Consider the following 144,179-nt stretch of genomic DNA (forward strand, 5'->3'; position numbering starts at 1 on the left):
AACCCCATTCTTGATTCTGCGTTCATTTAATGTTAGCATTAAATTTGTATTGCCCGGCGGCCCCGCGTAATGGAAAAACCTGAATTTGTTACATAAAAAGAAATGAAAATTAAAAAAAGCAAGGTTCCACCTGAGTGAATATATATGAATTATATATAAATTTAGACAAACATACGGGATATAATGAACTTTTGACATGACGCCATGATGACATGATTTTATTAGTCGTTTTATATATCACCTATACCGTGTGTCATAATACCAATATTTGTAATTTTATATTAGAACTAATATTTTGCATCATAAATGCGCAGTTCATATGCACAGACGATTACTAATCTTCAAGATATTAAGCTTTAGAAGACTTCAAAATAACATGTTACTAAGCAGGTAATACGCTGGCGAAGTTACGTAATAATCGGATTAACTACCATAGCAATAGGTGAAAACAATTTTTGAACATACCGCGCTGCACTGATACGTTCACGCGGTACCTCTTCATTGAACCATATCATGCCCAATTACTTGCACCTGTAAGATTAGTATCTTTGAAAAGACCAGTATTGTATTCAATCTATGATTGCAGACATCCACAGGTGATGAGTTCAACCTGCTTGTAGTGAAGCGCGATATACTCAAAATTGTTTTCACCTATTGCTATGGTAGTTAATCCGATTTATTACGTAACTTCGCCAGCGTATAGGCGCTGGCCTTGTCCTATTGTACTTGTTCATTTGTGTATGGAGAACTGTTAATACGCTGGCGAAGTTACGTAATTAATCGGATTAACTACCATAGCAATAGGTACAAACAATTTTGAATATACCGCGCTGCACTACAAGCAGGTTGCACTCATCACCTGTCGTCAATCATATAATAGATTGAATACAATACCGCTCTTTTCAAAGAGACTAATCTTACAGGTGCAAGTGATTAGCATTTCTTTGACATCTATGGTTCAATGCAGAGGTACTGCATGAACGTAGTAGTGCAGCGCGATATAAAAAAAATTGTTTGTACCTATTGCTATGGTAGTTAATCCGATTATTACGTAACTTCTACGGCGTATACGCTGGCGAAGTTACGTAATAATCGGATTAACTACCATAGCAATAGGTGAAAACAATTTTGAATATACCGCGCTGCACTGATATGTTCACGCGGTACCTCTTCATTGAACCATATCATGCTGATTACTTGCACCTGTAAGATTAGTATCTTTCAAAAGACCAGTATTGTAAGCAATCTATGATTGCAGACATACACAGGTGATGAGTATAACCGGCTTGTAGTGCAGCGCGGTATGTTCAAAATTGTTTTCACCTATTGCTATGGTAATTAATCCGATTAATTACGTAACTTCGCCAGCGTATTCAGCATCGAAGTGGTTACGTAATTCTCTTGGTTACCGGATCACGCTACTTTAGTATGCCTTCGAGTGCCATTCGGATGATGTGGTGATCATTTCGATCGTGGTTCATTACTCTAGCGCGTGTCATTGAAGACATAGTAACATTACGTAACTTCGATACTGAATAGAGAGCTTCTTTATGGGGCACTTCTCCGTCGGTTTCAGGGCGCAGTTCATTGAACTCAGCGGGATTCTATTTCAAGTGCTTTTATATTATTACAAAACGGATCGTGGTTATTGCCTTGACAAACCTAATAATCATACCAGGGATTAATAAATCCAGGGTGCGGACATTTCATTGGTCGCAAACCACCGGGATTCGATACAAGTTTGCGTTGTAAAGGAATGCGTGAAAAAGAGTGTCATCCCATTGGCGCGATATTTGATTTCTGAATATACTCAAGTTGTCGTTCAAAATGCCTAAAAATCATCAAGATATTGCAATACTGTCTAAAGTGATGTAAAATTGTGTCAAATTTGTATGATTTATCGCACATAATTTCTGCGTAGCGTGGAGAATCATTTACATAGGATTTTGGAGAAAAAATGTGATAATTTTAGGGAAATATAGAATGGTGGAAGAAACCGTAAAACGTTTTCCTGGAATGTGTAGACCATTCTCTTTCTGTTCCTATTGATTTCTATACTGAAATAATTCTTAAAATGAAGTTGTTAAATGATTTTAGTTGGCATTTCTAGAGTATAAACATGTAGGCAGATAGTAGATACTGTTGAGAGGGCACTCTATTCACGAGATTTCTTTTCCAACGCCAAAATATCACGAATTTTGGTGGTTTGCAAGTGAAGAGTGTCCGCACTATCAATTGACTACATAATTGTTCAATAGGTTTTTGTAAATGAGCTAGTGTTAGTGGGTAAGGTGTACGTCTCTTTGCATTGTTAAGACAGCCACGCGGTGTCTTATAACTCTGCTATATAGGTTTTTCGATCAACGTACTATGCGTGTTTCGTCAAGCGAGGATAATTTGTAAAGCAGCAAGTAATGGTGAGGATGTTGCCTTTTTGACAACTTCTGACTTTTGGTAAGCCCAAAATGAATCAATAAAATCGTGTATACGATATTTGTGGGGATATTTGGGCGCTATTACAACAATTTAGAAAATAAATGGGCACTTCTGGGTTGGATATTATAGATTCTATAGAATTTAAGTATGATATATTTTCGATGGTAAATATATTTTCACTTTCAAAGTTTGTAGTTTTCATAATTGCAATTTGTTAATATTATATAAAAAGCACATATAAATATATAATTGTAAGAGTATGGGATCATTTGGAAAATTAATAATTGCGAAACGCCGGCGGTAGACTTCAGCAATAAATGTGTATTTCAGGAATTGCCGCGATTCCTGCAGTAGTTTTTATGAATAGAATACAATAGCGGATACAATAGCGAATTCAATAGAACGCTATTACGGGTAAATAAACCTCGTCGCGCTGCTAAATTTCACTTCTTATTTTTTCATTAACTAACCGTTATTTCATCAACTAACTGTTATTTTTTAAACTTTGGAAAACCTCGACCGAGGTTTTTAATACGATAATCCTTGTATATGTACCGATACCCTTGCTGTTTATAGTGAAACACAGTTACCGCACAAATTATATACCAACTAACATTATCGTACATTTGCAATGACCCCGAGGTCACACGGGGAATGTGTAAATATTGTGGCGCGAGCTAGTATAAACAGCCCATTCAACAATATGACCATGGCGGTGAACATGTAGCTTCTGTATTGATAACTCTTGGGGTGAGAATCGTTCCGAATGTCCTGCGCGCATCCTACGCATCATGAAGAAGCCCCTACTTCCGGTAATACCGCACACAATTTACTGGTGTTTATAGTGGGAATATCTCGCCACAATATCCTTCGGTTGAGAAGGATATCGATGTACCGTACATACATATACTGCTAGTGTTTATAGTGGGCATGTATCCGGATAATCTCTAACCGGGTAGAAATTATTGTACCGCAATGTACCGCACATCTGCTCCCACTATAAACACGCTCTATGTAAAATGAATCAAGTATAGTTATTTGAGTTTTTGGTGACTATTCAGAGCATAGGCTACTAGTCGGGATTATGCACTTTCAGTTTCTCACGGGTTTGAACGGGAATTGGATTGCGTACTTTTTCGATGTCTAGTGAGCAAATTTCTTCAATGTTTTGAGAAAATGATGTCAAATTTTCTATTCTATATTGTTTGGTAATAATGTCTTTTGCCAATAGTATGTTTAAAGTTGTAATTTTGTGTTTTTGATCGCAAAGATCGGATATTTTCGTTCCCGATTCGAATTCTGAACCCTTCGCAAGGGTGCCGATTTCGGCAGAACTTTGACGATAATTTTGCCTTTTGGACACTAAAATGCATTCGATCCTTAATTTTGTTTCAACCGAGTCTTAAATTAGCAAGCACAATAAGGTTGGTACCACTTTTATATACATTGATAAAAAATTTAAGATTTTCTAATTTTAAGTTTCTAACCGGCGCAAATCGTTAAGTGTGTATTTCCCATTGACATCCAAAATGGCGTAAGCCAGTCCTTAATATACATAGGTACGGCAAGGAAGTCTAGAGCATACCGACTCTAGGCCCAGCAGTTCGCGAGAGCTAAAATCTCACAGAGAAAGTCAAATGGATCATATAAGCTGCTGATTGAATTCTAGTCACAGATGAGGCGCTATTTAAAATCAGATTTAAATTTAATCTATATTTAAATCCGAGTTATGTTCTACATGAATCAACCTGGCAGGCAATGACACGACATGACAACAATAGGATACATTGTTAATTTAAATCGGCTCAAATTATTCCTTATAAAGTGTTACGGATGATCTATGAACCAGACAATTTCGGAAGGACGTTTGGATTTTTAAAAAAATATTTCGTTAATAGCTATGTAGGCCCTATGCCATTTTACACGGCAAAAAATATTTTACCCAACATTGAGTAAAAAGGTCACAACTCAACAGTTGAGTAATAAATTACTCAACATTGAGCTCATATAGGTCACAACTCAACAAATAAGTAAAACATTACTCAACATTGAGCTCATATCGAGTAATTTTTTACTCATTTGTTGAGTTGTGACCTTTTTACTCAATGTTGAGTAAAATAATTTTTGCAGTGTATGAAAACGGACTGCTTGGCAAATAGCTATTTTATAGCTGCAATTATGTTAATTGTCCGAAATATGAAGTAATCAAAATGATGAAAGTATGCCTGGATGGTATGATAATGAGAGTACCACTTGTTCTAAATTACATCAGCTGATAAACGAAATGGACTGCAACCTTCTAGGAAATATTGATGGCTATTTTATGGGCGCATTTATATCAATATTCCAGATATTGAAGAGTTTACTCCCCTGCTCTATTAAACAGAATGTTCTAGAACAAAGCAATCATTTGGCTCATGCCTTTTCCCCGAGTCTTTCGTTTTGCTCTCTTTGGAATAATGTCGTTAATTTGTAGGCGAATAGTGGGTGCAGTTACCGTTGAGTACACATTCTCTGAACACCAGATAAAAACACAGGTTTGCACTACAGACCTTTGGTTCACACAAGGCTTACAGAATACCCTGTTACTCCGCGACGTAAGCACAAATGCAGACACAATAACCAATTCGAAAATCTCAAAACTATGTATAAGTTTATCCAAGCTAGATCCAAACGTCCAAATACGTCATCCGGCGATTCCACTGGCCGAAAGGTTATGCGCCTACTGCCCATCTAGCGCCACCTGTAACGAAAGTAAACGTACTTATGAGACCATTTTTGCACCATAATGTACATAAGGACCAGTGATTACACTGACAAAATTTCATCGATATAGCTCCTTCACTTCTGGGTGATGTCAAAAACTTTTGGATACCCCCTCGTCACTTGAAGAGAATATGTTATTTTTTATAGTTGGCTAAATGTGACCCGTTACAGCGAAAGGTACCTTATGTCGGCTGCTACAAGTGTCTCTTTTTCCCCAATGTTGGCAGAAAATATCAAACAATAATGACAATCTGAAGTGGCGGTCATTTCAAATCATCTACAAGTCAACGAGGTTCAGGAATGTCCTCTCATTGTTAGTGGGTGGCTACATACCTATACAAATACAATACAATGCTTTTGTAACCCACCACTCACGCCACTTGAACAGGGATTAGCCATATCATATAAAGATTAGAGCTGTATAACAAACAGTTCTATAGACAGGTACAAGCTTATTATCCTCTACAACAATAGGATTAATGATTGGTTTATAATGCATTTGTTACTAGCAAAATAAGGCATATGTAGCTCCCGACATACACTTCTAGTGCCCGTTTCTATTCATCGCTATGTATTCTTCTCCCGTGCATTATTTTCGCGAACTACCCTTCACAGCCCAAATTATATAAACCTGCACGCTAAACAATGCATTATCTAAAACCTGCACGCTAAACAATAGATTCTAGATAATACGCTCAAAATACTAGAAATACTACTTTCACATAACCATATAGTAGAGTTAGGTGACGCTTTCGACACAGAGGTCACATAACTATATAATTGTCTGTTCGATATATATACCATCAAAAAAGTACGAATATACATTCTGTGGTGTTAAAATGGTATAGTTACAAACGGTGTTCTAGAATAGGGTACAATTACCGAATAGGGTGCAACTCGCTAGACTTGAGTCCAGTCCTCGTTTACGGAGTTTAGGGTTAGGGTTTAGGGTTGGGGTAGGGCAGTCTTGTAATAAGACTAGTAATAAGACTAGTAGAGTTGCACCCTATTCGGCAATCGCTCGTGCAAAGATCATTGTCATAAATTATGATTAATGACCTCAAATAAATCAAACATCAAATGAGAATAATCGAGCTTCTATTAATTAAAAAGGGCCAAAAACAGGTGGATCATAATTATACAAGATGACACCATTGCAAAATATTCAGCATTTTACAAATGAAATAGGCCTACATGTAGGCCTATATCTAAAATAACATAGCCGGGTCCGGGAAAACACACTAGCGCATAATATCATGATCATGCTTTATAATACCATAGGCCTTCAAACACATGTGTTTGAACATGGCCTATGATAATACTGAACAAATTGTTAAATCCCAATTTCGTGTGTTTTAATATAAGTATTATAGAGCTATAAAGTCCAGTTGATATTCACCGTAGTACTAGTCGGACATCTAAATCGATCGTTTCCAGGTTGACTGGTTCAGTGCTCTGAATGATCACAACATAAAGTCAATTGGTTACAAACCATGCGTGAATAAGTTACTAAAGTATGACGTATGGCGCAGTCGATACCATTGATAGCTAACTTTTCAGGGATTGATTTTCTTTACCAGTTAAATGCTACGTAGCTGGTCAATGTCCTGACGGTGTTTTTAAAATGTAAGATATTTTCCCTAATATTAAAACTAATATAATGAATGCAGCAATTAATATTGCCTATTGTTTTAATAGGCCTACACTCAAAGTGTATAACGGATAATGTATCTCGTGCAAATGCATTCGTCAAGATAATTGCACTTGCCATGGAGTCATTGCATTTAGCTCTTGAGCCTATCGGCTCTCGAGCTAAATGCAATAACTCCACGGCGCGTGCGATTATCTTGACGAATGCATTGCACTCAGTTCATTATCCTTATCTTAAGGTACCTTTTGCTGTAACGGGTCACAAATAAGAAACTTTTTGTGCTTGGCTTATCTTCGCGGGATGAAGGCATTATTGATTTACGGTCTGAAGAGATGACTTCTTTCAAAACCAATGGTGCGCACAGATCTGTTGGACGTCCGAAGGTCCCGCAAACGTATCATAATTAAATAGGCCTACTGTACAGGGTGAGTAAAAAAAAGTGCAATAGAGCAAAGAATCGATATTTATGTAAGAACCACTCTGAACTTTCCAATTATTGAAAGTATCTATAAATGCCACACTCAATAGTCACCTGTTGTAAAAAACTTAAAGCCAATCACATCTACCGTTCAATTTTTATGAGTCCTTTTGATAAGGATAATGAACTGAGTGCAATGCATTCGTCAAGATAATCGCACGCGCCGTGGAGTTATTGCATTTAGCTTGAGAGCCGATAGGCTCGAAAGCTAAATGCAATAACTCCATGGCAAGTGCAATTATCTTGACGAATGCATTTGCACGAGTACATTATCCGTCATACACTTTGAGTGTAGGCCTATTAAAACAATAGGCAATATTAATTGCTGCATTCATTATATTAGTTTTAATATTAGGGAAAATATCTTACATTTTAAAAACACCGTCAGGACATTGACCAGCTACGTAGCATTTAACTGGTAAAGAAAATCAATCCCTGTAATCAATGGTATCGATTGCGCCATACGTCATACTTAGGTAACTTATCCACGCATGGTTTAATTGACTTGACTTTATGTTGTGATCATTTAATATCGTGGTTTCGAACACAGAGAGCACTGAACCAGTTGGAAACGATCGATTTAGATGTCAGACTAGTACTACGGTGAATATCAACTGGACTTTTATAGCTCTATAATTTGAACTACTTATATTAAAACACACGACATTGGGATTTAACAATTTGTTCAGTATTATCATAGGCCTTCAAACACATGTGTTTGAAGGCCTATGGTATTATAAAGCATGATCATGATATTATGCGCTAGTGTGTGTTTCCTGGCCCGGCTATGTTATTTTAGATATAGGCCTACATGTATTTCATTTGTAAAATGCTGAATATTTTGCAATGGTGTCATCTTGTATAATTATGATCCACCTGTTTTTGGCCCTTTTAATTAATAGAAGCTCGATTATTCTCATTTGATGTTTGATTTATTTGAGGTCATTAATCATAATTTATGACAATGATATTTGCAAGGGTGCAACTCTACTAGTCTTATTACAAGACTGCCCTATCCCAACCCTAAACCCTAATCCTAAACTCCGTAAACGAGGACTGGACTCAAGACTAGCGAGTTGCACCTTATTCGGTAATTGTACACTATTATAGAACACCGTTTGTAACTATACCATTTTAACACCACAGAATGTATATTTGTACTTTTTTGTTGTTATATATATCGAACAGACAATTATATAGTTATGTGATCTCTGTGTCTAAAGCGCCACCTAACTCTACTTTATGGTTATGTGAAAGTAGTATTTCTAGTATTTGAGCGTGCACGTATTATCTAGAATCTATTGTTTAGCGTGCAGGTTTTAGATAATGCATTGTTTAGCGTGCAGGTTTATATAATTTGGGCTGTGAAGGGTAGTTCGCGAAAATAATGCACGGGAGAAGAATACATAACGATGAATAGAAACGGGCACTAGAAGTGTATGCTACGATACCCAATTTCATTATTTGTCCACGAGGTACCATGTATTTTGAATGAGAGCACACAGTGCACGATCAATTAGGCACCAGCTCTGAAACTAATATAAGGTTGATTTTTGCGTTATTTTAATTTCTTTTTTCTGTTCAAACAAACTTTTTAACATCTCACTCGACTCCAACTCCAGTTTTTTAATCCCAGTATGTCCAACTTACTGGGTATTTTATAATTCACTCCACTTCAATTTGCGCGCATTTCATTTCGACATTTGAAAAAATCCGCCTGTGTATGTTCTTGATAGAGAATAAACATCTTGAAAGTAAAGGTAAAATGAAAATAACAACAAATAATGTTTCTTTTCCTTTTCCAAGGACAATAACAATTTGGGTGCTCCATTTTATTTCAATGCCAATGAGGTTAAGAAAATAGCAGTTGTTCCAAATCTACCTTACACAGAGTGGGCTGACTTTCAAATTGTAGATGTTTCTTGGACAAACGTTAAAATTGGGTATCGCTATAAAATGTGTCATAAAAACAAAACGATAAATGCTAATTCCTTGGTTTTTTCCCCGGGGGGTTCTTCCTGGTTGAAGGTATACGGGGATGTGCCACGGTTTTGGGGTACCTTTTCAGCGATTTTGGTATATCAATGGGTGGGTTTTCAGTGGATACCAATGCGCCCAATTGGGCGCATTTGGGCAAAAATGCCATTAAAGCGCCCAATTATGGCAAATTTGGGTGCTTTTTCTTGAAAATTAGTATACTGATGGGTAGCAAAAACAGCAAAAAGTAGGTATAGAGAAAGTCAGCATCCGAAAGTCTGCGTGGCACACCCCCGTACACATTTTTTCGAAGAACCCCCCCCCGGGGTTTTTTCACACTAATGAATATATCATTTATAAAATGTTTGAAAAACCTATAACGTTCAAACCGGTTCTTAAATAAAAATGGATTCTTTTCTCTATTGCACTCACCCTGTATAATGTTGTTGATCATCAATGCGTTGTATTTCCATTACTCGTTAGACCAGAAAAGACTTTTTGGATTCGCCCCGGTAAATTGTGCAGCATCCGTCAAGTATCCATGTCAAAGATAAAAGTACCCGATTCGGGCCTGTAAACACCCACCCGACGCATTGTTGTGAAAGGACTTGGTCGTGTCATGTCATGCAGTAGCATCATTGTGGACAGAAAGGAACTTCGCTAATTTTTCTTCTTGATGGTCTTTGAAATAAGGGATCTTTGACGACAACAATTTGGATCAGCAGTTAAACACAGGTAGGTGAATACGGTTACTTCTAAAAAAGTTCTAAAATGTTATAACTTTGATGAAGACCTTGATATATATGGCCAAGTAAAATAAAAACATGTTTCACGTTCGGGTTTTTGAAAAAAAAAGGATGAAGAGGGGCTTTTTATTTTAATTTTTATCGCAAAATCGGTGTAAATACCCATAATTAGAGCTGTTTTAGCATATACAATAATGCCTGGAAAAAGGAGGAGGCCTCTTTTTATTTGTTGTTCTGAGAGATAGGCCCCTCTAACTATCACAAAACCTTATAAAAGTGTTTCTTGTATATTAGCAAGGCTATAGAAAGCATCTCTACTTCCTAGACATATTTTTTGAAAAGTTATAACTGAATTTCAAAAAATAAAAATAAAAATGAAGAAACCTCAAAAAAGGAAGCGGGAGGGGACGTGAAACATGTTTTATTTTTTATTTGGCCTATTAGAAAAACCTTTTGAAAAAGGTTCCAATATGTTCACATTAGTCCGAATAATCAGACCCAGAACAAAATATTAATTTCTGGCATGATCCTGTTCTGTGTTCACATATAATATAATAATGATAACAGTGAGCGTGTTGAAGAATACAAATACCTTTACTTGGTGTCACATTTGAACCTATCTTGTCTTGGTCAAATCACATTAATAAAATATCTTATTGTATTTTCCAAACGTTGTGGTATTATTAGACATATTAAAATATTATGTCCCAAGAGATACTTTCAGCATTATTGCTTGCTAATGTCAAACTTATTATTGCAGCTCTGTTTGGTCCAATTATTGTTGTGCTGAGCTTTCACTGCTGAGCTTTAGCTACTGATATTAGAACACCTGTTAAAGGCTTAATGTACGATTTCCTTCAAATTTTAAATTTGTCATTATATACTCAAAATGCTGAAATAATACTAGTAATAATGATCGGGAATGGTTTCTGTCCATTTTGAGCTGAAATAACGAGGTAACGTGAAAGAAACACTGCTTGTTATTTTGGCCGTTTAACACGCAGTTCTATGGGCGGACATAAAGTCATAATTTCTTGAATCATGACTTTATGTCGAACTTTGCTCTGTTTACCTACAAACACAACAAATTTGGCTGATTCCATTTAGGTGCAAGTTGTGACATGTGTAAACATTACAAATATGCCAAAAAATCAGGTTTGAAAAAAATTAACCAAATTCATATTATAAGATCGTACATTATGACTTTAATGATATGATGATCTTACAATGGAACAAACTGAATGATAGGTGGTCTAACCAAATAATCGTACTTATTCGAGAACTCTAGCTTCGAATAATTAGATACCATCCCCGTGAGGGGGGGGGTACTCAGTACAAATGACCAAACGGGGACGTGCCGCAAACATGGGTAGCATTTACAGCCTTCCTTTTTCGGAAAACAGCCCAATTTTTCCTTAATCTAGCCAAAATATTCCCAAAATTTTGGGAAAATTTTTAAAAACTAAGACAATTTTGGTTAAATTCAGCCGAAAATTTCGACTTTTGGTATATCAATGGGTCCAAATTTCTTGAAAACTTGGTATATTTATGGGTCCACTTCCAAAATCTCAGCGGCACGTCCCTACCAAAACCAAACTTGAGTACCCCCCGGGATACCATCCCTCATTGAGAGCTCATTCTGGGCATATCCATGAATGTGTAGTCATTCAATTCCATTTCCAAGATTTTTCAAGTTGATTACCGTTATGAGTGGGAACTTTGTAACAGCTCCAGAGGCGAGAGAATGCATTAGGGCTTTAGCGGTTTACCGATCTTTCTAGCCCTGCGGGATGTGCACTTTTTTAAATAGCACAATCCAAAGATCCGCCTGTTGAGAGGCTCATCATGTTTCAAAACAATTCCCATAAAAACCTACATTTTAGGTCAAACCTGGACAAAAAAACACTAAAAATTGTATTTTTTAACAAATGTATAGAAAATGTATAGAAATAATGTGTCATTGTATCGATAAGGAGTTTAGGAGCTAGTATCAAAGTGATTTGTTGTGTGGTACCGGTATACATTGTACGTAGAAAAAACGTATTTGGGAATCATTAAAACTAGCATTTTTGGGCGGTATGTACTTTACAGCTTGTATGTGCACTGTGTCAGTGTGTACATACGGTAGGCTATTTACTTTTCAAATCTTGTGACAAATTGTGCTTGCTGATGCTTGTATAAGGTATTATAGACAAATTATTAGAATGCATGTGCACCGGTAGAAATGGCCCAGGTTGAATAAAATAAATAAACATATGAATGAATATTTTATTCCCTGGATTATTTTTGTTGGGACAAAATAATGATATGGTTTGACGCTTTGAAATACAGTTATGTTAATCATAATAAAGTTACAAAGTTAAAAAAAATAATATCGAAATATTGTAAAATCAAACTTTTCCCTTCATAAGTTGTATCAAAACAACATATTGAGGAAATTGATATGACAGATTTTAAGTTTAAACTTTGATATGGAAAGATACCCCAGCCCTGTTGTCTCACCAGAGAAGATGAGCAGAAGTCTTTCTCTCTGATGATAAAAAAACTCTAGGTAATGTTTTAAATAACTATAAGTTTTATAACAATGTTTTATATAAAATGTTAACATAAAACGTCTTCTGTTATGATGTGAAGGGTTAAAATAATGTAACGGATGAAAACAGCACACAGCATTCTACGTTAACATCAGTTATACATGCGGCAAACAATACAATATCATTGTTATTCCAAAACAATGCATCTGATGATTTGGATTAATTTTGCAATTAGCATTCAAAATCATCATCTTTATCTTACAAACCGTGCGCGCGCACTTTTTCACTATAAATTTTACAATCTGATACTAACAGATTTCAACATGACTCAGCACCAAGTTTTAGATTATAACACAAATAGTGGTAATAAGAACCAAACTTTAACTGATTTACTCTAAACCATGAATCAAACAGTGCTATTTCACTTGATCAACTTTCTTAATGAAAAACAATATAATTAAAGGAAATGTTATACCCTGGCCAGATACTTTATATGGTAAACTTTTTCACTTCTTGACTCCTCTGAGGTGAGATGGTGACTGCCCAGGGTTGAACGAACACAAAGCAGAATTACATTGACATGCAAATTAGACTAAGGAACAAAGTTTTCCAAGCAAGGGTGCCAAATGAGGGGGCTATTTAAGGCCTAATAAATGTGACAAAACCACATGTCACAATAAAAACAGGGAAAATCTGTTCCAACTGACCAGCAGAGAACCAAAGGATAAGCAATAGATACGATTAAAATCAAGGAAAATATGACACAACCTCCAATGGGGGAATAACAAACGTATAAACGTATAAAGTTAAAAACTGTTTTAACTTTCTTTATACGTTTTGTGTTATTCCTCCATTGGAAATCGATGTTGTGTCATATTTTCCCTGTTTTTAATTGTGAAGAGTCACTCATTCTTTCATTTCTCTTGACAATTTTTCATTTGCCCGCCCTATTCCTTTTAAAGGAATTTTTATTTTTAATTATTACTATGATTACTCATCTACGGGGCTGTGTGCGACAGCTGGGGCATGATTTAGGGAAGTTTAAAATGAAAAAAAAATCCTCACTTTTTCCTCACTTTGTCGCCCTCTTGCGGCATGTCGTGGAGCCCATGGATTGAGAAATTTATTATTATTTCATGCCCTGATATTGTTTTGCTGCATTTTGGAATTAATTTTTTCAAAGTGATGAAAAAAGTGATGAAATAGGATGATGACCAAAAAAAAAGGAGCCAAAATTTCCCCCCTTAATCGTGCCATATCTAGTGTGCGACTCTCAAACAAAGTGCGTCAATCACCAAAATTGGTTACCATACCTGGTGTAAAGGATTCGGGTTCACTTGTAGAGTAAATCCACAAAAAAAACGTTGACAACGTAAAGAAAGCAGCAAGTTTAAAAAGCCCCCACCTCGGCTAACTTTTTGAAACTTGGTCCCATTTGTAAAAGATACTGATTTAATCTTTGTCATAATTATCAACTTAAAACATTTCCAGAAGTGTTATGTATCTTTAATGTGCCGATGCGATATTTTAAAAGTTGTTTACATTCTGGAACGATCAGAAAGGTTATTATGTTGTTCTTGGCCAATATCCTATCTATGTTTTGTTTTATAATAATTATTAAGTTCATGACCAATGATTGAATTAAACGAATAACAAGTAGGCATGTTAATGTTGTTTAAACGTTAAAAACACCGATTTGCTGTTGATATTCAAAATGGGACCAAGTTTCAAAAAGTGAGCCGAGGTGGGGGCTTTTTAAACTTGCTGCTTTCTTTTACGTTGTCAACGTTTTTTGGTGGATTTTCTTTCTTTTATGAATGTAGCCAAGCAGCTCTAAGCTTGGAAAGTCATCGGGTTACGAAGTACTCCATAAAACGAATAAAGCGAAAAATAGATGTTTGAAATTATGTTATCCTTGATTTATGACAGTAAATAATTTAATAAAAGTTTATCAGCCGTTTATTTTGAAAACTTGCTGGTCACTGCTACCGCGTCACTGTAATGTTAATAGGGATACATATACATTTTAATATACTTTAATTATTCAAGGCAACTAAGAAAATGTAAATATGAACAACACATACCCAATTTTGACGATGCCAGCGAGACACAGAGTCAGTCCGATTTACTTCAAATTGAAACTATGTAGCAAGGCTTATACTACGGAAGCGTCTAAGTGCCACGACTTAGCAAGATAATTATGTTTTAATGGTTGTGGTTTTTGTGATTTGCGGGGCAATCTAGTTGGATATCCAAATTTCGCGGTCGATAGTTCTTTGTAGCCCTGCGGGGCAATCTAGTTGGATTTCCAGATTAAGCGGCGGTTGCTGGCGATCTTTCGCGGTTTGTAGTTTTAATTTCCCTCATTCTTCATGCTCTACCCTCTATCGGGGTTAATTTATAGTTTAAGCTCGTTGGATAACTATACTTCGCGGTGTGTGGTTCTTTGTAGCCATGTGGGCCAATCTAGTTGGATATCCAAATTTCGCGGTTGATAGTTCTTTGTAGCCCTGCGGGGCAATCTAGTTGGATTTGCCTATTAAGCGGCGGTTGTTGGCGGTCTTTCGCGGTTTGTAGTTTTAATTTCTCTCATTCTTCATGCCCTACCCTCTATCGGGGGTTAATTTATAGTTTAAGCTCGTTGGATAACTATTCTTCGCGGTGTGTGGTTCTTTGTAGATTTGCGGGGCAATCTGGTTGGATATCCAAATTTCGCGGTTGATAGTTCTTTGTAGCCCTGCGGGGCAATCTAGTTGAATTTCCCTATTAAGCGGCGGTTGTTGGCGGTCTTTCGCGGTTTGTAGTTTTAATTTCCCTCATTCTTCATGCCATACCCTCAATCGGGGGTTAATTTATAGTTTAAGCTTGTTGGATAAGTATACTTCGCGGTGTGTGGTTCTTGGTAGCCCTGCCGGGCAATCTAGTTGGATATCCAAATTTCGCAGTTGATAGTTATTTAGATTTATAGATCTTGTCGGATTTCGCTATTAAGCGGCGGATGTTGGCGGTCTTTCGCGGTTTGTGGTTTTGATTTTCCTCATTATTCTAGCGCTACCATCTATCGGGGGTTAATTTATAGTTTAAGCTTGTTGGATAACTTGTTGGGGCAATATAGCTGGATGTCTCTATTGAGCGGCGGTTGTTGGTTGTCTTTCGCAGTTTGTGGTTTTAATTTGTTGGATATCCAAATTTCGCGATTTGTGGTTCTTTGTAGCCCTGCGGGCCAATCTAGTTGGATATCCCTAGTGAGCGGCGGTTCTTTCGCGGTTTGTGGTTTTAATTTCTCTACTTGTTCAGGCCCTGGCCTTTATCGGTGGCTAATTTGTCTTTTAAACTGGTTGGATATCCATATTTCGCGGTTTGTGGTTCTTTGTAGCCCTGCGGGTTTAATATAGTTTGACATCCCTATTGAGCGGCGGTTGTTGGCGGTCTTTCGCGATTTGTGGTTTTAATTTCCCTCATTCTTCAAGCCCTGCAGTCTCTAGGGGGTAATTTATAGGTTAAGCTTGTTGAATAACCATACTTCTTTGTAGCCCCGCGGGGCAATTTAGGTGGATATCCAAAATTCGCGGTTTGTGGTTCTTTGTAACCATGTGGGGCAATCTAGTTTGACATCCCTATTGAGCGGCGGTTGTTGGCGGTCTTTCGCGGTTTGTGATTTTAATTTCCCTCATTCTTCAAGCCCTGCTCTCTGTCGAGGGTTAATTAAATAGTTTAAGCTTGTTGGCTATCAAAATTTTGCGGCTTGTGGTTCTTTGCAGCCCTGTGGAAAATCTTGTTGCACATTCCTATAGGCTGTGCCAAGTTGTTCTGTGTGTCTGTGGTGGGGACAGTCGCTCCTTTCAATAGGCCTTTGTGTATTTTTGCCGCTTTGCTAATTTGTCTTTACGTATGACTTTAATGGCCTTCCATGTTTGGTTGTCTCTTTTTGGATACGTTTTTGTCCCTGCTGGCCTTCCATATTAGTGGAACAATTTTTCACACCTATAGAGTGTATGCAACAAACCAACCGGAACGGTATAACAATTGAAATGACAGTCATGTAGGAATGCAGTTCTACGATAGCTGAAGATGACAGAGGGACAGGTCTCTAGATCGATTCAACAACCATTCATACATATTACATGTTTTATTGTCCTATTATCATGCGAATCGCCCCGTGGTAGGACAGAACTTTATTTAAATGAGAAAATATTGGTAACCTGATCTAGTTTCTTGTGTTATTCAGATTGTTGTGTTGTTCAGATTTAAATAAATAAATAAAGTAATCAAGAGATTTTTTTTTCATTATTTGTTCTGCTAGCGGCTGCACTATATGTTTTTTTTTAAATAGGCCCTTAATATAATAAATAATAAACCTGGGAATCAAACATCTTGCTTTGATAAAAAAAAATAACATCACAATAGCACTGGATGATTAAAATTGTGTTATCCTTGATTAATGACAATAAAATTATTGTTTAATACAATATTGAAAAAAAAACCAGTTAGTCATCGGATTTCGAACTCGGAACCCCGGATCCGGAGTCGAACGCCGAAACCATTGACCTACGGGACTCTGATATAAATTGCTGTGTCGAAGTACATATTTATTTTATGAATGGGTGCATCGTCGGGAAAGAACAAAAGAATTGTGAAAAACTTGATTTTTTGGCGAATGGGGCTCAGAATTTTTATGTAGGGTATCTCAGAAAATGCTAGGGTATAATTGGAAGTAAATCTGAAAAAGTAGTGTGTAGGTGATTGCCCGCTAGTGCTGTAGCCTTGTCCAAAAATTCCGGATCAGCATTATTTTCCACTAATTTTCGCTATGAAATACCGGGTGAAATGAAGCTAAAGTGTTTGTTTATTATTAAACAATGGTTGACTGTAGGATTGGTGTCCCTTTTTGAATTAATGAGTTGTCAAGATATTACATTTGGGACTCTAAATAACATTAAACATGGTTTTAGATACACTTTGTACCCAGCGAAAAATATCATAGAACAATAGAAGTCAAGTGTTTTAATGTTAGGTGTAAATATAGTCTCGCGGGAGCATCTTATTAGTCTTCTTTAACAGTCTTTTTTTTAAAAACTTGCTGGTCACGGCTACCGCGTGACTCTAATAAGCATCGGCATTGTAACTTCCGGTTTTTGAGAGCAGTTTTGGGACACTTTGACCTCTTTGTAAATGGTCTTGATATTTTTGCGGAACTGTTATTCTGAAAAAATGGGCTAATTAGTTTCCTGCTTTACACAGGATTGACTAGGGATTATCATAGTTCAACTGTCAATTATTGATTAAATAAACCTCTTTTTAGTATAAAGTACCTTCACGGATTTGAAAGTTCACTCAGTCCCAAGGTCAAATACCGTGAAATTAAGAATTCCAAAATTTTATTTTTTTACGGGAATGTCATCTTTAAAGGCCTATAACTAAAACACATGCCTGGCGACTTGTTCCGGGTTTTATTGGAGCTGGTCACACATCGGGAAAATTGCTGTAATTATTATTATTTAATTTATTCATACTGCAGTTACTGTCCGTTTTCCTATACACAATACACAGTGCTCTTACCATTGACGCGTGACCTCTACAAATAGCGTACGTTAGAAGTATGGGGATTTGCCTAGTTAACGTCGCTGTGTGAAAATAACCGGCCAATATTAAAAGTACTCTTCTAAAATTCTAGAAAATATAGTTTTGTAACATGTCCTAAATTTTTAGCTAATTTAGATGTTTGGAAATATTCGTACTTTGGTGTTTTAGTGTATGTTATAGGTAATAGTACATTGCCTAGTTAACGTCGCTGTGTGAAATTACCGGCCAATATTAAAAGTACTCTTCTAAAATTCTAGAAAATATAGTTTTGTAACATGTCCTAAAATTTTAGCTAATTTAGATGTTTGGAAATATGCGTACTTTGGTGTTTTAGGAAGGATATGTAAACGACAGATAACACCAAAAAATATGAAGAAATTATTTCCAAACCGTGTTAAGTCAACAATCATTATGTTGCTCATTTTCAAGAATGCTGGTTAACAAAAAGCAGACCATTGTCTCATTTCGTGAACAAAGGTCCACATACCATTGTTTCCTTGCGTTTCCTTTATAATCGGTTACCCAACTGAAGCCAAAATACCAGCACATATAAAACAGACACATGTACACAACCAGAGAAGATCTGATTTAATCAGTTGAGCTGTTTTCAATGAGTGTTATCTTGGTTTAATAGCTTTTAATGGGGTTTAAGTCCTTCAAAGTTCGTGGTGAATTCTACTGAAGACATGACTGCATCATGTATTGTAATAATTGTATCATACAAAATATTTAAATAATTAATTTATAAAATAAACCATGTTTGTTGGGTTTGTTTTCATTCTTATAAAACATTTTAAATTGTATTTTATATGCACAAAAACCAATGTTTCTGAATTTGCCCAGAAGTGTCCCAAAACTGCAAAAACTGTCCCACAATGCATTGCAAACTTCCCAATGCCGATTTGGCTTATTAGGATATAGGTTTATGTAATGTTATTTTTCATTTTTTAATTACAGATCTGGGATTTTAACAAACCGAAACTTGATTCACATCACAAATTGAAAAATGTCGCAATTACGATACGCCTTTGCCACATTCCTGGTGATGGTGTTATTCCCAATCGTACAGGCGCAGGACATTGATAGCGATGCTATCGATGACAACATTGATAATTGTCCAAGTATCCCTAACTATGACCAAGCTGATGACGACGGGGATGGCATCGGGAATGTGTGTGATAATTGTATCATGACGGCCAACAATGACCAACTTGATGATGATATGGATGGTATTGGTAACGCGTGTGAAGATGATGGTACGTATGTTCACTAAAAAGGCGCGGGGATGTGCGGCACATTGATCCCCATTTTCCAACTTCCTGTGACCCAAATGACCCCTTTTTAGGTTTTGCTGTCACCCGATGACCCAACCCTGGATTTTGTTTCTTAAGGCGCAAAATTGCACCCGTCAAGCTGATGTGCAATTCTGTCTCATGACAAAACATTAGTAATGTATTCCTCTGATCATAAGGATTCAGAAATAGTTTTACCTATCTGGGATGTACTGTTCTTGTGTTATTACCAAAAAGGTCAAAGCTCAACCGTTGACTTCTAAAGGGTCAACATTTAAACTTGTTTCGATTTTGATGAACATGATGTCAATATCTTCGTTTTAATAAATGATCTTAAATAATGCTAGTTAGGATGAAGGATGTTTCATTACCTAGATTTCGCATCAAAATAGGTCAATGACCATAGAAACACATTGACCTTAACATGTTTTGGTGCATACATAGGTAATGAAACATTCTACATATTGCTAACTAGCATTATTTAAGATCATTTATTAATACGAAGATTTTGACACCATTTTCATCAAAATCGGAGCGAGTTGAAAATTGTGAACGTTTAAAGGTCAACGGTTGACCTTTGACCTTTTTGGTAATAAATCAAGAACGGTACATGCTAGATAGGTAAAACTATACATTTTCAGAATTCTTATGACCAAAGGAATACATTAGCAATGTTTCTGACACAATTTGATGAAGTTTGAAATTTGACACTATGTAAAGTTTTTACATTAAACCTTTCCCCCACCATGGGACAACATTTTGTATTTTAGGAACAACAAAATTTGTGTACTAGGGACTTTAAAGATTACGAAGAAATAGAATAGTAAAATAAATCATTCAGGGGCATTGCAAAGCCTGGTGACTAGACTACATTGCCTACAAGCTGTTATGGCAGCGCGGAGGTGGTCACGTGCGTATTTATAAAAGCGTATTTATAAATATAACCGAAGTACACTGTTAGTAAATAAAAAATATATTTATTTCAAAATCATAAATTGAAATACCACTTTAAATGCCCTATTGTTTAAAACTACTAATCTTAAGAGCATTGACCAGACGGCTCATAGTGCAGTTTTGTCCACGGCAAATTCACCGTGACCTTTTCAGCCATAAACCCGCTTAGTCAAGATTAAACCGAAATATGTAGTACTAAACCATTATAGTAATCGATTGTCCAATGCACATTTCTTACCACGTGATAATATTAATCCAATGAGTGATCGAATTGTCCGCTCTCTCTCTCTAAGGTCACATTGCATACACATATGCAGGTGTTGTTCGTATGAGAGTATGCCATCGAATGCGGTCAGCGGCAGCCCTGGTAGCCTCAGTGATGCTCAGGCCTGTGATAATTTTGATGTCGTCAAGCCAGCTCGCTGCAGGTCTGCCTCTCTTGCGTTTGCCCTCAACCATTCCTTGGACAATTGTTTTCTGAAGACAGTGATGTCTGGTGATGTGGCCAAAGTATGATAACTTTCTAGAAATGATATCGGCTCGCAAGGTCATCTGAACTCCAAGCTCTTGGAGAACCCACTCATTTGTTTTCCTCGCAGTCCATGGAATCCTCAGGATTCGTCGATAGCACCACAGCTCAAAAGAATCCAGCCTCTTCCTGTCAGATAGTTTCATCGTCCAGGATTCAGATCCATATGATGCCACAGCAAATGCTGTTGATTTTAGCAAACGAACCTTGAGGGATGAAGGAAGTTTACTTTTCCACAGTTTGGTCAGGTTTGAGACTACAACTCGAGCTATTGCCAATCTTCGTTTTATCTCCTGGGTGCAGTCACTTTTGGTGTTAATGATGGAACCCAAAAATTCAAAGCTTTCCACCTCTTCAATGAAATCACCTTCTAAGGAAAAGTTTGCATCTGTGTCATTTCTACCTACGTCTACAATCATGACTTTCGTCTTCTTTGTGTTCAAGATCAGTCGCCTCTTTTCACTTGCCGATTTTATTGCTTTCAATAGATCCATCAATTCCTCTTTGCTACTGCAAACCAGGGTTGTGTCGTCTGCATATCTGAGATTTGTGATCCGCTGACCACCTATGGTAACACCTCCTCCAAAGTCTTCCAAAACATCTCTCATGATGCTCTCAGCATAGATGTTGAAGAGCTGAGGAGACAAAATGCACCCTTGTATCACACCTCTGCCAATTTGGAACCACTCTGAGTCACCTCTACTCGTCCTGACTGAAGATTCCTGATTCTGGTATAGCGTACTGATGAGCTTCACCACATGACCGGGGAATCCCATATCCCGCATGATGTTCCTTGATGGTTGACACAGTCAAAAGCCTTGCTGTAATCGATGAAACAAAGGTAGAGTGGGTTGGAATGTCCTCTGCATTTTTCAATGATATTTCGCATATTGACAATTTGATCCCTGGTGCCTCTTCCTGCTCTAAACCCGGCCTGTTCGTCTGCTATCTCGGTCTCGAGCCTCTGTCTCATTCTGTTGTTGATGATCTTGAGAAGAATCTTGCTGGCGTGACTAATTAGGCTGATGGTTCGATGGTTTGAGCACTCTTTGATATTTCCTTTCTTTGGTATCGGGATAAATACTGCTCTCTTCCAGTCCTTAGGCCATTCCACATGATGATCACACCTTGCTCACCAGATGCCTTCCACAGTTCACCTGGAATCTCATCACAGCCTGGTGATTTCCCATTTTTTATCTCCTTCATTGATTTACGAACTTCATCCAGTAGGGGTGGTGGTTCAGGGTCAATTTCACCTGAAACATTGATGGTGGGTTCCTCTTCTGCTTTCTGTTCATAAAGCTCAGTACAGTATTCTGCCCATCGGGTCTTGATGTCTTCGCTCTCTGTAAGCGTGGTGCCATTTCTATCATTTATGACATCAGATCTTGCTGAAGTTTTTTGAGTCAGTTCCTTTACCAAAGCAAACACCTTCTTGGAGTCGCTTCCTGCTCTTTCCATATCCTCACATTTCCTCTCAACAAAGTCTCGTTGATCAGCTCTGACTGCTTTTGTTACTTCTATGTGTTGTTTCCTCCATTCTGACATGTCTCTTTTTTTCTGGCTTCCTGTCTCTTATCAGCAAGCTCTATTGTCTTCTTAGATATCCAGGGCTGCTTCTTTTTCTTCTTCTTTGTGATGTTTTCCTCTGCTCTTAGCACTGCTTCCTTCATTTCTTCCCACAATTCGTTTGGAGAGAGTTCTTCCTCATCCCTTCGAAGAAGTGCCTCAAATCGGTTCCCCACGCTAACTGTGTATCGCTCTGGGATTTTGTCCACATCAAATCTCATTGGTGGTGTCACTCGCTTCTTTGCTTTAAGTTTCAGCTTCATCCGTGCGACAAGTAGCTGGTGGTCACTGCCGCAGTCTGCTCCTGGTCTGGTTCGCACACTGAACAATGAAGAGCGCCATCTTCTTTTAAGCAAAATATAATCAATCTGATTTTTCACATTTCCGCCAGGGCTCATCCAAGTCCATAGTCTGCGGGGGTGCTGCTGAAAGAGGGTGTTTCCAACAATCAGGTCGTTTGCCTGACAAAACTCTTCCAAACTGTCTCCACGATCGTTTCTTTCTCCCAATCCAAACTTTCCAATTGACCTTGATTTGATGTCAGACTTGCCAACTTTTGCGTTCCAGTCTCCCAAGATGATAAGCATATCTTTGCTTGGAATCTTATCCAGGACATCTTGGAGCTGACCATAAAAGTTTTCCATCACTTCATCAGATGCAGTGGATGTTGGTGCATAAACCTGGACAATTGATATGTTGAAAGGGTGACCATGCAGTCTGAGAGAGATGATTCTGTCGCTGATTGGGTTGAAGCTGTATTCCTGTCCAAGATGAAACCAACTCCAAACTCCCGCTTTCCTTCATCTTTGCCTGAATAAATCACTGTGTATCCGTTGTCTGTGGTAAAACGTCCTTGGTTGAGCCACCATGTTTCCGAGATGCCCAGTACACAAATGTGTTGCTCTATCATTCTTTTTGTAACGATCTCCAGCTTCCCAGCAGTCATACCTTGAACATTCCATGTTCCTATGACTTGATGTTTTCTCAGGTTCATGCTGCTCCTTTCATGCTCAGGATTGTCGGCAGTACACTCTGCGTCATTACAGCTGTGCCTAGTCGGAACAACATGCTCCTCTTCCCCAGTAGCCATTGACGCATCGTCAGGCCTGCGGGTCCCACCACTAGATGCCGGGTTTCTACATTGATTACGACCTCTCATATAAACTATCTTGGCTAAAAGTAAATGCAGTGGGTGGCCGGGTCCTTCTGCATTAATGGATTTGCTGGATGGCCGCCGTTGGCTCTCCAGAGCCGACGCCCTTAAGATGAATCTTGTATTTCGTTTCAACCGGGTGTTCAGCCACCCTCCTCACTAGTAGCCAAAGGAAACTGGTGGGGGAGCCGGTTCAGTCGCCGACAGCTCGACCCTGAGCAGGTTGTACTGAGCAGGTTGTACTGGATACAGGTTTCCAGTAGCAGGTTTCCAGACCTGACCTGACAGACGGAGCACCCATTGGGAAAAAACACCCATGGGAAACCCAGCACCAAAAGGTCCGCTACGGTCGACTAATCCAATCGATAATGACGCTATTGACATGTACGGGTGGAGCTCCACTGACGGAGTTTAGGGGATTTTCACTGGTTTGCTATCATTTACTCATCAATGCGTTCCACCGTTATTATAAGGACTATGTTAATAGTTTAAAGATTGACATATAAACCATACTTGATTGACAGAAAGTACGAAATTTGTACCTATTACGGTTTGGTGGCACCTCTTCCAAACGCGACCAAGTCAGGGCGGCCCGGTGAAGCAAAATGTGCATTGATTAACACGGGAGTTTGGATAAGATGGTAGATTTCTTTCTCATGCAAATGCATGCTCCCCCGTTGTTAAAGCTTGTACCGGATTAAAAATTCAGATATTTTGAAAAGAATAAGTAATTGAAACATAGAGCAAGTACTAAAATCAGAGCTTTTATACTTTTTGATAACTAGTTCATCTCAGTCGTAATACCACAGCACAGCGCTACCAGTAGGGTTCAATTGCCTATAATGTGAGTGCCCCTGTGTTGTGTGTATACATGTAGTTAACAATAACTGCATGATGTCATGATTCAGTCACTTTTGTTACACAAATATACGAAAGTGGCCCAAGCTGTTTTAGGACTACTTATTCACTGATTTTCATGACCGTCGCTAGAACATTTCCGGGGGGGTGTCGAGAAATAAATTTTGCATATGATCACACAACTGTAACCCAAGATTTTTCAAACACATTCCAAGTTTGACCTATCTACGATGTACGGTTATGGAGTTATCTATCTATCTATCTATCTATCTTGCGGACGCATCCGAGAAAGAGTTTACAATTCTTTTCCAGGAATCTCTATCAGCCATCAGATTTGGGAGGTCATTAATTTCTTGATTGACGTCCCTTGCCACACAGTCAATGTAGTTATATCATGGTCATCTTCCTCTACATGTTCGTGGAAGCCGCATGCAGATGTAATGGCAACACCATATGTGGTACTGATCATGCGCAAATCGTAGAATAGAAACTCTGCGACAGGCTCTGTGGTATCTCATATCGTGTAAATGATATGCTTAGCCTGAGTCGCTCGGCCTATCTCGAACAAAATCGCCATGTGTAGCTTTTGAAAAACGAGATGATTCGACGTACTATCACGGTAATTTTTGACACGAAGATATAGGGATGATGACGCTGTGCCCTGCTCTACAACGTTCTGGTTGGGCAAGCGATTTTTGGCACACATTCATTGGGCGCTTTTAAATAAAACGCTCTAAAAGGAAAACAGTACGGAAACGCTTAAATATGCGCTCGCAACATATATCTAGACCATTTAAAGTTTGCAAATTGGGATCAAAAAATTGGCATGTGTAAGGGGGGAGGGGTGGCAGGGGGAGCGATTTTTGTCCGGTCAAGGGGGGAGCCAACTTGGAAATTTAACCCACGGCTCATAATTATTGCACAGCCCCTAATGTGGAAAGATGGTGGGTTTGTTTATGCTTCACTAAGCAAAAGTTCCGCATAGAGCCCTAAAGTTAATTTCTGAAATTAGAAGATTAAATTACCATAAAAACGAAACAGTAATATTTAGCTGGGTTTTATGTAATTTTTACATAGAATTTTCATCAGCTTTTCACTCTTCATTTTCACTAAATTTAAACAAAAGTAATGGTATTGCCCCGGGGGTATTGCGCAATGCGCACGTAATTTTAGTAGGTCCAAAAGGTCCGTCACTCTCCCAATGACCTCAAATTTTTGCTCTCACTGAGTGACAAAAATCATAGATCAATTTCATATTGAATTGCCCCCCCCCCCCACCTCGGGTGTTACACAAAATGGCAATATCAATAATTCGATAGTTAAGGACCGTTCAATCGTTACACGGGGGGTAGTTGGAGTTGCAAGGGGTTGTAATTTTTTTGGGGGTGGGGTGGGGTCTTACACCCCTGCTCAATTTTGTGTTTATTTTTGCATTTTCTCAAAAATTATAGCGCATTGGGGACAAGTAAGATATGTATATTATAGGGCAAGGACTACAACTACTGCACTGGAAATTTTATTTCAGCGCAGACAACAGTTGTGGAGTTACAGTCAAAAATGAGGGAAAACCAATATTTGATCAATAAATCAATAACTACTTGCTTTGAGTTGCTGAATTTTCCAGTGGAGTAGTTGGAGTCCTTGCCCCTATAATATATATATCTTACTTGTCACCAATATGCTATAATTTTTGAGAAAATGCAAAATAGGCAAAACATTGTCACAGGGGTGTAGTACCCCCTTAACCAAATCTAATGTTGTAAAAATCACAATGCATTCCAAAACTTATAGCTAAATTCCAGAAACATAGTAAATGTCTTTATAATGTCATTTGGAAATGTAATAATTAATTTTCTTTCAGAGAGCTATCCATCAGAATTACGGCTAGTCGGTGGTAGCAGTATCTATTCTGGACGTGTTGAAATTAATATAACTGGTTCTTGGGGAACCATATGTGGCAGTGGCAACAGCTTCGATTATAATGATACCAAGGTAATCTGCCGCCAATTAGGATTGCCACATAGACACGCACGTGTGTTGTAAACAACGTGTTCCCTGAAGGCAATGGAAGCATTATCTATGGTGATTTAGGCTGCAACGGCACCGAAGAGAGAATTGACTTCTGTCCACATACCGAGTATCCCTCAAACAGCAGCTGCGATCACTCCGATGATGTCGGTATCATTTGTACAAATCATGGTAAGTAAGCTATAGTAAGACCTGGGGTACATCGAAAAATTTTGGTGGGATGTCACCCCCCCGAAATTTTGGAGGTGGTGGGCCCGGGGTGGTGGGTCTTTTGGAGCTGACGGCGTACCGGTCTTTTGGAACCGGGCTGCGAACAAGTAAAATGGGGACTTTTGGAGCTGCGAACAGTCAAAATTTAGGGTCTTTCTTTTGTTTTTGGTTGAAAATCGCCTGATCAAAATTAAGGGTCTTTCGGAGTTCTATTTTGGTCAAATATAGGAGCTGCGAAATCCAAAAAAGGGGGTCTTTTCGGGGAGCATACCCGTATGGTCATTTGTGTTAAGTGCCCCCCCCGGAGTAAGACAATGAAATGAGTCAATGTCTACTCAGCATGCACTAGACTTTGTCATTTTAATTGACCTTTGTCAGAGGATGATTTAAGCACTTCCCAGCAAGTCTTGCGGTTAGCACAGCTGTGTGAGTGAACATGACACCACTGCCCGCCCAGTGCATACACACGTGCATGGTTAAATTTGAATTTGGACAGATATATTTACAATAAAAACACCTTCAAAAAGTTGGTAGATTTCACATTTTATGTTATCTACGGAAGGTGTGAATTATCCTTCATGCATACATCACTTTAGATTTGAAATCGACCAAGTAATAATGACACACGGGCAATTCTAAAACAACATCTTTTGCACAGAGTTCAATGGGATTTGAAAAGTAAAGTGGCAGTTGAAACTCGTGTGATAACACTTTTACAGTGCATGATGGAGCTTCCTTAAATCATCCTCTGCCTTTGTATTAACCGCTGTAACTAAACACGTGAAAAAGTTGATTACTCAAATCATCGGAGTTTCATTTCGGAGCACCCGGCATGGTGTACACAGTTTCATCAGCGTTTAGCCATGGATGTGAGCCAAAGAGCAGTTGTGACTTGATCAATTGTCGCCAATATTGTTCGAGATATTGGCAAATATAGTTTTTTCTTGTAATGTGTGTACAAATCATGGTAAGTAAGCTATAGTAAGACCGGGGGCACATCAAAATTTTTTGGTGGGTATGTCCCCCCGACATTTTGGAGGTGGTGGGCCCTAATTTTTTTTTGTTTTATGTTTTTAGCCATTGATAAATTGCTCATAACTCGGTAACCAGATGTCCGATTTTAAGAGGATTTGCATCAAAATGTAGCATTCGTAAAGTGCCAGAAAATGTTGTAAAAAAACTTCTAATTGAAAATTGCCGACATGTGACTCATTCCCTTGATCATATCACATTTAAACAATAAAAATATTTTAATCAGCATTTTCAATCAAACTCACCCTTGCACGTTTCTGCCAATATCGTTCGCGTTTTAGCGAAAAAAGGGGCAAAGAGCAAACAATTAAAGAAATTGTTAAAAAGGGCGTTTTCCCTGAAATGCGATGAAAAAGGGGGTGTTTTCAAAGGTCGCCAACAAGCATGCATATATCCAGGAATACACGGAGTGTAGGTAGCGGGCTGCAACAAATTCCATGCACCGCGATTGCATGCAAACTGACCGTGTGCAAAATCAGCTTAATTTTTCATGTTTATTATACAGGGTGTCCCAAAAAAAGAGGCCCCTCATTTTTCCCTCTTTTTCTCCTATTTCAGACGAGTTGATCAAATATATTTTAGTATGTAAGAAAACCTTGACTCGTTAGCTTTAATAAACCAAAACAATTATATCAATCGGCTCACAACTTTTAAAGATATGCTCTTTTAAAGAAATGTACCCGTTTTTCACTCTGTCCACGGAGAAGGTTTGGCTACTTCAAAGATTGAAAAGCGAGAAGTACACATACCATGCATGAATATCAAACATTCCTCAAAAGAACTTTAATTATGGAATGGGCTTTACCGGTGGGTTATGGCAATGGCTTTTGTTAATAGTGTCATTGGATGCCGAACATTGCCGAATGGGACTTCTTTTGCTTTACTTGCAATTACTTATTTTTTCTTGGTTATTTATGCCTTTTTGTTTTATTTTTCTTTACAACATAAGTCATTTCTCTTTTTAGGATAAAAGGTAACCCTAAAAGGCTGTTTGGTTTGTCTTTGGTTCTTCTGAAGTGAGTTTACTTTGCTGCTCTGCCCTCTACCTGGTTGCCTCCTTGACGAATACAGGTTTCAGCCCTGGTTCTCATTGCATCAATTGCGTTGCCTACCATCCCTGTGCGCCGGATACATGCATTCAGTAATACTTTTGCGAAGATCTTGGATTTTGCCACAAAGAAAAAAAAATCAAGTGGTGTGAGGTCAGGTGATCGTGCAGGCCACTCCACAGCATGAGCCATCCCAACCACTCTGTTTGCTATCCGTGGACAGAGTAAAAAACGGGTACTTTTATTCAAAAGGGCATATCTTCAAAAGTTGTGAACCGATTGAAATAATTGTTTTGGTTTTTTAAAGCTAACGATAAAAGGTTTCTTTACATACCAAAATATATTTAATCGCAATGAGGGGCCTCTTTTTTTTGGGACACCCTGTATGTTGTTTTTCTACAAAGTGCATTTTATTAAAAAAACTTTCTTTGTATTCCTTTTCATCTCCTCTCCCCTCTCTCACTTTTCTCCCCTTCAGCACCTTTTGAGGAAGACTATATTCGAACATACGACGGCGTGATGGATGCTGATAGTATTAACGAACGGTATTTCCGTATTCAAGAGGGAGCCATTGTTAAGTTCTTATGTCCAACAGTGCACGCAGGAGGCTTGAATACCCTAAACAACGACCACATGGATATGCAATGGCAACTAGGGAACCAGGATGTCACGAGCGATAACACTGATGGCATTGACGTCAATGAGTATGTCCAGATGTATCAATCCAACGGTTTAGGATTTAATGACCGAAAAGGCAAGCGTCTCTCAACAATGGTCTACACCGCTCGAAAGGAGGACAACTTGAAGACGATAGACTGTAGTTTTGTAGACGAAGATTCCTTTGACTCTGTGCTTGTCTCCTCAGACCCTAGGTCTACGATTAAGCTCCTTGTCTTACGTAAGTACCAAACACTTAAATTGCACGAAAATTTACTAAAGGTTTCAAGGGGAAAATGACAGGGCTTAAACATTTTTGGAGTTGAAAATTCCACTATTACTTGTGAGTGATATGTCCACTCTTTTTCATGTTTTTAAAGAGGGAAAACAGTCCGGGGCACTCCCACTTTGGAGCTGACGCGTATGTAAGGCTGTTAAGACCGTCAATTTCAGCGTCGCTGTTACCCAAAGACCCCATATTTTTTTACGAACACATGCTCTGTCACCCGAAGGCCCCCTATTTGTCCATTTGATCTGTTTTACAGTTTGTCATGTAATCGGAAATCAGGTTTGAAGTTACCTTGATCAAACTATACAAAAGAAGTTTTTAAATTTCGCAGTGCAATATTCACGAGCAAAGAAGTCGCTTAAGTCAATCTACATTTGAAAGCGTGTAGTAAAGGTATTTAGTTTTGGAAAAGCCAAGGCTTATTTTACTGTGAAAAAATATAGACTATCGAAATATTTCCACCGATATAACAACAGAATACCCTGAGAACAGACAATAGTTGAGTGATATATACATTATTATACACTTCTCTTTTTATATGTGTGTCGCATGCATACGATCGATAGGCCTATATCAGTATATAGAAAGCTATATGACTTCCAATATCTAGGCTGGTTTAATTATTGACTTTTATTTATTACTCGAGATATTAGGGGTGGTGCAATAATTATGTGTATTCTCGGGGTGGTGAATAATAGGGGGGGGGGGAAAGATTTATTGGCAGGTCAAAGGGTGGTGGTGGGGGGGGGGGTGGCAAGCATTTTTGGCAGGTCGAAAGGGGGAGGAAAACTCGAGATAGAGGAGATATCGAATGTAGGGGTTGCGAGGAGGGGGAAGGAGACACTTAGGGAAGAGGAGGTTACATAGATGGGGGAGAGGGGGAAGTAAGAGGTGTGGGGTCTGCTTACCGGAGAGAATAAACTTCATAATCAAATCATCGACATCATCATGCATCGTTTATGTTTCATACAAACAAAGAAAGCTCCCCTCCCCCTCAATATACGCGCATGATATCTAGGCCTAGAACTTGGGGTGTAATTATACGGTGGCATGAAAGTATGCCACCTACGACAGACCTATCTAAAGTAAGACATAATCAGATTTCAAAAGACCAGATCAGCTCTGCTTTTTAATCAATTGATTTTTGGTTTCTGAACAAAAGAGAAACCCAAACTTATAATTTGAAATCAGGGAATGTTTTGGGCAACCCCACAAAACTGCTCTGTGCACTATGTAGAAGAATTTACATTATGCTGCCTGTTACTTTTAACGAAATATGTCAACATTAATTATAATAATCCAACGGCCATTCATCTATCATGATAAATAAGAATATTTTTTTTTAATTTCAGCTGGTCCAGAACCACAACACTTCAAAACTACCATAGGAGATGACGTTTGGATTGGAGGATTTGTTGGAGAGATACACATTCCTATTACCGCTTACTACAACTCCTGGAAGATTGTCCTCGAGTTCCCCAAGAAAGTCTTCCGATTATATGTAAGATAATGACCCGGTCTCATTTCGATTATGACCAGTGTTAATATCAAGTGCAACATATCAAGTGCAACATAATAACTAAAATGCATACAACCTAGTCATTGTGCATTCTTATGCAAGGCTTACGCATAAAAATGGATTTTATGATTTGCGTGATAGATATGTGCACAAATCTAGTCTTTTATGCAGGTATCCAGATACCCTATCCCAGGCAAAACTTTAGGCATGAGTCATGCCCATGCACATGCCAAGATCTTGCCATGAACATGAATGAATTTTGGAATTTTTGATGGGTTGTTCAAGTTCACACATGAATATTCATGTCCTTGCATGCTTTATTTGGCTTGTGTTTAGTCAGAGCCTTGACATGTTCAGGGCATGTTTATGGGTAACTCGTGGGCAGTGTCAAATTCTCTCTACTTCCATGCCCATTAATTCCTTATTCATGGGTAACTCATGGGCATGGATTATAGTCAATGTCATATTTTCCCTACTTGGGCGTCAATTTCATTTTTAATGGGTTCAAAATTAATCACCCATGAATCCTTGATAGAAGATTTATGGCATGTTCATGCCACATACAAAACAAAAGAATCCGAATGTTTTGACATGTTCATGGCATGAATATGCCATGCTCGTGGCATGAACATGCCATGCTCATGGCATGATTTGCATCGCAACCAGTAGCGGATTTTGGAAATACCGATGATATTTTTTGCCTGGTAAACATAATAAACATTGTGGAGGGAGCAGCAAGGAATTATTTACACCATAACATGTTTTTGACACCATAGAATGTCGAAATTCTTAATATGGTTTAGTCTAGCACGCCAATGAGGATGGTTTTGGGAGATAAAACAATGTCGACCAAAACAATAGCCAAAACAATAGCAATCAATAGGCGAATTGCATCATTCTGTTTTCACTCACGCTCTTCCAGCAAGCTACGGGTCCATGACGTGGTTGATGTAGATAACTTCTCTCTGCATTTTGTCTGCCTATTGGTGCAGGCGCTGGGCTCTTGGTATTTTTGGTGAATATTTAGTGAGGAATGAAGTGATTATTATTATTATTATTATTATTGTTATTGTTATTGTTATTGTTATTATTATTATTATTATTATTATTATTATTATTATTATTATTATTATTATTATTATTATTATTATTATTATTATTATTATTATTATTAATATTATTATTATTATTATTATTATTATTATTATTATTATTATTGTTGTTGTTGTTGTTGTTGTTGTTGTTGTTGTTGTTGTTGTTGTTGTTGTTGTTGTTGTTGTTGTTGTTGTTATTCATCATTTGCAGAATCAACTTTCTTACTATCTTCATTATTACTATTATTCATTTCCATTACAGGGTGGTAACTTCAACATAGCCCACGAACCATGTTTACATCGTGGATCATGCACCAGGAGTAAATACACTTGGATTATCTACAATACCTACGAAAATCGCGTACTTAGTCCTCTTAAACATCTCCACTTGAAGTTTGTCGCGGATGTGTCCAAAAAGTTACGCAACGGTCGTGGAGGAAAGGGTCGTGGTAGAGGTATTGTCGCTGATGTCAAATTCTACGGATATAACAAAGTCTTCGGCTCTGATAAAACACCTGTTTACGAACCTGCAATGTAGATTACGTAAAATATGCCAGTTTCACAATAGAAGGATGTAAAATGTCACTAACTCTTTTGATGAATGCATTTTTTCTTTCTTTGTCTATATTCACCCACTGACGGTGGCGGCGGAATCATTAACATTTAGGTAGCAAGCACAAAGCATTTTTAAAAACATCCGCAGAAGATTTTTATCCAACAATATTTTATAATAACATTTTGGCAACATTTTAAAAATGAATTTTCCTGACTTTTATATAAGCCAACATTTAGTTTTATTAAAATTGTGACAAAAACCAAACAACATTATTTTGAAAACATTATAAAACGCTTTTGAGTTTGCTTGGTCATTCCCTAATTCTATCATGGATATTCCAGGGGTCCGACTGGTATTATTATTCTCATCATGTTCATTTCCGTATTCACTTCACATATCTGACTTTACGGGCCGCTTTTTGAACTCGTGCGAGGAGATGAGAGATCGCGGTACTCTGAAACCCAGACAAACAAGTATGTCTATGCCCTGGAACCTCTAGTATTATTAGTTATTAGGTTCAGCGTCGGTATGGTACGGGAAATTATCGTGCGCGAAGTGTATGAACCTAATAACGAATTTATCATACCAGTGTTATGGAGCCCCGTTCCCGATTTCATTATAATCGGATGGAGACACCATGACCTCGTTAACCTAACCTTTTTAACTATTTATGAGTCGGCGCATTGACGACTAAGCCAGCTTGGCAAAGACTGCCCCGCCCTTGTTGAATCAGTTGATTGCGAGCTGGCTGGTCGACATCACGTCTTTATTTAGTGAGTACATTTTATTCTTAAATGTTTACACAAAATGCCTGAATAACATGTCCGATTCCGGTACCTCTTGCAGGCAATCATTTCATTTCATTAAATTTTCACGACATTACCAATAAATATATACACACAATAAACAAGTATACTTTACAAGTGACTAACTTTGGAATTTAGAGTGCTCAAACCCATTACAGGTGAGCTAGAGAAACAAATTCAAAGTATAGACCTCTGGCAAGGCAACCGTTACTTAAAGTTTCACGGAATACCCTCACTTACGATCATTGGGTAAACCGATCATCAGACGGATAATTTGTCATGATTTCAAATTTACAGGAATGTATATACTAGAATATACATTCTGTGGTGTCGAAAAATGACAAATCAAGCCAACCAGAACTGTCTCTACTCCAAAAGTAGTCGAGAGTGCTCAACCACTAAAAATAGTGGGGGCGTATTATAACAAGTATACTTTACAAGTGACTAACTTTGGAATTTAGAGTGCTCAAACCCATTACAGGTGAGCTAGAGAAACAAATTCAAAGTATAGACGCCCTGGCAAGGCAACCGTTACTTAAAGTTTGAGAATACCCTCACTTACGATCATTGGGTAAACTGATCATCAGACGGATAATTTGTCATGATTTCAAATTTACAGGAATGTATATACTAGAATATACATTCTGTGGTTCGAAAAATGACAAATCAATCCAACTCATGAATCAGTTTACCCAATGAAGTAAGTCGAGGTGCTCATTCCACTAAAACTTTGGGGCGTATTATAACGGTATACTTTACAAGTGACTATACTTTGGAATTTGTGTTCTCAAGCTCTAAATTCCAAAGTTAGTCATAAGCTATACTTGTTATAATACCATGAGCACTCTCGACACTTTTGAGTATCATACAGGTGAGCTTGGTATGTCATTTTTCAAACAATGGGTTTGAGACGGATAACCTAAATTCAAAGAAGTATCTAGAATATACTTGTAAAGTATACTTGTTATAATACGCCCCAATTTGTTTTTAGTGGTTGAGCATAAATTCCCTCGACTACTTTTGGGTAGAGACTGTTCTGGTTGGCTTGATTTGTCATTTTTTCGACACCACAGAATGTATATTCTAGTATATACATTCCTGTAAATTTGAAATCTTGACAAATTATCCGTCTGATGATCGGTTTACCCAATGATCGTAAGTGAGGGTATTCCGTGAAACTTTAAGTAACGGTTGCCTTGCCAGAGGTCTATACTTTGAATTTGTTTCTCTAGCTCACCTGTAATGGGTTTGAGCACTCTAAATTCCAAAGTTAGTCACTTGTAAAGTATACTTGTTATAATACGCCCCCACTATTTTTAGTGGTTGAGCACTCTCGACTACTTTTGGAGTAGAGACTGTTCTGGTTGGCTTGATTTGTCATTTTTTCGACACCACAGAATGTATATTCTAGTATATACATTCCTGTAAATTTGAAATCTTGCCAAATTATCCGTCTGATGATCGGTTTACCCAATGATCGTAAGTGAGGGTATTCCGTGAAACTTTAAGTAACGGTTGCCTTGCCAGAGGTCTATACTTTGAATTTGGTACACACAATAAACATATTTTGGCATTTTTAAATTATTTCACTTTTCCTGCTATCCTGACAGGATTTGTCTTCAAAAAGTCCAGAGTGGCATCAGTAAGATGGTCTTCAGGTTCCCACTTGCTTGAAAAGTTCTGCCACTTTATCAGGTAATGCAGTTTACCGTTGACGAATTTTCCTCTGATGACTTTTTCTACTGCATACAGTTTGTCAGTTTGTTTCTTATGTGCAGGTAATCCTGGCACAGGTAAACTAACTGAATCTTTGACAGTTTGTTTAGCCAGTAAGGGCTCAAATGAGTCTTTTGGAAGATCTGTGTCATCCAATACTGCTACAGGTGCTTGAGCTTGAGGGACTACAGGAAGTTCATTATTTGCAGGGCGAACATACCTGTTATATGCAAATTTCATTCTATTTGCATGTATAGGCGCCTTCAAAAGTTTATTGTTCTCAAGATTTCTAACCATGAAATTCACCGGACTTGATTGTTTTATAATCAAGTATGGGCCGCACCAATGTTTGCACAGTTTCTTGGACAAGCCTGGTTGTGTTACTGGGAAATATATGAACACACTGTCTCCTACCTGATATTGGACATCAGTGGCGTGTTGATCATACCGCTTTTTCATGGTCTGTTGATTTTGCTGTAGATGATGCTTGGAGATTTCCCTAGTCGTTTCCAGCTGAGTTACCAGTTGCTTGATGTGTTCTCTCACGGTTCTATCTGTTAAACGTTCTGGCTCCAGTAAGGCAACATCCATTGGTAAGACTGCTTCTCTTCCATAGAGTAAGAAAAAGGGGCTGAATCCTACGCTGTTGTCAGTAGAACTGGTTCTGTACGCAAACTGGATTGATGGCAGGTGGTCATCCCAATCTGTTTGAAACTTATTGACACAATGAGAAATAGTGTCTAGTATAACAGCATTAAAACGTTCTTGTACTGCATTACACTGAGGATGATATGAACTGGTGTTGAGTTTATTTGTTGTCATGATACGACAAACTTCGAGCATCAGCTTTGACAGGAAATGTGTGCCTCTGTCACTTAGAAGAAACCTAGGACAACCATGATTACATATCACCTCTTTGTAAAAACAGTGAGCTACAGTACTAGCATCCATATTTTTATTGGGACCAAAATTGGCCATCTTGTGCAGTGATCCGTGAAACACAAGACGTATCTACTGCCTGAAGTAGATATAGGAAGTGGACCTAAAATATCGACACTTACTCTCTCAAATGGTCCAGGAACTTCCATGGTCATTAACGGAGCAATTACTTTATGCTTAGGTGTTTTTCTACTAGCACATGAAACGCATGATCTAATCCAATTATCAATATCTTTGAACATACCTCTCCAAAAATATCTTTTTCGAATACTGGCATAAGTTTTGTGAAATCCAAAATGAGCAGCAAGGGCTTGATCATGATGAGCATTCAAAATTGTATCAATGTAGCTATACGGTACATACAATTGTACAGTGGTCCTTTCAGGAAAATGACGTTTTGCTGGAGTGGACCAGATATGAAATAACCCACCTTCATGTAAGAAATAATGTTCAGACTCTAGCAGTATATTACGAGCTTCCTTGTTGTCATCTGGGAGATCGCCTATCTCAAGGTATCTGATCATCTTGGCTCAAATGAGTCTTTTGGAAGATCTGTGTCATCCAATACTGCTACAGGTGCTTGAGCTTGAGGGTCTACAGGAAGTTCATTATTTGCAGGGCGAACATACCTGTTATATGCAAATTTCATTCTATTTGCCTTCAAAAGTTTATTGTTCTCAAGATTTCTAACCATGAAATTCACGGGACTTGATTGTTTTATAATCAAGTATTGCACAGTTTCTTGGACAATACCAGTACCACTAAGTCATTCTAAATATTGAAATAATTACGTTTTTAAACATTTTAATAGCTCCTAAATAGGAAAAACATTACAAAAAATAGATGACTGTTCCGCGTCTTACAGATTGCGTGCATTTTACGCGCCCGGTTTACGCGAATCGCCTTTATACGCGTACCTCGCCGTACACGGAGTTAGATTTTCATCCGTAACGCTAACTTTTCTGACGGTGGTTGGTTGTTAAAAGATATCACTATATACTTTACTGTATTCCTGTTAACTGTAACGAAGTAGAGGGTCCATCACAAGCTTAAAGAAATGTATTATGAGCTCCATTTCACCCTAAGGGTAAAAAACCAATGTAATGAAGCGGATGTTTGATACATTTTTCGAAATCGCGCAGTCAACGTGCAATCCTTTGTTCATACTCAATATTTATTCAAAATATCACCATGACTGTTTGACCACCCGTTTTCTTTGTAGCGCAATTGTTTTGGGGTGGACCCCCTAAACACTTTAATGCTTAAGGGGTGGGTCACTCACCTTTGCACAGTCTTTTTTGTGGGACCTGAGAGTACATCTGATATATTTTATGGCACATGATTAAAAATTGATACTTTTGAAATTTAACAGTTCTCGAAGTAAATTATATAAATCTAAATGATTTTCCCCCAAAACACCCAAAACAAATTAGGTCTTTTTGGGACAAAAATGTATATCTTCAATATGAACGGTCAAAATGTTCAATTGATGGTCGGCTTTCATCCCAGCTACATGCACTTTAAGTACATATCATTAGATTTATAAAGTTTACTTTGAAAGTTGTTAAATGTCAAGTCAAAAATTTCAACTTGTTAAAATAATATGGTTAAATGTCCCTAACCATGCTAACACTCAGACGAATAATGGAATATTAGAATACATATAACAAACAAAAAGTGATAGACATATGTATTTATTTTTATTTATTTATTATGCTTCATCACTGGCTCATATACAATTACAAAGACAAATATATTGATATATAAATATTGCACATACTAATCAAGACAAAGTAAATAGAATAAAATGCCAGCGAAAAGAATGGGACAAACAGGTGCAAAATCACCATCCCACCTTTCGATTTTTGAAAACAATTTATGGGGGAAAAAACCCCAAAACCCATCACAGCCCCATCACAAATTTAATAAGCCTGCAATTCGAGCATCTGCAGTAAGAGCTCCAAGAGCATGTATTCAAAGAACAAAAATTTTGAGTAAAATGAGAATTCAAAATTCAACCACCCCGGATTTGAAGGAAGAAAAGGAACCGGCTGTCTTTGTAAACAAAGGCAGCCGATTCCAAAGCTGCACAATGCGATTAAAATAAAAGGTCATGTGCGCTTCGGTTTTGCAACGTTGGATTTTAAGTTTAAATATATCGGAAGATAATCTAGTGGTGGGATTGTCCTGCCCATTCCCTTGGCTGAATTTAACATAATTATTGATATTAATATCATAGTGACCCTCCCTACATCTGTGAAAAAAACAAGAGATCACTTTTGTCTCTCCTGAGAGTAAGGGGAAGTAAGTCCAAATTGGTATTAGCCTCTCCTTATAATCCTGATCAGGAATCAGGATAATGTAAAATGAATTTGGTAGCTCGTCTTTGAACACCTTCCAACATCTGGATGTTGTGTTGGATGTACCGCTCCAAAGACAGCTTCCATACTCAAGATCACTCCTGATCAGGGAACTATAAAGAGTCCTAGTAACTTTACTGGGGCATTGAACCCTACTATATGTGTTCAAAGGCAGACAACATCTTTCATGTGTAGTCTTGTGACAAACATCTGTCGACTCAGCTCAGTTGTGGATTCTGTTAATTGTGATAACATTTAATTTTTGTATTGACCGACACAAATTAACCAAAATTCTGATTAGTTATTTGATAGTTCATTAATTACGAGCATCAAAACAGGATCAATGGTCGATCCCAAGAACGGCGAAATTTGGTTGCAGTGCCTGAGTAATTTTATACTTGTATCGTAAAAGATTTACTGTCGCTCACATCGCATGCTTTGTAAACAGAACTGTAGTTGTAACCATTGTAAGCCTCACAGTTTGAGCGATAAAATATGATTTCTATGTTCGGTGGAATATTTATGTTTACTGGGAAATAAAAGAATGGTTTACTGACACAACTACTTGTCTGATGTGTTTTGTCTTCATTTTGACTCCTAAGGAAAATTTTCCTACACTTTCCTACATAAAGACAAAGAGTCACGCCTCTACGTAAGACATATCCCAGATTTTGCGTGACGCGTCAAAAATGTAAGACGTACGTCAATTGACAGACGCTTTGAGAGCCGCATTTATATTGTCTTCTGGTTACAAGATATGTCTCAGTCGAACATATCTTGACTCGTGTCTTCAGACAAGACATGCTTTATTGTTAAGCGTTTGCAAGACGCTATTACTAAAGGTTCTTTTAAGGGGTGGGGTATGAACCTTTGGACAGTATTTATTGTGGGACATTAGAGCACATCAGACATATCGAATTGCATTCTGAATACAAAGAATGTCCTTCTGATATCAAATAATTTGGATTTTTGAAATTCGCAATGTAATACACATTTTATGGCAAATGATTAAAATTGATATTTTTGATATTTAACAGTACTCGAAGTAAACTTTATAAATCTGATAATATGTACTCAAAGTGTATGCAGGTGGGATGAAAAGTCAAAAATGTTGACCTTTCGTATTGAAGATATCGATTTTTTCCCCAAAACACCAAAAACAAATTAGGTCTTTTTGGGAAAAAAAATCATATCTTCAATATGAAAGGTCAAAATTTTCAATTGATCGTCGGCTTTTCCTCCCAGCTACATACACTTTAAGAATATATCATTAGATTTATAAAAATTTACTTCGAGGACTGTTATATATTAAACATGTGAAAAATATCAAATTTTAATAATTTGTCATAAAATTTATATTATATCGTGAATTTCAAAAATGAAAATTATTTGATATCAGAAAGACATTCTTCGTATTCAGAATGCAATTCGATATGTCTGATGTGCTCTCATGTCCTACAAAAAATTCTGTCAAAACGCTAAAAACGCTCGTTCCAGATCCCTTAAGAGACCATTTTTACAGTGTATGATGATGTTGAATATACCAGGGACCGTGTATAAAGGGACTGGAAACGGGATTATTGATAGCTATTGTCAAGCTATTGTTATCAGATTATCTTTCACTACCTTCGATTGTATGCGTTGAATTTTATTATTTACTCATGTTGCTCTACAAAATATCAAAAACACATCAAAATATCCCAATATCTTTTTAAGTTATGACAAATTGTGTAAAATGTCTATCCTTTGTCGAAAATAATTTCTGTGTAGCATCGAGAATCATTTACATAGGATTTTGGAGACAAAATGTGATAATTTTGTGGAGATACAGAATGCTAGAACAAACAAAATTATATTTTTTCTGGAATGTGTACATGTACACCGTACGCTTGGTATTCCTACTGATTTCGATACTGAAATAATTCTTAAGATGATGTTCTTTGAAGATTGATGTTGGCATTTCTAGAGTCGTGTCATTATACTAGCAAACATGTAGGCTCATTTCGCAATGTACAAGACAAGCAAAGCGCAGTGTTGTAACTGTGCTTGGATTCGTACTAGGGTCTGATCAACGTATTATTCATCTACCAAAACACGTTTCAAAACGTAAAAAGGGGCCAAGTTTAAAAAATCTTTCCTGTGTGGCTTTTCACCCTTTTTAAAACTTGGTCCCATTCAGTAAAGTGGTACCGTAATAACATGAAGAATGAGTCCTAATTTCTACATGCAACAATTAGGTTTAAGACTGTTCGAAAGCGGTGCAATATGACGTAGGCTATGTATTATCAAAAACATTTGAAGGTTTATGTTTCATTATATTGCGTGTTCATAAACAGTAGTAGAGTATTATATATACTTAGCAAATTGACTATCTGTCAACCTGTTACATATTATAGGCCCTACATCTGTACATAAGGCGCAGGATCGCACAAGACGATGAAGAATTTAACAAAGTGAGTATTTGCTACTTTCGCTTAAATCAAAATACATTATAACGTCTTTACGGAAAAACTTCAATCAAGCACGAACATTAATTAATTTACTCTACAAAATGAACACTGACAAGAAGAAAACAAACAAGTAGCCTAAAGATGACTTCGTATGGGTCTTTAGAAACTTTCATAAATGGGACCAAGTTTAAAAAGGGTGAAAAGCCACACAGGAAAGATTTTTAAACTTGGCCCCTTTTACGTTTTGAAACGTGTTTTGGTAGATATTAATTCTTTTTTTGAGGTAAAAAGATATTGCGCGGTAAGTGGTTCTTTGTAGCCATGCGAGGCGAAGTAGTTGGATATCCATATTTCGCGGTTAATGGTTCTTTGTAGCCCTGCGGGGCAAACTAGTTGGATATCCATATTTCGCGATGAGTGGTTTTTTGAAGCTTCGAGGGGCAAACTAGTTGGATATCCATATTTCGCGGTTAGCAGTTCTTTGTAGCCCTGCGGGGCAAACTAGTTGGATATCCATATTTCGCGGTTACCAGTTTTTTGTAGCCCTGCGGGGGCCTATGTTCGACATCCTCATTTCGAGGTTAGTGGTTTTTAAACGACCCGTAACCACCCCAATCAGCTGCATGGGGTAAAAGAATTATTAAAAAAAATAATAGCTGAACCCTATAGTTCAGCCAGGGACTGGAAACGACATATTGATGACTATATATAGAGTGTATTCAATAAACCCAAGCGGAACGAGAGCTGATAAGTAACCGCTATCCGAACCATAAACACATGCATTATCAGACAACGAGTGTTCCATTTCCTCATAGCTTCTCACGTTGTACACGTCAGTCGAATTTGGCGGTGTTGGTTTGTTAGCCCTCAAGTTATAACATCGTTCACTTTCTGTTGAACATTTTATGTGGGCCGCACTGTAATAACATAAAGATCATTCTGATCAGTGTGATGATATCATTTCAAGAGGTCACTTCCCGATTAACATGATTAAGCTAAACAGCCTATGTGGAAGAATTTTATGCATGAGCATTTAGCAACCACATCAATGAGCGTGTTTATAGTGAATATACCGCATTTTGAGTATACCGTATACGATAATCCTTGTATATAATACCGATACCCTTGCTGTTTATAGTGAGACACAGTTACCGCACAAATTCTATACCAACCAACATTATCGTACATTTGCAGTGACCCCGAGGTCACACAGGGAATGTGTAAATATTGTGGCGCGAGCTATAAACAGCCCATTCAACAATATGATCATGGCGGTGAACATGTAGCTTCTGTTTTGATAACTCTTGGGGGTGAGAATCGTTCCGAATGTACTGCGTGCATCCTACGCATCATGAAGAAGCTCCTACTTCCGGTAATACCGCACACAATTTATACTGGTGTGTTTATAGTGGGAATATCTCGCCACAATATCCTTCGGTTGAGAAGGATTTCGATGTACCGTACATACATATACTGCTAGTGTTTATAGTGGGCAAGTATCCGGATAATCTCTAACCGGGTAGAAATTGTACCGCAATGTACCGCACATCTGCTCCCACTATAAACACGCTCATTGATGTAGTAATGAATACCCTCCGGATTAATTTTTACGACCTTCGATTACATGAGAGTAGCAACGAGGACACGGTGTTTGATTTCACTCACATAATAGATCAATCCATATATCGGTTATTAAAATTACAATTCACCACATACACATTCCAGTTTGCGAGAGGTTTATAAATTATGAATAAATGAATAGGTGTTATCATTTCGAATTATAATTATTTAGGGAGAGTGTTTTAGGATTTTGTTAGAAAAGGGATGATTGTTGATCATGTTTATTTTATTGTTGTATGTATTTTCCTGTCATTTCCTGCAAACCTAATAAAGATATTTTGATAATTGAAAATAGTCTGTATCATAAATCGTAGAGGTTGAAAGAGTCAACAAGCGTCAGAAATTATAATTTGCCATGGAACTTCGGTCATATTTTATTTGAAATATAACTGGATGTTAGGGTCTGCATGCATGGTATGCATAGTATGATGACATACAGACACTGACCTTTCCCTAAAACTATTAAGCAGCAAGTTGTGTATCACACCCATCATGGGTTCGAACCCCTTTATTGTATTTTATTGTTAAACATCTTCTCTGTAGTACAAAGCTGTCTTTTTATCTAGTGTTTAGACAATGTTTACTCAACCATTGCTATTAATGGATGTTGCCATTTTTGACGACTTATAACTTTGAAATGCCCAAAATGAATCAATAAAACCGTGTATAAGATATTTGCGGGGATATTTGGGCGCGATTACAAAAAATTAGAAAATAAATGGGCACTTCTGGGTTGGGTATCTATAGAGGCCCTGCATGAAATTATTGATTGGCTCCAAACAAAGAATTTGAACCGGTGTCCTTCACCGTAGTTATGGCGGAGTACAGTCCATTCAATCAAATGTTGTCATCAACCTATTTGATCGTAGTGCAGGGTTATGTGTGTGAGACGAACTGTCACGGTAGATTGCAATCATGCTTTTGTTGAATGCTTTTGAGTAGTCTGCCATATTTACGGGATGATACGTCACATGCAATGCCTCTATAGATTCTATAGAATTTAAATATGATATATTTTCGATGGTAATATATTTTCACTTTCAAAGTTTGTAGTTTTCATAATTGCAATTTCTGAATATTATATAAAAAGGGAATAAGTCTATAAATGTAAGAGTATCGGATCATTTTGAATGTTAATAAATATACGAAACGCCGGCGGTAGACACCAGCGATATCAGGGATTGCCGCGATTCTTGCAGTAGCTTTTATGAATAGAATACAATAGTGGATACAATAGCGGATACAATAGCGGAACAATAGAGCTCTCTTACGGGTAAATAAACCTCGTCGCATTTTGCTAAATTTCACTTCTTCTTTTTCATGAACTAACCGTTATTTCATTAAGTAACCGTTATTTTTAAAACTTGGCAAAACCTCGACGCGAGGTTTTTAATGCTTGCTCAACTGAGGATAATTTGTAAACCAGCAACTCGCATGGTACAATGGATGGAAGGCGTTTCCAGTCCCTCCATACAAGGTCCCTGAATTCATCGTCTTGTGCGATCCTGCGCCTTATGTACAGATGTAGGGCCTATAATATGTAACAGGTTGACAGACAGTCAATTTGCTAAGTATATATAATACTCTACTACTCTTTATAAACACGCAATATAATGAAACATAAACCTTCAAATGTTTTTGATAATAAATAGCCTACGTCATATTGCACCGCTTTCGAACAGTCTTAAACCTAATTGTTGCATGTAGAAATTAGGACTCATTCTTCATGTTATTACGGTACCACTTTACTGAATGGGACCAAGTTTAAAAAAGGGTGAAAAGCCACACAGGAAAGATTTTTTAAACTTGGCCCCTTTTTACGTTTTGAAACGTGTTTTGGTAGATATACATATATATGGTCGAATCCAACGAAAAGTGTACACGGCATGTTCAGGGCCATAACTTAAAAGTATTAATCAGTTGGCATTCGTTTTTGTATTGTGTTTATTTGCCTTGATCATACGCTTCGCGCCATATATAATAAGACCCCCTTCTGTAAAAAACTTAGACACAGAGACCCCAAAACATGCTATTTTTACCCATTTTTTCAAAATATTTCTTAAAGTATTTTTAAAAACATCTAAATCAGTTATGAAAAGAAGTCATTGGATTGAATCTAAATTGATTTCCTGAAAGGTATGTATTCAAAGATTGCCTGTTCAATTTTCACATATTTGTACATAATTATGAATTTTTTGTGATAATTTTTTGAGTGGTATTTTTTTACATTACCTACGAATACAATTTTTCATAGCACTAGATGTATCTTTAAAAAATGGAAATCACTAATAAATGCGCAATTGATACAAGCTTTGATATGTCCAATACTGAAATGCATTGTATTCGGACATCTTTATTATTGTGTTTAGCTGCCAGAAATTCTAAATGGCACAAAGGTAGGTTTGGTAAAAAATATGCATTACCTCCGAATACATGTTAAAAGCTGTGCCATTTCCACAAAGTGAGAGAATAGTAAACAATAGTTAAGCAATAGGTGCAGGGTAATACACTCTTTATTTCTACCAAGTTTCAATAACCTGCGTTTAAATATTTCTGAGATGTCAACAATAAAAGCAAGTATTCGTAGGTAAATTTCGGTAACCGAATGTTACCTACGAATACACTTTGACATCATGACAGTATTGTGAAACACCGCCATTCATGCCAATGCCCATATTGGTACATAACGAAGGCCTGTATGTTTGCTATCAAATCATATGTCAATGAAAGTTGCGAATTCACATACGTGCCCACCATGCAAAACTGAATACGGCTTAATTGGTGAAAAATATGTACTGAAATAGACGACGGTCTGCTCATTTGAAAGAAAAATCAGATTCAAAGAAGATTAGAAGGAGATAAATACTTGGATTTGTCAACTGTCATGTGTGCTTCATTTTAAATTTTTACCGACCTTCTGGTTTCTTAGTAATTTGTGTCCAAATTGATTTATTCGAAGGTAACTTTTGACGTTTTCGCTAAGGTTACCTACGAATACCATGGAAAAAACGACTGTTCTCATTGTCTCATGATCTAGACAACACATTGATGGACCCTGGTATAAAGCTAATTGTAGTTACCCTCAAACGAAAGGCCACAAGACGTAACTGACTCCAAGATGGACTTCACAAGTCTGCAATAACGGTTTTAAGCGATTTGTGTGCAATTAAGCAAATTAAAGTCACTTTAGTGCCTTTGTTTCTTACTTCAATCCTCTTTCAACCGTTGTGAACCGACATTATTAATACATGATAGGGTCTAAAGTATCAATAAACGCACATAAAAGAAAATAATACATTCAAAGTGCTTTATAAAATGAAGTTTTGATTGCGATATCCACCAAAAGTCTAATTCTTACCTACAAATACTGAAATGTTACTTACGAATACAGCATAATACATGACATATGTAATGAAGTGTCCCTACCAATGGAAATTAATTGTCAAAAACTTTAAGCGGTACCCCAGGACACTATTATTACCCATATACGGATTCATTCAACAATTATTTATTATGTAAAATTGCTGATTAACTACTTGTATATCAAAATGAAGTGGTCAAAATCTTGCTAAAAGCATCAAAAAAATTTTGATCTAAGGTAATAGCATTTATTCATTTGGACGTACCATCTGAAAGGGATCTAAAACTACCATTTTATTAATTCATTACCATAATAGCAAAATTTAAACCTATAAACTCAATATAGATATTGTTAAATCGCTCATGTTACCTACGAATACCCGGGTTTCTTCACCTTTTCATTGTATAAAGCGTTAGGTGTATGCGTATAATTCCTAATATTCTTGAAAACATATATCATACTCTTTCTTATACAATGTGTAAATTGATTCATACTCATTTGATAAATAAAATACAGAAACTGACCTAAACTTCATTTCAAAAATAAACTAGCATAAATTGACTAAGATCATATTGATCGCGTTATAAAAATAAAAACAAATATTTTCTGGTTGAGTTAGCATTTTCCTGACACCCTGTGGTCTACATTACACGAAAAAAGCGTTAATGGGAATATTCCATTGGTTTTAGGTTGATTAGTATTGCGATAGTGAAAGCATCCTAGTGGTATTCGTAGGTAACATTGGGTTTTGATATCCCATTTACTATCACACGTCCTGGATTTATTTTTCAAGATTAGTAATGGCACTTTTGGTTCACATAAGGCCAATATGTCATCAATCAATGGGCAAAAGGAAAAAATTGTGGAGACATTTTTATTTCGGACTTCTATTTTTGGCCCGTGGACACTTTTGGTTGGATTCGACCATATACATACATACAGCTAGATTTTTCTCCGCCATTTTTTAAGCACCGCAGCGGTGTGATAATACAGCCAAAAACAACATTAATTCAACAAGCATAAAAAACAATGAAGGAGCAAACAAGTATAAATACAACTTTACAAATTCATTGTTTCACAATCTTGGTGCAAAGAAATAAAAATCAATGATCTATCAGCAGCAGATTTAACCTGCTGTGGATGATAGTTAAGGTTGGTCGTAATCCTGGAATTATGGAAACTTTTGGGACTCATAGCTGCTAAATTGTTGGTCTAAAGTATATAAAAGTATCTAAAATGGCAAAGACTTTATAAATTCATCTCAAATGTGGGCTAAAATGCCCCCAAAACGGATTTTTTTGCCCACTTCTTTTTCTTTCAGCTTAACAAAAAATTATCGGGCCATTTTTTTTTTATTAATTTTTAAAATCCTAGATAAAAATATCTAGGAACCGTTTTTTTATTTTAAAAAATAAATAAATAAAATTGCTATATCCCATGATAAAGTCAAAAGAGTACCAGTGAAATGCTAGTCATATGCATAAATTTACTGCAATGACATTTAATAAAAAATATACCTAAAAATAATCCTACCAGGATTTACAAAGAAAAACATTAGTGAAATCATGGGGGATAAGACGGCGTAGATTATCGTGCTACGATTACGTGGTTCTTTTTGACGAAGAATGAAGTTCAGTACATCGAGATACAACGTAATCTCAATGTGTTTTTGTTGATTGATTTTAAAGATGGTACATCGGTGGATGTTACAGATTTAATTAAGATTGTTTAATTTGATACCATTCACCATGTGTCAAAAATAATTGAAATTTGGAGGTGGTTTGATCATCTCAATGGCGTACGTAATTATACGGGTCTTCTCGTTTTCCTGTGCACGATGAAATCACTGGCTCATACAATCTTAGAACCACAGAGACAATCAGAAAGCCTTTCGATTGATTGATTAATTTGTCTTGTGTCGATAGCCGATATTTTTTGTCGTGTATAAAAAATATTAATAAATGCAGATCCCCTGTTTTTTTTTTTATTGGCCACAATAATGCACTTGCGCGGAATGTAGATGCGTCCAATGCATTATCCCTGCATGGCTCGGGCATTATAATGGACGCAAAAGTATCTCATCGCGCTTCTATTTTTGAATATAATTTCTCTCTTTACAAGTGACACGCATATTGTTAAACTTTCATACACTCCTATAGATTATGAAAGCATCCAATCAGAAAAGCGGTTAGAAAAGTACACGAAGTGCATTGAATGTGTTTAATTGTACTCCGTTTACTACGCGTAACGCTTTCGCACGCGTTCGCGTCGCGTAGGATTGATTCATTTCTCGGGCGGGTTGATAAATTTATTATATGGTTCTTTTTTCCAACATTTTTAGTGATAATTTTCTTATTAAAAAAAATCAAAAATATTTTTTTTTCATGTATTAAATAGGTTAATAAAGGCGTATTACTTGTTGCTCGAGAAATTGTACTAAATAATGCACTTGTATTAAGGGATCTAGAATGAGCGTTTATGGCGTTTCGACAGTATTTTTTGTGGGACATGAGAACACCTCAGACGTATCGAATTGCATTCTGAATACGAAGCATGTCTTTCTAATATCAAATAATTTTCATTTTTGAAATTCACGATATAATACAAATTTTATGACAAATTATTAAAATTTGATATTTTTCAAATTTTTGATATATAACAGTCCTCGAAATAAATTTTATAAATCTAATGATATATTCTTAAAGTGTATGTAGCTGGGAGGAAAAGCCGACGATCAATTGAAAATTTTGACCTTTTATATTGAAGATATGGATTTTTTTCCTAAAAATACCTATTTTTTTGGGTGTTTTGGGACAAAATCCATATCTTCAATACGAAAGGTCAAAATTTTCAATTGATCGTCGGTTTTTCATCCCACCTACGTCAATTAATTGACTATTGTTAATTATGATTACATACATGTATGAATCTATGCATGTAATGATAATTGATCAATACAAATTTACAAAATCAATACCCAATTTCATGGCCCCAATATAATCCATTAAATAAGTAAACAATAATTTGCTTCATTTTTGTAAACAACTAAGTTGGTTAGATGTTTAATTCGAGATGATTAACGCCGAATTTTGCTGATATTAATATGTCAAAAGTTACAAATATTACCAACCATTGATTAGGTTTCTTAAACCTTGAAGAGAGTTACAACTTTTAACCAATAAACGGGTTACCGCGCCATGAAATGAACCCGTTGCTTACGATTGCATTAAGTTGTTTAAGGATTTCGTATACGGGAAAATAAGAGTGCAGTAATTCTGATTAATTAGTTGATAGTTTATTCATTACATTTAGCATAAAAACAGCATCGACGGTCGATCCAAAGTTCGAACAAATTTGGTTCTGGTGCCTAACCTATATTTAAATTTGACAACAGATTTCATTTCGCCGTCATTATCGTGTCTTAATTAGGGAATGAAAGTTACACCGTAACATGATATTGATAAAGTGATGCCAATCATGTAAATTTTGTGATATAAAGTAGCTGAACAATAATCGTCCGTTAACTTGGTACTTGGCAGCTACCGAAAGAAGTTGTAGTTGTTCTCCGACAACGAGAATATTTTTTAAACAGAGAGCAAAGAAGGTAAGCTAATATTTTAGTTTATACTCATTATTTTTACATGATTCAAACAAATCTGGGCTTTCATAGTTTGTTTAATTGCATTTTTTTTAAAAGGATAATTATCATGGTGAGATTAAGATATTTAAATCATTGTATTATGATTTTTTTTATTTGACCAATACTTTGGTAACTTACATGTAATAATAGTAATAACATGACTTGCCTAAAGTAATTTATCGCTGTTTTTATTAAAATACCATACGGTTCCTGTAACGTTGTTGTATTTACTGTTTAAAAATCACTCTGTCATGAATATAATTTTATGTTTCTTTTTCTTTCGATGAAGATAAAACAATGCTGTATGTAAAGCATTATGAGTGAATAACGCCCTTGTTAAAAGGCTGACAATAGCTCTTTATTTGGCAGAGGAAATATGATTTTTTAAATATGTGTGTCTTCCTTCTTTCTTTCTTTCTTTCTTTCTTTCTTTCTTTCTTTCTTTCTTTCTTTCTTTCTTTCTTTCTTTCTTTCTTTCTTTCTTTCTTTCTTTCTTTCTTTCTTTCTTTCTTTCTTTCTTTCTTTCTTTCTTTCTTTCTTTCTTTCTTTCTTTCTTTCTTTCTTTCTTTCTTCCTTTCTTTCTTTCAGGCTAACACATAATGGCTTGTATTTGGTTTCCAATTGCGATGCTGTTGTTAGCAACATACGGGGCTTTCGGAGACCATTTCCGTGGCGGATCAATGAGCTGGAAACCAGTGGGCAATAATCAGGTAAAAAAAGTGGAATAGGTTTAATCACTCAGAACGCCATTGAACGCATATTTTTATGCATAGTCGTGCTAAAAGTCGATCGAAGCATGTTGAAATCAACACATGTCAGAGATATACCTTCCTGCTTTGAATTTAATTTTCTCGGTTGAAATACTTTTTAAATTGTGTCTTTTGCCGTAATATTCGTCCATGAGCTATTGGGGGGGGTAAATATTTAGTGTTTCAAGCTAATAAACGGTATATCTAAAAGTTCAACCTTCATCATTACTTCTGTTATCTTACGAGCCAGGAAGTTGAAATTGCCCATTGAATTCTAATTTTCACGAATGCTTTAACTTCCATTGTTAATTTCTTTTGTATCAACAACCAGACTACACTCAGAAAAATGGTAATGTTGGTTTTTTATCTTGCATTCATTCCTTTTATAAACCATGGCAGGTTGTTTGAGGGATTTATGGTCAAAACACTGTATCGCAACATTGAATATAATGCTAAAGACCTATTAGTGTACCGAATCTGAGCCATGTAGCGAATTTATTTGCTGAGAAACGACCGGCCCTTTGTTTAACATGTGGGTCACTGGGGCCCCTAGCCTTAAACACCTGGGGCCAAAATGGGCACAATGTACATCTGCAAGTTAGGGCCAATAAATGTGCTACATATGAGCCCTTGTTCCCTTGTAGTCATAGAGCTAGCCTTGTCAATATGTTGCCCCTTATTTTAACATTTGGGGCCCTTGGGCCCATATTATAAGACATATGGGGCTCAGGTATACCTGCAATTATAGAGTACCCCTGGGGCTATCAGTGCACAAACTTCGGGCCCTGAGGCATATCTATGCCCTGTTGCACATGCATAGATAAGAAGAAGAAGAAGAAGAAGAAGAAGATGATGATGATGATGTGTGTTTTAATAATAAGTCTTACCAGAGTTACATCGCATCATAATAAGTACAGTATAATTGAATATGATTCACGTGCAAGACATGATGACAATATAATCGCCCTCATGTTGACCAATCTAAACTTCATGAGCCAAACCTGGGCACATCTGTATCGGTTGCAGGGTTAACAAGGAGTGAAGGGTTGGTACAATTTGTGACCCTACTTCTCATACCCCACTTTTCATACCCCACCTGACCCGACTTATTTGTGAGATATTCGCAGTGTATTCAGTAGGTAATCAAATATTTAACAAATGCCATACACATTTCCTTTATTATCGATTAAAAAACCCAGCATTTTCAAGCATTTTTTAACGCAAATTTCAAAGCCTCGTTCAGCGATATTGAGATATAATTAGCATTGATGAGTTTTGAGCCCTGTGCAATACAAATCACCCGGACTTATTTGCTCAGACCATGAGCACACCATGAGTGTTTGCTTATTGACCAATTACCAGGAGAAAAGTCAATAACTGAGTGGTTTCCCTTATCTGCTATAAACTTGGTTGAACCTGGTGTGGTGATAGCCCTATACAGCTGTATACGTTGAAGTCAATATTAAATAAATGCCAAATGTTGCTAGCAGTAAAATAGTTAAATAGGCCTACTGCATGCAATGACAATAAAAAATAAGTTTATGATGTCGTCATGCGTAGATCTTAAGGTGGTATTTGAGGCATATTCTAGAAATTAATAAATGTCTGAGACAAAACCGTTTGTGACTTTCAGAAAATTTTTAGGTATGTAATTTAAAAATAAATTATTTGAGTTTGATTTGTTTGACTACGTCTAATTCGTTTTAGGCCTAACTTTTTTTATTAATATTATACTCTTTATAATAGATATTTTATTACTTTCGGAAGATTTTATTTTCATTTTGATTTTGAGTTAATAGTGTGGTCGCCACATCTCAGTAAGACGGACACTAAAGTACTTTTAATAACCAGAGCGACATAAAAATTCGAAGCACAATGCATGGGGAGGTACATTATTGGCATTCAAAATAAAAGAATTTTATCATTTAGGTGTAAATACTTTCGTTAACGAATAACCAGAGTAACATGAAAAGTAGAAACCCGGGGTAGAAACATGAGGGAGACTCATTATTGGCATTCAACAGAATGTTTTCATTCAAGTGCAAATAATATTCCAGGCGGCGGATGACATGATCGAGCCGGCAACTTTTGAAACCGCCCGGCTGTATGACATTTTCCAACTTACTCGGTTAGTTTTGCGGGGTTCATTATCGAACCCGTGATCGAACCCCAACGGTTTTAGCTTGTATTTATATTATTTATCAAGATAGGCCTATTTGTTTGTGATATTTCAAGCGTTTTAAAATTTCAAAATAATCCCATTCAATTACACGGTTGACGATGAAAATTTACTGAATTTAGAGAATGCAATGCGGCCACCACCTGAAATATTCTAAGTAGCTTAAACTTTAATAGTTGCCCCGTCGGCTTCTAAATAGTCAACAGAAACTAAGGGGAAGCATTCACTCTAATTTCACACTATTCACGTTTCTGAATAGAATCCATATTTTTGATCCCGTAACTATTTCATTTTGATTAGATATGTTCATTTTAATTAGGTATATGTGACCGTACAGCACGAATGAGCCGTAAATGTCCTCAATTGTATTCTGAGTTACAGTGTAAAATGGGCATGAAGGTCATATTCATAGGTATTTCAATTTGGTGCTACGTGTATCTCATTAAATGAGGTACACGTAGCACCAAATTGAGGTACCTATGAATACGACCTTCATGCCCATTTTACACTGTAACTCAGACTACAATTGAGGACATTTACGGCTCATTCGTGCTGTACGGTCACGTATTATCACTTTTAACCAACAATCTTATCAAAATGTTCTCAATAAGTGCAAATACTACCCTGTCAGCTTTTGAATAGAAAAATTAATTATGCAAAGTAGAGCAGCTAACTAATTAATTATCTGGAAGTCATTAGGAACACTTTGACCAAGTTTGAAACAAGTATTCTATTAAATAAAATGTTATTGAATATTAATGAGCGCTTTCGAGTCATATTGGTTCATTGATTATTGATAAAAAATAATACAATGCAAAGATATAATTGTGTGTATTATAAAAAACATATTATGTCTGATTAGCTTAAAACGTAAGGCGTATTGATCAGTGTTCTTTGCCCTACTCATTTAGTCTATTATTTTTAACATGCATAGAGCACTTCCAAAATGCCTCAAATACCACCTTAATGCGACAGCTTACAAACGACTGTTTTGGAGATTATGGCGGCGAACGAGGAAGAGCGAGATTTATACACAATATCTTTGAAAATATGATTTTTCACTAATCACACTGATTTAGCCATGTCAATTCGGTAGACTTCATTTACACTTTATTTAGTATTCATTGAAATATTTAAACAGATTTATTGTAACGAAAAAAAATATGCTATTTACGAACCTAATATCAAAACGAGAAAGTTTTTTTTTTTTCGCAGAGGAAAATTTCCCGGAAAAACGCATGTGAATTTTTCATTCTCCATTGAAATGTGTACAAAAGTGAAAAGTTGAAGCCCAAAATTGGCACTTTCTTTAATTTTCAGTGCTTTGAAATTCATGGGAGTAAAAATATGGCCAATTTCGAACATATTATTTTTTCACCCCCCCAAAAAAAAACCCACCCACAATGCCCCCCCCCCCCCCATCATTTGGGGAATTTTCAATTTTTTATCATTTAAGCGCTCTTGCTTGAGATGCGCGCTCTTGATTCGCGAGTGAATTTCCACGTCAAATCACCTGGCAGGCAGGGTGGAAGTTATTTGCTGTGTACTTGATACATACACATACCCGAAAAACCCACCCAAAATGCCCCCCCCCCCCCATCATTTGAGCAATTTTCAATTTTTGCTCAATGTTTCGTTATTTTGCGTTATCGATCATGTGACATAGGGCCTCTTCAATGAGCAAAAATTGAAATGCATAGTCGTGCTAAAAGTCGATCGAAGCATGGTGAAATCAACACATGTCAGAGATATACCTTCCTGCTTTGAATTTAATTTTCTCGGTTGAAATACTTTTTAAATTGTGTCTTTTGCCGTAATATTCGTCCATGAGCTATTGGAGGGGGGGGGGGGGTAAATATTTAGTGTTTCAAGCTAATAAACGGCATATCTAAAAGTTCAACCTTCATTATTACTTCTGTTATCTTACGAGCCAGGAAGTTGAAATTGCCCATTGAATTCTAATTTTCACGAATGCTTTAACTTCCATTGTTAATTTCTTTTGTATAATCAAACAACCAGACTACACTCAGAAAAATGGTAATGTTTTTTTTTTATCTTGCATTCATTCCTTTTATAAACCATGGCAGGTTGTTTGAGGGATTTATGGTCAAAACACTGTATCGCAACATTGAATATAATGCTAAAGACCTATTAGTGTACCGAATCTGAGCCATGTAGCGAATTTATTTGCTGAGAAACGACCGGCCCTTTGTTTAACATGTGGGTCACTGGGGCCCCTAGCCTTAAACACCTGGGGCCAAAATGGGCAAAATGTACATCTGCAAGTTAGGGCCAATAAATGTGCTACATATGAGCCCTTGTTCCCTTGTAGTCATAGAGCTAGCCTTGTCAATATGTTGCCCCTTATTTTAACATTTGGGGCCCTTCTTCTTCTTCTTCTTCCGGTAAAGTGCTGCTTCATCTGGATGAAGATAATCGCACTGCGGAAGCGCACATGCGTGGAACAAGTTGTGACGCATCCTTATCTTGGTGCAAATATATAAAAGTGCAAGTAAAAAGTCCTTGGGCCCATATTATAAGACATATGGGGCTCAGGTATACCTGCAATTATAGAGTACCCCTGGGGCTATCAGTGCACAAACTTCGGGCCCTGAGGCATATCTATGCCCTGTTGCACATGCATAGATAAGAAGAAGAAGAAGAAGAAGAAGATGATGATGATGATGATGTGTGTTTTAATAATAAGTCTTACCAGAGTTACATCGCATGATAATAAGTACAGCCTGTCTCAAAAAAAATTGTGCAAGTAAAAAGCGCCCTCTGTGGCAATTAGAAAATACTTTTGTGACATTATGCTTATATCAACGTCAAGGACGCAGTCTTAGCTCTCAAATGCCGTATGTTCTGTTCAATTTACTTGTTGCAATCTCGAGATATATTTATTTAACAACGAAAGGGTAAAATCACAATTGTGCCACTTTTACTAGGGAAGAGAGCTGTACATGTAAAATCAATGATATAGCTCTAATGCACTCACTCTCCCTTTGGGCATTAGACGCATTATTCGCATCAACATCAGCGCGCGTACGCGTGCATTATTTTGTCTAATTTCTCTCCCAACAAGTAATATAAACGTATAAGGTCCGTATGCACGAAAGAGTTAGACCGGGTCTAAAGTTAGACCCGATCTAAGTGGAATTTAGTACCATGAGAAAGGACATTTTCCTTTACATTTGCTTAAGTTATTTTGTATTATTTTTGAACGTTGCATTAAAACCTTTAGAATTTGCTAGCTACTCTAGGAAGGAAGGAAGGAAGGAAGAGTAAAGGACCATTCCTGGTGGAACTTAATTCCAGTTAGACCTATACATTTAGACCCTCTCTAACTCTTTTATGCATACGGACCTCAGTGTGCAATATTTGTTTGTCTTTTAACATGTCTTGAGTGACTAAGAGAACAGTATTTACCATGATAAAATCATTGACGTGCACATGTAGGCTCCCTATTTAATTTTACAGCAGAATGTGAAATATTTATTTATCCTTTCTGTGGAAAAAAGAGAATCATTATTCCTGCATCATGATAAAGTAGTAAAAACAGTAAAAAAAATTGTATTGTGTAATTGGTGCATTCTTTTGATTTTACGAAGGAACGGTTGATAAACTTGATGCTATCGCTGATTTACATGCAAAGCTCTCTTCCCTATTAAAAGTGGCACAATTGTGATTTTACCCTTTCGTCGTTAACTAAGCATATCTCGAGATTAAACATACTGCAGTTACTGTCCGTTTTCCTATACACAATACACAGTGCTCTCACCATTGACGCGTGACCCCTACAAATGATGTATGTTGGGAGAATGGACACTTGCCTAGTTAACATCACTGTGTGAAAAATAACCAGCCAATATTTTATTTATTCTCCAAAACTTCTAGCAAATATATTTCTCTAACATGACCTAAAATTACAGCTAGGTTAGATGTTCAGAAATGGTCGCACTTTTGTAAAATATGAGTGAGGGCAAGGCATAGCTAGCCAACTCCCCGTGTTATTTGAATGGAGATTTGACCGAAAATATTGGTATCGGACCGCTCACTTCTGAAGGATGCCACAAAAAACCGGTAAAAGCTACATTTAAATTATTCTAAATAGGTTCTAGAAAATAAAGTTTTGTAACATGTCCTAAATTTTTAGCTAATTTAGGTGTTTGGAGAGGGTCGTACTTTTTGTGTTTTAGGAAGGACATGTAAACGACAGATAACACCAAAAATATGAAGAAATTATTTCTAAACCGTGTTAAGTCAAAAATCATTATGTTGCTCATTTTCAAGAATGCTGGTTTACAAAAGCACGACATTGTCTGATTTCGTGAACAAAGCCACACATAACATTGTTTCCTTTCGTTTCCTTTGTAATCGGTTACCCAACTGAAGCTATGAATACCAGCTTTATTGCGATATCGCACATGAAAACAGTCACTTGTGCACAACCAGAGAAGATCCGATTTAATCAGTTGAGCTGTTTCAATGAGTGTTATCTTGGTTTAATAGCTTTTAATGGGGTTAAGTCCTGCAAAGGTCGAGATGAATTCTACTGTAGACATGACTGCATCATGAACAAGCAAATTGAACAGAATAAACGGTGTTTGAGAGCTAAGACTACGCCCATGACGTTGAACTAAGCATCATATCACAATGGTATTTTCTAATTGCCAAAGAGGGCGCTTTTCACTTGCACAACTTTTTTTGAGACAGGCTGTATAATTGAATATGATTCACGTGCAAGACATGATGACAATATAATCGCCCTCATGTTGACCAATCTAAACTTCGTGAGCCAAACCTGGGCACATCTGTATCGGTTGCAGGGTTAACAAGGAGTGAAGGGTTGGTACAATTTGTGACCCTACTTCTCATACCCCACTTTTCATACCCCACCTGACCCGACTTATTTGTGAGATATTTGCAGTGTATTCAGTAGGTAATCAAATATTTAACAAATGCCATACACATTTCCTTTATTATCGATTAAAAAACCCAGCATTTTCAAGCATTTTTTAACGCAAATTTCAAAGCCTCGTTCAGCGATATTGAGATATAATTAGCATTGATGAGTTTTGAGCCCTGTGCAATACAAATCACCCGGACTTATTTGCTCAGACCATGAGCACACCATGAGTGTTTGCTTATTGACCAATTACCAGGAGAAAAGTCAATAACTGAGTGGTTTCCCCTTATCTGCTATAAACTTGGTTGAACCTGGTGTGGTGATAGCCCTATACAGCTGTATACGTTGAAGTCAATATTAAATAAATGCCAAATGTTGCTAGCAGTAAAATAGTTAAATAGGCCTACTGCATGCAATGACAATAAAAAATAAGTTTATGATGTCGTCATGCGTAGATCTTAAGGTGGTATTTGAGGCATATTCTAGAAATTAATAAATGTCTGAGACAAAACCGTTTGTGACTTTCAGAAAATTTTTAGGTATGTAATTTAAAAATAAATTATTTGAGTTTGATTTGTTTGACTACGTCTAATTCGTTTTAGGCCTAACTTTTTTTATTAATATTATACTCTTTATAATAGATATTTTATTACTTTCGGAAGATTTTATTTTCATTTTGATTTTGAGTTAATAGTGTGGTCGCCACATCTCAGTAAGACGGACACTAAAGTACTTTTAATAACCAGAGCGACATAAAAATTCGAAGCACAATGCATGGGGAGGTACATTATTGACATTCAAAATAAAAGAATTTGATCATTTAGGTGTAAATACTTTCGTTAACGAATAACCAGAGTAACATGAAAAGTAGAAACCCGGGGTAGAAACATGGGGGATACTCATTATTGGCATTCAACAGAATGTTTTCATTCAAGTGCAAATAATATTCCAGGCGGCGGATGACATGATCGAGCCGGCAACTTTTGAAACCGCCCGGCTGTATGACATTTTCCAACTTACTCGGTTAATTTTGCGGGGTTCATTATCGAACCCGTGATCGAACCCCAACGGTTTTAGCTTGTATTTATATTATTTATCAAGATAGGCCTATTTGTTTGTGATATTTCAAGCGTTTTAAAATTTCAAAATAATCCCATTCAATTACACGGTTGACGATGAAAATTTACTGAATTTAGAGAATGCAATGCGGCCACCACCTGAAATATTCTAAGTAGCTTAAACTTTAATAGTTGCCCCGTCGGCTTCTAAATAGTCAACAGAAACTAAGGGGAAGCATTCACTCTAATTTCACACTATTCACGTTTCTGAATAGAATCCATATTTTTGATCCCGTAACTATTTCATTTTGATTAGATATGTTCATTTTAATTAGGTATATGTGACCGTACAGCACGAATGAGCCGTAAATGTTCTCAATTGTATTCTGAGTTACAGTGTAAAATGGGCATGAAGGTCATATTCATAGGTATTTCAATTTGGTGCTACGTGTATCTCATTAAATGAGGTACACGTAGCACCAAATTGAGGTACCTATGAATACGACCTTCATGCCCATTTTACACTGTAACTCAGAATACAATTGAGGACATTTACGGTCTCATTCGTGCTGTACGGTCACGTATTATCACTTTTAACCAACAATCTTATCAAAATGTTCTCAATAAGTGCAAATACTACCCTGTCAGCTTTTGAATAGAAAAATTAATTATGCAAAGTAGAGCAGCTAACTAATTAATTATCTGGAAGTCATTAGGAACACTTTGACCAAGTTTGAAACAAGTATTCTATTAAATAAAAATGTTATTGAATATTAATGAGCGCTTTCGAGTCATATTGGTTCATTGATTATTGATAAAAAATAATACAATGCAAAGATATAATTGTGTGTATTATAAAAACCATGTCTGATTAGCTTAAAACGTAAGGCGTATTGATCAGTGTTCTTTGCCCTACTCATTTAGTCTATTATTTTTAACATGCATAGAGCACTTCCAAAATGCCTCAAATACCACCTTAATGCGACAGCTTACAAACGACTGTTTTGGAGATTATGGCAGCGAACGAGGAAGAGCGAGATTTATACACAATATCTTTGAAAATATGATTGTTCAGTAATCACACTGATTTAGCCATGTCAATTCGGTAGACTTCATTTACACTTTATTTAGTATTCATTGAAATATTTAAACAGATTTATTGTAACGAAAAAAGTCGGGTCAAGTGGGGTATGAAAAGTCGGGTATGAGAAGTAGGGTCACAAATTGTACCAACCCAGGAGGGAAGTCTTTATCAAAGCACAAACAAAACATCGCTTCAGTCTGAGCAATTCTCGCTATTCGCAATAAGGGCGCCGCCAGCGGTTTGCGATGTAATCGTGATGTATCATGGGAAAAGGTCGACATCCAAGTCCGCGCAATACGAATATTACCATGCTATTACATAGGAACACGTGACAATATTTTTTAGTTTGTCAAAATAAAGGTGTTACACGCGAATCGATACTCAATAATACTTAATATTGTGATTTGAAATGTGCACAATTAATTTTTTCTCTATAGATTTGCGTGTAATACCGTTATATTGACAAACTAAAAAATATTGCCACGTGTTCCTATGTAATAGCATGGTAATATTCGTATTGCGCGGACTTGGATGTCGACCTTTTCCCATGATACATCACGATTTTCCCATGATACATCACGATTACATCGCAAACCGCTGGCGGCGCCCTTATTGCGAATAGCGAGAATTGATGCACGGATATAAAAACGTACACCTGATGAATGTTTTTTCATAGCTTACTGCACTATGATCAATATTCAATTATCGAATGAATTATCGTCACAACAACAACAACAACAACAACAACAACAACAACAACAACAACAACAACAACAACAACAATAATAACAATAATAATAATAATGATAATAATAATAATAATAATAATAATAATAATAATAATAAAATAATAATAATAATAAAACTAATAAAATTATAATGTTAATAACAAAAACAATAATGATATTGTAATACATTTCAGATTGAACTGAAGTATCAGGTGTCTTTCACAGCTAAAATTAAAGAACCTGAAGGTGAAATGTGTACAGAGGAGAAAGTAGGAAATGACAACTGGCCAATAACAACAAAAAAAGCCTCTATAAAATGTGAAACGTAAGTTTATAATGTGTGTCATTGCATAAAGACCCGTATTGTTTAAGACTTTGCTTTTTCTCTTTTTTTAAATAAAATTTTAACAGACTGACTGTTAAGACAAATAATTGCAGGGTTGGTTATGAGTAGATTTTTCAATGAATAGTGCAATACTAATTTATTATGGTCTACCTGCAAGTATGTTGGATTGATCTGACAATATATTAGAAAGCTTGCGATTTCCAAACGTACGTATAACACGCCCGTGAATATATTCACGGGCGTGTGTAGCGCAGGGCCCTATTCCCTATTCCAGAAAAATACAGCATTAATTTTTTGGGATAAAAAAATATTATCCTGTTTTGCCAAATGAAACACAGCTAAATACTAATCCTTTAGTTAGTCCTAACTGGCAATAAAAGTAAAATTTTAATATTTGGCCAATTTTGGAAATAAGGGCCAAAAACATGCGTTTTTAGGGTGTTTTTCGTATGCTGTGACAGTCAAGCTCAAAGACTTGTACTAAGACTAATTTCGGTTTATGCATTCTCGTTATTGGAAAAGACATGTTTCATTTTTATAACCCATTATTTAATTATAGTAATACAAAAAAGTGGGAATTAGAGCAAAATTGCGGCATCTACTCAAGATTTTGAATGCTTAGACTTGTTCCAAGTCTTTGATTTTTGTGACTCGATTGTCAGAAAACATGACAAAAATGCATGTTTTTGGCTCTTTTTTCCAGAAATTGGCCAAATATTAAAGTTTTACTTTTATTGCCAGTTAGGACTAACTAAAGGATTAGGATTTAGCTATGTTTTATTTTGCAGAACTTGATCATATTTTTTTAATCCCAAAAAATTAGTGCTGTATTTATCTGGAATGGGGAGTAGTAATGATGTAACAGAATTAATTACCAGAGCAATAGATGAATACAATTTTTGAATATATTGCCCTGCACTACAAGCAGGTCGTACTTATCACCTGTGTATGTATGTGTCCAATCATTGATTGGATAAAATACCGCTTTTTTCAAAGATACTAATCATTACGATACAGGTCGTTATCACTGTTCTTTGACATCTGTGATTCAATGCATAGGTACCGCTTGAACATTGTAGCGTAGAGCCCTAGGCGATATATTCAAAAAATTGTATTCATCTATTGCTATGGTAATTAATCCGATTATTACATCACTTCTACGGCGAATTCAAAATCCCGTCACATGAGAGTGATTTTGAATAGATGCACGGGCGTATGATACGTACGCCTGGAAATAGGAAGCTCTGTAAAGACAATTACATTTCTAATGGTGACTGATCCCTTAATATCAGACAGTTATTGCTTATAATACGCCACGAATGAGCCATAATGTCGGCAAATTGTATTCTGAGTTACAGTGTAATTTGTATTTGTAAGGTCGTATTCATAGGTACTATTGGTGCTACATGTATCTCATTTTGGTAATGCCAGTTAAACACTTTACCAATCAATAACCCTCTTGTTGAAGAGGATAATAAGCTTCTACCTATGTCTATAAAATTCTTAAATAACTCTAGTATTTGTTTTCTTTCGTTAAATCCTGTTCAAGTGGTGGGTAACAAAGCATTGTATTTTGTCTAGGTATGTATAACCAACAATTAATAATAAGAGGACATTCCTTGTTACCAGCAATGTGGCAAAAGAGACACATGTCGAAGGAGCAAAGTTCAACAAACCATATCCCTGCTTCTGGATATCGTTTAAAATCAAATGATATACCATTTTAAAGCTTATGATATATATATTTTTAAACAGGAAATAAAACAAAATTGACTGGGGCTCATTCGTGTTGTACGGTCACATATTAGTAAACCTACAAAAAGCAACTTGTGAAATGATTTACCATGAATGAGAATACAGAAAAGTATTTTCCTGACATTTATGTTTTATCTGAAGGTGCCTAGATGAGAAAAAAGAGAGATATGAAGTGGTTATGCAAAGGTCTAGATGTTATTGACGATACATCATATGGAGAATACACAATGATCTATAACATTCAGAAAAAAAAATTCCGGCCTTTGAAATCATGTAAGTGTTTAATATTTTCGCATAGTATAAACTGTCATTAGGGACCGTTCACAAACACTTGTTAGGGGGGCGTGATGCAAAAAGGGGCCCTGACAATTTGTGACCCTCATAAGGGGAGGGGGCTCGAAAAAATGAGCACAAACTTTCCTAGGAAAATTGAGTTCATATGCTTTTCTATGGGGTTGACCCATAATTTTCATGTAAAAAAAAAAAGGGGAGGGACCTGAAATTTTTGAGATCTGTAAGGGGGCCAAACAATTTCGCGGTGAAATTTTTTAGCATCAGGCCCCCAACAAGTGTTTGTGAACGGTCCCTTATACTGTACAGGCTGTACCAAAATGATTGTTCTCGACACATTTATACTGACTGAAATTTATTTTATTTATATTTATTTATTTATCTATTTATTTATTTATTTATTTATTTATTTATTTATTTATTTATTTATTTATTTATTTATTTATTTATTTATCTATCTATCTATCTATCTATCTATCTATCTATCTATCTATTTATTTATTTATTTATTTATTTATTTATTTATTTATTTATTTATTTATTTATTTATTTATTTATTTATTTATTTATTTATTTATTTATTTATTTATTTAAATTTATTTATTTATTTAAAGGTCAAATACATCTATGCGTCAATCGGGGTTATGCAACCTTTGCTTAGAGGAGAAAATCGAAATCATCAATAATCAAAACACTTTAAATAAGAAATCAGAACTCATATCGACTTGTCGTCATAGGAGAAAGGTAACAAGCCGTGTAAAAAAGAAATAATCAGTTGGCTGATGATCGCCCGTAGTAAACGGACGTGAATCCCAGGGTACCAACCCATATCATGGACTAAATGTGTTGAAATTTCTTTCTTTCTTTCTCTTTCTTTCTTTCTTTCTTTCTTTCTTTCTTTCTTTCTTTCTTTCTTTTTCTTTCTTTCTTTCTTTCTTTCTTTCTTTCTTTCTTTCTTTCTTTCTTTCTTTCTTTCTTTCTTTCTTTCTTTCTTTCTTTCTTTCTTTCTTTCTTTCTTTCTTTCTTTCTTTCTTTCTTTCTTTCTTTCTTTCTTTCTTTCTTTCTTTCTTTCTTTCTTTCTTTCTTTCTTTCTTTATTTCTTTATTTATTTATAGTAAGAAATTACAATGAAACCATCACTAGATACAGTGCTCAACTACACCGGCCTCAAAAAGAAACTTATTGTGTTGCGCAACTTTAAGATACGCGGTTGCGTTAATTCCTCTTGCGCGCGCATCAAAACTCGAGACATATTCTTTGTCATTTTCCACATTGCAACTGACGAGTGTAGATGGGTCAAACCATCTATACGAAACAGAATTGTATTGCTATGTGCTAATTTCACTAGTACAATAATAATATATTTCGCTCCTATATTTTATAAACTGGCCTCAAAAAGAAACTTATAATTTTTCACAAGGTCATATCTTAAAATACTCTCCATAAAAATTAACAAAAGTTGCACACAGGATTACTTCAATACTCTACTCTAAACACATGTCAGTAACCAAGCAGTTGTCCAACTGACACAACAGCAAAATGCACTGACATGGAACACCGTCCTGGAACAAAATTCACATCCCAACAGATTTCTTTTGTTGGGTTCCAATTATTCGTTTGTACATGAACAAAAACTACACAAGGATAACTTCAACACTCTACTCTAAACACATGTCAGTCAAGCAGTAGTCCACTGACACAGTAGTGCACTGACACGGAACAGCTTCGGGACCACATTCACACTGAATAATTGGAACCCAACAAAAGAAATCTGTTGGGATGTGAATTTTGGTCCAGAAAGGTGTTCCATGTCAGTGCATTTTGCTGTTGTGTCAGTTGGACAACTGCTTGGTTATTGACATTTGTTTAGAGTAGAGTATTGAAGTAATCCTGTGTGCAATTTTTGTTCATTTTTATGGAGAGGATTTTAAGATATGACCTTGTGAAAAATTATAAGTTTCTTTTTGAGGCCAGTTTATAAAATATAGGAGCGAAATATATTATTATTGTACTAGTGAAATTAGCACATAGCAATACAATTCTGTTTCGTATAGATGGTTTGACCCATCTACACTCGTCAGTTGCAATGTGGAAAATGACAAAGAATATGTCTCGAGTTTTAATGCGAGCGCAAGAGGAATTAACGCAACCGCGTATCTTAAAGTTGCGCAACACAATACGCGTCTTAAGTGCGTATCCATGTCTGGGCCAAAGATGTTTGTCCGGCTGAAATCCAGAAATGACGTCATTTGTTCTAGTGCTGCCACTTCCGATAACGCGGGAGAAGAACGTGCCTTTTGCAAACAAAATGGCCGACAAGTCCCGGCCCCTTTCCAGCGAAAATACAGCTTATTTAGCCGGCTGAACATGGGATCATCGCCAGAAACGGTTACGTTCACTGCCGTGCATTAGTATATCCATCAGCGTATCTAGGTTTTACTAAAGTAAAACATCTTTGGCCCAGACATGGTTTATTTGGCCACATATTTCGCTACAAATCGCCCGCGTCCGCATCACTCTGCGATATGCTTCCGATTTTGTCGCTGTGACTTGCATCGGTCGCTACTGGCCCTCGGCGAATCGTGTAAGTCACTAATTATGTAAATCTGGCTCGATTTTCAGGGGTAGCAAATTGTTAGTACTGTGGGTTAATCAAACTCACATGAACTAATCACATTGAGCTTTATAACTCTGATGTAAATAATTGAACAAAGGACCCTTTCCACGAAGTCAAAAATGTCTTTTTGTTTTTGCAATGTTAGGTATGAAGGTTGTTGCTGGATCAAACTGCAAAGTCCCATAAACACAGATAGTGCTGTAAAAGGATGGAAAATGTTAGCTCGCGTAGATGTTACTCCACGGCCTGATGGGAGGATCAACCGATCACCAGTTTCTGCTACGATTCCAACGGAAAAGTTTTACAGAGGCTGCGACTACGAGCTGCATATTCCAGGTGAGGTCAAAATAAATTTTCACAGTGCTGCAGACAGTTATGTCCTCATGACACAAATCATTTAACTGAAAAATATTTTGATATAAAACGTATCAGATTCTATTTTATTCCATATAATTGTGTAATTGACTATGCTATCATTTGGCAAAAAAAAAAAAAAAAAAAAAAAGCTCAGCTCAAAGTTTATTTGATATGGCAGGTCGATTTTGTTTAAGATCCTAAAGTATACAGCTTGCCATGGACCAGTTGGCCAATGGGAAATGCTTACCGTTATTAATTCTAGCTCGTTTACATGCACATACCGATGTGTAAGACTTACTGCGAACGGTTTTAAATCTACAGCAATAATTGACGACTGTAGGTGAATATATTGGGTCTACACCTTTTATCTAAATTTCACCAATATTTAGTGCTGAGAACTCCATATGTTTAAAAAACTAAATTTCTACTTTGAAAAAAAAAGAAGATTTTTGGGGTCGGTCGGGAAAGGGCAATCAACTTTCTTAGTCTTTACCATAGGATATTTTTTGTTCATTTATATTATTGTTTAAAATATACTTATTGCACATATGCAAGGTTATAATCATGTGGTATAAGCACTGTCCTCATCACATTTTTTAACATTTTACTTGTTTATTACTACATGAATGTAGTGTACAATTATTCTGTTTAGGCATGCGAAGATAACTTAATAAAATATAATTGACTTGAGTTAGAGGTTAATGACTGCGCACCAGTAAGGGTATTGTAAAAAATCTTCTTTTTTTTTTGCTTTTTGAACCGAAGAATTTCCTGCCCAAAAAAAATTGATGTTTAACCGTCACTTTTCAATTTGCATGATTCAATCTCTATCATTTTATTTTTGAAAACAAAATCTTTATCATTAACTTTCGTTAAAAAAATCGAATAGCCCATACTCGCTAACGAAAAGTTACAAAGCTCTCAATTATGTGATAAATTATAGTAGTTGCGTGTGGGTAAATTGTTCGTTCGCGTAGAATATACACGCGGAGTTCATTAATATGTTACGCGATTGTCTACGATCGTTTATTAGTAACCATGCATCGCGTTTTGACAAATTATTACGTTTGATTTGTTCGAGGACAATGCTTATATTCACGAGGGTATGAATATGAAGGCAACTGCAGACCCTGAATATTTTTTTATTTTTAAAAAAAGAAAAAGAAGAGAAAATATAAATTTTTTGACTGTTTACTATCGTCCTATCGTTTCCTACTGTTTTTAACTTTCCCATTGACGTCATATATATATTGTCAAATAAAAAAAAACCATACAAAATACTCTTACAGCCTGTCTCAAAAATTGTGCAAGTAAAAAACGCCCTCTTTGACAATTAGAAAATACTGTTGTGATATGATGCTTACATCAACGTCGAGGGCGCAGTCTTAGCTTTTAGATGCCATTTATTCTGTTCAATTTCCTTGTTTTAAGTTTTAATCTCGAGCTATGTTTAGTTAATAACGAAAGGGTAAAATCACAATTGTGCCACTTTTACTAGGGAAGAGGGCTGTACATGTAAATCAATGATAGCGTCACGTTTATCAAGAGTTCCTTCGTGAAATGAAAAGAATGCATCGATTACACAACAATAAAAAAATGTTCTTACCGTTTTTACTATTTTATTATGATGCAGGTATAATGATTCTCTTTTTCACTTGAAACAAATTAAAACATAAATAAATAGATATTTCACATTCTGCTGTAAAATTAAATGTGCATGTTAATGATTTTATTATGGTAAATAGTGTTCTCTTTGTCACTCAAGACATGTTAAGAGACAAACAAATATTGCACACTCTGTTGTAAAATTAGAATCGTGTCAACGAAATATTGTATATCGTATACGTTTGAAACTACTGAGCAATTGTTACATAATCATTTCTAATCCTATAATTGAATGTACAGTTAATAAAGGTGGCATTAAAGGGTTTTCATACATTTTTGTTTAGTGAAGCAGATCTCTGAAACCAAAATGAATGAAACAAGCTAGGACTGCTCCCTTGGCGTTGATGTAAGCATCATGTCACAACAGTATTTTCTAATTGCCAAAGATGGCGCTTTCCACTTGCACATTTTTTTTGATACAGGCTGTATTTTAACTGCCATCTCAATATGTGTGTACCATGGTCTTAACTATGGTCGTGCGTCATGAATTTGGGTATAGGAAAAGGTGGCGGTGTTACATTTTTACATTTTTTTCAAGACATTCTATACCAGATCTCAAGAATGGAATGGGGTACTGAACTAGTTTTGGTTTCATTTTGTTTCTAATTTGTCTAGCTAACATTTTGGAAAGTAACAACTTCACACTTCCTTCTTGAGATATTGCAATTCAAAAGAAGTAGTGTCAGGGTTGGCGGCGAATACGGTTGAGGCGAATACGGTTGAGGCATGTGTTAAAGTATAGGGAATATTGATTTTTAGTGCCCCTCGAATTTATTTTTTACTCTAACTTGTACCCCAGCAAGGTATTGGGATAGATTATGTACCATTGTTTTGGTATTTATGCCTAGCATACTGCAGTTACTGTCCGTTTTCCTATACACAATACACAGTGCTCTCACCATTGACGCGTGACCTCTACAAACAGTGTATGTTATAGGTATATGGGCATTGCCTAGTTAACATCACTGTGTGAAAAATAACCGGCCAATATTTTAACTATTCTCCAAACTTCTAGCAAATATATTTCTCTAACATGACCTAAAATTACAGCTAGGTTAGATGTTCAGAAGGGGTCGCACTTTCGTAGAATATGAGTGAGGGCAAAGCATAGCTAGCTCATAGCTAGCCAACTCCCCGTGTTAATTGAATGGAGATTTGACCGAAAATATTGAGCTATATTGGTAACGGACCGCTCCGTTCTGAAGGATGCCACAAAAAACGGTACAAGCTACATTTAAACTATTCTAAATAGGTTCTAGAAAATATAGTTTTGTAACATGTCCTAAATTTTTAGCTAATTTAGATGTTTGGAGAGGGTCGCACTTTTGTGTTTTAGGAAGGATATGTAAACGACAGATAACACCAAAAATATGAAGAAATTATTTCCAAACCGTGTTAAGTCAACAATCATTATGTTGCTCATTTTGAAGAATGCTGGTTAACAAAAAGCAGGCCATTGTCTCATTTCGTGAACAAAGGTACACATACCATTGTTTCCTTTCGTTTCCTTTATAATCGGTTACCCAACTGAAGCTATAATACCAGCTTTATTGCGATGTCGCACATGTAAAACAGACACCTGTGCACAACCAGAAAAGATCTGATTTAATCAGTTGAGCTGCTTCAATGAGTGTTATCTTGGTTTATTAGCTTTTAATGGCATTTAAGTCCTGCAAAGGTCGAGATGAATTCTACTGTAGACATGACTGCATCATGGTAGGTAATGTGATCAATTTTACTCCAAGCTAGTTTAATTTGTTGTAAATGTGCTGCATTCTGTGTCATGGGTTCTAGGCTTTTCCTATACGTTACTGTACTAAGCATGCATTTATGCTCCGAAATGTTCTGAATGTCATATTTCTTGAATAAGTTACCCTACTTCTGTAAAAGTTATCATTTCTTAGAAGGAAATTTGATGAATTCAAATATGCCATTGGTTTTTGTGTAGGGCATGAATGAAAAAAAAATTTGCTTGAAAATATAATAAAAATCATAAAACTTTTGTACGACTTTTGAATACCCTGTATCTCAGTTAGGCAACATAACTCATCATTACAAGTTTGTTTTTTGAAAGTCTACAATGTTATTAGCACATCTAAAAAGGTTTTAACAGACCAGGTGTTTATGTTAGTAAATAAGAGAGGAACAAAATTGTATACTTCTTGAACCAAAATTTAACTTTTCCACCCTATATGACATTTGTGGCACCCTGTATTGACCAAATGTTTGTATGTTTGTATTTCTGGTACTCTAAGCTTTACAGTGATATATAGTTTTTTTCTGATGAACAGAATATGAATTAGATCAGTTTAAGTACAAAAACATGTAAATTGTTGAATTCAAAAGTAGGTGTCGAATGTGCAAGTTTGGGATTAAAAAATCTTTAGCCACCTACCCTGATTTATGTTACGCCAATCAAACAATTGTTTTTAGGCTTAATTTTTAAAATCATCCTGTTCTGAAACACACACACACACACACACACACACACCCACACACCCACACAAAACACTGTATTAATGCCACCTTTGAGATGAATTAATAACCTCATATAAATTTATATCTCATTCTTTTTGATTTAATTCGACCCTGAAATATTTTTTATAATTTTGTATATCATCATGTAGGCTACATTAAACATTTTTCATTTATTTTATGATTTTTGTAAATTTGTGAGTTTTTATTCTTGTAGTTTTAATTAACTAATTAATTAATTAATTTTGTAGAGGGGAAAGTTTTCTTATTTTTTTCATGTTCCTCGTATCATGCTTGAGAAGATAAGGTCTTGTTTTGTATTTATTTCGCCCCTTATGTATTTCTTTATTTTTGTTGTCAGCGTTTCATTATTACAGCGCACTCTATAATATGTTGGACGTAATTTATTACCCGAACCGGGCCGAGGTGTGTTTTTAGCTGTTATTGGCCCCGTTACAGAAAAAAAGTGCACGAAATATATTTCCCAATGTAATGTATATATTTTCACATAAAAAACAAATAATTTAGGAGTTAAAATGGATGTGAAAAAAGTTACCGAAATAATCCCACCAGGGATCGAACCCGGGCCTCCCGCGTGGCAGGCGAGAATTCTACCACTGAACCACGAAAACATTTGAACAAATACGGGAATTTTAGAAATCATTATATTCAAGTCAACTAATTGCAGTCTCTTCAGTAGCGTTTGGTTCCGCTTTTTCCAGCCACGATATATACAAAGTCACACGTAGCATTATACATAAATGAGGCGATTTACAGGGGTGAAACCCCTGATTCCTAAAACGCCGTCTGATATATACAAAGTCACACGTAGCATTATACATAAATGAGGCTATTTACAGGGGTGAAACCCCTGATTCCTAAAACGCCGTCTGATGGTGAAAATTCTACCCTTTTCCCACGTGTTTATTACAGGTATACGTAGCTCCTATCTGAGTGGGTCCCCCAGGGGAATATTTTAAACAATGGTGTGAAGTCACGGATTCTTAAATTTTTTTAAAAATTGGCCCTCAAACTCATGATAACAGTCCAATACAAGAATGAACTGCAGAAATTCATACTTTAATAATCTATCTTCCTGTATAACCGGTTATTTGGGGGTAATTACCGCCCCGTTATCTTGCTATTTGATGACAAAATCAGCGGGCCAAAAATACGTACCAAGGAAAAAATATGACAGGGCTCAACAACTTGGAGATTTGCTGGCTAGTGCCTATTGGCCGTTGCCGGCGGGGTGGAATAGCGTTAAGCGCTTTGTAATTGTTCGTTACGAGTCAAGTATATTCGAATTTTTAAAGGGAAAAGGAATGGTTAAGTTAAACATGATAGAAATTGAATCAATCAATTTATTTTTCGTGTACTCTTTTCCTGTTTAGCATCGGATCCTGATAATGACGTAGTGCGATGTCGTTATGCCGACATAACGTTAGGGGAATGCAACGCCATACAATTTAAAGCTTGTGGGGTGGACACTGCGGGCCTGACAATAGATGTGAGTATTTAACAAACGTTGATGGCGCTGTTAATATATAAAGAATCAATAAACTAAGTTTCAAAAGTTTGAAGGTGAAAAAAAACGCCAGTAAATTATTTATGAGATGATTTTGAAAAAGGACATGCTAAGTCAAAATACATGCTAAAATGGTAAAATTTCACATAAATATATTAAAATACTTTAATGTGGAAGTAGCTTTGGGAGGGGACGTCATTCAACGGCTTCATATGCGGTGCAGAGAGCCAGACTTGTAGTATTAGGACCCGCCATGACTGAGTACGGGTACGGGTACGGGTCCCGGACCATGAGTCCCAGGCCATGGGTACGGGTACGGGTACCTAGCCATGAATACGGATATGTGTGAATGAGACATGTAGCATATGTATGGGTGGAAGTGTGCACTAGCTAGGCTGCAGAATGTTACAGTGTAGATCTACATGACTGTGTGCAACATACACATACATTTTGTGTAGCCAGAGCTAAATTTTCCTTTTTCAGGGCCCTGGATCAGGCTATAATAAAATTAAGGGTAATGTGTTACTCACGGGACCTGTATCCGTACTCATGGCACGGGACCCGTACTCGTACCCGTACTCATGGTACTCAAGTTCCCCCTAAATACTTTTAAAAATAAATCGAAAAATATTTGACGAAATTTGACATGTGTAGCCTTATTTGTTTTACACCTATGGAACAAATTATAGCGTCACACGTCATTGCGTTCAGTCACAATGGTTCATTATGTAAAAAAAGAGACCGTTAAAAGTTGCATCTGAGCCCATAGGAGTCAACTCTCCATAGTGCAGTTATACTGCACAGCAAACATGATTCGACCTTTGCAGTACCTAAAGCTGGTTAACAGGAAACTATTCCAGCAAAATCAATCTAGTCTATCCTCTATTGAATGATGGACTGCACTTATGCCCAAATATGGCACTTGCCAATCAATAATCACCCACTTGAAATTTTGCTGTTTTTGACATCACCCAGAAGTGAGGGAGCTGTATCGATTAAATTTTGCCAGTGTGGTCGCCGGTCCTTATGTGCATTGTGGTCCAAAAATGGTCTCATAAGTGTGTTTGCTTTCTTTGCGGGTGGCGCTAGATGGACAGTAGGCGCATAATCTTTTCATGATAAGATCCTCCACTTTCTTTGAGTTTCTTCACTGTGGCCGCATCATCCGTAAGGGATGGACGTCCACTTCTTGGCTCATCTGTGAGGGATATGTGGCCAGTTTGGAAATTCTTTTTTCAAAAAGCAACAGTGCCATATGGTGGGCAATCATCACCGAGGATAGCTTTCATTTCATCATAGATTTTCTGAGCATTGTAGGCCTAACCCTTCAAATGCAGGAACTGAATCATGCTGCGTACCTCAATTTTCACCATCTTGCAGGTTATGCGCCTACTGCCCATCTAGCGCCACCTGTAAGGAGGGTGAGCGTACTTATGAGACCATTTTTGGACCATGATGTGCATAAGGACCAGTGATTGCGCTGACGGGGTTTCATCGATATGGCTCCTTCACTTCTGGGTGATGTCAAAAACTTTTGGATACCCCCTCGTACATATCAGGGTGGTACGAAAATTTGCAGATGTCCCACATACTTAGTTTTAAGCCTACATGTAATGTATACATTATTCTTGATTGACAGCAAGTACGAAAAATATCCGTCAAGTGGTTTAGCTTTAATGCCTTTCGGAAGACAGCGGTTTACAAGTGAGTGATAGTCACTAAAATTTGCGTTCGCAAATTTTGCAGGCCATGCCGTGCGCTACTTACTAAAACACCAAAGTGCGAATATTTTCAAATATCTAAATTAGCTAAAAATTTAGGACATGTTACAAAACTATATTTCCTAGAATTTTACAGAGTGCAATAAATATTGGCCGGTTGTTTTTCACACAGTGACGTTAACTAAGAAATGCCCTATACCTCTAACATACACTGTAGAGGTCACACCTGAATGGTGAGAGCACTGTGTATAAGAAAATGAACAGTAACTGCAGTATGCAAACAATACAGCAGGCCAGGCCTATTAATGTGTTTGTTCAACAACTCTTCCTATACCTTCGTACAGGCGCCAACCGTTGTTAATCTGTTATGAATCCACACTTTGCCAGTAGCGCATACGCGAACGCAAGTTAATGGAAGCGCTATACGCGATGCGCGTCAGAAATTTTCCATACCTGAAACTTGTGTTCGCTACATGTTGTTTTCATTATTTTGGAGGAAGCGGCTAAATATTGCCCTTTTATTCTGTAGTTCTTTTGCTGCTATCAACATGAAAGCATCGGTCTTCTTATATTTTTAGTGGCAATGACTAAACTGGTCTTTCCTCATGAAATAATCGTGTGAATTAGACGATCTTTAGCTTGTTTTCGTTGTTGAAAGCGATTCGATCATGTTTCGTCGTTGTTCATCATCGATTAACATGATTAACAACTCGCGTCTGCCGCGTTTGCGTGGTTTACTTTGCTCGGCCAGTTTAGCTGCCCTCGCGAGGTAAACCACGCAGACGACGCATGGCGCATCGTTGTTAATTGGTGATGAACAACGGTGAAACATGATTGAATTCCTAATCAAAGAAAACCTGAGTGCCATGGGCTCAAGTGCAACTTTAAAAACGGCCTCTTTTCTTACATAATTAACCATTGTGACTGAACGCGATGCATGACGCTAAAAATCGGTCCACAGGGGCAAAAAAAATAGGGATATACATATCGTTTTACATTTTTACATTTCATAAAATATTTTTTGACTTATTTTTAAAAGTATTAGGGGGAACTTAGAAGTTGTGCACAATTTATGGCTAGATGAATGCAGGAATACTCTCACTTCCCACTCATGAATCCCACTGTGAGTCCTCTGATCATAATCAAAACAAATAGGTTACATCATGTATAGGGTTGGGTGAGGCCATGATTACGGGTACGGGCATGGGTCCCAGTCCATGAGTACTGGTATGGGTACGGGTCCGAAGTCAAAATAGGGCATGAGTACGGGTACGGGTCCGGAGCCATGGTAGGAGTACGGGTCCGGAGCCATGGGTATGAGTACGGGTACGGATATTGGGACTCGAGTCAGGGGCTATTTTAACGTGTCTCACTGTCACGTTCGTGCAAAGAGATAAAAGTGTTGATGAAGTAGAGTGCGTTTCAAAAATAAAAAATTGACATTTTACCTGAATGTGACCGTAAGAAAGGCTCTACCATTGTCTACTATTAAAGCATATCTACACGGATTGTTAATTGTCACTTCGCGAATATTTATCTCATTGCACGAACGTGACAGTGAGACACGTTAAAATAGCCCCTGACTCGAGTACGGGTACGGGTACGAGTACTGGTACTACAAGTCTGCAGAAAGCCACACCTGTACATGTAGCTCGCAGTTGGTGTCGAAAAGAGCAGAATACAATCCCCAACTGTCCCATAACTCGTCATGCAGGCCTATCATTCACGGTGATAGGGAGGTAAATAACAAGTGACATTATTTTCATGTAGGTGGGCAGCTCCATTTGTTGTTGCCCACGCAGTTTGAAAGATCTCAAGTGCTTTTTACCTACATGCACGGTGGCCTTTTTGATATAAACAATTTAAGTATAGACGTGAGGTGCGTCACAACAATATGCATAAAGAAGTTGGTTCTGATATAGATTCAACTTCTTCATACTGAGCTTAAGCAATTTACTTTTCTTATGGCAAAAACACATTACCTATTCTTGAAAAAATGCTCACTTTTGGCCAAATCCATAACCTTCTTTCACCGAATTACTGTACTTCCATTACTATTAATATCGGTCACTTAGTCTAATAATTATGTTGCTTTAAGAATTTCTTGCAAAAAACACCAATGGTCCAAAACATATTGATTTTTTCCCCTTCAAATCTCCCTAATTCAGAAAAAAGGTTGTATCCTCCATTTCAATACTTCGGACCCGAAAGTAACACCTGGAAAACATGCAGTAAACGTTATAATTCAAGATTACTTGAAACCGTTCAATTGGAAGACAAGCGAAGCTTTAAGTAAAATATCGTTACTGTTTCTCTTGGACGTCGATGAAGAGAGTGCCACTTGTGCCAAGCCTAATATTATTGATCCGCCTTTGTGTAAGACAGTCCGTCCTGGGAACACTTTCGAGATGGTAATCGTAGCGGAGGCAGGAGATGAATCTAAACCGTATGTATACATTTTTGGTGTCTTTTGACGAGTTGTCAGGCATAAGCCTTTATTATACACCTTAAGAAAATCACATAGTATACATATTCAAATCATTAAATCAAACATTTTCAGAACCCACAGACTATTGTATTACACTACATATACAGGTACAACGAAAATAATTGTTCAGTTGGGAACATTGCGACGTTTAAGTTCATTATCAATTAAACAAAAAGAAGATTGGGGTGGTTACCATATCTAAATTTGCTAATACAAAGCATGGCAATCACAATTACGTAGTTGAAAACAAGTTGTCTTTTCTATGTAAATCATGTTTACCAAACATAACATTTTTAACATTGAGAGAAATATTATGTTGGTTATTCAACGATATCACTGTTTTGACTCTATCCCAAATCGGATTGATTTTTTTGCAATAGTAGAAGAAATGATCAACATGATCAATAACATTGCAGGTTTCACACACATTAGAATTTTCTTTGCCCATTTAATATAACATTGTTTTTGTAGGGTATATGTTGTGAAGAATCTTCCAATTCAGAGAAATCAAACGAGCTTCTTTACTGCATTGGGGGACATTATTCCAAATGAAATTCCAGTTAAAATTATTATAACTTGGTAATTTGTGGTTATGAGAGTAAAGGTAGAATTTATTGAATGATCCTCGTATATTGAATAGTGAGCACGTGATTAATGAAGAAGAGTCTGATCCGGGCCTAACACTAACACCTAAGGTGTATTTGGTACATGTATTGACTGTATGCATACAAAGGAAATATACCGAGAAATTCCAATCGCAGTGACATTTTAACAGCACTAAATGAAATTGCTGAAATTCTCTAATAATTTCCAATATTTTATGCATCCTTTGTTTTTGAAACACCTATAGAAAACAGTTTACTTTTGATGGTTTGTGTATGTTATGTTTTCGGCTGGAAATGTTACTACATGTATTTGATTCTAACCCGCTTAACAATTCCTAATCACGTAGCGAGCTATTACATAGTTACCATCGTATGGATTAAAATACTCATATAGCGTGTTTCTATTGAGTCCCCTGCATTTTACCGGTAAAACTGTTCGCCGTCAAATAGCGGCGAAAGGCGGATAACGGTCAGTTTCAGCGTCAATTGACACTTTTAAAAGTTTGCCGGCGAAAGGTCGTGCACTGGGGTCAATCCTCGGGTCAATCGCAAAGCATTGTGGATTTTAATATTGTACTATTTTCTTAATTGTTTGGCTAAAAATGAGGTAGCAAACACGAGAAAAGAAGACTGAAGAATAATGTTTTTTTATTAGCGTTTTCATTCGTTCTCGTACATCAAATTACGCCATTGGGAAATCCCCCTCAGTGATATCGACGTGAGTACTCAGTATTGTTGCGCGCAAAAAAAATAGGTCTTAGAATTTAATCTTTCACAGTTTAATTTCAGTTAATATTCTTTTTAGCGAATAGTAATTTAACATCAACAACATAATATTAAATTCATGAAATCTTTCTAATTTTCTGAAGCACACACCGCCGCGGATCCGAGTTGATTTCTATTTATTTCGCATGCACAGCTGGATTCATCCGCTAGTGATGTTGTTGTTGTTGTTGTTTTATTTCATGGCTTTTACTAGGGTCATAAATCATAACTCATGTTAAATATTTAGCATAATATGTATAATGCAAGGATAATGCATTATGAATATTTCTTCCATTTACTTTATGAATCAAATATTTGTATGTGATTAGGCCTACGAATTTTGGCGAACGGAATGGTATAATCATAGTATAAACAAGCTAGCTCATTGATGATGCAGAGGTCAATTTCGCGACTCAACTTCCGGTTTCTTCCCTGTATGCGCATTCAATCGGAACGGAGTGAGTTTCTATTGACGTTTACCGGTAAGCGTCCCCGCTATTTTCCTTCCTCAAGAAGGAAAACGTTACCAGTAAAAACTCGCCTCTGTTTACCGGTAAATAGCGGGGAAGGTCAGTTTCTATTGAGCAGAATTAATCCCTTTACCGTCTTTTTACCGGTAAATGGTCCCAATAGAAACACGCCTATACTCATTAGGTTTCACTGCCTGAACAGAATTGATGACTCACCTCCTTTTTCAACCAAATCAACGGTAATAACTCTTATAGTGAGGGACCAACATTTAACCACAAATTGCCTCAAGCAAAACTCACCCGCAGGAACTAAATACCACACAAGGACATTTTTATGTAACTCCTTGACCCATATGTGTCATATACTACCTCTAGCTATAATGACAGCCTGGTGATCTGGTGGTTAATTCATTGACAGATACTAACCTCAGGAGGGAATTCAACTTTTAATCAATTCTCTTCAGGTAGTGAAACGTAATGCTATATAGTTAAAATTGGACCTGACGTGAGGTTTGTTTGTATTTTGTTGGTCTAATCGTCAGGTTAAGGTTAGCAACAACTTTAAACTGTTGCGATTTGGTAATTCACAGCTTCTTGCGAATGGTAGTGAGCTTTGGCAAAAATTGCATTGCTCAATTCATAGCGAGCGTGTAGAAGAATCTTAATATCACAGATATACTTTTGTAGGTCCTGTGGTTCTTGAGTCATGTTGTAAAAAGGGCTGAAACAACAACACTTTTGTAAAACGTAGATAACTCATTAGCAGTAATAAATTAAGGAAGTTTTCAAAGTATATGATTTGTAGAATGAACTTTTGCAAAATATCAAAGTGTTATTTTTCAATAATATATTGATTTAGATAATGAAAATCGATTTTTCGGTTGCTTCGACCAATAATACCTCGTCTACCCTTAAGCTACCCTACAAAGCATTACATTTTATGTTTTGACCCAAAAATTTTCCCAGCCTCACAGAAAGACCCCAAGTTTTTTGGTAAGATTTTCCCATGCAGTCTCACGAAAAGACTCCTTTTTTCGGTGTCTAGGCTCTCACCGAAGGCCCAAAGTTTAGATTGAACTACTGTCCACACATCCCCGTCACTTCCAAAGTCGAGTGCCCCCTCCCTGGGACTTAACTCTATGCCGTCCCAATTTTCACCGCTGAAAATGGTACCATCGTTTTCGTCTTCTATCCACAGAATCGAAACAATAAGTACACAGAGACCAAGTGGTATGACCGAATCGGATATGATGGATGACCCGACTTACCCCAACCGGAAGACAGTGACATTAACATGGACTCCAACAGAAGCTGATATCGGAGAACACCCAGTGTCTTACAGCGCTCTTGACAACGGAGGGTACGTCAGATATTTAGGCATAATGACGAATCACTGATTACTATAAAATATTACTACTACTACTACTACTACTACTACTACTACTACTACTACTACTACTACTACTACTACTACTACTACTACTACTACTACTACTACTACTACTACTACTACTACTACTACAACAACACACTACTATTACTAATAATAATAGTAACAATAATAACACTAATAATAATAATAATAATAATAATAATAATAATAATAATAATAATAATAATAATAATAATAACAATAACAATAATAATAATTGGCGTTCTATTAGCCCTAGAACTACGCCCAAACGACGTAAACTAATCGTAGCGCCATCCTTTACGCCCATTTTAGTGATAAAATGTTTTACCCGGGGGCGGGGGGTAGGACCTACCATTAAAGATGACGATGGGGGGGAGTCTAATGAGGCCAAACATAGGTTTCTACAGTAAAATTCCTCTTGTAAGATAATTTCAAGATATCTTCTTACTTGTTTATCAGTTTGAAATGCTTTCCTTTTATATAAAGTAGAAAATTGTGTGAAAATCGCATGTTCATAACATATTAAAGCAAGATCAAATACTGGAACTTACATTTTTTGCAACTTGCTACGTTGCGTCTGAAACCATCAGACTTCATCAGGCAACTGACCCGTTGGGCTGGTCATGTGACATGATGGTTTCAGACGCAACGTAGCAAGTTGCAAAAAATGTAAGTTCCAGTATTTGATTTAATTCAAAACTTTGTGATTTTAACGACTGGATGACTGAGAATATTCACTATTTTATATTAAAGCAAGATTCAATGTTGCCTATACTATTGTAAACAGCCAGAATTTCCTAATTTTGCAAAAGATCGCTCACATTATTCTGCTTTCTAAATCTTCTCTGCACTTCTCCTATTAGCTTCGTGTCAACCCAAAAATTCTTCACTATGAAACCATGATGAAGTGTGGAATACTGTGGAGCCATTCCAATAACTCTTACCAGGTCTAACCTATAACTGCCACACCATCTACTTTGTAATCTCAATGCATCTTATACTACAATTTAAATAACCTTCATAAAAGGCAACCAATTAATATTGATTAGATCATTTATATACATTATGAATGAAGAAATAGGCAAGGAAAAATTAAAACATTTCCAAGATTTTCAACATATCATTCTCACTTAAAAGGTATTTGTAGTAAAATAGAGCTTTGATAATGGTACGCTACTGATCCAGCGTTGCGATGAAAAGTGTTAAAACACCTACTTTACTTTAGAATCATGTAAGATCTGAACGGAATGTGCTAAAATTCTTAGAGAAGATGACACTATTATAATTTCAAATATTAAATCAATTAACCCAAAACTGGTACAAAAAGTAGTAAAAAAAAATCTGCAAAAATGAGAAGTTGTCGGTACCAATCATTTTGATACACCCTGTATGAGTAATGGGCGCCTATCGCGGAAATATTGTACGCGTAACCCTGTGCGTAGAATGTGTTACGGCGCTTGACCCATTATTGCGACTCATTATTTTGAATAATGGGTCGTGAGGGTACTAGAATTTAATTTAGAGGGCGACGTGGTTGACTTTTTTGGCGGACCCCGGAACATTTTTACCACACTGGCTACACGCGCTTAGCGAATGATTCTAGGCAACTTATTGATTAATAGTTTATAGTTATACAAATATTGAATGTTTATGAGTATATTTTAAGAATATGTGATGCGATCAAGCAAAATCAGTCGGAACTCGGAAATATTGATTTGGACATATAGCCAAACAAATGAAATATTTCCGTTTATTTCCTGAAACTCTTTAATTGCTCTTTTGAACTGGTTGCCCAATGGGGTTTTCTGCAAAATGCAGCTTTGTATACCGTGTGTCATAAGTCTGTTCCTCCCCCATAGGAAAACCACTTTAACATGCTTTAAATTAAACTTACACAATTAATTTGATATTAATTTGTTACTGGTTATTGTTTTTGATTAATATAAATGACACTTAGCAATTTATTTGAAGTTGTTGTCTTTTTATGGTCGATAACCTCCGAAAGTCTGCAAACCTCGGTTATTGTTATTTTTCCATTGAAAATCAAGGTTTAAATCTGCCATAACATACACAATTAGCTCTAAAATTCTAGAACAACTGCCGACATATTTTTTTCGTTGCAATGAGCCTTAAGGTTGCGGAACGGACTTTCGACACACTGTATAAATGCTTTTTACTATCCTATAAGAAACTGAAAATTTAATATTTCCAGGTTCCGACTGAATTTGCTTGATCGCATCACATATGTTTAAGAATATTTTCATGACGTGGAATATGGACTCTTTCATTCAACGAGACTTTGTCAAGTTGAATAGAATTATAAGTTCTAAAATATATAAATTATATTTAATTTAGAAGCAACATCTAATCGAGGTGATCACCGCGCGCTATACGCTCGCGTTTGTCAGCGTTGCCTTTGTAGATTCGAGATAGTGTAATAGAAATTGAACTATTGCATTTGCGTGGAGTGCAACGGTTTTTTTGTTGTAAAAGTAGCCAAAATAATCGATTAAATCGTGTTAGTTATATAAGATCGTCTATCGGGAAGGGAATCATCATTATTATACGTCTCCTGATAATGTGACGTGTTAACCGTATTGGTATAATGTTGTTTTGTTTAGTTATACGAGCGGTCGATCCAGCACGTTTATCTACGTCGATGATAATCCTTTACATCCTATGCCAGAGACGAGTTCTCCTGCACCAGGCACCAAACTTGAGAGTTTAAGGGATACTTGGACGATCAGATTCAGTGATAAGGTACTGTTTTTTCATTCATTAATATTTCCCATTAACTATCGTCCTACCAAGCCATATTTCGAATTATAATTGAGTATGGTTTGATGCACCCACCCTTATTTTGCTATTATAAAAGTAATTATGATACCGTAGAAACCCGTCTATAAGGAATAGAAGCGACTGTGATGATAGCATATTTCACGCTAGCGCCCTCCACAATATTGTATCATTATGGAATTTTAGCAAATCATTTACCGACACAAGCAGGTATACAATGTATTATTTTATCTTTATTTCGCATCTCACGAGCATAGCTCACTTGGCAAGGCATAAGACTTTGGTTCTTTCGATCGGAAGATGGTGAGTTCGAGCCTCATCACGGTCACACAAACTTTTATAAACAAAATATTGTTCAAACTTTTCATTTATATTTTCTTGCATTTTCTAAAGACTCCTTTAATTTTCGTGATCATTTTTTTCATATTTAGTTTAATTTATTCTATTGTTTTTCTTTTATTGTTTCTTTTCTTTGTCTTTTTTTCTTGTTTAATTTTATTTTTTCTTTATTTTTCTTTGATTCATATAATATTGGCAGGATAAGGAGAGGAGGGACTAAAGACCCATTCAGTGATTTGCTCATCCGGACGATCGTAAAAATCATCAAAATTCACCTTTGTCATTGTCATAGATGTGGTAACATAGCCTGCTAGTGGTTCAGCAGAAAACCGTGTGACACATAATATACATTTGGCTACATTTTATTATACGATAAATACGAATTTATTAAACATGGTAACAAATATTCTCTAGCAGATCGGTTATACGATGGAACTGGTAGGCATAGGCCTATTATAAATTCGGGATATTAAATATCTTCCTGACGAGACAGATCTGCGCATATGGTCAAAGACGATTCCTTACTAGCCACAGACCGTCCGCTGGAATTAGTTGAACATGAACCATTCGCTATGGTTGTTGGTCGGACCTCTCATCTCTCCACATCGATTGTGACCTATAATCCCCGACATTGCCCTTATGAACTCACATCCTCCTGTTTTATTCAATACGCTGGCGAAGTTACGTAATAATCGGATTAACTACCATATGCAATAGGTGAAAACAATTTTTGAATATACCGCGTTATACACTGATACGTTCAGGCGGTACCTCTTCATTGAACCATATCATGCAGCACCTGTAAGATTAGTATCTTTGAAAAGACCAGTATTGTATTCAATCTATGATTGCAGACATACACAGTACAGGTGATGAGTGTAACCTGCTTGTAGCGCAGCGCGATATGTTCAAAATTGTTTTCACCTATTGCTATGGTAATTAATCCGATTAATTACGCAACTTCACCAGCGTATAATGGCCGAATAAATTCTGACCATCACTTGGCTTGTTGGATTCGTCTATACTACAATTCGCTGTCGCAATAACTACCATCAAGCAGATTGCACTAATCACCCGCGTATGTCACCAAACATAGATTGAATACCACTCTTTTCATAAATACTAATCTTACATGGCGAGTGATTAGCATTTCTTTGACAACTATGGTTTAATGCATATGTGCCACGTGAACGATGAAGTGCAGGGCTATATATTCGAAATTGTATTCATCAATTGCTAGGGTAGTTAGTCAGATTAATTACGTCACATCGACAGCGAATAGCCTATAGTATGGGTTCAAGTGGAACAAAAAAAAGTGTATGTCCATTGCTAGCTATGGTAATTAATCATGTTAGTGTTTACATCACTACTTCGGTGAAGACAAGAGAAGTGTGCCTTCTCTACCAACGCCTGTGATATAACAGGTGCAAGCGAAACAAAATTGAATGACCAGAATAGTTTCCTTTGTCAGATGAATTGATTGAAGTTTTTGAAGACACTCTATTCTTGATGGGACAATAGATTCAAATATGGAATAATTATTATTCCTCATCTATTTTTTTTATTGAAAAACTGCAATTGTGGCAACAGAACAATATTTATTTTGATTTCATTTCAAGTAGAAACAAAATCGTGCTTAAGCCAAAAACGCACCCTACCTACCATTCCTCAAGAATTGGGATGGCACAAAGGTGCAACATAGGTTTTTATTGCAAAAGACGAGGACAGACAAGTAGTTACAACACATCTGTCTAACCGTGGGTTTCGCTATTATTTAGAATAAATGCTTTTACTAGTTTCTATAAAACCACAAAATTACTAAAAAAACTATAAAAAACTTTAAAAAACCAAAAACACAAAAAAAAAACACCTAAAATTATAAGTAGAAAAGTAGATATAAAGAAAAATAAAAAGAACAAGAAAAAAAGATAAAATGAAACGAGAATGAAAAAACGGAACCGGTGCCCGGACCATGCTCTCTTCAGCATGTCTTCAGTTCCAAAGTCTGACGCTCTATCAATTGAGCTATACGATCCTGATATACGAAACAGTCGTTATTATGTCAATACAATTGATTGGTGTTACAACATACTTAGATGGAATGCATAGCCACCCAGTGCCAGTATATATTTGCTCAAACTCCAAATACAACAAGCAACCAATTTTATTGAGGGCGTTTCTTAGGTATATCCTTGTAGACGGGGTTTTACGGTATACTACTAAGAGCAAAATTAAAATCATGGATTTTACTGTAGGAACCTATGGTAGGATTTACCAACCCCTCTATGGTTATTTTTGATGGCCGGTCCTACCCCGGATAAGGTACTGGGGTAAAATGTCACTTAAATTAGCGCAAAGGATAGGGGTTATAGCGTAGTTATAGATTTACTAGCCAGCCGACCTTAAAATGACGGGAAATAACATTAAACTTTGTTGATCTAAAAATTGATATTCGCAATTCATTGATCACTATTTATCACTCTGGTGTTTCTAGTTTCTTTATTGATTGTTATTGGCAAATACAAATTTATTGTTATTTACAGATTCAGCAACCAAACAAGTGGAAATCGTCAGCTTTTATCCGAATTAGAGAAGTTGCAACAAACAAAGTTGTTTATAAAGTTGCTGCGAGTGATGATAGTGTAGAGTTCAGTGGATCGCAATTTACTTTCCAGCCTGATATTATTCTAGAAACAGACAATACCGCGATCCGACTTGAGTTAGATGAGGGTGTGGCCATTCCTGTTATGGGCGGATGTGGCTCTGAAGCGGCTTCTTGGCAAGTGGATGTGGAAGGTGAATTTAGTGACATGTCAAAAGAATACAATCTCTAAATTATAACTGTAAACTTTCCTCCTTAAAATCGCAAATCATATCGTCGTCAACGCCGCGTATTAAATTATTTAAAAAAACCCGCCAGCGTCAGCACCCTTTGCCGTAAATAATGAATTAACTACAGAGGTCGACTTGTTTGACTCTTTCCTGTTTACAGTGCGATTCCATTAAGTCTAGCGATTCACATAAATCACTCCGCGCATGGGCGTCAATCCGGGGGGACGGGACGTGTCCCCTCCACCTTTTGGGACAAAATTACCCATTTTTTGTTTTTTTCAGCCACTTTTTAACAAGTTTGGCCGGTCGTCCGCTACACATTTCAAGCCAGATTGGCGCTAATGACTCCGCGTATTGTATAGGGACAGTTTATAGACTTTTCCCTTCTTGCCATCATGCACTATTCCAGGGGGTATGACATCACACTCATAGATCGTGTGCTATCTTACTAATTCCATAATCGTAAAATCCATCGATGTTACCAAATGTTAAATTAGTGACGTAATTTTTATTGCATTTATTGCATGAAAAAACGGAACGGACGTATCCTGTCATTAATTCTGCAGCTTCAGGTCTGAAAACGTAATAAAAATTAGGTTTAAGTACCCCTAATATGAACCGCTAACGACGACTCCATGAAAATAACAACTAGAACAGTTTTTTTTGCATCCGAAAGGTATGAGTCACCGGCGTTTTTCGTTATTCCCTTTCCCCATGATGGCATCGGCCGAAATTTCCGTATTCTATCAAGCAATGAGCAGTACCCCAGAAGATTATGTGTTTTGCGACACTTGAAAGGCGAAATGCGGCGAAAGTACCCACTGTAATAGTGTATGGCGTGAAGTATGGGGAAAAGGTCATTTAGTCTTTGGGTATTCGGCACTGTGCAAAAACAATTGCAGGAATAAAATTACTAATGATTTCGACTATAGTCGGTGGCGTACCGTGGCCGCTCCTACCCCGGTGGCTGCAGAAAAGGTAAATCTTGCCGCCGCTCCTTCATCAGCAGTCCGAAAACGTCATTTACATTTTTTTTCAGCCAGCACCGCGATCAAGAATCTAACAAATTGAGGATCAAAATTTGTTTCATCCAATTCTTTTAATTGATAACAATTTGCAATGTCTACCCCTCAATACCCCCTCTAGTGGTGGGCCTGCAAATTTTTGAGGTATAGTTTTGAAATTTTGTTAAACCTTTTTTTTTGCCTTTTTTTTCATTAATAATTCTTCTTCCCGCCTTTCTGCCCCGACATTTTTTCTTTAATAATTATTTGCCGCCCCTGCCCCCAAAGTCCCCTCCAAACAAATACTCGCATGGTAGTTATTGCGTTCTAACTATAGGCAAAATAACTAATATTCGACTTTAGAATAGCACGATCACGCGTACTACATGACCGAACCTTGACCTTGCCTAGCAACGACCGTGTGATTGGTCAATTCTGAAAAGCTCTCTTTGTGCCGCAAGCGCCGGTCTTTGCGTAGTACGCTCGATGCAAATACCTGTGCGTACACAAGTTGGCTCTCATGATAGAATTAGATATTTTTCTTATAGACATACCATATCGTAACCGATCGTCGACCAATACAAAATCCATCAATGAAAAACCTGGTTTCGACCATAATTTCTGCAAACGTAAATCTGTTTTCCACGTGTCTTAAAACATTTAAAACGTGGTTTCATTTCTGCTGGTGAAATTTTGTATTATGAGTATCATAAAACAGTCTTTTTAGATAAATCAACTGTTTGTTCCTGAATGCTAAAAGTTTAAATAATAAATGTTTGTGTGATTTTAAGGTAACAAGGGAGTTCGTCCTACACCAGAAGTATCAAACCCGCCATATAAATGTGAAGAGGATACAATGGAAATCAATGTACCGCCCTCTGTCGACCAAGGAACGGAATGCTTCATTCATCTACCAGCCACTGTGACGGTCACTGGCGGCGTACTCCCTACATCGTACAAACTGTGTTGTCGTAAGGAATGCCGTAAGCAGTCGAGTAAGTCAAATGCATAGTTTAGTTGGTAGTAGGGATATCATCCACCCTCGGAAATCAACTTCTATTAGTTCAGAAAAAATGCGTAGAAAGCGATTAACTATGTTGAAAAATATCAATGGGTCAACAGGTGTCAAAGTTATTAGAAGTATTCCTCTGGTCATAACGATTCAGAAAAACAAACAATATAGTTTGACCTATCGGCGACATACCGTTCTCTATAAGCAGAAATATCAAAATTGTGTGTGTGTGTCAATTATGTAGGCCACATAGGGGTCAAAAACTAAAAGTGCCCTGATATCAATAAAAAAATGGTTTCAAATTGTTCGTCATGTAAAACGAACTCAAATGATGAATCTCACCATCTAGGATGTATCGTTAAGTAGGAAACATCATATGCCGTCGGTAGACAACGGGCCTTGGCGAAAAAATGGGGCCAACAATAGACAATTTTGTGTGCACTGCTTGCCCATTAGGGTGTGGCGAAAAACACTTTTTTTCTTGGATCGACTTCGAACTTTCGGTGAATTTTACTAGGGTACATACTACTATTGTGCTGAAATATCTGTAAGATTGGAGCATGTTTTACCCAGGCAGTAGATTTTCACAAAATCCCTACTTACTTACTTACTATTTCTTACTGTATAACTCTTTATAAAGAACTCGGTAAGAACAACCTTTGGAAAAGTTGGCATTCAGATGACATCATAGCCAATATTAAACACTTTAGGTAGTTTTTGCACCCTCCAGAACATCACCAGATAGGAGATAGTCTAAACATGTCTACAATTATTGTTTGCTACAGACAGGTATGTAGGTAAATAGCTATGGTATTCAATTGCTAAATTAACTGGTAGGGGTAGTATTATGGAGTTTTTTGCAAGTTTAATCACTCAATTGCCATATAGTTTTGGTATTTTTGCATGTATATCATATGCAGAAGCACAACATTATAATGAAATATGATTTTAGAGCAGCTGTGACTTGATTAGGGGTTGAAAGGTCATGTGACAACTGATTTGCTATAATTGTGACCTTTTGACCTCAGATCAAGACATGGCTACCCGAAAATCATTTATCGTTAATCTTTTGTAATGCTGCAGTGCATATGCAACAAAACCAAAATTGTGAAATTTGACAGAGTAAAACTGAAGAAATGCTCCTTATTGCTACCCCTACCCCTTAATTTAGCAGCTTAAATATCATCAATATTTATTTACATATCTATCTTTAGCAAAAATAATAGTAACCCATTTGAGACAGATTGCTATCTGGTGATGTTTCAGCATAATAGTATTATGTACCCCAGTAAAGGTTACCGAGAGTTCCAAATCGGTGTTTTTAGCCACACCCTAATGTACAGTTACCTATAAAAAATACGTTCCCTTTCCAGGACTCACTAAATGTCAGACTGAGGTTCAGGCAATTCGAGTTCAGATAGCTCAAGGGTTACAAGATGCTTTCATCCCAGAATGTAATGCAAATGGTGGTTATCAGCCCAGACAATGCTATGGATTCACAGGCCATTGTTGGTGTGTCAATCAAGATGGTGAACGGCTGCCAGGAACTATAAGAGGGCCTGGAGAAGGAAATGTTGTATGCAGTGGTACGGGTAAGTACCAAATGATTGCAATTGCAGGTGTGTATGTACATGTTTTTCCAGTCATTGAGGATGTTAGCAGGAATAATGAATGTCGGGATAGGCATCTGAAATCACGTGACGAAACCGGAAGATGTAGCCTAGGTCTAGACAATAGGCGGATTAGCGGCCATTTTGTTTCTACATGATATTATTCACGTATCCTTATACTTTAGTACACAAATATATAAGTTAATAGGTTTGCAATTTTAAAATTATATTTTGAGTATACAATATATTCTGTAGTAAATTGATCAAATGACGGTGATTGTTCAGGTATGCATGATAGAATTAAACTGTTTGACCAGCTAGTATTCTCCTCCGCCGTCAGTGTGATTCCAGTCACTCCACGTACCGTGTTGCGAAGGTGGAGGAGACTAAAGCTGTATTGACGAACACGCATGCGTGAAAAAATATGTAGCCTAGGTCGAACAATAGCGTGACGTAGTTCCCGACATTGCCCCTATGAACTCTCACCCTCCTGATGTTAGTATTAAAGCACACATGGAATTACGGATGGGATGGTCCTTGGTTAAACTTATGCAAGTGACTAGAAATACCTTTTGACAATAAGTCCCGTTTTGGTTTAGTTCTACATGTAGGTGTAAACACGGCTTTGGTTAGAGGTCATTTGGAGGTCATTGTGAAAAATCTAAACATTTTGCCTTTGGAACTGAGGAATATCCCGAGGTCCAAAGCAAAATGTTTAGATTTTTCACAATGCCCGACATATTACAGATGCAAAGTTATTAACCTCATTCATAACCGTCACTTTAATCTCTTCACCTTACAAAATAACTCAAAATTTTGCTCAAGAGTTTATAAAAATAGATGATTTTTACATCTTCCCTTTCCAAAAATCGATCAGGCTAAAACAGGACGACCAATAACAAAAGTGCGTATCACAATCTGTGCAAATATGGTAGTGGGCAATCCAAATACGGCAGCCAGCGCGCGCGCAGTTTGTTCGACGCACAACAACATGCAAACGCCGGTCAATTGTGTGCGACATTGGAACAATTACGCATTTTGCGGTCAATTGTGAGATATTCACAAATAACTAAATGCGTTTTCACAAATAACTAAATGTAATTGGATAGCACGCATCGCGTTTATTAATAAGGTTTTGAATTAGTGCTAAGACCGTCCACGGTTGGGATGTACTATTGCATGTAACTGCGTGTACAAAGATTGTGGGGTGTGTATGGGTGGTAAGAGTAGGGTGTGGGGAAAACACCTTTTCTCGGATCGACTTGGAACTATCTGGGAATTTTACTAGGAGCATGTTTCACCCAGGCAGTAGATTTTCACAAAATCACTATTTATTTACTATTTCTTACTGTATAACTCTATAAGATTTCGGTAAGAATAACCTGGGAAAAGTTGGCATTCAGATAACGTCATAGCCAATATAAGATGAATTTACTTTGGGCAGTTTGTTTGAATCCCTACTTATTTACTATTTCTTACTGTATTATTAACTCTATATAAAGATCTCGCTAAGAATAACCTGGGAAAAGTTGGCATTAAGATAACATCATAGCCAATATAAGATGAATTTATTTTGGGCAGTTTGTTTGGACCATGACCCTCGAGACCATCACCAGGTAGTAGATATAGTATAAACATGGCTACAATTATTGTTCGCTACAGACAAGTACGTAGGTAAATATCTATTGTATTCGAGTTGCTAAATTAGGTAGGAGTAGTATTATGAAGTATTTCCCCCGTTTCACTCATTCATTTGCCATAGTTTTTTTGCATTATATATCATATGAAGACGTACAAAAATATAATGAGATATGATTTGACCAGGGGTTAAAAGGTCACGTGACTACTGATTTGCCGTAATTTTCAAGGCCATGTGACCTTTTGCCCTCTGACCAAGACACGGCTACCCAAAAATCATTTATTGTTATATTTGGTAATGCAATAAAACCAAAATTGTGAAATTTGACAGAGTAAAACTGGGGAAATGCTATATATGGAATGGTTTCTATACAAAAATGATTCTCTTATAAACCACCATGCGCACAGTTTCTACCTCGATACACCTGAGCAGACATTTTCGTCCAAGAGCTCTCAAACAAGCAGTGAATTGACTCCGCACAGTCTTTGATTACACTACACGGTTGAGTACATAGCATTGTAAAAGCTGTGGCGCTTCTAGTTGAAAAATGGGCCTCTTTGATTGGTTTTTGTCGAAACCCCAAGTGTTCCCTTCATCCAATCAGATTTTTTTTAAATATCAAACGAAAGCTAACACTTCCCCCTAAAACATTTTTCGTCACTAGGTCAACAGATAACGCATATCAATGTTATAGCAAGGCGAGTGTGGAAAATCTGTTGAAAACTACCTATTCATGCAAATGTTTTGACCAAAATGTAGGTTTTAAAAGTCAAACCTACATTTTGGTCAAAATTTTATGTCATTAAAACACACTTATATTGTCCATATACTAGCGTCACTAGAATGAGCAATGGTCAATTCTCTTTAAATTGCAAATCTTGTGCAAAACGTTACTATTTTCGCCTGTTTTGTCATACGGTTGTAAATTCAATGAACTATGACTTTGCTTAAGAGCGCTTCTAGTTGAAAAATGGGCCTCTTTGATTGGTTTTTGTCGAAACCTATTTTCGCCTGTTTTGTCATACGGTTGTAAATTCAATGAACTATGACTTTGCTTAAGAGCGCTTCTAGTTGAAAAATGGGCCTCTTTGATTGGTTTTTGTCGAAACCCCAAGTGTTCCTAAGTAAGTAGGCAAGAGCGCTTACAAATTGATATGCATAATGCTACCCCTATCCCTTAATTTAGACTGATTGCTATCTGGTGACGTTCTAGAGGGTTCAAACAAAACACCCAATGTATTTAATATTGGCTATGATGTCACCTGAATGCCTACCTTTGCCAGGTTGTTCCTACTGATTTCTCTATATAGAGTTATACAGTATAGCAAATAAATATGGATATTATGCAAATCTACTGCCTGGGCGAAACATGCTTTGATCGTGCTGATATTTCAGCATAGTAGTTGTATTTACCTCAGTAAAATTCTCCTAAAGTTCCAAGTTGATTCGAGGAAAAAAAAGTGTTTTTTTGCCATACCCTAGTGGAAATTATATTTGAAAATCAGTGCTACATGTCCTATCAAATCTGTACATAATCCTTGATTTCGTGTTACATTCGTAGTTAGCAAACCCATCCCACAGAAAAAAATAACCAGGATACTTTTGTTTGTCTTAATGACTTCTCAATTTTTAGGGGCGATTGGTGCACCAGCTTACAGCCCCGGTCGTCCAGGCGAGCCCTAAATTACTTCTAATATTGGTAAGTAATTACGACATTTAGTAAATATTACACAGGCGTATAGGATGCCATTAAGCTTAAAAGTCATGTCTTCCATTTAAACTAGAATGGCCAGTTCATGTGTCGTATTTTAATACCAAGAGTTTTTGTATTTGTGAAACCTTTTTTGCCCAGATCTATTGTGCAGACTTTCTCAGTGCTATATCAAGGATTCTGGAGTAATAATATACTATGGTACAGGAGAAGTTTTATGTTTGCGCAAATGAAGTCAGTCACATACTATATGCGCAATCAAGCGTGTGATGGTATGACTCGAGTAAGATATTGACTTGTGGAAGAGATGATGCTCATTTTTGTCGTTCTGAAAAAAATCTCAGCGACGAAAAATGACGAACATTTTCATTCTATTCCTATCATATCAAGTTGTGAAAAGCAAGATCGCTGAGTTGTTAGCTCGATATGCTTGGAAGCCATTGTAACCGATGACCCTATGTTGACATTGGCTAAATAAGCTATATTTTTGCTGGAAAGGGTCTGAATTAATCGCATTCAATACCCGCCATCTTGGTGAATTGGGTGTACTGAATATGCCCAGCAACTGTCAATCAAATACTGGATAAGTGTAGTTCATTATTGCAGCAGCACGAACAACGTTGTCTTGCACACGTACGTAAATTTTAAGCTAAGCGTGTACTAAAGTGCCTAGCAACTGTCATTAAAACTGCCGTGAAGTGACTCCAAGTTTTTACACAGGAATGACCCTGGTTATATCGATATTTATCGACTCATGTGTGCTTAAACCATTACTCGTTGACTGCCGATAAAACGCCCAATAAAGACTTAGTCACCGGACCGCGCCGGCCAGTTAAAGTACATGCCCTATCACACCACTCCACACCATACATAAATTCTCCCAGTCACATTTCCCAAATATGAAATTTAAAAAAGTCAAATTTCAATTTAGTTCTTTTAAAGTTTGGCAGAGGCGGGGGTCGAACTCACGGCGCAACGCTTAGTACTCTATGAGCCTAGCGCCTTAGACCACTCGACCACTTGTCTTGTTGTTATTCATCTGAAACTTATTTAAAAATATAATCGCAACTTCAACATAGGCCTACCACGTGACAAGCAAAGGCAGAAAACGTATTATATTTTGGAATTTTATCTGCTTAAAACATTAATGTGTATTATAATAGAGCTACCGTTATTTATATTGTTGAATTCTCAAGCGCATCATTTCGAATTGGGTTTGGAAGATACATTCTCCTAAAGCCCGATACTGACTCCACCTGTACATTTTAATTTCATCGCGCGATGCTGAGATGTTTGAAAAGCATCGCAGCATCGCATACCGCTGCGAAGTGGAGTCAGGATCGGGCTTAATTCGCAGTGTTGTAGTCGAGTCCTCACCATCCGAGTCCGAGTCCGAGTCCGAGTCCTTGGTGTCCGAGTCCAAGTCCGAGTCCGAGTCCCTGCCAATTTCTGATGTCCGAGTCCGAGTCCGAGTCCGAGTCCTCAATGTTCGAGTCCGAGTCCGAGTCCGAGTCCTTTTGTATCAAATTCAAGCCCCGGGGTTTTCACCAATACTTTATCAACATAGGCATATACTTAACCAGAATTTTAGTTCTATATTATTTTCTTGTAAATACATAATTTGCTAGTCCCACCTAGCATGCCTAGTATTGTTTTGGGGCTGTGCAATAATAATGCGGAGCCCAGGGAGGGGTGAAATTGCAAAAAATGCTTATCCCCTCTCGGCCAGCCAAAAATTGCTTGCCCACCTCCCCTCCCGGCATGCCAAAAATCTTTGCACCCCCTTTGCACATGCCATTTATTAGGGGTGCCAATTTACAAACTTTAAATGGTTTTGATATATGTTGCGAGCGCAGCGATCAGGGAAATTTGCATTATGTAAGCGTTTTCGTACTGTTTTCTAAGCCTTTTTAGAGCGTTTTATTTGAAAGATGCCCCATATGTGCTAAAAATAGCTTGTTCCTCCTCTCGGCTTGCCAAAAATTGCTTTCACTCTCCCTTTCGATCGGTCAAAAAAATTTTACCCTCAATGTTACCTTCCCCCATGCTCATAATTCTTGCTCAGCTCCATAGGTAGCATATCTTGGAAACAGAGATGCTCCAGTTCATTGAGCCTAACACTCTGAAAATTGCAGCTCTTTAGCTCAAATTTGGAAACATTTTGAATTTATTAGCTCCAAAGCCTATAATTTGGCCCAATTTTAGTTCACATGCACAGACCTCCACAAATATGTTGAAATTTCAGTTCATCAAGCCCCTATTTTGCCCCCAAATCAGTTCTTATGGTTCCCAAAGTTCGGCGCCGCACACCCCTACCAAAAATTTAACTTGAGTGCCTCAGAGTATTATTATTATTCATGTTCATTCTAGACTTGCGTTTAACAAAGCAGTCATGTCAAAACAAAAGAATATAATTAAAATCCATTTAACCAATAAAAGATATTTAACTGAAAGCAAACTTGCTTTTTGGTTGTACTTTTATTTACAAACTGAATTTATTTGCCTGCAAAATTACGGTACTTAAATTAATCATGTGATGTGATCATTGATCAAGCATAAGAAGAAGTTTACAATGAACGAAAATAAAAGACCTAAAAAAAGCCCTATTTTGCCGGACTCGAGGAGGACTCGAAGCCGAGTCCCCGAGTCCTTGGGGTCCGAGTCCGAGTCCGAGTCCGAGTCCTTAGCTTCCGAGTCCAAGTCCGAGTCCGAGTCCTTGAAAAAAGGACTCGAGTCCGGACTCGAGTCCGAGTCCGAGTCCCGAGTCCTCCAACACTGTTAATTCGAACCACCAACATCCATGGTTCGATGTAGAGAGTCTTTCCTATTCAGAGGAAATACACACCTTATTGCCTTTTAACAATAACCAATGACACTAGCACGTAATTCCAGTCAAGCACCAATCTTTAATCCTATTGTTGAAGAGGATAATAAGCTTATACTTATGTATAGTATTATTAAAAAGCTTAAGTCTTTGTTTGGCTAAATCCTGTTCAAGTGTGGCTAAATCCTGTACGAATGTCAGCGGCGAATGTCAGGTTATTATTTCCCAGTCTTGAAAAAAAATTGCAGGCAGAGGTGGGAATCGATCTCGGTACCACCCGGTTAAAAAGCACTGTGCAAAACCACTAACCCAACTAAATATCTGTTGTGAGATGCTTGACATTAATCTTTGATATTGCTTAATGGAACAAATCGCGGAATTAAATCAGTAATAAAAGAAGTAGATTCTTATTTAGCGGCCAAATTGGATAAAAGGGGAAATATTTGTCCCTGCTCTAAAGAAAACATAGGTTAGAAAATTATCAAATAAATTTAAATTAAAAATTGAGATTTTATATTTATTTATTTCACGAGGCGGCATTTTCACAGACAAACACTGTATACGCTAAAACTCGACCCTCATTACTAGATGATGGCATAGCTCAGTGTTAGAGCATCAGACTGGTAATGTCAATATCGTTGGTTCGAATCCGCCCGTCAGCAATGGTTATTATGATTTTAATGCTACGCTACAATTTGTTCAATTTTTTCATTTATTTATTTATTTATTTATTTATTTATTTATTTATTTATTTATTTAAATAATTTGATATATTTGAAAGGGTATTTGAGCAATTTGAAATGTTTACCCCCGTATAATCCTATGGGGTCATTTTGAACCCACCCCCTTCCAAATTGCCAAACTTAACGCACAACACCTATGAGTTTAAATCATACATAATGATCAGTACGTCCATCATGAATGAGTGGTCACTGCATTCATTTGGGAATGTGTAGGGACTGCAGCTTGATTCACCATCCACAACATGATAATGTGTGCACATGCTACATTATATACACTTGTAGGCCTATGTTGTTGTTGGTGTATAAGTAATGAGCCTTGCAATTGAAATGCCTCAAGCTTTTAATCCGATATTCAGATTATCTATTTGTTTTCATGAATTGGAAGACATTCTTTGAAATTACTGGAGTGTGAGGTCAGCATAGTATTTTATTAACAGAAAGTATAGAGGCCCTGCATGAAATTATCGATTGGCTCCAAACAAAGGATTTGAGCCGGTGTCCTTCACCGTAGTTATGGCGGAGTGCAGTCCATTCAATCAAATGTTGTCATCAACCTATTTGATTGCAATCATGCTTTTGTTGAATGCATTTGAGTAGTCCGCCATATTTACGGGATGATATGTCACATGCAAGGCCTCTATTCTCCAAATTCATTTCCTAATGTATGTGAGAATGATACAATAATGACATGATGAACATAGTCATTGATGCATCAGTTTTAAAATAGACTAGGCGGTTACCATATTTGGCGGTTCTCGGCTGGGCGCGATTACCAGGCTGATGGTGACATGCCCATACGACAGTTTTTACTAATTTGACCTCACATGACCCCTGGCGACCCCAAAATGACCTTCCAAAAATGTGGCTCTAAATGTTGACTGTACCCACCACGTTTCATGCCCATACGGCAGTTTTTAGTAATTTGACCTTAGATGACCCCTGGGTGACCTTGGATGACCCCAAAATGACCTAAACTTATAACTCTAAATGTTGACTGTACCCACCAAGTTTCATGTCCATATATGAGTTTTTACTAATTTGACCTCAGATGACCCGTGGTGACCTTGGATGACCCCAAAATGACCCTCAAAAATGTTGTTTTAAATGTTGACTGTACCTACCAAGTTTCATGCCCATATGACAGTTTTAGTCATTTTACCTCAAATGACCCCTGGGAGGGGGCCCGGGGTCGGATGACTTAACGAACATAAACTTCTTCTTGCCAGGACAGAACTACACCCACCCACCGAGTTTGAGCCTCGTACGACCTAGTTTCATGCCCATATGACAGTTTTTAGTCATTTGACCTCAAATGACCCCTGGGAGGGGGCCCAGGGTCGGATGACTTAACGAACATGAACATCTTCTTGCCAGGACAGAACTACACCCACCCACCGAGTTTGAGCCCGCCCCGTAGGACCTAGTTTCATGCCCATATGACAGTTTTTAGTCATTTGACCTCAAATGACCTCTTGAGAGGGCCCAGGGTCGGATGACTTAACGAACATAAACTTCTTCTTGCCAGGACAGAACTCCACCCACCCGCCGAGTTTGAGCCCCGTACGACCTACGACGGCCTCACATTAGCAGTCACAGACAAAACCTAGCTCAAAATAAATAACTTAAAACATTTTCTTGATGTCCTTTAACATGTTTCCATAGTTAACCATCGTTAGCCATGGATATCTATGCTGTAGAACTGACCGGTGACTAAGTCCGATTTATTGGGACGTCTATCGACCACTCGACGAGTAATGCCTCGCATGACATCCAATTTGACAAAAATAATTCAAAATCCGTTTCAATAATATACAAACCTCGCAACAAATAATTATAAACTTACAACAGTTTTGAATTTTCGTGATATTACATGTTAAAGAAAAAGCAAAATATGATAATAATCTTTTATTTTCCGTCACAGGTATTGTTTGGACTGGTTATTGGGTCTCTTCCTTGTGAACGTGCTGCAATCTCGCTTGTTATTATCAATCGGATATTTATCGGTTAAGATGAAGTTAATACAATCATGCGATTTATTGAAACCTTTATGTTGCCGCGGTGTTTCCACCCACGTTGGTACCCATACCTAGGGCTAAGATATGCAATTTTTAAAAACAAAGACTGTCATTTTACAAATATAAGAGAATATCCAAATATATTTGAAAATGACCACAGTCAAGGCTAAAGTATCTACGGGTTAAAAAGAAATTGCATATAAATAAATCTCAGAATAACTTACCATGTCAAAATGTCATTTCTATAACAGATTGCAGCTGGCTGGGAACCAGTTCAAGCGTCAAATATGCAATATAGAGGTCGTATATGCTTCGTTAAACTAGAGAATTCGATTTCTGACACCTACGTTTATTCTATGTGATCGCGAACGCATGTTAAATCAATTCCAAATCAGTGTAAGTCCACTGTGACTATTATGATTTATCTGGTGTTCCCTTACGGAAGTTTGCGTAAGAGTAAGAATTAGAAACCGCAATCTCAAAGTTAACGCAGTCTAGCATTCAACTGACGAAGTATTGTATAGGGGGGCCTACGCTGGCGAAGTGACGTAATAAATCGGATTAACTATCATAGAAATATGTGAAACCAATTTTGAATATATCGCGCTGCACTACAAGCAGGTTGTACTCATCACCTGTGTATGTCTGCAATCATAGATTGAATACAATACCGGTCTTTTCAATGATACTAATCTTACAGGTGCGAGTGATCAACATGATATGGTTCAATGTATAGGAACCGCATGAACGTACCAGTGCAGCGCGGTATATTCAAAAATTGTTTTCACATATTGCTATGGTAGTTAATCCGATTATTACATAACTTCGCCAGCGTATAGAAGATAGTTATATAACTCTTATATCAACCGCGTTGATGAATTCATGTAAGGTTTCTTGTTAATGACTTTTGTTTTGCATGCGTTATTTTCCCATCATATTAATCCAATGTTATTTCCATTTTGATGTGAATCTCACTATACGAATGCTGTGGCTCCCTTGAAAATCCTCTCACGGTGTTTCTATATTATGTAATCATCTTCTTGGTAAATGCCATATTTTGAACTAAAAAAACATAGACAGTTGTACAAGTTTTAAAGGCTAGTATTGCCTAATAACATTTCTTGATGTCATGTAGCACTTGTTGTATTGGAGAATTGTCAATGTTTTAATATAAGTTGACACCCGTATGTGTGTATCTATTTTGTTTTCTCTCTTTTTATATTTAAAATGACGTCTTAAGACAAGTGCAATATACAGTAAGCAAAAAAATTAAGGTACCAGTTGTGTTCACCCCCCGTATATCTTAAATATAGGCAAATATGTCAAAATTAAAACAAGCAGCCAATACCTGTAGTCTTAAGCTCTGATTTAACACCTTATTTGTTGAAATTAGTTGAGAATTTAAGAAACGGTGATCTAAAACCTAATGATGAAACGAAATCAAAAGTTGCACTTATGTGTTCTAATCAGTGAAAGCACGACGCTAGTTTTAAGTTAACGTGCTAATCAATGGAAGCACGTCGCTAAGTTCCCTTGTTCGCGAACGCTTTGTGTGCAAATCAATATAGGGCATTCAATGGAGCAAACTGTAACTTTTAAAATGACATCTTCCTTGGGCTTTTGGATCGTCGTGTCTTTATTTCTTGAATAATTTCAAAAAATGAGGTCTTAAATTCAAGCTAAAAGATGCATCTATTGCCTGCTGGTTTCAATTATGACATATCTGTCTTTGTTTAGGATATACAAGGGGTGAACATAACTGGTACCTTAATTATTTGGCTCACTGTAGATAAAATTCATTATTAATATGTTAAGAAAGCCTCTCCGAATAAACCTATGACGTGCAAAAATATTTCCCATTTCATAGTCCAGTCAACGCATGATAACTGGCTAATCACACTGCCCAATGAAATGAGCCGTACTTACTTGCGCCATAAAGTACGACATTTTCATTGGACAGCGTTACTGATCACTTATCAACGGACTTATGGGTCTAATCTAATCAAGGGAGCTATCTTTCATGTGTTTTCTATTTGTTCAATTTTTATATAACAACTGATTTGATCAATAAACAAAAATCTCATTAGCAGTTACGAAACGTGTATATGCTTTCTTGTGTTATTAAGTCTCCGATTATTTATAACAGTCCTCGAAGTAAATTTTATAAATCTAATGATATATTCTTAAAGTATAATGCAGCTGGGAGGAAAAGCCGACGATCAATTGAAAATTTTGACCTTTCATATTGAAGATATGGATTTTTTTACCCAAAAGACCTAATTTTTTTTGGTGTTTTGGGAAAAAAATCCATATCTTCAATACGAAAGGACAAAATGTTCAATTGATCGTCGGCTTTTTCATCCCACCTACATACACTTTAAGTATAAATCATCAGATTTATAAAGTTTACTTCGAGTACTGTTAAATATCAAAAATATCAATTTTAATCATTTGCCATAAAATGTGTATTACATTGCGAGTTTCAAAAAATCAAAATTATTTGATATCAGAAGGACATTCTTCGTATTCAGAATGCAATTCGATATGTCTGATGTGCTCTAATGTCCCACAATAAATATTGTTCAAACGTTCATACCCCATCCCTTAGAACGTTTTAAAAACATATTTGGGAATATAGTTGGGAATTAGTGCAATTAATGGATGTAGGGTATAATATCGTACCTAACGCGCTTTTCTTATGAATTCAGCCAATAATCGGGTATTAGAATCTGGCTAATCTGGCTGTGTTGTGGATCTACGTGATTTACTAATCACCTGTGGGGGTTCTTTAATAATTTCACGCGGTCACCAATACACAAGTGACACCAAAGATATTGGAACCCATGAAGCAGATGCAGATTTGCTATGATTTATGGTTTGGTAATAAACGCACATAAATGATTACCATAGACATGTTTGACTAATTATGGGAAATATAATGCTTTATTCATTAATGTTAATGCTAAAATTCTTGTACAGCCAGTTTATCTGGAAAAATGATAGTTTTACGATCTAGAGAAGGACCACGGTCAAATCCACCTTTTACACACTGTGTATATAAGTCAACAAAAACTCAAACCTTCGCTACACTTCCGTTATCTATGGTTTCCAAATGCTAGTCAAACTTGACAGCATTTATAACTGGTTTTGTACAGAACACGAGTTTGTTCTTCTAGTTTAAATATCAATTACTATTGTGGAATTCACACTCTTGTGTGGCTCAAATATTTCACTTGGCTATAATGCGTTATTATTATTATTAATAATGCGTTATTATTATTATTATTATTATTATTATTGTTATTATTATTCTTATTATTAATGGGGTGTAGAAAGCATATCTTCTGCATGGTTCATCTTCCTGCATCCTCATGATATGTCCAAGGAATCGTAGCTGTCGTGATTTGACAGAGTTGATAAGAGACACAGTGCTGTCCTTGAAAAAAGTATTTAAAACGATAAAAACAAAGATTGAAGTATGCTTTTACGTTTAGCCTTCCTACGGAATATTTAAATTGAGAATGAACACACGCAGAATACAGTAAGGCTTCTAAATAATAATTTTCGCTTTTGCTATAGTACCAAATGAAGACAAATTTATAACAAGTGTTCTTAATTTTACCACGTCAAGATATATGACACGTTCATAATATACGTGTTACACGTGGTTGATTTTAAATGACAGCTAGCTAAGTCGGTGGGTGTGACAATAAGGTTTTATTAAGCTTGTTTAATTTGATACCATTCACCATATGTCAAAAACAGTCTTACCATCTACAACGCCACTGACGAATAAACAATATATTTTTTCCTACTCGAAATAAAAAACATGGCAAACCGTCTTTGTGTGTATGTGTGCTAAAGTGATGTCTGTTTTTCCATGCTTTATGTTTTGGTTTTTGTTATGTTTTCTGTGATATGTCTTACAATAATCAAGTGCTAACACTTCCCCCTAAAAATAGGCATATCACCTCAAAAATAAATGCAGCAGAAACACATTATTTAATGTTTCTACACGAATGAGCTTTATTAAAGCATCAAAAATCAAAAAACGGAATTGAAATCGGTCAATGCATTGTGATGTAGTGTCAATTTTAAGATGCTCGTAAATGGAATTAAAACCTGCCACAAATGGCTATAATGACTAAATTGACACATTTCGAGATTTTGAAGGTTTATTTGGACGCTTGCTTGAAAAAGCAGCGTTAATTTAAGTATCACAGGTTAAATGCCTATCTTTCCTAACTTCGTTAAAGAAAATAAAATTAAAAAATCTATCATTGAATAATTATAATAAATTAACCAAATATACTATTTTAGCAAATTCAGCCAATCTGCAGACAAATTAAAGGTGAACAAATGACTAAGTTCAGCTAATTAATATGCAAAATTGATGCCAATAGAAAACCGTACATGATATCATGGTGCGGGTTTTTTTTGCACACATATGTATACAAAGTTATTTCAATTGATAACAAAAAAATACACAAAAAGTAATTAATTATGCAAATTAGCTAATTACAGGTAATTATGTATTCATGATATTTTAATGTAAATTAGGCATGAGTAATTTTGGGTTTTTTCAATATTTAATGAAAGTCTATTCATTCACCATAAATATGTCAAGTATGAACCTGTTAAGATGTTGAATAAAGAAACTGCCGTTAATTACTTAAATATAATACAAAACATACAAAGTTTGACATTTTGACGCTGTCTGGAATAGAATTTTCATTTTTTTCTGTAAACATGGTATGTGTCACCATTGCTCAAAGCCAAATCCGAAAAGTAAAAATCAAAATTCATTTGCAATGAGACTTTAAATGAACATTTTGTTATCTGGATTAACATGGGATGAGAAATGGTAAAAGGAACAGCTATTCCCACTGTACCGCGTATACAAAAATAGTATGGCCTTGGACACACACAATGGCTTAGAGCTATTGTGGTTTGGAAAATTATTCCCTTAATATCTTTAATATAATGTTTTGTTTCAACTAGTATTAGGGAAGTGTTTCATTCGTTGTCGACGGAAATAATTTACATGCTAAGAAAGATTAGTATTTCAGCTAATTGGTGGTAGGTCCCTTTATTTCAATAGGCCTATATTTTACTGATTTATGAGCGATCTTCAAAAATCCATAAAAACAGGCAGTAGCTCTTCAAAAAACAATTTTTAATTTTTGGGGACCCGCTGGTAGCCTCGGAAAGGCTTCACACACCATATATCAAAAATTCAAACAATTTGGATAAATGAAGCATATGAGGATATTCATTTATCGACATGGATGTTTGCTAAAATTGGCCAATTTTGAAGCGCGCGCTTTTCAATTCACTGTTATGCTTGCATGCACAGTGTAGCAGAATTATTGTGCAGCCACTGTGACATACCTACTAAAAAGATGTTTCGTCACTAGGTCAACAGATAACGCAATTCAATGTTATAGCAAGACGAATGTTGAAACTCTGTTGAAAACTACCTTCGAAGCACATTTTTTGACCAAAATATAGGTTTTAAAAGTCAAAACCTCAAGTGTTCCTGACAATATTTTTCAAATTTTATGTCATTAAATGAAAAACACACTTATATTGTCCATATTCTAATATAATAATATTCTCTTTAAATTGCAAATCTTGTGCAAAAAGTTACTATTTTCGCCTGTTTTATCATACGGTTGTAAATTAAATGAACTATGACTTTGCTAGAGCGCTTACAAATTGGTATGTTTGAAACGATGAGAAGAATGGTGACATGCGTGACGTTGCGTTACTGGAACCACTGTCCAGCAGTCCCAAAATATGATTTGTGCCTGCAAAAAATCTTTACATTGACTTTCACAAGACACAAGTTTCCCAAACCAAAGGGATATTTTGTCGGATAATATTAAAGTATTGTTTAGGATATTATATTTTTATAGTTTCTTAAGATTAATTGTGGAGAGGTTACCACCATAACAGGTATCATGACCTGTACTAATACATTAATTTACTTCGCCTGGTGGTGTGTTTCAGCACTGATTGTCGGTTATTACAGACATATAAAATGATCGGTAATTAAATTCAATATCATTCTGTCTTCGGGAACCTTGTGTCTGGTATTTTATGTGTTTCATGAGTTAAATAAATGCGACATATTTCAATCGTATGCTTGGCTGTCCATGGAGTACTATAGGTCATGTAAAAGTGAGAGGGAGGTACGTCTAATTAGTTACCTTCTTTGAAAAATTGCATTTAGTCATGGAAGGACCCGGATGAGGGGAGGCTTATTTTGTAAGATATGTTTCTGCAGTTAGTCATGGAAGGACCCGGGTGTGTTGAAAATAGGTTGAGGGGAGGCTTATTGTATAAGATATGTTTGCCTACACAGACCTTAATTTTTACAAAATCATCAATAATATAAAGAAAGCAATCAAAACAGTAGCAACTGAAAAATACATTTTGATGAGTGTTTTGATAATCTTGATGTACATTATTTTTACTGCCCGGAGAAACCAATGCTCATTCATAATAGATACAAATGAGAAGTAGCTGTACTATCAGCCAGCCTTATTATTCAAATGTTTCACAACTAAAAAATGTCTATCATATCAATAAACGAAATCATTTCTGAAAAGTAAAGAACTTCCAAAGATTTATTTTTCCATATAAAAGTGAATGCCTTAATAAGTTTTTACATATTAAAAGAAATGTGATTTTGGATGTTACTGATCAAAATAGCTATATATTACCCACTCTGATTTAGGAGTAGCATCCCCGCGGTGTTATACATCCCCGTTTTTACTATATGTATGACACTAACTCAATATGGGTTAATAGTAATTGAAACATAACGACAGAGTGATTTCTTGCATCTTCTTTGCCAATATTCAGAATTAAGGATCATTTTCATTTGTAAGTACTAGCGTTCCCGGGATAACGTTATACTCTTCGGCCATCCTTAAATTGGCGTCGTAATAACGCTCATTAAATTTGACAACACCTTTTCACGTAATATGATATAATAGCTATATATTACCCACTCTGATTTAGGAGTAGCATCCCCGCGGTGTCCCACATCCCCGTTTTTAATATGTGTTAATAGTAATTGAAACATAACGAGTGATTTCTTGCATCTTCTTTGCCAATATTCAGAATTAAGGACCATTTTCATTTGTAAGTACTAGCGTTCCCGGGATAACGTTATACTCTTCGGCCATCCTTAAATTGGCGTCGTAATAACGCTCATTAAATTTGACAACACCTTTTCACGTAATATGATAATGTCTTAATTAAGGTACTGGAAGTGATAATGTAATATAATATTGATAGAATGCTTTCAAGGATGTCAACTTTGTGATATAAAGGAACTGAGACTACGTATCGTCTGTTAGTACGTGGTATTTTGTTGCTACCGGAAGCCGTTATAGTTCTTCTGTGACAACTCCTGGAATATTTTAGACGTTGAAGAAAACAGGCGGGAAAACAGGTAAGCTAATATTTTATATATAATTATAATCATAATCTTAATGACTTAACCAAGAAATTCATAATATGTGACGTGTGATGTCAAAAGCAGACACTTTTGGGCAGGATCGTAAATGGAGAAATAGCCAAAATTCTGTCCGGGGTGATTTTTTCACAATTTGAGTTTGTTGCGAAGTTTGTTTAAAATATTGTCTGATAGTTTCAGACCAAAATATAACTGCCATCTCTTATTTTTTTGAGACATTTTTCAAGGTAATTCATACTCTCAACATTGTCAATAACATTTTTAATAAATATCTCAATTTCCAATTTTATAATACCATAAATTACGAACTCAATATCTTCGCTTAGGACCGGGGCTTAGGAATGTCCGATTTCATTGGGGAAAACGGCGTTGTGGAGCAAAATATCTCTATATTTAAGATAATGTAAAAACCTCAAAATGTGTCTCTTTTTGACATGACACGTTACATATATTTCATTTAAAGTTAGCAACTATTTTAAACTGTTTCGATTTGGTAGTTCACAAAATCTTACGAATGGTAGTGATCTTTGGCAAAAATTACATTGATCATTTCATAGCGAGCGTGTAGAAGAATTCAAATATCACAGATATACCTTTTTGTAGGTCCTATGGTTATGTTATGTTGTAAAGAGGGCTGAAATAACAACACCTAACGTACATAACTCATTCACAACAATAAATCAACCACGTTTTCAAAGTATATGATTTTTGTGCAATAAACTTTTGCAAAACACTTAAATGTTATTTTTCAATAATATGTGACGTGTCATGTCAAAAGGAGACACTTTTGGGCATGTTATGATTTTTGAGATTTTTACATATCTTAAATATAGAGATATTTTGCTCTACAACGCCGTTTTCCCCAATGAAATCGGACATTCCTAAGCGAAGATATTGAGTTCGTAAGTTATGGTATTATAAAATTGGAAATTGAGATATCGGCCTTTAAAAATATTATTGACAATGTTGAGAGTAGGAATTAACTTGAAAAATGTCTCAAAAAATACAAGATGCCGGTTATATTCCGGTCTGAAACTATCAGACAATATTTTTAACATTAATAACATCACAAATTCGCAACAAACACAAATTGTGAAAAATCACCCACCGGCAGATTTTTGGCTATTTCTCCATTTACGATCCTGCCAAAAAGTGTCTCCTTTTGACATGACACGTCACATATATTGATTTGGACAATGAAAATAGATTTTTGGTTACTTCGACCAACAAAAGATCGGGTCGTCTAATAATGAAATTATAAAGAAAAAGTTGTCTGCACTTTACGTACATTAAAATGTACATGAGCATCGCTATATATTCATTCGTTCTTTCTTTCTTTCTTTCCTTCGTTAATCAAAAAATATATTTGTTTTTGTTTTCACAATAATCAGGCTACCACAAAATGACTTTTATTTGGCTACGTATTGCGATGCTGTTGCTAGCAACATACGGGGCCTTTGGGAAACATTTCCGTGGCGGATCAATGAGCTGGAAACCAGTGGGCAATAATCAGGTACGGTAAATCATTACTTCTGACGTGACTATGGGTTACATTAGTGAATTACTCATTAGGAGTCATAAAAATAATTTTCCCATGTGTACCGAAAAATGTCTTAAAATGACAAATATTTTAATTGAAACTGTTGTCTACAAATCTTAATTTTCTATATTCCTTATGCTGGTTTCATACTTTTCTGCCCTTTGCCGCTTTGCCGCTCTGAAGATGCTTTTACTTCACTGCGCAGCCGCACCAGAAACGCAAGCGGTGACCAGCGGTAAGCCGATATATCGATCACTCCACCGCTTTGCCGCGGCGGCAGTAACGCTGGGAGTTGAATTCATGTCAACTCAGAACGGTGCCGCTCTGACGTATGTGAACAAAATCGATTTTGGAGCGGTGCTTGGTAGCTTTAGGAGTCATGCCGCCTGCCGTACAGCGGTGTGCCGCTCCGCTTGCAGACAACAAGTGCAAGCAGCATGATGAAGTGTCACGCCGCTCAGCGGCAGAAAGTATGAACCAGCATTAATTTATGACATTCCATTTTGTTTCTTTAAATAAATATATACTTACATCTTAACCAACCCTGGGCATAATAAGAGAATGTTTGTAAAACGAACTATGAAGGCGATGGTGGTTCTTGCAACCTCGCTATATTTCTTTTTATTAAACGTAATATTATAATGTTGTGTGTGATACCATAATTGCAGAGCTATGGGTCTCCTCTACCAATTAGTATAAACATACCCCACGTAATGTCTCTACATGTCGTCATTAGCATGCCTTCGCCAAATATTCGGCTAATTTGAATTAATTAAAATTTAATTTGAATTAATTTGAAATACAATGTCTATGTACCAACTACCAAGTTCAAAGATCATAACCCTTTAGACATGTTAGAATGATTTTGCAACAGCAATATACAAAAATCATGGAGCTATGATGGGCTTAACTGAACACACTTCTTTTCCTCGTGATCAATACTATTCTCGTCTATATTTTAATTTTCTGGTACTTTACTGATTAAGGGGACCCACTCTTTCTATGGAAGAAGCAAATCTTTTGACAAGTCTACACCGTCGTTTTTCAATGCAAAATAATACTATGTTGGTATGCCTTCTTGTCCAGAGTATAAGCATGATTTTCACTTTGAGATAATGTCATAAAGCTAAAGGTTTTTGGTTTAAATTAAAAAAATCTGCATTTAGCAGTAAGTTTATGCTGTCAATTGCATAAGAATGTTTAAAATACGAATGCAACGAGCCAAGTGATGGTCAAAATAAATTCAATCGGTCATTACTGGGCCCCGTCTGCACCAAACTGGTGTTGTTACTGCCCAATTGGGTGGATTATATCCGCTTAAAATCGATTTTGAAATGTATTGTGTTGTAAACTTTCATCATTATTTTGTCAACGTGTAACACGGGTGATGGAATGCAGTTTAATATCCCTGCCAAGGCCACATCGTTTCACATTTTAGGTGAGATAGACCTAAGGGGGGGACCCAGCTAAGGCTGCCATTGAGGTGCAGGAATGCGTAAAATTGGATTCGTCTATAGCAGCTCACGCTCGAGTAGTTCTGACCTTGGGCGGAGAGGCTGCATAGTGACCAACACTGTGCTGAGTGTAGCTGAGTGGGAATGACCATTTGACTACTTTCTCTAAACCACTGAACTGGAAAACTGTGCAATGTCTCCCATAGAGTAAGTTTCTTATGTCCTTCCCCTCTCTCATAGGACAGCGGTTACATGTCATCTGCAAATGGTAAAGCAATGTGGCGAAAAACAATAATAATTAATACAGGGTGAGTCAAAAAAGGTGCAATAGAGCAACGAATCGATATTTATGTAAGAACCAAGTTGAACTTTCCCATTATTGAAAGTGTCTATAAATGCCACACTCAATAGTCACCATCTGTGAAAAATGAAGTGACTCGCTTCTACCGTTTAATATTTATGAACTCCTTTTGCTGCGATACCAAATTTCATTAGTTGTCCACGAGGTACCGTGTAATTTGAATGGGAGCACACAATGCACGATAAATGCACCAGCTCTGAAACTGACTTTAACTTAAATAAGGTTGATTTTGCGTTAATTTTATTTCTTTTTTCTGTTCAAATAAACTTTCTACCATTACTTTATGTCCTTCATACCTCACTCGACTCCAACTCCAGTTTTTTTAATCCCAATATGTCCAACTTACTGGATGTTTTGTAATTCACTCCACTCCAATTTGCGCGCATTTCATTTCGACATTTGAAAAACCCGCCTACAAATTTATATGGTTTTGATAGAGAATAAACATCTTTCAAATAAAGGGAAAATGAAAAAAACAACAAATAATGTTTCTTCTCCTTGAACAAGACCAAGGGCAATAACACTTTGGGAGCTCTATTTTATTTCAATGCCAATGAGGTTAAGAAACTTGCAGTTGTTCCAAATCTACCTTACACAGAGTGTGCTGACATTCAAATTTTAGGCGTCTCTTGGACAAACATTAAAATTGGGTATCGCTATAAAATGTGTCATAAAAACAAAACGGTAAATGCTAATTCCTTGATATTTTCACACAAGATCACTAATGGATATATTATTATATTATATTAAAACCTAAAAGATTCAACTCGGTTCTTTAATAAAAATGGATTCTTTTCTCTATTGCACTTTTTTTGACTCACCCTGTACTATAAATGATAATGATAAAAATGTTTTGTGATTCTATTTTTTATTAGAGAATCAACAAAGAACTAAAACAAATTATTTGATTATTATGAGTATTATAATAAAATTCGTTGTAATTACGTTTCAGATTGAACTCAAATACCAAGTGTCTTTCACGGCAACAATTGACTCCAAAGAAGGTGATGAGTGTACAGAGGTGGGTTCTGAGCTAGAAGCTAATGCCGATATAGAATGTCCACTGTAAGTATCCAGTATGCATTAAAATATAAATATCGGTCCATATTAAGCCAATTTAACTCTAGCCTGCCATCAGAGTGCGACTGGAAACGAGTGTAATGAGATGAAAGTAAATTTTATGCTCGGCCATGGAGGAGCTCTGCAATGGAAGAGCCCCGGGTACAGTTTTCAAATGGCTCGCCAAAAATCCTCCCTTCGGCCTCCCAAAAATAGCCCCCCCGCCTGCCAAAAAATCTTTGCCTCCCCTTAACACATGCCCAATTTTTGTGTTCCCAATTTTCAAACTTTAAATGGTCTGGATATATGATGCGAGCGTAGTGAGCAGGGAATTTGGCAAATTTGAACGTTTCTGTGTTTTCCTAAGCCTTTTACAGCGTTTTATTTAAAAGGTGCAACGTAACTGTCTGTCAAAAATTCTTTGCCCCCTCCCTCGGCCTGCCAAAAACTATTTGCATCCCCTCTCCCCAATTTTACCCTGCTTCTGGGCTCACAGCCCATAAATGTAAAAGACACTGCCTGGTTTGAAGTTCCATTTGGTGTGATACATGGTTGCATTCTATCTCCATTCCTTTTCAATATCTTGCTGGAATTTATAATTAGTACAAAATGTAGACTCTAGAATCGAAGTGGGGGAGAAGCAAATCGACAAGATTCGTAATGCCGATGACACAGCCCTGATGAATGCGGTCTTTGAAAACTTACATACCTCCGTGTCCCGGGATTGTGTTTCTTGGTCTGTCCTCAAATCACAAAGTGAACAAAATGTGTCTCGAACAAATTACATCTTTTTACCCTTGAAATGTACTTTCATCTAGGTGCCAAGAGGATGAAAGGGTGAGAACAATGATGTGGATTTGCAATGATCTTGATCTTGACGAAGATTCAGCCTATGGACAATACACAATGCGTTATAACATTCCTGCAGATGAGTTTGAAATCAAGTAAGTGTAAGGGTATCATATCGTTCTGATTTTGACAAAAAGACGATAGACGAAGTGGAGTAAACTTGCACTGACTCTCAAAAATAGTCACCTGACTGGCACAAGAGAGTAAATTGACTCTACCCGTGGAGTCAATTGACTCTACATTTAGAGTATTGGTCCGAGTATAGTCCCACCCGTTTTTTATGTGAAAATTTTTCACAATTGGGGGGTGCGATTATACTCGATTTTTTTTTTTTTAAAGTTTATTTGGAGTGTCCCTGGACCTAGACCTAGATGCTAGGATCATTCATGGTTGACCTAAAAAAACAAACAAATATATATATTTTGTATTTTTAATATAAAAATTTATAATTTGTATTAATGTCATACTCTATTAATTATTTCAAAATGCATTGATTTTGAATTTTTTTTTTTTTTTTTAGTTTTTTTTTTTACAATTTCTGAAATTTTTCGAAAAATGGGGGGTGGGATTATACTCGAACGTGGGACTATACTCGGACGAATACGGTAATCGATGGAGTCAAGAAATAAATTTATATGACTCTTCAAGACAGTCAGACTCTGGAATAATTTGGCTGTTGACACCATGGATTGTATATTCTCCCATTCCTAAGGGATGGTGGTTCAGCCTAAATTTCTTCATCCGGTCTTCTGAAGATTGCCTATATGGCATGAAACTCAACGTATGTCTCCTATTCCGGTAGTTATAAACTTTGAATTTTTTTTATCTTGATGTACATCTTGTGTATCCTTATTTTGTGCTATTTCCGAACATTCCACTTTTTGCATGATTCGGGACAAATTGGGGGTAAAGATGTTTTTACATTTTGGAAATTCCGGACCGCTCGCAAAACAACCCTGGTATCAGCTTAAATTGACAAGACGACCCACATTATGTTTTGTAAGAATATAATCAGCAATATAATAAGCACTCGGCAGTGATGTTATTTCACTACAGAAAATTGATTTCAATCGAATAAAATTGGCTAAAATTGCCCAATTGAATCCTCGTTTCACCTTAATTAATCCAACATTTTCGCGCCATTCGGGCGCACGTTGTCCTGAAAATGTTCCGTTCAAGCAGGTCAGTGGCAACTTGACAACTGACTCCTAATATAGTTTATTAGGGTATTAGCCCCTGACACTGTATAAGAATTTGACAGAACCTGTAGAAATCGAGCTCGAATTATCTAACATTGAGGCCTAAGTCTAAAATGCTCTGTTATAAAATTACAGGTATGACAATTGTTGTTGGATCCCGCTGGAAAGTCCTTTAACCGGTGGTGCAAAAGGATGGAAAATGTTAACTCGTATAGATGTTACTCCGCGGCCTGATGGGAGGATTAACCGATCACCAGTCTCTGCTTCGCTCCCAACAGAAAAGTTTTACAGAGGCTGCCAATACGAGCTGCGTATACCAGGTGAGATGTACAATGGGTACAATGGATTATCAAGTGTTGTAAATGTAACATATTATTTAAAATGCAACATCTGCAAGTGGATACATAACGTCGGCCGTATCACATACTGATGTATTCGACATTTTTAACATTTTGAGAAAATTGGTATATTAATTTGTTATGTTCTACTCTATATATTAACCAAAAACCATGCCTCAAAGTGGCTTAATTAGTAAGATATTAATTAATTTAATTATGTCGTATTTGCAAAACATTCAAATGTGTGTATAAATATGTATTTGCCGATCATCTATACTGCACAAGCCCAGTATGTCGTATCTGAAGAAGTCATTTGAAGAATTTGCCGTTTCACATAGTGACGTATTTGCGCAACGTATTTGCGCGACTTTGTCTTTGCGCGGTAAAATTGCTGTTTTGTGCTTTCACATACTGACGTATTTGCGCAAATGTTTCACATAGTGACGTATTTGAACGACGTATTTTATTTAATATTGGTCTTTTGCAGATTAAGTTATGATCTGATAGTGATAAGTGAATTACATTGAACATATGGTATATTTGCATTACTTTTAACCAGGTTTTAATGGACAATAATGTTTTAATCGAGATTATAAAGTAAATGAAAATTGCTACATTTTCAAATTCGATTCCTCAGTATGTGATGCGGCCGACGATAAAAAGCAGAAACTGTTCGAAGAAAGATGTTTTAAATCAGTATCAGTTCGGCCAAATTACCAGATTAGGAAACACGACAAATCAGTCCTTATGCATGTTTGTTGAATTCCGCAACCTTGTGTAATTTTCTTGGCTGGACACTTTATTTTGTTTTTTGATCATGAATCTTGTTTTGGATATTTGTTTAATATATAATAATATATATAAATCACGTAAATCTGCTGTGAGTTTTTGCTTTAACTTGCTGTAAGATTTGTATATTAATTAAACAATAAGTAATCAATTTTGTAAAATCTAAATAATTGAGGTCATCATTGTTTTTATTATAAAATTGTTGTTCCAAAATTCCTATTTTTTTCTGTAAAAACATTTAATATAAAATCGCTCTTCGGTGTAAGATTATTTTCATTAACTGGTAATGAAGTAAAACACCGCATAGTAAATAACATGGAAGATGCTGTGTCTTTATTAGGAAAAGCAAATAGTTTTGAATATGTTTTGAATCGGTTTTGAACGAGAATGCAGCGTCATTTAGTTTTTGATTTAATTTTGATAACTCATTTTCCTCCAAGTATAATATTCACATAATATTTCTCATTGCATTACTGTATTGATTTTGATGGACTAGATATATCACGGCCATTTTTGGGTATACCAGAGATGATATAAATTAATATTTGACTTACGTCTTATAAAATTAACCTGTTCTGAAAACATACAAACAAAACCATACCCATATTAATGATATCAAAATAACACACAAAAAAAGTTACCATTGAGTAGAAAAAAAAACCCCAAAACCAAAACCCAAAACAAACAAAAACACACCCAAAACCAAAAACACGTTCGAATTGTTCCTGTTTAGCATCGGATCCCGATAATGACGCAGTGCGATGTCGCTATGCTCAAGGAGCAGGAGAATGCTCGACCGAGTTCCCAGGGGCATGTGGGGCTGCTACTGCGGGCCTGACAATAAATGTGAGTATTCAAACGCCGTTGATGGCGCTTTCAACTCTTGCAACCTTACTGAACATTTCTGGTAACCGTTGCCAAGAAGATATCAGGAGATACCAAATAAACATACATATAACACCACGTATGACGTCACAATCGCATCATAATCTTGTTGCCCAACAGTGTATAATAGCTAAAAAAACCTCGAAATATCTAGAACAGAATGAAATGACAATAATAACAAGTACTTTGTAAAAGTTTGATTAGCTCGTAATCGATGGGCCTTATAACATCGCGGATTGATATATCAGTATGTCTTATTATGAGAATTGTCTCGCTAGAAGTATCACGAAGTATCATATTAAGTCCTATACGTTATCTACTTTCTTTAACACGTAAAAAATAGACCGGACCAGTCAGCACGATAGCTGTTTTTATTGTCCAGGTCTAGAGTTAAAAATTATTTAATGTTTTGTTTGAAAAATTAATAGATAATCACTTCAACCCCCTTTCCCAATGGGCAATGTTAATACACATCCCATTGTCTTTTTTTTTTCAAATGTCCCTAATTTAGGCCAAAGGCTGCATCCTCCATTTTGACACTTCGCACCCGGATGTAACACCTGGAAAACATGCAGTAAACGTCATAATTGAAGATTTTTTGAAACCGTTCAATAAGAAGACAAGCCAAGCTTTAAGTAAAGTATCTTTACTGTTTCTATTGGACGTCGATGAAGAGAGTGATACTTGTGCCAAACCTGATATTATTGATCCGCCTTTGTGTAAGACAGTCCGACCTGGGAATACTCTTGAGTTGGTCATCGTAGCTGAGCCAGGAGATGCAACTAAACCGTATGTATAACACTGACACGATTGTTTAAAATCCATAATACATGTTTGCAAAGGAAATTTGCCGGCAAATTCCAATCACAGTGACATTTTACAACCCTTGCAAATCGGTGATGGGCAAACGTAGTTTTTTACCATTTTTGAACAATACCTAAAGAACTAAAGACACTGGATTAGAAATAATTAAAGATTGTGGTTGCATTATTTCTCTGCAGGTTTACAAATCGCAATATTCTATTATCAGAAACTTATTTTTTGGTAGAGCTAAATACTCTAAAATGTTTTGATGAATACAAGTTAAAATATGGGGTCCAAAACATAATAATTTTGATGTTTTACGCCCACTATGTATTGATGTCGCTATGAGGCGCAAAATATTGAACTCGACTACATCTTGTCCAATATTTTAAAACTTGACCAGTAAATATGAGATCAATCGATCCAATTTTATATCAATACACAATGCAACCAACGATTACCCAAATACAATAAATAAAATAGTGCAGCATTATTGTATTTTTATTTTTTATGTAAAATATTTGATTCCGTCTACTGATGCCACACAATTGACACTATGACTCAGTTTTACATGCTATCAAACAACCGTGCACAATTGACGCTATTCTGTATCATTTGCTTCTCCCATATGCACAGAATCAAAACAATAACAACACAAACACCAAGTGGTATGACCGAATCTGGAATGACGGATGACCCAACTGACCCCAACCGGAAGACAGTGACATTAACATGGACTCCAACAGTAGCTGATATCGGCGAACACCCAGTATGTTACAGTGCTCTTGACTATGGAAGGTACGTCTAATATAATGCGTATAATGATGAATCGCCGATTATCGTATTGTGTCCCATTATATATCCGCAGGGTGCCTTGCGCGATTTGCAGCTTTGTACCGTAAAAACAAAACGTTGCCCTCATTATTCAAAACAATACAAAACGACCATTTTCTAGTATTCTGTGACTCGTCAGTATGCGATGATCACGACCATGATGTCATTGATTTCATCAAAATGCAGATTTTGGTATCAGATGAAAGTTCATATTTTTCTAATTAATATATTGAAATTAAGCGTTCCAAATCGGTATATTGAAATTGAAATTTATGAACGCGGTGGTAAAACAGCGTGCCTTGTGGTTAATTGTGCACCTTCAAAAATATAAACTGTCTCAAAAGTTAGTTCCTAGTAATAGGAGACTTTTTTTCCCAAAAGCACCATCTCAACAATGCCTAGAAAAGCTGCTTTTTACTTTTAAAAGTACAGTAATTTGTAGCCATTTTCTGCGATTTAAAATCAGGCTCAGATTATAGCATATTTTCATATCAAGGTTTGGATGGCCTTTGCTTTGGGTATGCATCAGTAAACAAAATTCTGGGCCAAAAATAATTGACCAAAATTGCGCATTTCGCGTAAGCCATTTCAACAACAATACATCTAGAACATGTCATTTGTTTGATAGACATCTGCTATTCCTTAGTATATGCTAAAATCATTTTGTAACAAATATTTCTATTGATGGTGATATGTTAAGGGGTCTGGAATGAGCGTTTCGACAGTATTTTGTGTGGGACATGAGAGCAAATCAGACATATCGAATTGCATTCTGAATACGAAGTATATCCTTCTGATATCAAATAATTTTCATTTTCTGAAATTCGCGATATAATACAAATTGTATGATAAATTATTAAAATTTGATATTTAAATCTAATGATATGTACTTAAAATGTATGTAGCTGGTAGTGTAGTACCCTATGTTATTTGTGGGAGGTAATGGAACATTTTGAGATTTTGTTCTTAAATGATAGATAAGGGTTCTAGGAACTCAAATCAAATTGTTACCATTTTTTCTCCCAGCCCCTTGGCGGCCATCTTGAATTTCAAAATGGCCGCCATTTTCTACATATTTTGGACTATAACTTGGCTTCTGAGCTCCATATCAAGCTGAAAATGGTGGCAATACCCATGTTTATGATGTCAAGGATTACAATAAAGGCATATGCAGTGTTATACGTCATTTCGTTTGGCGGCCATCTTGAATTTCAAAATGGCTGCCATCATCAACATATTTTTGGCTATATCTGAAGTTGTGAGCCACACAGCAAGCTTAAAATGGTGGCAATATCCATATTTTTGATGCAAAAGATTGCAAATAAAGCATTATACACAAAGCTACAGGGCATTTAGTTTGGCAGCTCTCTAAGATTTCAAAATGGCCGACACTAACAACATATTAACCACATATTTCGGACTACAATGTTTATCTTAATTGCAGAGTTACTTAAACTGGTAGCAATAGTAGTACACGTGTTTATAATGCCAAGGATTACAAAACAAAGTTCCAAGAAAGTATCATTTTTGATGGCCACCTTAGAATTCAAAATGGCCACCATTATTAAAATATTTTGGCTTGTACTTCTTGACATTAAGTAAGGTACTGCATAATTGTAGGTTCTACATAATTGTTTCTAATATTGCAAGACTGAGACATGAATTTTAAGTAAACCATTAAGAACTGAAACTTACTAGCTTGACTGGAACACATCATTATATATACTCTCTCCATCTTAATTCTTCTCACTTGTTTCTGGCTCTGTCGGTGTGTTGCAAAAGTCCTCGCTAGCATTGCACTTACACAGTTCAGTACATTCTAGGTTAATACTCTTGCAGGTACTGCACATTGTAGAACACATAGTTTTTGCACTGTTACATCTGCGACTGATTCCGGTGCAAATTTAGATCCATCTTTACACCATTCGAGTGTACAAGGATCATAAATAACTGGGTGCAAAACATCATCCTGTGTCTATATGCTGGCTTGAAGATGAGAAAGGTAATAATACTGTAAAATAGCATTGGGCATTGGAGGAAGCTTGTCAATACCCTGCATAGGTTTAAGTTTTTGAATCTTTTCCACTGCAGCGAAGCAGCAGTAGTGGCTGCTACATCCTTGGTACTGAGCAACATGCACATATGAATTCCTCACATCTACTTATAACTTCAGGTGATGGTATGTTTCCTTTGCCGAGATCTTTCAGGACATTTACAAATTACAACATTGTCTACTGCTATAATTTTGAAAGGAGAGATGTCTTCTCCACTCCACTTATTCGTTCGGTGGTATCACTACCAGTTAGTGCATGGAGACCAGGTAGAGCCATAGCTCTTGATGCTCCATGCAAGTTCATTATAGATAGCTAAAGCCCTCTTGTTGTCTGACGTTCCTGTGATTATGTGAGTGTCAAAGCTTGTCAAGCCCTACTTCAGGGAGTCTTCTCAATAGCAGAACCCCCAGTTTGTATCTTGGGTGAAGAAGTCAACCTCGATACCAGACTTCGCAAGTTCAAGACCATGGAGGATCATCATGTCTGCCTCCTGTGTGCTATGGCCAGTACTGTACTTCAGGTCTGATGTGTTTGCTGAGATATCTCTTCTGGTGACAGTAACTACAGGTTTTGTGTAGTTGAAAATGACCTTATCAGCCCGAAAGAGAGTTAGGCTATCCTTAGACTTTCGTCCAGCTCCGCAGGTCAGCACAATCTCCTTTCCCAGGCAAAGATACAATAGCAGGAAAGAGAAATCCATGCATTGAAAAGCATTATTGGGCCAAGTTACATTTTTAGGGAAATCTCTATAACGTCATGACTAACCAGGTTGTCAAAGATCAAACACAACAGTCAATTTTAGGTTTCAGTATGAGCTCAATTCCATAAACTCTACTTTGATGAACACTACTGGACACCGCCTTACAATGCAAAACAAGAGTCAGCTCATCTATGCGTTGGAAAGTCTTTCAGAGGAGGAGCAAACTGATGAATCTGCAGCTTCAGCAAATGTACACAATGATGACAATTCATTTGAAAAATCCCTAGAATTACCTCAACATAAATTGTGAAGTCCCTTTAACAAACACTTGATATTGCAAGACTATTTGTTACCAGTATTAAGTTACTGCTCAAGAATTTTACAGAAAGACGTGTCATCTTTAATATCTACAACAAGAAGCTGACACTCAAAGATAAATAAGTTCTGAGACAGAATATGTAGTTAATGTCAACAGAATTAAGAGATATCTTAACAAACACATCAGACCTGAACTGCCGCACTGGCCATAGCGCACAGGAGGAGGTAGACACCTTGATGATCTTCCATGGTCTTGATCTTGTGAGGTCAGATATTGAGGTCGATTTCTTCACACAAGATGCATATTTTCTATTGAAAAGACTCTCTCTCTGAAGTAGGGCTTGACACTAACATAATCACAGGAACATCAGAAAACAGGAGAGCTATAACTTTGAAACAAACCTATTTATAATTAACTTGGAGTCTCAAGAGCTATAATGGCCCTACCTGGTTTCCATGTACTGACTGGTAGTGATACCACCTGAGGAATAAGTGGAGTGGGGAAGAAATCTGCCCTCTCAAAATTATTACAAGCACCAGACAACATTGTAAATGCCCTGAAAGATCTCGGCAAAGGAAACGTACCATCACCTGACGTTGTGTGGCTGCGAGGAATTCATGTGCATGTTGCTCAGTACCAAAGATGTAACCTGCTCATGCATCTTCAAGCCAGCATATGGACACAGGATGATGTTCTGCACCTACTTATTTATGATCCTTGTACACTTGGATGGTGCAAAGATGGATCTAAATCAATTCTGGTGTTAACATCTGTAGAGTGTGCACCGGAATCAGTCGCAGAACTTGTTAGATGTAACTGTGCAAAAACCTGCAAAAGTAATAATAACAGAATGCACTGAACTGTGTAAGTGTAATCCTAGCGAGGACTGTTGCAACACACTGACTGAGCAGAAACAAGCATTAAGATGGAGAGAGTAACTATAATGGAGTGTTATAGTCAAGCTAGTAAGTTTCAGCTCTTAATGGTTTACTTAGAATTCATGTCTCAATCTTGCAATATTAGAAATAATTATGTAGAACCTGCAATTATGGCCATCCCAAATGTAATTTTCTTTAAGATAAATATTGTAGTCTGAAATATGTTGTTAGTGGCGGCCATTTTGAAATCTGAGGGAGCTGCCAAACATATAATGCCCTGTACCTTTGTGCATGCTTTATTTGCAATCTTTTGCATCATAAACATGGATATTGCCACCATTTTAAGCTTGCTGTGTGGCTCACAAATTTAGATATAGCCAAAAATATGTTGATGATGGCAGCCATTTTAAAAATTCAAGATGGCCGCCACGCGAAATGACGTATAACGCTACATATGCCTTTCTTGTAATCCTAGGCATCATAAACATGGGTATTGCCACCACTTTCAGCTTGATGTGGAGCTCAGAAGCCAAGAAATAGTCCAAAATATTTAGAAAATGGCGGCCATTTTGAAATTCAAGATGGCCGCCAAATGAAATGACGTATAACACTGCATGTGCCTCTATTGTAATCCTAGGCATCATAAACATGGGTATTGCCACCACTTTCAGCTTGATGTGGAGCTCAGAAGCCAAGATATTGTCCAAAATATTTAGAAAATGGCGGCCATTTTGAAATTCAAGATGGCCACCAATCGAAATGACGTATAACACTGCATATGCCTTTATTGTAATCCTTGACATCATAAACATGGGTATTGCCACCACTTTCAGCTTGATGTGGAGCTCAGAAGCCAAGTTATAGTCCAAAATATTTAGAAAATGGCGGCCATTTTGAAATTCAAGATGGCCACCAAACGAAATGACGTATAACACTGCATATGCCTTTATTGTAATCCTTGACATCATAAACATGGGTATTGCCACCACTTTCAGCTTGATGTGGAGCTCAGAAGCCAAGTTATAGTCCAAAATATGTCGAAAATGGCGTCCATTTTGAAATTCTAGATGGCCGCCAAGGGGCTGGGAGAAAAAAAATGGTAACAATTTGATTTGAGTTCCTAGAACCCTTATCTATCATTTAAGACCAAAATCTCACAATGTTCCATTACCTCCCACAAATAACAAGCCATAACCATAAGTAACCCCACTATGGGAGGAAATGCCGACGATCAATTGATCATTTTGACCTTTCATATTGAAGATATACATTTTCCCCACAAGACCTAATTTTTTTTGGTGTTTTGGGGAAAAAAATCCATCTCTTCAATACGAAAGGTCAAAATTTTCAATTGATCGTCGGCTTTTCATCCCAGCTACATACACTTTAAGTATATGTCATCAGATTTATAAAGTTCGAGAACTGTTGAATATCAAAAATATCAATTTTTAATCATTTGCCATAAAATGTGTACAGGGTGTCCCAAAAAAAAGAGGCCCATCATTGCGGCCTCTTTTTCGCCTATTTCTGAAAAGTTGATCAAATATATTTTGGTATGTAAAGAAACCTTTAATTGTTAGCTTTAATAAACCAAAACAATTATTTCAATCAGCTCACAACTTTTGAAGATATGCCCTTTTAAAGACAAGTACCCGTTTTTCACTCTGTCTACGGATAGCAAACATAGTGGTTGGGATGGGTCATGCTGAGGAATGTCCTGCAAGATCACAAGACCTCACAGTCACACCTTCATCTTCATTTGTGGCAAAATCCAAGATATTTGCAAACGTATTACTGCTATATTCGCAAGTATCCGGTGCACAAGGTTGGTACGCAACACAATTGATGCAATGAGGACTAGGGCTGAAACCTGTATTCGTCAATGAGGCAACCAGGTAGATGGGCAGAGCAGCACAGTAAACTCACTTCAAAAGAACCAAAGACAAACTAAACTACCTTTTGTCCCAAAAAGGGGAAAGGACTTATGTTGTCAATAAAAAGAAAGCAAGAAACAATAAAGTAAGAAACATAATAAAACAAAAAGGCATAAAAAACCGAGAAAAACATAAGTAATGCAAGTATAGCAAAAGAAATCCCATCCCACATCAATTTCGCCCAAATTAATGACACAAAATTAACTTAACAAAATCCATGACCCATAAGCCCATCGGTATAAAGCCCAATCCCTAAAATAAAGTTGTTATTTTATAAAGTTATCATCAAGGAATGTTTTATATTCATGCATGGTATATGCACTTTTCAATCTTTGAAGTAACCAAACCTCCTCCGTGGACAGAGTGAAAACGGATACATTTTTTTAAAAGGGCATATCTTCAAAAGTTATGAGCCGATTGCAATAATTGTTTCGGTTTATTAAAGCTAACGGTTAAAGGCTTCTTTACATACAAACATATATTTGATCAACGTTTCTAAAATAGAAGAAAAAGAGGGCGCAATGAGGGGCCTCTTTCTTTGGGACACCCTGTATAACATTGCGAATTAAAAAAAAAATCAAAATTATTTGATATCAGAAGGACATTCCTCGTACTCAGAATGCAATTCGGTATGTCTGATGTGCTCTCATGTCCCACAAAAATACTGTCCAAACGCTCATACCCCATCCCTTAACTGAGGGATAATTATTTTGCACTGTCTAGTTATACAAGTGGTCAATCCTGCACGTTTATTTACGTCGATGATGATCCGTTACATCCATTGCCAGAGACGAGTACTCCTGCACCGGGCACAGTAATTGTAAAGGATGATGTCTGGACGATCAGATTTAGTGATCAGGTAACTTGTTTTCTTTCTTTTTCTCTTTCTTTCTTTCTTTCTTTCTTTCTTTCTTTCTTTCTTTCTTTCTTTCTTTCTTTCTTTCTTTCTTTCTTTCTTTCTTTCTTTCTTTCTTTCTTTCTTTCTTTCTTTCTTTCTTTTTCTTTCTTTCTTTCTTTCTTTCTTTCTTTCTTTCTTTCTTTCTTTCTTTCTTTCTTTCTTTCTTTCTTTCTTTCTTTTCTTTCTTTCTTTCTTTCTTTCTTTCTTTCTTTCTTTCTTTCTTTCTTTCTTTCTTTTCTTTCTTTCTTTCTTTCTTTCTTTCTATTTTTCTTTCTTTCTTTCTTTCCTTCTTTCACCGGGCACAGTAATTGTAAAGGATGATGTCTGGACGATCAGATTTAGTGATCAGGTAACTTGTTTTCTTTCATTTTTCTTTCTTTTTTCTCTTTCTTTCTTTTTTTTCTTTCTTTCTTTCTTTCTTTCTTTCTTTCTTTCTTTCTTTCTTTCTTTCTTTCTTTCTTTCTTTCTTTCTTTCTTTCTTTCTTTCTTTCTTTCTTTCTTTCTTTCTTTCTTTCTTTCTTTCTTTCTTTCTCTTTTCTTTTCTTATTTAACTTGTGTTATTTGCTTTCTACAAGTTTTTAACAAGGGGTACAGACACAGATATCGTTAATGACGTCAATCAAGAGCTTAGGCAGGATAGGAAACCACATGACCAAAACCAAAATCAATCCTAAAACTTATAACTTGGAACGACCGATTCTGTGCTTCATTGATCAATCTCTTATAAATCGATAACACATTCTTTTATATTCCTGTTGTGATTTATTTAATAGCAGTTCAAGATAAAAGATAAACCGATGTGAAATAAGGGGCTGTGCAATAATAATGAGCCTAGGGGAGCTTAAGATTGGGGGAGGGGACAAGAACGTTTTGGCAAGCCAGAGGGGGGGGGCGCACTTTTTGGCAGGTCGAAAGGGGACCGCAAGTGATTTTTGGCACATATTTACGGGGTACCTTTTAACATGCTCTAAAGGTACAGTGCAGAAACGTCCAAATGTGATCCGTTCTGACAAAACCAGGAACAAGTCGCATTTTGGGCATTTCATGATTTCAATGAAAATTAAAGCACTAAATAATAAGCTTTAAAATAACACCAAATTTATCATAGCATCGATACTTTTTACGATATTGGATAATTTTGTAAATTATTGATATTTTTGCCAAATTGTTATTCTGAGTAATGAGCAAATTAGTTTCTTGCCTTACACAGGATTGAATAGGGATTATCATAGTTCAACTGTAACTTATTGATTAAATAAATATTTTTTTAATAAGTGCTTTCAATGATTTGAAAGTCCACTTTATAGTCCCACAGCCAAAATTTATTTTTGTTATGGGAATGTCATCTTTAAAGGCCTAAATAACTCAAAAACATGACTGGCGACTTGTTCTGGGTTTTGTTGGAGCTGGTCACAAAATATGAAAAAGTTTCTTCTTGCTACACTCGCATCATATATGCTATCTAGACCATTAGCTAGCAAAAAAGGTAAAGGTAAAGGAGACGATCCTGTATATAAACAGTGATCGGAGTGCCCATCTCTCTTTCATTGGCGATTGGGCCAGACTCCTCCATGTAATGTTGCTATAGGGGGATCGCTACACCTCCTCTACAGCGAGTCTGTTACCTTCCCAGCATTTAAGAATGCCGGTACCCATTTAAACACCTGGGTGAAGAGGAGTAATCGAGATAAAGTGCCTTACTCAAGGGCACAACACGATGGCATCGCCGGGGATCGAACCCACAACCTTACGATTATGAGTCAGTGCCCGTTCCGCTAGGCCACCGCGCTCCCGCTAGCAAATTGGGAACCAAATTTGTTTGCATGTACAAGGACGGGGGGAGGGCAATATTTGGCAGGCTGAGGGAGGAAGCAATTTTAGCACGCCGTTTAGAACGGTCCTCATAATTATTGCCCTAACACTTCATTTGCTGATGAGTAATACAATGTGTTTTTTTTTACAGATTCAGCAACCAAACAAAAAGCAATCGTCTGCATTTATCCGAATCGTCGAGGTTGTAACAAACACAGTTATTTATGAAGTTGCTGCCAGTGATGCTAGTGTATATTTTTCAGTGGATCGAAATTGACCTTCCAACCTGATTTTACTCTGGAATCACTCAATACCGCGGTCCGACTTGAGTTAGATGAGAGTGTGGCCATTGCTGTTAGTGGTGGATGTGGCTCTGAAGCTGCTATTTGGCAAGTGGATGTGGAAGGTGAATTAAGAAAATAATTAATCCATATTGAAAAGGGTCATGCAGATGTCAATATTTCAATATCTTAATTCTAATTCTAAACTTGGTCCCTGAACTAAGCCGTCGTTCGCTACCCGCGCTTAGACACACCGCGTGTTATGTATGGACTGTATACAGTGTACTTCGGTTATATTTATAAATGCGCTTTTAAATATACGCACGTGACCACCTCTGCGCTGCCATAACAGCTTGTAGGTAGTAAGTCCCGAAGTGACCTTCTACATAGCGGGAGGTCTTCCTATACATTTGAATGCAAAGGCGTTGAATTTTTCCCGTCTTCAAATACTTTCAAAATGTTGTTTTTGATAACATATTACAAATTCGGACCTCCCCCCATGTGTTATAATTTTGCTATTCAATTAATACATAAATTTGATGATATTTATCTGCAGAGTTCCTATCCTTTTCTGTATAGTGGTCAATGCATGAGGATTTGGTCACGCTTGCTGGTCTTGGTATGTCGTGCCAAGAGTCACGCGCGTATTTATAGAAGCGCATTTATAAATATAACCGAAATATACTGGTATAGTAATCTGCTTTTCACCAATATGCGGGAATCAAAATGATATTTTTTTTGCTCTGCCGGTGGTACCAAAGAACAAATAATATTATCATACTGGAGTTCATTCTTAATAATAAATTATCATATTATGTTTATAGTGCTACTTCGCGTGTGGTAAGTTCCCCCTCAATCGATCTGAAATTTTTGTGACGCCTACTTTATTTATTTCAAAGATCAAAATCAAGTTTTTCCTACGGAAGAAGAACCAAACCCACCTTATAAATGTGAAGAGGACACGATGGAAATCAATGTGCCGTCCTCTGTCGACCAAGGAACGGAATGCTTCATTCATCTGCCAGATACTGTAACTGTTACTGGCGGCGTACTTCCGACATCGTATAAACTGTGTTGTCGTAAAGAATGCCGTAAACAGTCGAGTAAGTCATATGTATAATTTAGTTGGAAGAATGGGCGGTCGTTCACCATCGGAAATCAACTTCTATTTGACAATCTGCAGATCAGAATAATTGCGTAGAAAGCGATAAGCTATGTTTAAAAATTTAAAAAAAATCAAATTTCACAGAAAAGGGTTCAAATTACAAAATTGATAAGTTGATCAGATTTTGTCAAAAACCACGTGATTCCTATTCATTAGAAGTACTAGTTCACCCGTAGCTGTGAGAGTAACTGATGGCAATGCTGTTTGACCCTGATGACCCTTTTGATTTTTGACATGTTCCCGTCATATTGAGGATTATTTTTACCACTTTTAAGCCAATTGGGCATGCTCTAACGTTTGACCCCATATGACCATTGACCTCGAGTGACCTCGGCTTAATCTTGTTCATGCTCCAGTGATATGGAAAATTACTTTCACCAAGTTAAACCTTAATCGGGCAAAGTTTAGAATTTAGCCCCTGGATGACCTTTGACCTTGGATGACCTTGATTATATTTTTACGTGTTCTCCTCATACGAAGGATTCCTCCCACCAAGCTTAGTGGGAGGAATCGGTCATAGTTTGAAATTTGAACACTCCGTAATGACCTTTGACCTCGGTTGACTTCAATTGTTATTTCGCTCATATATTCCCCTCATATCAAGGATTCCACCCACCAAGATTAGACCCGATCGGACAAAGTTTGAAATTTTGACCTTTGACTTCCGATGACCTTCAAAACAGCCGAAGGACATGCTTTTCCCGATACCCGATATCCGAAATATCAGATCGATGCGTTGAAGCGCGGCGAAACGCATAGCCAGACAGACACCCAGACACCCCCACAGACACACAGACACACTTCGCTTATTATTTTAGTTAAGTTAATTGCTCTGGTCATAACGCTTCAGAAAAATTATAGTTTGACCTATCGGTGACATCCGTACTGGGGAAAAAACTTGGGGTCAACAATTCACAACTTCCGTTGGAAAAATATTTTCGTCGGTACATTAACAAGTTTGTGCGAACCTCCCACTCCCTGTTCCGACAACCTGGATATGATTTGTTTCAATAATTATTTCAATATTAAACAATGAAAAATTGGGGGGGGGGGGGCGGGGTCAGGGCCCATCTGGCCCAGGGAAGTGCTTATAGCTTATTCAGTTAAGTTGATGTGGGTGTGAGTGTGGAGGGGTGAGGGGGTGTGTGTAGTTTTTCAGTGTTAGGTATTGGCGGTAGTCAGATAAATGTTGTCATTATTTGAGTTGGACAAAATAATATGAAACAGTAAGCTTTAAGACTATTCCTTAATGACATCTATAACTGTTTCTTATGTTAAATGATCATATTCTTCATGTTCTTTTTCATATTTGTATGAAGGTGGCTTGCCTCCAGGCATCAACCCTGGCAATAAACCCGGTTATCTAGGCGCACTTTAAACCCGCGTATCATCGTGGTAAGTATTCGACATTGGGCTACAGGGTGTCCCTGAAAAAACTGTAGGGAACTGGTTTTTTTGGGTACTTTAACGCATAAACCAAACGTAACTAAATAACTGATGCTGTTGGGGAACATATCAGCTATCACGTGCTTTTTGAATGTTGACAATTGACCGCTCAGTTTTTCAAACTAAAGAATTTTACGAAACTCCCTCATTTTCAAGCCTTTCCACGGAGTCAATATCTATAAATGACAACAGACGCATCATTAAATCATCTTAATTTTAAATCTTAATAGTTCGTCTCAAAGCCCTTCCCAAGTTAAAAAACCTAATAAGGAATGCGGTTTTTATTAAATCTGTGGCAAGTATAGACCACCTTTTCATCTCTCAGGGAAGTTGCACTGCGGCACAGTGTATTTTACCCATACGAAAAATCATTCCGTACCGTGCATGCACAGATCACTGACAGTGACGCAATCAACCAATCAGCCGAGTTGGAAAATCATTAACCCAATGACGTCATCGCTGATTGTACTGGTTGTTGGACCTCATCCTTGTCCCCGTGCTGCAATCTCGCTTGCCATCATCGGATATGTTTTGGTTAAGATGACATTTAAAGACATTCTGTTTAATGATACCTTTATGTGACCGATGTGTTCCCACCTATACCCATAATTGGGATATATATTTTACAGAGTATTTAAGCAGTGACAATTTGAACGAATTTTTAGCGTATCAAAATGTAGAATTTTTTAATGTTCGAATTTAGCTGCACTTACAGACTAACAATAGTTTTGATATATCCCAATAAACACTGTTTGGTTTGACGATCATCGCATGAAAGGCCAAAAATATCGATCACTAACGATGTCCAAAATATAACGTTTATAAAATACTGCAGTTGAATGCAAATAGGTCGTATGTGCTTTGTTACAACAGGCAGCGCTAACTTAACGCTAACGTTGAATACATTCAAAATCAGTGTAAGCTTTCTGTGACTATTTTATTTAACCGGTGCTCCTTTAAAAGTTAGCGCCGACGTAATCGCAATCTCCAAGTTGCCGTATTCGGCTATTCTATATACATTCAGGTCTCAATGGAAGACATGACCTTAATCTTACACATAGGTGAACAGATTGTTTTAAAATAATTAAGAAAGTAAATTCTCGTAAAGTAAATTTATATTGAATAGCCCGTTTAGCATTAGGAACCATGCGTAGAGGATGCATTGGCTAGGTTCTGAAGTTCAATTTATAGTATTAAAGTAAAATAGTTTTTGTAATGTACTTGTGTAACTTCCATTGTTAGGTTCCAAACTTACTAGACATGTATTATTTTAAGGTTACGGGTGGTTTTATATATATTTTATACACAACATATCATAACGGCAATAGCTGCCCTTCCCAGCAAACACAAAAACGTTTTAAAAACGTTTTAAATAAGTTATATTTTGGCTTTTGGTTTAAGTAAAAACGTTTTAATAACATTAAAATGTCGGGTTATATAAAGGTCATGATAACGTTTTAAAACGTTTTGTATGAAAACACACTACAACAATATTTTTAAATGTTTTCAAAAAATGTTATTGTAAACTATTTTTGCAAACATTTGTGCCAAATATTTTGTCAATACTTAAATAATATTATGTTAAAATATTTGAACCCAGCAAACACAGAAATATTCTTAAAATGTTTTTTCTAAACCTTCTAATACCATTTAAATGTCGGGTTATATAAAGGTCGTGAAAACGTTTTTAAAACGTTATTGCAAATATTTTGGGCAAACATTTTTCGCAAAATATTTTTTCAACTCAAAAATAACATTCTGTTTAGAATGTTTTGTATGAAGTTTTCAAGAATGTTTTGGAATGTTATTAAAACGTTTTTATACCATTTATATAACCCGACATTTAAACGTTTTCTGACAACCTTTTGCGAATGATGTCGAAAACGTTTTGTGTTTGCTGTGTTTACATATTTGACAATTTTCTGCACTTATTCTTGTACATTATGTAAAAACATGATACTTGGCAGCTACTAGAAATGGGACATTCTTGAACTAAATTCTTGCTTTATTGTTGTTTTCCTTCACAGATAGTGTTTGTACTGGTTGTTGGACCTCATCCTTGTCCCCGTGCTGCAATCTCGCTTGCCATCATCGGATATGTTTTGGTTAAGATGACATTTAAAGACATTCTGTTTAATGATACCTTTATGTGACCGATGTGTTCCCACCTATACCCATAATTGGGATATATATTTTACAGAGTATTTAAGCAGTGACAATTTGAACGAATTGTTTAGCGTATCAAAATGTAGAATTTTTTAATGTTCGAATTTAGCTGCACTTACAGACTAACAATAGTTTTGATATATCCCAATAAACACTGTTTGGTTTGAAGATCATCGCATGAAAGGCCAAAAATATCGATCACTTACGATGTCCAAAATATAACGTTTATAAAATACTGCAGTTGAATGCAAATAGGTCGTATGTGCTTTGTTACAACAGGCAGCGCTAACTTCAACGCTAACGTTGAATACATTCAAAATCAGTGTAAGCTTTCTGTGACTATTTTATTTAACCGATGCTCTTTTAAAAGTTAGCGCCGACGTAATATAAGGAATCGCAATCTCCAAATTGCCGTATTCGGCTATTCTATATACATTCAGGTCTCAATGGAAGACATGACCTTAATCTACACATAGGTGAACAGATTGTTTTTAAAATAATTAAGAAAGTAAATTCTCGCCTAAAACTCCTTTATAAGGCAAGCAAATTTTGTTAATCATAGCATCAAAAAAAAAAAACCCGATCAGCTCAGCTCTTGTTCTTTACCTTTTGATTATTCAATCTCTTCATGGTATGCATGTGCAGGCATTTCCAAATATCACGCGCAAAGACTTCAATGTGCTCAAAACAAAATCATTCGTTTCATCCTGAATAAGGATTCTCGGTATCACATCAGTCATTCTGACTTTCAAAATCTTTTCATTTTAAATATAAATAATAGAGCTGAGCAGCTCCTTTTAAATCATGTTTTAAATATTTTTTTACAATACTTGTCCTGACTACATGAATGAGAATTTTACTAGACTATCAAGTGTGCATCAATATAGCACAAGGGGAAGGGACTCAGGATCAAGTCTTTTAGTTCTGGTTCTTTTTATTTTAATGCTATCAAAAACTGGAATAGTTTGCCGGAAGATATTAAATCCGTTTCACTGAAATACAAGTTTAAAAAACCTTTTAAATCAAATGAATGTCTAGTTTTTTGTTTTTGTTTCAATGCTTTGTTTTTTGTTTTTCTATTTTGGTGTTGTTTACCAGTCTTAACTTTTAATATCTTTTTTTCTGTAATATAAGGACCCCTTTGGAAATAAGTTTTGTAAGCTTAAAGGGCTATCCTTGGCATGGTGTTATGGATTATGTATGTAAACATTGTATGTTTATAATAAGTATTTTACCTGTGCAATATAATGTTTGTAATGTGTAATGTGTATCCATTTTAACATGCTAAATCAAATCAAATCAAACACAGGGAGTGGAGTGTAAAGTTCGAATGGGGTTACCTGAATGGATGACTCCATTTGAAATCTACACCCCCTTTGTACGAGATTACGGGCATGTCTTCCACAGGGGCGTTATGGATTTCAACCGGAATTGCCCACTCAACTGACGACATGTATTATTGCACTTTTCATATCAACCTTTTTAATACCTCGTTGATGAATTCATATTATTAAGTATACGTGTGTTATTTTACTATTATATTTGAGTAATAATGTTATTTCAATGTTGATGTTTTTATTATGCGAATCCCGTGGCTCCCTTAACAGAATCCTTTCACGTTTTTTTCTATGTGTTATATTCGTATCAAGTCGTGCAGCAAGATCGTCATCTAAAATCCCTTAGATGTCTGTTACGCCCAAGGGATTTGACAAAGGGATTTCCCTTACGCAAAAGGGATTTGTTTGGACGTTTCGCCTAACTAGTGTTGTCTCTAGGTTGTATGTCTTGTGTCTTGCTTTATTGCGGACTTTAGGTCTGGTGTTTTTTTTTATCTCTCTGGTAACATTTGGACAAGAAAGATAATCAATAATTTAAGCAAACCTCTCCGAATAACCTATGACCAAATATTGCTTAGTTCATAGTCCAATCGACGCTATAATAACTGGTCAATCACAATGCCCAATGACACAAGCCGTACTTACTTGCGCCATAAAGTACGCCATTTTTCATTGGATAGCGTTACTGATTACTTATCAAGGGAGCCAATTTTTATGTGTTTTCTTCTCGTTCAGTTTTGTTGTAGACAGAGTTTTGATTTCATTGGCAAATACGAAACTTTTCTGATTTCTCGTGTAATGAAGTCTGATTACTATTTACCGGTAGGCTATGACTATATTTATAAATACGTATTTATAGATGAGTTGACATGTGTTTACATTTGATACGCCCTCTGTTGGTCTGAGATAAAACTGCCAGGCAAAAAACAAAACAAAACAAAAAAAAACAAACAAAAAACCACTTCAGTTTACATGGAAGAAATTGATTTTTTAAATTATATTGGGCTTGAAAGCAAATAATACTAAAAATGTTATCAAACTTGTTTACAAATGCATCAAGCTAGTCACAGTATCGCACAAAATAACAAAGGGTTTTGAAAAGATTCACGTGGACTGCTATAGACATTCCTGTATTATTTTGCTTGGCTTGAAACAACAGAGGCGTTCTTTGTAAACATGTGACATCATAGGTAAACTCATCTATAAATATGCACGTGACCACCTCGGCGCTACCTTAACAGCTTGTAGACGGGAAGTTTGGAAGTGGTGGGAAGAGGTATAAAAATGCATGTCTTCATGTATATTTGGCCCTGGATGAGTTGCAACTATTTTTGTTATCCTCTAGTGCCGGTGTGCCCGGCCGGTGTGTAGCTATACATTATTTTGTTTTTGCGTTATCCTGTGTGTAATGTGTTGTTTTCAATATAAAGTAAATAAAAGCTCGAAAGAGCAAGAAATACGAAAAAAAAGGTTTGAAGTGGCCTTCGACACAGCGAGTGGTCTTTCTGTACATCGGAATGCAAAGGCGGTAAACTACACCAGACTGTGCAGCATTGTCTATTTTGTTCAACTTCATGATATTATTGTAAACGTTTTACTGTCTAATCCTGCACATTATGCCATCCCATTTCTATATGACCTCAAAAAGTAAAGTTAACGTGACAAGTATGACCTATTCTAAAATCCACGGACTAGAATTCTGGCTTGAGAGTGGTGGATGATTAATTTATGCGCGCCTTTTCTAAATTTAAATTTAAAACAAAAAAAGAAAAGAAAACTGAAACAAAAGAATTGAAAAATAAACTAAAATTTGTGAAAAGGACAGAGAAGAAAAATTACTGCTTTAATCACGTTAATCTAGCTTGACTAAAGAAACTGTTTTTTGTGTTGCGCTTGTTGGAATCTTATCTTATTGTATAGGCCAATTTGTCACTTTTAAAACTGGCCCTCCGTCTAATCAAATGCTTGTGACTTTACTTCTTGGGGTCACGTTGGATTCAATGGGATGTCATACTGTCCAAGATTAGATAGTGCATCTTTAAACAAACATACACAAATATGGTTTAGTTTTAAAATAAGGAGTGTTCAGATATTTTTGGCGAAGTATATAAGAAAGGCCATTCTACACTTAACCTGTAATTACCACAAGCCATTATATACAACTAATTAAAACCACTCCCCTTCAAAGATAATACGAATTCAGATGACGTCTGCATAAAACATGTAGATTTACGATTTTAATATGCTCAACGCCTGTCCTATGAACGGGGCTCAATTGTGCTCTCCGTCATCGTTAGTGTTTACATCCTAATGACTTAAGCTAATCATACATCCACCCTCCTTTCGTTTTGCATTGCAGTGATAAAAAATCCACACTCCTCTGTGGAAGATTTTGGAAATCCCTCCCACAGGGGGAGTATGAATTTCAAATGGAATTAGCACACTAGGCAGCTCCATTTGAATTTCATACACCCTGTGAGAAAGATTCAATCTGAATCTTCCCCTGAGAGAGGGTGAGTTTCAAATGGCCAATGGAGCTGCTAATGTGTTAATTGCATTTGAAGTTCATACTCCCCCTGTAGAAGATATTTCCAAAATCTTCCACAGGGGTAGTGTGGATTTTAAATGGAACAGCCCATTAGAGGGATGAGGCCCGTTATCGGCGTCTACAGTATTATTTGGTAGTTAGTTTAAAGAGATATTTCCTTTCATATTTATGATATGATATGATATGATATGATTTTATTAACCTGCACAACATCGCGGCCAAACGGCCGAATTGCATTATACAAGAGACAATAAACAAATATTATGAAAGAAATCAAATACACAACATATTTAGCAGAATATCCGGTAAAACTTGCATGTTTGTGAAATTTTAAGGTGGCAATCGATTTTGCATATAATTTTGTACAAAGCCAGATTTTCCCAATTTCCCTAGGCGTGCGTAAATTTATGACGTCATAGTCTTGTACTTTATCATGCATCATGGTCTGTGATTAGCCATCATGGTATATTAATTGAATACCTGAGTGGAGGATCTAGGAAGGGCCCAACTCCAATTCATTACAAAAAGGAGTTACACCCAGCATTTTATTGCCAACAGACAATTACCAATTTTTTGTAGCTATTTATATTACATCTGCTAACGGAACTGGCACTTGCAGTATATAAGTGGAAGAAGGGTCCAACTCCAGCTCGTATTAAGACCTGTACCGTTGCCATGGAAACATCATATATAATTTCGAATGTATGTAATGTTGTATGTTCTGCCTATAAAACTTTTCCAAATATTACTTTTTTTCTTAATATCTCGAAAACAGTGTTGATGGAGTTGGGCCCTTCTTCCACTCAGGTATATTATTATCAGATTGAGTTGATTGTCAGCCATATCATATGTGACCGTACACGCCGAATGAGCCGTAAATTCCTCCCCGGTTAATTTTGTTTTATTTCGTGTTTAGAAAATATACAACATAAGCTTTAAAATGGTATATTATTTGACTTCAAACGATATCCAGAAGCGGGGTTATGGTTTGTTGAACTTTGCTTCTTCAACAAAATTGTAGCTTTTTTTCGTTTCTACATGTGTCTCCTTTTCCACATTGCTGGCAATAAATATCAAACAATCATAATTGGCGGTCATTTCAAATCATCCCCAAGTCAACGAGGTTCAAGAAAGTTCTCTCATTGTTAATTGTTGGTTATACATACCTATACAAAATACAATGCCTGGTAACCCACCACTTGAACAGGATTTTGCCAAAGCAAACAAAGACCAGAGCTATTAAACATATTCAATTCTTATTATCCTCTTCAACAATAGGGTTATTGATTGGTGTTTGACTATCAAAATGAGGTACCGATGAATACGACCTTCATGCACATTTTACACTGCAACTCAGAATACAATATAGGGAATTTACGGCTCATTCGTGCTGTACAGTCACATATAATACGAGGCAATATTTCAACCGCGAAGTTCTACAAGCTGTCAAATTCTAGTTTACCAGTATTGGTGCGTAGCGTATTGGGTAGATTATCTGACCGAATGCCTTCTTCCAGAGTGAGGAAATAGACCATCCAAATCTGTCACGAATAGAAGAAGTTATTAAAAATGAACACAAAATATTCGCACATAATCGAACAAATACGATATTTTTAGCGGCACTTACAGCATGCATCCTTAACATCGCCATGTAGTCAGTCATACTGGACTAGGAAGTCCAAGAGATCAACCAATGGTTTGAACATGTATCCAGGACATTTGCACTATCCTTTATCAGTTCGGCAGAGTTTTCTTTTCTTGAAACATTCCAATTCTGGAAGTATTTCCCATAAGGCCTTGGAGCAGAATCAGAGTAAAGAACATGTTTTATTTTGTTACACCTAAACAGATCATCGATAAACGTTGCAAACAGAGCTATAGATATTTAAAAAAGCATGGTTTTATATTTTAAAATTATAATGAGTGCATTAAGCGATAGTTTCTGGACTAGTTTGTTACATTCTACAAAGAATGGTCCAATGTACATGACTAAATGAATTTATTTGCTCTGATAGAAAGTTGCATACGGTAATTATATTAGCTATCAAGTCATCAGGTTTCCAGCAAACACAAAACGTTTTCGACATTATTCGCAAAAGGTTATAAAAGGTTGCCAGAATGTCGGGTTATATAAAGGGTACATTAATGGTATAAAACGTTTTCATAACATTAAATAACATTTGTTGGTAATTTACTGCACAGCAAACACAAATGTTTTACAGAAAACATTTAAATGTCGGGTTATATAAAGGGTATAAAAACGTTTTAATAACATTCCAAAAACATTTTTGAAAACTCATATAGTACAAATCATTCTAAACAGAATGTTATTTTGGGGTTGAAAAAATATTTTGCAAAAAATGTTTGCCCAAGATATTTACAATAACGTTTTTAAAATGTTTTCACGACCTTTGTATAACCCGACATTTAAATGTTATTAAAACGTTTTGTAAAAAACATTATAAGGACATTTCTGTGTTTGCTGGGTGCAAATATTTTAACATAATGTTATTTAAGTGTTGACAAAATATTTGGCCAAAATTATTTGCAAAAATAGTTTACATTGACATTTCGAAAACATTTTAAAAATATTGTTGTAGTGTGTTTTCATAGAAAACGTTTTAAAACGATTTCATGACCTTTATATAACCCGACATTTTAATGTTATTAAAACGTTTTTACCTAAACCAAAACCCAAAATATAACTTATTTAAAACGTTTTAAAAACGTTTTTGTGTTTGCTGGGTTGTTAGCACGTCCGTATTTTGTTATGTCGTGTCCCAATAGGATTACGCAATATAGTCATATTTATGGGGAACATTTATCAGGCTTTCCATGAAAGAAGACCCAAACCAGGGCCCAAACCAATAAAGAGTCAAAGAACACATGGATCCACTTGAAATATGTCAACATTATATAAAACCATCTTTGTTGTCAGTAAAAGCGATCAACTTAAAACAAACTTCCTTAAAAAGCATGTTCTTTTAAGATGCCCATGTTTTATTTGTTTGTTTTTTGCTACCGGAAGGGAAAGAAAACAATAAAAAGGTGAGAAGATGAAAAAAATCTCCCGGGATTCGAACCTTAAGACCCCTCATATGCGAAGCACAAGATCGCCGACCGGTAGCCACAGTCTGTAATGTCAATGACGTAGAGCGTCATCACCCCAATAGTAGCCGAATCCACCAGTTCTTCAACAGCCACGCAAAGCGAGCTACCTTATTGGTGAAAATACCAATCGCTCGTATTACCCATATTTTGTAGTCAATCACAATTTCAGCGCAGGCTGTTTTCTGACCAGGCAGTTGAACCGGACTGTTTATAACCTATTTTAATAATTGTCTTTTTTTTCTGTTCTAGTGTTATCACTGAAAACCCCTTTGATTTAATTTAATTTCAAAAGCAAAAAGAGCTTGTTATGGCAATATACGCACAATGTATAAAGTTTGAGCCATACTCATGTTTTTAAACTTATAATGTGGTGAAATGATTCATGTAATCATCATGTTCTTATTAAGGTTTTTAAGCTAGTCATGTTGTGAAGTGATTCATGTAATCCTGTTAAATCCTTTTAATATTAAGGTTTTAAAACTAGTCGTGTGATGAAGTGATACATGTAATTAGGTAAAATATTGAGGAATTATGGGAGTAAACGAAGACCTGAGCGCGAGAATACCGTAAGTCCACTTGGCCCCTCAACATGTATACACTAAAGCAACGTATTGTTTCTTAGGGTTTTATAATGTTTAATACATATTCCAGGGTGAAAACATCATGAAAGGTTTTGGTCCTGGAACATGTATAAAACATTACCAAACTATACGCAACTTGAGTGTATACATGTTAAGGGGCCAAGTGGACTTACGGTCTTCCTGCGCTCCGGTCTTCGTTTACTCCCATAATTCCTCACATACAAATTAACTTACTTTAACAATAAATTCGTACAAGAACTGCAAGGGGCAATGTAATTGGTGTGCTTAAACATGAAATTGACACCGTATCATCAACATCTTCATGGTTGAACTTATGACATAATAATCGCCAGGTGAGACCAAAGGTTGTATGTCATTATTTTTTCAGTACTTGACCCTCCTTGTGGTCAGCCTACTTGTGGTCAGTTGAGGTGTGGACATTAATTAGTACGTGGCGTTGAAAAAGCAGAGGAACCGAAACTTCCTAACAACGTTAAAAAGGTAATTATTGACTTTATATTTTAATTTCATATTGAAGAGCTTGGTTCCAAACCATATTAAGTCCACAAACACATGTTACTGATTTATCTGTGCGATATTGCAATGGGTTGTGATGCTCTAGGTGGAGTAATTTCAGTTGGATGCACCATTACAAAGCAAACAGTGGATGAATGCACAGTAACAATACTGTGTGAGGCCTTTGGTTCCCAAATGAGAACAGTCATGTCAATAGTCTGCATATTGTTAAACAGCATTGTTGTGGTAAATAATGGCTTTTTGATGGTACAACTCAATGTTGCTAATGTCACACTTGCAAAGTAATTGTGATTGTATCATACAAGTAAATGAGAAAGTGGTTGTGGACTTAACATGGTTTGGAAAGAAGCGCTTCACAGTGTCTTTCTTTTTTAGTGATTATTTTAATTTCATCTATAATTGTTTGCTTTTGGCACTTTTTATATAATAATCATGTTTTAATTTAATTTGTATATAATTATTGTATTTTGTAGTACATCTAACTCTGCAAGTATCTGTACTTTTTAACGTATGCAGTACGCGCCACGCCACGTTTTTAAGAATAGTGTGTCAAATAGCGCCCGTTCGCACGTCCGAGAAGGGCTGCTTTGTCACCGGCCTTTGCCACTATGAATAGCAATGGTGAACCTCTCGATGTGGAGGAATACCGGTACAAAATTGATGAAATTGTTAATTACACAGCGAATTTGTAATTTTACACAGCGAATTTGCAAATTCGCTGTGTTCTGTCTTACGCCAATTCTTCTTTCTTTCTGGCAATACGGGTGACATTTTGCGTGACTTGCCACGTTTCGCCCTAGCTCTGTTACGCTTTGACCGATTTTGACCATTATTATGCTTTGAGAATCTTCCATCCTATACTTTATACACATTTTTAAAAACCAATTATTCTGGATATTGGCGACCAATTTCACCTGAACACGGAGGTCTCTGCATCAGCAGACTAAAAATTTTGACTAAAAATCACATTTTTGACCAAAAATCACATTTGTGACCAAAAATCACATTTTTGACCAAAAATCACATTTTTTACCAACAATTATTTTTTTGACCAATAATCACATTTTTGACCAAAAATCACATTTTTGACCAAAAATCACATTTTTTACCAAAAATCACATTTTTGACCCAAAAACAGATTTTTGACCAAAATCAAATTTTGACCAAAAATCACATTTTGCCCAAAAATCATTTTTTGACCAAAAACAGATTCTCAAAGATAATAATGATAAAATTGAATGGATCTTTCAGACGATACACAAGATATTGGTCTCGCTGTGAGTTTAAAAGATATCTTTTAAAACTCACAGCTCGACCAATATCTTTGTGTATCATGCTCAATCCATCCAATTTTATATCATACTTGGTCACAAACACCAGTGACCATGTCCCCACATGTGACATGACATTGAACTCCATTTGACCTTTGACCTGCTCACAATGGCTAAAATGCGATTTTTACTATAAAATGTATCTTCTTCCACAAATAACATGTGATGGTGACATGCTTAGGTCATGTGACTTGACTTTGGTCGGTGTCTATAGGGTGTTCACAGATAAGGGGTCAAAGGTCATTAAGGGGTCATTTCCGGTCTGAAAGCTAAAAATATTTAAAAAATCACTGTTTTTACAAATTACATAGCAGAGTGTTGTCATTAGCACACATACATTGCTACCAACCAGGGTCTTTGGGGTGTCTACAGTTTTGGGGGAAAAGGTCATTAAGGGTCGCTTCCGGTCAAAACCAAAAATCATCAATTATTTTTATTTTTTTTATCTCAAAACGTAGAGTGACATAAACTTCATATATGCATTAGTGTTACCCGATGTATGCACGGTATTTTTTTTTGGTCAAAGGTCATTTAGACGTCATTTCCGGTTTTAAGCTAAATAACTTCAAGAATTTTTATCTCCATAAATAAGCATAGTAGATTTTTTTATTTAAACTGTAACAATGCATTTTCTCGGTGTATATGAGGTTTTTTTATATTGGGGTCAAAGGTCATTAAGGAGGTCAAAACGTCAAATTTGCAAAAAATGTTTAAAATTGGCCCAATCGAGCTCAAATTCAACAGGGACGATTCTTACGACATTCTTAACATGTTACAAATATTTATGACACCAAAGGTCAATGTTTACTTTGGGGTCAAAAGGTCAAAATATGGTTGCCAGATAGCTATTCGCTGTGTACCCAGATTCTATTGACTCTAGTGTTCTTCTCCGTTTGGTCCACCTTAGGTCACAAGAATATCTTGTTATCCTTATTTTAGCATCATATTTGCACATTTTCTTGCGCTGTACGCGGATAATGTCACAGTAAATTCAGTCAAGTTGGGGACGGGACAACTGGATGATTTAGATATTTGCCCCTTTTAGAAATTTTGCCTAATGTGAAACTGATAAAACGCAAAAAACAAGTTGGCCAAAGTTAGGCATATACAAAATGGGCAGGTTACTATAAGGCAGGTTTTATTAACAACCTATCTGGCGGACTAGTTGTTTTTTTTTGCTGCATTTTGCACACTTACAAAAAAGAGCATGGAATGGAAACATCTTATACTTTGCACATTACACTATCATTTCATTATTTGCTTTGCATACGCCAGACTGCATATAATATATATTTCGTATTATTTACCCAGTAAAACACAAAAATGGTCTTAAAATGTTATAGAATGTGTTATAAAACGCGTTTTGGGGTTTCTTCAACCATTGTAATATCATTTAAATGTTATGTTGTGAAAGGGTCATTTTAAGTCATTTAAATTTAAATTTCGTTTGAAATTATGTGTAATAAAATTTAAATTGTTTAAACATCGTCTTGATAGCCCGGTCCCATGCATGAGATCGGCCATCTTATCTCATGCATGGGACCGGGCCATCAAGATGATACCTACTAGTAACCGTATATTACGTGAACAGTCCAGCTTGTCAGTTGCTTGATGAAGTCCATAATTAACGAAAAAACGTTGCAAAAAGCAAGTTCAAGTATTCGATTTATTTCCAAAACTTAGTTGTAGTAATGATTAGTAGGAACAGTTCGCAATTGTGAACCATTTTTCTAATCACATTTGATAAAATCTCAAACTATCGTCTGTATTCGAAATTAATCTGATTATGGAATAAGACATATTGGAATACTATTTTGTTCTTTTTCTAGAAGAGAACTAACTATGCTTTTGGTCATCGTTGTATTGTTATTGCGATTATATGATACTGATGGAAGTCATTTTAGAGGTGGTTCAATGAGTTGGCGACCCATCGGCTCAAATCAGGTACACTATCATCAGAAACAATAATGGTTTTCATTAAAGTAGTTCAATGTGATTCTACTAAGACTATATTAATTATTGTGTTCGATTCTTGAACTAGGTTTTCTTGTCAAGTTAAATAATGTTAGAATTTATTTTCATCTATTTATATTAATATTTGATGTATCTGCTGTCATTGGTCCTACCAATAGATGTGTTAAGTGATATTGTTTTGAATGCATGTACAGTATAAGGTTATAAATTAGCTAAAGCTATAGAATAAAAATGAGCCAAAATGTGCTATAATATAACTGTAATCTGAATTGTAAGCCAGCGTCGTTAGCCAGATTTCTCTGCAAGTCACCTGTTGTTTGATAGCATGTTAAACTGTATTCATTTTAAAGCAAAGCTGAACACTGATGGCGCTATTTCCTAAATGTTTTGTTGTTCGCATCTTTACAAGGGTAGCCACTTGTACAATGACATTAAAACGTCATAAAAATTAGTAACCTATAGCAAGGAAATTTTCAAACTACTGTTTTATCATGAAAGGAAAGAAATAACCCATACTATTGGGTTAAATTAAATCAAATTAAGTTAAATGGAATATTTGATAAAGAAAATGATCAGATCAAACAACCGTGAAGTGAGAGTGATAACGGATGGCATAGGCATGCAATTTTGCATTCTATAGATTGAACTTTCTATCGCATTGGTTTCAAATATGATCATACGGAAACTGGATTCACGCCATGTACTCCAGATTCACAGCGAGATCGAACAATTCTAGAAACCAGAGGAGAGTTAGTATGCAGTAGGTGAGTAACTTTATAAATGTTTCACCTTCAGGCTTAATAAGATATAAATCATATCTCAACATTGTAATTGTGCAATGAACATGATTAATATAGGGTTCTCTATACATACATAACACATACATTTTCACTTCGGTCTTTGCTTCACTTTGTAATTGTAACGCAACAATTCCAAATAGAACCCCAAAGTTAATTTCAGAAAATAAAAGATAATATTACCAACCGAAACAGTAATCTTTAGCTGGGTTTTATGTAATTTTTACATAGATTTTTCACCATTGTTTCAGTCTTCATTTTCACTCAATTAAAAAAATGACGTATTTAAATAAAAATGAAATACTCTGCCTTCAAAACCAAACCATTGGGTATCATGAATCGTTAAATATAATGTACAGTTAATATATTATCTCAAGATATAGGGTATAATATACTGAAGTCACAAACATCTTTGACACCTTCCATGATGGCGCCGGGAATTATCTGTATGTTCGTGTCCGTGTCCTCGTGTGGAAAAATATCAATTAGACATAATGGTATCTGACACCCGGCATGAATAGATGAAGAATATTTACACAATATTGAACACGGTGTTAGAGTAAAGCACCAATGAACCAAATATTGGGCAAGTCTGACTGAGGTCACAAGTTGTAGTGATGTGGCCGTATTCCCAGGAAATCGCGTGGGCCAAAGGTTCACTGTTGGTTTACATGTAGTTAATTGTCATATGTATACTCGAGTGTTTATATTTACCAATCAGCATCTCTTTTAAATGCTGATAAATCGTAGTTTGCAGCACACCTGTTAGAATTCAATATTTTTAATAGAATCCTATTATGCAGACGGGGTGATGCAACATATTGACCTAGCGCTTTAATACACATTAATCTTTGTAAGCATGTGAAATCGAAAAATATCATACGTTTTCTATCTTTAATTGTCATAATGTTATTAATTCTATACCCGCTATGTTGGAGTTGAGTATATATAGCTTCACTTTTCAAGATTGCTACTTATGAAGCAAATGGGCGACTGATCTAGTGCATTGGTACTATACCGACATTAGTTTGATAGCCATAATAGCGACAATGTGCCGCGTGGGTTCGATGCCCTCTCCTCTGCCAAAATAGTTCCTTTTTGCGAAAATTTCATATTGGGGAAATAGGGTTATGCAAAGTTTGATATGGCGCATGGTGTTGTACTGGGCGAAGGAAGTTTTTGATAACCAAACAGCTAATCACAGATTCTGAAAGCAGGAGGAAACCGGAGATCCGTAGAAAACATGCGAGAGCAAGTGAGGATCGGGATAAACCAAGTGTACATACAGTCCCTGGGCACGGCCGGGGCCTGAACCTGAGAACTCAGTGGTGCAAGGCGAGGGAACAACCGCTAACCAATTCGCTCTCCCTTCAACAGGTTCGGTTCGCTAAACTAAATTTAGTGTCATCCCTATGGTATATGGACCAAAGGTTCAATATTTTGTTTGTATTTATTTTATTTTTTGTTTTCTCATCCGACAACGATAAATAAGAACGAAGTTACTAATTTGGAACAGAAAATAAATAAACAAGCAAACAAACAAAAACAAAGAAGATGTATGTAAAACATCATGTTCATAAGAATAACCTTAATATAATTTGTAGATCCAGGACTTTTTCAATAGTTTCTCTTGTTTTCTTAAAGCTGTTCTCCTGATCAAGCGCAGAGAGATCTCGATTGGATATGTGATGATTATGATGTGGATCAAGATTTTGCTTTGGGACATAGAAGCATGATCTATGACATCCTCCCCGACACAGATCATTTTAATATCAGGTAAGGAATACTCCTCTATCTTTTTTCCAAACAAAAACCAACCGGATCGGTATAACAGTTGACATGGCAGCTATGTTGGTGGATACTTCTGTCAGACAGGTCTCTAGTTCGATTCCATAAACCATTCATACCTATGATATTATTATTATTTAATATTACGACATGTACCTCAAGTTATTTTTTAGAAAGGTTGAAGTTCAAAGTCATACCATTTGACAGAATTATCCTCAAATTAAAAAGCAATTTCTTGATGAATTGATGGAATTGATGGAAACTCAGAATTAAAACAAACACGTTACCATAACCTTAACGATAATCCTAAATAATCTAATATATCGTAAACCAAACCTAACTTTAACCCCTTTAGGACTAATGACCCGTCGAACAAACAATGTAAATTCTCTGAGCATGCTTTGTCTCGTTTGGTCACAATTTTCCTGTGACGTTTTCCCCTTAAATTCCACAGTTACGAGGATTGCTGCTGGATTGATTTGCAAAGCCCCATTGGCGACAAAGGAATTAAAGGATGGAAGATGCTAACGACCGTCAATCTCATTCCGCGCCGTGATGGAACCATTAACTCCTCTCCGCAACCAGCGCTAATTCCACTAGAGAAATTCTACAAGGGTTGCCAGTATAAATTGCGTATTGCAGGTAGGCAGCTATAATTGAAGACCGAATTAAAAGACTAGTTTGCGTCTGACGTCAGGGCAACGGCGTGTTGTGATTGGTTGCTGTCCTGCGCAGTACGGCATTTTTGGTCTGGTTGACAGGACGTCAGACGCAAACAAGTCTTTTTAGTTCGGTCTTCAATTATACGCTGTTTTTTATTTTTTTTGCCATTTCTTGTGTTTTCATGAGGAAATCACAACGATATTTTTTTCACTGGTGTAATTTATTTTGCAGTAACTGATCCTGACGATGATATCATTCGATGCCGATATGCTGACAGTAAAAAAGACGAATGCCCACAGGATAAATATACGAGGGCATGTGGTCGTCCAACGGATGGTCTCACTATACAGGTAAGTACGCAAAGTACAACACATTATAATTTGAAGACTGAATTAAAAAAAAGTTTTCGTCTGACGTCAGGGCAAAGGCGCGACATGATTGGTTGCTGTCCTGCGCCGTATAGCATTTTTGGTCTGGTTGACAAGACGTCATACGCAATTTTTAATTCGGTCTTCAATACAACAAATGCTTCTTTGCAATTGATAAATTCGCTGCTTAACGTAAAAAGAGACGATGTATAGTTATCCTGACTGTTTAAACTTATTGAATGATTACACCGAAAGTTTGAAGTAATTTTCTTTTCCTGTTTTTCCCTGTTAGGTAACCTTCACAGTCAG

At 36.4% G+C, this 144,179-nt stretch overlaps 6 protein-coding genes across 6 annotated transcripts in view; 5 read left to right on the top strand and 1 right to left on the bottom strand.

Annotated features, from left to right (window-relative positions):
• The first annotated feature begins 3,132 nt into the window (after positions 1 to 3,132).
• LOC140156428 (uncharacterized) lies at positions 3,133 to 26,570 on the top strand. Its single transcript, XM_072179376.1, has 4 exons — positions 3,133 to 3,248; positions 9,792 to 10,043; positions 19,129 to 19,427; positions 26,388 to 26,570. Exons 3-4 carry the CDS (start codon positions 19,178 to 19,180, stop codon positions 26,567 to 26,569), a joined length of 432 nt encoding a protein of 143 aa, XP_072035477.1. The 5' UTR covers positions 3,133 to 3,248; positions 9,792 to 10,043; positions 19,129 to 19,177; the 3' UTR covers position 26,570.
• LOC140156427 (uncharacterized) lies at positions 26,570 to 33,764 on the top strand. The gene is made up of 4 exons (XM_072179375.1): positions 26,570 to 26,725; positions 29,324 to 29,743; positions 31,144 to 31,292; positions 32,667 to 33,764. Exons 2-4 carry the CDS (start codon positions 29,365 to 29,367, stop codon positions 32,940 to 32,942), a joined length of 804 nt encoding a protein of 267 aa, XP_072035476.1. The 5' UTR covers positions 26,570 to 26,725; positions 29,324 to 29,364; the 3' UTR covers positions 32,943 to 33,764.
• A 1,564-nt stretch (positions 33,765 to 35,328) lies between these two features.
• LOC140157466 (uncharacterized) lies at positions 35,329 to 37,073 on the bottom strand. Its single transcript, XM_072180669.1, has 2 exons — positions 36,852 to 37,073; positions 35,329 to 36,196 (listed from the first exon to the last, which is right to left on the bottom strand). The coding sequence occupies exons 1-2, from the start codon at positions 36,855 to 36,857 to the stop codon at positions 35,348 to 35,350; spliced, it is 855 nt and encodes a 284-aa protein (XP_072036770.1). The 5' UTR covers positions 36,858 to 37,073; the 3' UTR covers positions 35,329 to 35,347.
• A 12,658-nt stretch (positions 37,074 to 49,731) lies between these two features.
• On the top strand, positions 49,732 to 99,679 carry LOC140157467 (uncharacterized). Its single transcript, XM_072180670.1, has 14 exons — positions 49,732 to 49,816; positions 50,441 to 50,562; positions 60,754 to 60,884; positions 62,802 to 62,933; positions 65,714 to 65,904; positions 71,460 to 71,575; positions 75,483 to 75,760; positions 78,841 to 79,002; positions 81,678 to 81,816; positions 84,735 to 84,987; positions 86,819 to 87,022; positions 88,413 to 88,631; positions 91,922 to 91,987; positions 97,488 to 99,679. Coding segments are annotated over exons 4-13 (1,614 nt in total). The 5' UTR covers positions 49,732 to 49,816; positions 50,441 to 50,562; positions 60,754 to 60,884; positions 62,802 to 62,931; the 3' UTR covers positions 91,972 to 91,987; positions 97,488 to 99,679.
• Positions 99,680 to 104,754: 5,075 nt separating this feature from the next.
• LOC140157468 (uncharacterized) lies at positions 104,755 to 131,629 on the top strand. The gene is made up of 13 exons (XM_072180671.1): positions 104,755 to 105,046; positions 106,462 to 106,583; positions 109,378 to 109,490; positions 110,303 to 110,428; positions 111,668 to 111,852; positions 113,393 to 113,505; positions 114,056 to 114,333; positions 114,985 to 115,146; positions 121,791 to 121,926; positions 123,929 to 124,183; positions 124,958 to 125,161; positions 126,543 to 126,618; positions 128,697 to 131,629. Exons 2-10 carry the CDS (start codon positions 106,473 to 106,475, stop codon positions 124,052 to 124,054), a joined length of 1,350 nt encoding a protein of 449 aa, XP_072036772.1. The 5' UTR covers positions 104,755 to 105,046; positions 106,462 to 106,472; the 3' UTR covers positions 124,055 to 124,183; positions 124,958 to 125,161; positions 126,543 to 126,618; positions 128,697 to 131,629.
• A 9,280-nt stretch (positions 131,630 to 140,909) lies between these two features.
• The window catches only part of LOC140157469 (uncharacterized), an 11,291-nt gene continuing 8,021 nt past the window's right edge, over positions 140,910 to 144,179 (top strand). The window contains exons 1-4 of the mRNA XM_072180672.1: positions 140,910 to 141,018; positions 142,696 to 142,827; positions 143,294 to 143,481; positions 143,734 to 143,852. Coding sequence (XP_072036773.1) covers positions 142,784 to 142,827; positions 143,294 to 143,481; positions 143,734 to 143,852 — 351 coding nt within the window. The 5' untranslated portion in view covers positions 140,910 to 141,018; positions 142,696 to 142,783. The remainder of the gene's footprint in view (positions 141,019 to 142,695; positions 142,828 to 143,293; positions 143,482 to 143,733; positions 143,853 to 144,179) is intronic.

Source organism: Amphiura filiformis, chromosome 7 (genome assembly GCF_039555335.1).
Source record: "Amphiura filiformis chromosome 7, Afil_fr2py, whole genome shotgun sequence".
NCBI lineage: Eukaryota > Metazoa > Echinodermata > Ophiuroidea > Amphilepidida > Amphiuridae > Amphiura > Amphiura filiformis.

Excerpts from the sequence above, each read along its gene's own strand:
- LOC140156428 (XM_072179376.1), top strand. The coding sequence starts at position 19,178 with ATGTCGCAATTACGATACGCCTTTGCCACATTCCTGGTGATGGTGTTA. Across the intron at positions 19,428-26,387 it reads TAACGCGTGTGAAGATGATG|AGAGCTATCCATCAGAATTA; the intron begins GTACGTATGTTC and ends ATTTTCTTTCAG.
- LOC140156427 (XM_072179375.1), top strand. The coding sequence starts at position 29,365 with ATGGATGCTGATAGTATTAACGAACGGTATTTCCGTATTCAAGAGGGA. Across the intron at positions 29,744-31,143 it reads GATTAAGCTCCTTGTCTTAC|CTGGTCCAGAACCACAACAC; the intron begins GTAAGTACCAAA and ends TTTTAATTTCAG. Across the intron at positions 31,293-32,666 it reads AGAAAGTCTTCCGATTATAT|GGTGGTAACTTCAACATAGC; the intron begins GTAAGATAATGA and ends TTTCCATTACAG.
- LOC140157467 (XM_072180670.1), top strand. Across the intron at positions 84,988-86,818 it reads TTGGCAAGTGGATGTGGAAG|GTAACAAGGGAGTTCGTCCT; the intron begins GTGAATTTAGTG and ends TGTGATTTTAAG. Across the intron at positions 88,632-91,921 it reads TGTTGTATGCAGTGGTACGG|GGGCGATTGGTGCACCAGCT; the intron begins GTAAGTACCAAA and ends CTCAATTTTTAG.
- LOC140157468 (XM_072180671.1), top strand. The coding sequence starts at position 106,473 with ATGACTTTTATTTGGCTACGTATTGCGATGCTGTTGCTAGCAACATAC. Across the intron at positions 110,429-111,667 it reads GCAGATGAGTTTGAAATCAA|GTATGACAATTGTTGTTGGA; the intron begins GTAAGTGTAAGG and ends ATAAAATTACAG. Across the intron at positions 115,147-121,790 it reads AGTGCTCTTGACTATGGAAG|TTATACAAGTGGTCAATCCT; the intron begins GTACGTCTAATA and ends TGCACTGTCTAG.